This window comes from Mirounga leonina, unplaced genomic scaffold (assembly GCF_011800145.1).
Source record: "Mirounga leonina isolate KUSES-001 unplaced genomic scaffold, KU_Mleo_1.0 Mir_53, whole genome shotgun sequence".
NCBI lineage: Eukaryota > Metazoa > Chordata > Mammalia > Carnivora > Phocidae > Mirounga > Mirounga leonina.
In genome coordinates, this window is record NW_023270807.1 from 42691579 (window position 1) to 42835757 (window position 144179).

At 38.9% G+C, this 144179-nt stretch overlaps 2 protein-coding genes across 3 annotated transcripts; both read left to right on the forward strand.

Annotated features, from left to right (window-relative positions):
• Positions 1-6202: 6202 nt before the first annotated feature.
• On the forward strand, positions 6203-10319 carry RIPPLY2 (ripply transcriptional repressor 2). The gene is made up of 3 exons (XM_034990982.1): positions 6203-6670; positions 6969-7033; positions 10143-10319. The coding sequence occupies exons 1-3, from the start codon at positions 6203-6205 to the stop codon at positions 10288-10290; spliced, it is 681 nt and encodes a 226-aa protein (XP_034846873.1). The 3' UTR covers positions 10291-10319.
• A 2226-nt stretch (positions 10320-12545) lies between these two features.
• LOC118001146 (cytochrome b5 reductase 4) lies at positions 12546-98128 on the forward strand. 2 transcript variants are annotated; one of them, XM_034991131.1, is made up of 17 exons: positions 12706-12783; positions 14373-14422; positions 17045-17198; positions 37874-37974; positions 41909-41990; positions 51688-51717; positions 54918-54978; positions 56681-56738; positions 58400-58493; positions 60546-60578; positions 62572-62694; positions 78223-78363; positions 79833-79985; positions 82739-82889; positions 83201-83287; positions 92718-92882; positions 97602-98128. In XM_034991131.1, exons 2-17 carry the CDS (start codon positions 14414-14416, stop codon positions 97654-97656), a joined length of 1497 nt encoding a protein of 498 aa, XP_034847022.1. In that variant the 5' UTR covers positions 12706-12783; positions 14373-14413; the 3' UTR covers positions 97657-98128. The 2 variants fall into 2 exon arrangements, with proteins under 2 accessions (XP_034847021.1, XP_034847022.1); XM_034991130.1 differs by lacking the exon at positions 14373-14422 and having other exon boundaries at positions 12546-12783.
• Positions 98129-144179: the final 46051 nt, after the last annotated feature.

Genomic DNA, 144179 nt, shown 5'->3' on the forward strand with positions numbered 1-144179 from the left:
AATACTCAAAGCAATCTACAGAATTCAGAATTCAAAATTCCAATGGCATTTTTCACAGAAATCAAACAAACAACCCCAAAAGTTGTATAGAACCACAAAAGACCCTGAATAGCCAAAGTAAGCTTGAGAAAGAAGAAGAAAGTTGGAGGCGTCATGCTTCTTGATTTTAAACCATATTACAAAGCGTTACTCATCAATACAATATTGGCATAAACACATGCACATAGATCAATAGAAGAGAATAGAGAGCCCAGAAATAAACCCATGCATATATGGTCAATTAATGTATGACAAAGAGGCAAGAATATTCAATGGGAAAAGAACAGTCTCTTTAATAAATGATGTTGGGAAAACTGGACACACACATGCAAACTGGATCAATATCTCGCACCATACAAAAAAATCAACTCAAAATGGATTAAAGACTTGAGCATAAGATCTGAAAACATAAAACTCTTAGAAAAAACCCCTTAGGCTATAAGATCCTTGACATCAGTCTTCACAATGAGTTTTTTGGATTGGACTCTAAAATCAAAGACAACAAAAGCAAAAATAAACAAGTGGGACTACATCAAACTAGAGAGGCGGAAACCATCAACAAAATGAAAAGGCAGGGGCGCCTGGGTGGCTCAGTTGGTTAAGTGACTGCCTTCAGCTCAGGTCATGATCCTAGAGTCCCGAGATGGAGTCCCAAATCGGGCTCCCTGCTCAGCGGGGAGTCTGCTTCTCCCTCTGACCCTCCTCCCTCTCATGCTCTCTGTCTCTCATTCTGTCTCTCGCAAATAAATAAAATCTTAAACAAAAAAAATGAAAAGGCAACCTATTGAATGAGAGAAAATATTTGCATAGTACATCTGATAAGGCACTAATATCCAAAATATATAAAGGACTCTTACAACTCAATAGCAAAAAAGCAAACAAGCCATTTAAGAAATGGGCAGAAGATCTGAATAGACATTTTTCCAAAGAAGATGTATCAATGGCCAGTAGGTAAATGAAAAGGTGCTCAACATCACTCATCATCAGGGAAATGAAAAACAAAACCACAATGAGATATCACCTCACACCTGCTAGAATGGCTATTATCAAAAACACAAGACATAGCAAATATCACTGAGGATGTGGAGAAAAGGATACACTTGTGCACTGTTGGTGGGAATGCAAATTGGTGCAGACACTATGAAAAACAATATAGAAGTTCCTCAAGAAATAAAAAATAGAACTACCGTATGACCCAGCAATTGCATATCTAGGTATTTGTCCAAAGGAAACAAAAACACTGACTTGAAAAGGTATCTGTTACCCCCACTGCAGCATTATTTATAAAAGCTAAGACATGGAAACAATCTAATTATCTACAAATAGATGAATGGATAAAGAAAATGTAATATATATGTATATACATATATATATATCATGAAAAAGGAGAAAATTCTGACATTTGGGACAACGTGGATGGCACTTGAGGGCATTGTGCTAAATAAAATAAGTCCGAGAAAGACAAATAACATTTGATCTCACTTATATGTGGAATCTTTAAACAAACAAACAAGCCCAAACTCATAGATACAGAGAAGAGATGGGTGGTTGCCAGAAGTGGGGGATGGGTGTTCATGAAATGAATGAAGGTTGTCAAATGGTACAAACTTCCAGTTATAAAATAAACAAGTCCTGGGGATGTAATCTACAGCCTGGTGACTATAGTTATTAATAATCTTTTGTATAGGGACGCCTGGGTGGCTCAGTCGGTTAAACGGCTGCCTTCGGCCCAGGTCATGATCCCAGGGTCCTGGGATCGAGTCCCACATCAGGCTCCTTGCTCAGCAGGGAATCTGCTTCTCCCTCTCTCTCCCTCTGCTTGTGCTCTCTCTGTCAAATAAATAAAACCTTTAAAAAAATAATAATCTTTTGTATATTGAAAGTTGCTAATAGGGTAGATCTTAAAATCCCCATCACAAGAAAAAGAATTGTAACTATGTGTGGTGATAGACGTTAAACTAGACTTACTGTGATCATTATTTCATAATATATACACATATTGAATCATCATGTTGTACACCTGAAACTAATATAATGTTAAATGTGAATTATATCTTAATAAAAAAGCACATGTTTTAAATGCACTAGTGGGACTCATATAGATTTCTAAATATAAATGTAACATGAATAAGTTATTTGATCTTGGCCACACTGGCAATGAGCTTCAGCATCAGTATAAATAGATGGAACAAATGGATAAATGTATAAATGGTCTAGTTCCAGCAATATAAATTTCTACTTCTCAGTTTACTTGAATTTGATCAAATACACATTTTACCATATTTTTGTTAATTGGCTCTCCCTTACATTTTTTAAACATAGCTTAAAATTTGTTGAGAGCTTCCTATGTGTGAGGCTTTGTAGCAAGCATTCTATAAGTTTTATTTTATTTAGCCAACAATAATTCTAGGGCATTGAGACATGCATTATGTACATATCCATACTGATTTTGTTATCTGAAACAAACCATATCTCACTTTCCTGATGGGTAGATCATTATAGATCCTTACGGTATTAATTAGATTATTTTCCTACACAGTAACTTGTAGGAAAATTACAAGTTTTTTTTCACAATTTTAAGACAATTGATATTCTCTCAGATTCATGTCTCATCATCCCATTACCCCCTCCTTCTTCATGCCAGATCTAGTCACCTTGATTAAACTTGCTTCTTGAGGAATCACTGGTGCATACCCTCCAACTGCATGAGAATCCTCCCCACAGCTCCTGATCTCATTTCTTCTTTCCTCCTAGGGGACCTGGAGCATTGTCCAGTCCCCTTTCTCTAGAGATCTCTCCACTCCTGCCTCATCTCTTCATCTTATAAACATTCTTTTGCCCCTTGCACCCTAAAAACAAAACCCCTCTACTGACCCAACATTCCTTTTCTCTCTTTTTTCCTCTCAAAAAGGTAGTCTCAACTTACCATTTTATTTTTCACCTCTACAGCTCAATTTACTGTAAAAAAAAAAAAAAAAGCTTCTCTCTCCATATACTTGAGATGTTGTTAAAGTCACTTATGACCCCTGCTTGCCAAATTCAATGAACATTCATCCTTATTTTGTTTGACCCAGTGGTGGCACTTATGCCCTAGGCCTTTCCTTCCTTGTTGGAATTCTTTCATTCCATGGTCCCACAACACCTGTTCTACAAATGCACCTTGTACTACCTTCACCATTCCTTTTCAGGGAGGTTTTGTTTTGCTTTGTTTTGTTTTGCATCTCTTCTCACTTCACAAGCAAATGTTGCTCTCCAGAGCTCTGTCCTTGGTCCTGTTCTCACGCTACAAAATTTCCTGGGAAAATGAATCAGTCCCTACAATTTTAAATTACTACTTCTTTTCTTATGATTCCCACATTTAAATATTTAGTCCTAAAGTCTCTACTGAACTCTGAACTTCATATCTCTGATTGTCCTTTTGATAGCTTCCCCACCTACCTGTTACTAAGTCTTTAAAAATCTGTTAATTTTAATCCTTAAAATTATGCCCCTGTTATGACAAATGGCATGGTTTCAGTGGAAAGAGGTTCCATCAGTTAGTATCCTTATGTGGAGATGACCTGGAGTAAATCCTACCCACCAAAAATGGAATACAGCATGAGTCAGAAATAAACCTCTATATTCTAAGGCAATGAGAGTTTGGAGTTCTTTTTTATTGCCGCATAGCCCAGCCTGACCTGACTGATTCAAGATCCAAAACCAAATTCATTATTTTTTCCCTGAATAAAATAACCTAAAAGCATCTCACCTGCTCTTCCTCCTATAGTCCCTGTTTTCTCTGTTTTTGTTTGAGCCATCACCATTTACCTAGTTAACCAGGTTAGAAACCTGGGAGCATATATAGACTCCACTTTCATGTGTCCCCACATTTTATGATTCAGGTAGTAGTATAGATTCTATTTCCTAAGTATCCCTCAAATATGTTCTTTCATTTCCATCCTTACTATACATCTTCTCATCACCTTTTGCCTGAACTATGACAATGATTTTGTAAATGATTTCCTTGCTTCCAGTATCAGCCTTCCCTAAATCTGTCTTCCATATGGCTGCCAGAGAGACTTTTATAAAATGTAAACTTTAGTGGTGCCTGGGTATCTCAGTCAGTTAAGTATCTGTCTTCAGCTCAGGTCATGATCCCAGAGTCCTGGGATCGAACCCCACATCAGGCTCCTTGTTAAATGGGCAGCCTGCTTCTCCCTCTCTCTCTACCTGCTACTCCCCCCCGCTTGTGCTCTCTCTCTTTGTTAAATAAATAAAATCTTTTTAAAACTTTCTAAAAACTTTTTAAAACAGTCTTTTTAAAACTTTGACCATTCCATTCTCCTGCTTTTAAAATATTCTCCTGTTTTTAAAAGTCTTTTTAAAACTTTGACCATTCCATTCTCCTGCTTAAAATATTTCACCAGTGCTTACAGAATAAATCCAAAATGCTTTATCATGGTATATTAGCCTCCTGTTAACCCAAGCCCTTCTCTCTCTTCAGCCACATCTCTGCTCAAGCAATCCCTACTCCTTAAAAGCACTGTTCCTTCCTTCTCTTTTCCCTCTTGCACCACACACACAAACTACACTATTTCTTGATCCTTCTAGAAATCCCAATTTAGGTTTCTTTTACTCTAAGAAGGTTTTCCTGGTTGTCCCGAATAGATTTATCAATTCCCTCCCTTGTACCACTTCGCTGGTTAAAATGTGCTTTTGCTATTGAATGTGGCACTTTTAAACACCTTTGCTTATGTGGCTGTTGTGATCACAATGACTGTAACCCTCTTGAGGATGGGGGTGGGGAGTGGGGGATACCTTATTCACCATTACCTCCCGAAAGCACAGTACTTACCACATTACAGACACCTTAAAAGATGTCTATGAAACCGAAATGATGAACATTTCATCAGACAGCTTAACACTTGTTAAGGACTTACATTTTTTAAACATAGCTTAAAATTGTTGAGAGCTTCCTATGTGTGAGGCCTTGTAGCAAGCATTCTATAAGTTTTATTTTATTTAGCCAACAATAATTCTAGGACATTGAGACATGCATTAGGTACCTATCCTTACTGATTTCGTTATCTGAAACAAACCATATCTCACTTTCCTGATGGGTAGATCCTTAAGTATTAATTAGATTATTTTCCTACACAGTAACTGAATGAATAGCTGAGACACTATTACTTGCATTAAAAGCTTTTATCTACAACTGTTAAGTAGCTCAGCTCTATTATTTAAAACATTTGAAAAAAATTATGGCATTTATATATTATCTTTCCTATATATGTTTTCCAAGCATAACGCTTTTTACCAAGTTTAATGGATCTTTGTAATAAGTGAGGGTCAACTTAAATAAGAGAAACAGGGTTACGGAGAGGTTCACAACTGGTCCTATAACTTTTCAAGATTTCATTATCATTCTACACACACCCTGCCTCCACAAAATAATTTCTAATTATCATTGAGTGACAAAATGCCAAGTAGTGACTGAAGTGTATACATGAAATTCAAGACTTCTCTTCAGGGGACACTGGTAAGATGTTGAGGAAAATCACAAAGAGAGGAGAAAATAATATAGAGTTCTATGCCTAAATCACATGACTCCAATCTTCGGTTCTCGTGGCTGTTCAGTCTCGGTTCAGTCTTTTACCATTCACTTTTTTTTTTTTTTAAATCTACAAATAATACTAGGCAGAACCTAGTCTGTCAATACATTAACGAAAATTTCCTTTCGTAAGGAGTCTGTTCATTCACCCAGCTTTCATTCTGCCGGAAAGGGGAGTTAAGGCCATTTCTTTTAATTTAGTCCGCATCCCAGCTTTCAGCAGACGGGATGCAGAGCTTGTTGCATTGACCGCATTCCAAAAAGCCTCGAGTCAAGCAATTACCAGCCACTTGGCCTTTTTGCAGAAATACACAAAACGTGTAGAATTGCTTAATTTTATCGCCTCCTAGACTCCTCACTTGGAAATTGGCTGCTCGGGCGAATGTTGTTTTTTCCCCCGCAGCCATGTGTCGAAGAGCGATTAACACTCGCTCAACAAAACCCATTCCCGGGCCATTTGGGAGCTGCACGCGTTCGCACCCGGGGTTCAGCCCGTTGCGCCTTCACGCGCAACCTTTTTGTTTATGCGGCTAGCTGGGGAGAGAGGGGCGGAGAGGGAGCGAACCTCTCAGTATGCAGCAGGCAGCCGGGGCTCTCTATATAAAGCTCGGGTCTCGGGTCTGGCGGAGCGAAGAGGCCCGGCTAGCCCGCGAGCTGGCAGCCGCCTTCTGCTCGGCCCGCCGCGCCATGGAAACCGGGGAGCCCTCGGCGAGCGGAGCCGGCGAGCGCGCGCGCTGCTGCCGCCGCTCGCCGCCCGCGGGCCCCGACCGCCGGACGCAGCGCGAGGGCGCGGACTCCGGCGGCGGCGCCTCCCCCACCCCGGCCCTACCGCCCGCGCCTCCCCGGCTCCTCCCCTCCGCTCTCCGCCCCCCACCGGTCCCGGGGCCGCGCTCGGCTTCGGGCGGTCCTCCAGGGTCTGGGCCCCCGTCTCCTCTGCGCGCCTCGTGCCCCCCAGCCCGCAGACCCGCAGGCTTCTGGAGACCGTGGGTTGACGCCAGAGGCTACAAGGAGGAGGGGGCGCCGCAGCACGCGGCGGAGGCGGTGAGTGAGCCGCGCCTCCCCGGAGGGCAGATGAGCTACCCGGACTGGGTATGCCCTGCCCGAGGGAGACACGCGCCCGGCCGGCCCCTCGTTTAAGCTCGCGCCCGCCCGTGGCCCTACCGGAGGTCCTGATGCTGCGAGGGTGTCCTCCAGAGCCACGGACGCGCGCATCCGGCCAGGAGCGAGGCTGCGGAGAGCCCCGGGGGTCACATGCCCCGCGGGCGCGAGGAACACTAGACCGCTTTCCACCTTTCTAGAAGGTGAGTGATAACTGTGATTCATCTTCTTTCGTCCCCAGATGCCGGACGGCCCCGGGGTGACCGAAGCCTCCGGAAAGCTTTCCCAGTACAGACACCCAGTCAGGTGAGTGATAGGCCTCACGGAAGGTCTCCCGCTCCTCCAGCCCAGGGTAGAGTCGCGAATCGCAGCGCGGAGCTCCATGGCTGGCCTTGCAGTTCTTCTCTCTGGGAAAATCTGTCTTCACGGATCCCAGAGGCCTTTTACTCAACGAACTGATAAATGTAGTTCACGCTCTCACCTGAAAGAACTATTTTGTTCTTTTAATCAGTGCCCACTCAGTAAACTCTTCAAGAGTATATTATAAAGAGGGAAAGTGGATGGCATCGTGAAAGTCGACCGGTGACATCTCGTGTCTGCAAACCAGTTTTGTGTTGTTTAATGCTAAAGGGTTCGAATGAAATTGACCTCACAGCGGGCAGAGTGTGTATGTTCTTACTCTCTTGCAAACCAGAAGGAAGACTGGTGTTCATAGTTGCGGTTTTACAGCAAATCGAGCTTGACGTGGAAGAAAAAATGAAGTGTAATGAAAATCCTAAAGATCACGAAGCTTCCTAAGAAGGGTCGAGGTTACTTGACATAACAATGAAGAGCTAGTTTATGGTTCCTAGCCACGGGTTGTCGGCCTTTCTGTAGAAATCTTTGTAGCTTTTATTCAGGTGAAAGGTTCATTCTGCAGTTTGCTTCAGAGAGCTGTGAAATACAGAGCGTATGATATTTGTATGTATATGTTTATAAATAGCTTGTAGAAGTCAATACATGCTGATTAATTTTCTACCTAGTGATGGACACAGGAAAAAAATAATCACACCCCATTCGCAAGTGTTATAATAGTTTAGTTTGGTCCGTATGTAAAGGACATGAAGTACCTAACTCTCCCTGAGGGAGTAGGGAAAGATCTGGGAAGTGTGTATGATAGGATGTGGTTACATAGCTGAGGCTTGAAGTTAGCCAGATGGATGGTAGGTGGAGAAAAAGGGGACAGAAGAAATAGCATAGAGGGGATACAGAGTCATAGAACAACATGGCTCCCTATGGGAGCCTCAAGGAGCTGGAATTTGGGTGCATGAAGCTGTGGTCATTCTAGTAGGTAAGCCATAAGCTGGATCTTGTACACCTTGGTATAGAGTTTTGTTCTATTCCTGTATGTGGCATTGGAAACCCATGACCTTTATTCTGTGGATGGTATTGGGGGTTACTCAAAGGTAGTGTGATCAGATTTATGTTTCAGAAAAAGCACTAAGAAAATGGTATATAGGCTTAGTTAGAAAACTAAATGAAATTGGAAGTTACTGTAATTCAGGCAATATATGATAAAGAGCCATTCTAAGGTATTGGAAGTGTGGATGGGACTGGGTGAATTTGGGGAATGCTTAGATGACATAATAGATTAGGCTTATAATGTATTGTATATGGCAGGTAAAGAGGAGGTAAAAAGACAGAATGGCGTCCAAGTTTGTGGCAGATGACCAGATGAATGCTGTATAAACAGAGTGGAAATTAGGGCTTAAAACAGATTTGGGGAACAAGATAACGAGTCCAATTTTTCATTTATTGTATTTAATGTGCCTAGGGGGTATCCAAATGCATATGTCTAGTAAAGAGCTGCACGCGCACACACACACACACTCACACACACACACACACAGGTAAGGGGCCCAGAGTCAAGATCTTAAGTGGAAATACAGACAATTGGGAGTCTTCAGTAAATGAACAGTTGAAGAAATCATGTCAGTGGATCAGGTCTTCCAGAAGAATGAGAGAGGAGAGATGATCACTCTTGATAAAACACTGGGGAAGGCCAATACCAACCTGTATACAGAGAAAAAGAGGTCCACAAAGGAGACCGAGAAGAATCACTCGGGACAGGGGAGAATTCAGGAAAGTATGAAGTCCCTGAAAGGAAAGTGGTCAGTCAGAGATTCTGGGCAGAGTGTGGTAACAATTAAACAACATTCTTTGGATCTGACAGTTCTAGTTAAGCATTGGAAAATCATCTGTTTCCTGTATAAGAAATCCCTTTCTTTTCTGAACTACTGTAGCCATTTATTTATACTACTTTTAAGTTTATTTTATTTTTATTAATTTCTGTCTTGAATACTGTTATTTCTTGAGGATAGAGACTAAGATTTTTTTATCTTTGTATTATGAATTACATCTGGCATGAGATCACTAAAATATTTATTGAATGACTGAATTATTGATGGTTGCTTATTAAAGGCACCAAAATTAAAACTTTTTTGTCATTTGGCTAGAAACATTTATAAACTATATTGCCTACTTTTCTGCCTTTTAAAGTTGAGTATACTGAATATAATGTAAACTTCTCTTTGTTAGAAGCACTCTGTTATAAATGGGTACATGGGGCTAACTACCCTACACTAAAATGACTGCACTGTTGTTGGTGAGTCAGCCATATCCTTCTTCTTTTCTTTTCTTTGGAGGAAAATAATAGAAGACCAGATGGCAAGATTAATATTTGTCAAAAATTTGAAATTCTGAGGTAATTGGGTTACATGTAAGTTGTGAAAAGCCAGCATTATTCTCAATATCCCAATATGGTATTTCCAATTTTGTTGGATGGGGAAATGGGAGGGAGATGGGATCAAGGTTGGGGTCAGAGGAAGCCTTCCTATAGCCCTGGTGTGAGTGCATAGAAAAACTTCAAAATATTGCTTTTTGTACTCTTCTAAACTTACATTGTTAGCTACATCTGTAACTAACAGTTAAGCAAGATACTGGTGATTTCTGCTTTTCTGGAAGGTGCATAATATATTGTTGTCTTTATAAAACTGGGTTTCAGAATTTTTAATGTAATGGTAGGATTCATTTTCCCCCCAAAGGAATTTGGAAATTGGAAGACAAACCATCTGTATATTGTGAGAATAAATATATTCATAATACCTAAAGTGATCTAAATATTTATCACACAAGGTTTTGTGTGAATTTGTTTGATCCAATTTACAGCTTGGATAAAGACTTAAAATGATTAACTAGTTATTGATACTTTGGTGAGTAGACTCCCATGACACCTGAGATAATAGCATTTTTAGACTATCTAAAGGCATACATCAATTGTTAAGTATGTGGAGCTCTTAGCATTTGAACATTTCATGAATATAAGGATTCTGAATGTGAAAAAAATAAAGCCTATTATGTTGTCTGCTTCTTTCAGACTATTTTGGCCAAAATCAAAGTGTTATGATTACTTATATCAAGAAGCAGAAGCTCTTCTGAAAAATTTTCCAATTCAAGCCACAATTTCATTTTATGAAGATTCTGATAGTGAAGATGATATTGAGGAGCTGATCTGTGAAAATTAACCTGATTAGTTACTTGTGATGACATTCAAAGCTTATAGGATTTAAATTTAGTGTACAAATGTATCATAATCCTTCATACTAATTTATTTGTATATAAATTATTAATAAAATGAAATATTTTGTAATTCTATAGTAGTTTGGCTTTTTTTACCCCTACGCTATAATTCAGTGTTGGAATTTAAAAATAAGTGCCATTTACGGATGTCTTGATTGGACTGTAAACATTTGGGGCTTACAAAAGATACTTTTGATCTCTTCATCAAATTACAAATTTAATTTTAGTTATAATTTTGCAAATATTTAGCTAAAACTTTGCAAAGAATGACTATATTTAATTTTCAAGACTGAATCTTGTAACATCTGGTATTTCCTACTGATCTCCATTAGGTATTGTGTTGCTGATGAATATTTTTAGATAATGAAAAAATCACCTTATGCTACCAATCACACAATATTATGTGTTTGCTAGCAGATTGTGAAAAACACTTTAAATCATTGTCCATAATTGAGAATGTCAATTAATGCCATGGCTATTAAATTTTAGGGATTTTTAATGAATGATGAATCAAGATCACTTTAATACTCCTCTGCCGTCCTTAAATCTAGTAGTAAAATAGCATTTGTGTTCAATAATTAGAGCACTTCATTGAGAGATCCCCAGAATTTAAAAAGAAATGTTTAAGTGAGCACGACTTATATGGAGTCTAAAAAAGGAGAGCCAAAAGGCTAGAATTTGATCTTTTTCTATTTCTGTCTAAGGGGGAGCTAAGACATTTGGCAGATATGAAACATTCTTCAACAGCATCACCTTCCTTTGTTCTGGCTCCTTGCTCCTGATATTGTCATGTACAGATTTTCTCATGGGAAGTGAAATAAGAAATTCTCTGATTAGTTTTTTAAAATGTAGACTTATAGAAGAATACATTACCATTTAATGACAGAGAAAAACAGGAGCACATTGCAAGGTAGAGGTAACCTAGACTATGGTCATGAGGTTCTTTAGCTTAATGCAGTCTCCCAATAAGCATTTTCATTGCAAATGTTTCTTAGTATCCCAGAATCATGATGGGTAGAGGTGAAGGTCAGAGATGGTTACCTGGCTAAGAAATGCCTCTTACTTGAATGGCTACATAGATCACACGCTTTTCCTTCTAATTGAAAGGATACTACAAACATTGATTTACAGGCACTTTAAAGACAAGGCAGTTGAAACAGAGCAAGTTTAAATCATGTGTCAGAGTCAGGAAAAGTTAGTAATGGCAGGTGGACAGGGAGAGTTATTTAGAACTGTATTTCTTCTGAAAACTTTCCCTTCACTGGATTCTACACTCATGATGTGTGTGTTCCCCAAGGGCTATGCAAAAAAACCCACCAGGTCACCAATCTGGATCATTAGGGACTTGTTTTTAGCTGCACAGTATTTGAGCTTCTTTCAATATGTCGGAATAGTATGACAAGCCACTGCCATTTTTTGGGTGCCTACTATTAACCAGGCACTGTACTAGGTAGTTTACATATGAAATCTCATTTAATTCTTACTGAAACCTAAATCCATTAGGCAGAGGGGGAAAATGAGACTTTGAGATACTGAAATAACTTGTGTAAGTCTGCTCATTTATTAAATGCAGAGATGGCATTCAAACTAAACCTATCTGACAAACATAACTCTTCGTCACTACATCTGGGGATGGGCTGTATCTGTACACAATTCCCTGTAGCTTTCAGCAAAGACAAGAAGTTAGATGAGGAGGGAGAACTTGTGAGTGGGTGAATGGAGCAGGAGACTTTACTAGCTTCTTTGACTCGTTTGTCATTAGCGGGGGTTCTTAAAGGTGAAGCTTCACCTCATAAGAGTGGCTGTGGCTGTTTGCATTTGACGCCCTAACTCTTAAAAGTTCTCTTTCCTGTACAGCCGGGTGCTTTAGAGGAGAGAGTTTCAGAGAAATCAAAATGCTTTGATAGTATTATTTTATTCCATATTTCAAGCCGTGTGAAGGTGGGGCATAACAACAGACATTTGTGTTCTGGGTTAAGAGGAGTCTGAAAGAATTTATGCTCAGATTCTGTCAGCACCACGGCTAAGGAACAGCTTCGCTCTGTCTTTAATCCGAACACGGAATAGCTGTCACCTCACTGCGGTGCTGAAATTCAGGGTGCAGGGCTAATGCAGCACGCGTACTTGGGTCTGGTTCCTCCCCTCCGGCGCTGCGTCCGTCCCGTTGGCTCCACCCCCCGCGGCCTCGACGTGCTGCGTCATGGCGCGCCTCACCCTCGGCGACCCCGGAAGTGGGCCGGGGGCTTGCCCTCTGCCCGGCCTCGGAGCCGGAGCGGGAGGTGTTACCCTGGAGGGGTAGAGCTGAGCGATCCTGTCCGGCGGCGGACCCCGGGCAGGGCCCGGGCCAGGGCCAGGGGTCCAGGATGCTGAACGTCCCTTCCCAGTCTTTCCCGGCCCCCAGCTCGCAGCAGCGCGTCGCCTCCGGGGGGCGTAGCAAGGTAAGTGGATGACACCGTGCGTCTTGTTCAGCTCGCCTCCCGCCGGCGTTCCGTTCTACCGAACGGTCCATTCTCTCTTTCGGCCCCCTCTTCCACCCTGTCCTCATCTCTAGCCTTCGTTCCTCCTGCCCTAGCTAGCGATCTCTTTCCCCGGTCGTTTGCAGTCCTCTCTCTCACCTACTAGCCCCTCCCCCCTCATCCTCTTTTCCCGTTCTGGGAAGTCTTTTCCCGCGAATTAAATTGAGTTGTATATGACAGGGCCAGCACCGTGCTTTCGCCGTTATCATAGGTACTCAGTATTAGCTTCCTTCCCTCAGTCTCTCCTCGTCTCCGGTCTTTTGTTCTGCACTTTCCGGAAGGAGTTGTGAGTGATGTGGGTTCCCTAGGAGAAGGGAAAGGTTGGGCAGTAGCGACATTGACCGGTGACCATCCTCCAAAGGTGGGGACTCCCAGAGCTAGGGAAGATGGGGGGGAGCGAGAACAAATGTCTACAATCCTCCGGTGGGTTTACGGACACTTCTCTAAGTCATACTGGCTTTCTTCCTCTGGTACCTGTTTTATCACACTGTCTTTTCTATTGACATCACTTGCTGTCTTTGAAGCTAATATAATACTCTCACTTTTTGTTGAACATAGTTACTGTTAGCAACAGGTGGAATACAAATGTATTTTATATTTATAAAATTTAATAAAGTTGTCTCCTGTGCAGTTATTCGTTAGTTCCTCATTCTGTAAGTTCATCTTCATATTTTCAGGTTTTGTTTTTGAAACTTCCACCTACTTGGACCACTCCGCCCAAACCCCCATTTCTGGACTCTTGGGTCTTAGCATGATTTAGGATCTTCACTGACTTTTTCTCTCCACTTAAACATGAAGTTGACTCTAGATCAGAATTATGGATTCAGGGATCTGCAGCTTTCATTAGCTTTTCAGAAGTCTGTAACTCCAGCTATAATAATAAAGCAGAGATTTATTCGGTGCTTACGGTATGTATGTATGTTAGTGTTCTGAATGCTTCATGTGTAGTGTATTAACTCATTTAATCTTTACAGTAATCCCACAAAGTGGTTGCTTTTGTTATCTCTATATCACAGAAAAGAAAACTGGTTAAGAAATGTTGCTTTGGACCCTAAAAGTTTGATGTGATGTGACTCTGGCTGTGATATTTCATTTATTGCTCCATAGCTCCATATATCATCCAGTCATCTAATCATCTGTCCCCTCCTTCTTGATGTTTGACCTTTTCTGTCCTTGAACTAAATGCTTGGCTAAATAGTATAGTCTTTCTGGAGAAAGAATCTCTGAATTAAAATATAAGAGTTGCTGGCCTTCTGTACTAAAACTACAAACCACGTTCTCAGCATCCTTTTAAAGGAGAAAGCTCAGGGGCGCCTGGGTGGCTCAGTCGTTAAGCGTCTGCCTTCAGCTCAGGTCATGATCCCAGGGTCCTGGGATCGAGCCCCGCATCAGGCTCCCTGCTTCGCGGGAAGCCTGCTTCTCCCTCTCCCACTTCCCCATGCTTGTGTACCCTCTCTTGCTGTGTCTCTCTCTGTCAGATAAATAAATAAAATCTTTTTTTTAAAAAAAAGGAGAAAGCTCAGAGGCAAAGACAAAAGGTCCACAGGCGGTGATGGCAAAGGTGAGTCTTCGGGTCCAAACAGAGAACAAAATATAGTTATTGCACAATTCAAAGGGAAACTGAGACTTTCCCCCCGCCTTTATGAAATGAGGTAATCTTGCACGTATCAGAACCTGATTCAGGATTGTATGAAATGGGTAGAGGTTGAAAAAATAGAAGCTAGTTGGGGAGGTTATATATCATAATAGTTAAAAGCATAGACTTCTGAGTGAGAAAGACCCAGATTCTCTTTTCAACTCCTATGACTAAGTCTCTGAGTCTCAGTTTTCTCAGGTGTAAAAGAGAATAACAGTACCCATTTTATAGGGCCATTCAAAGGATTAAATGAGATAATGTTTCTCTTAGCACACTATTGGTATGTGGTAAGCACTCATGTGTTACTTGCCCTTAGACTTTTATTCGGATTCCATGGATTGTTGTGTGATTGTTGTGTAAAGTCCTGAGCACAGTGTCTGGTGCAGAGTATGCATTCTATATATGATAGCTACTATTATTTCTACTAATACTAGTAAGTAAATATTTTTTGAGAACCTCCCATATGCTGAAGATATGGTCTCTGTTTCCAAGGAGTTTAGTCTAATAGGCTGCACACACTAATAAATAGTTAAAATGTGGTAAGTGCTATAACTGTGTGTTATGACCACAGAGGGGTTGGGGTCAGAGAAGCCTTCTGGAGGAGGTAGTGTCTGTGAGAGAGAGAGGGAGGGAACTGGGCCAGGCCAAGGAGGAGGTATTTCATAGCAATCAAGGAATCAGTTCCCATTTAGCTAAAGCATTTAATAGGAAGGAGCAAAAATTAAAACTCAGAGCTAGTGAGGTAAACTATGACCAGATATAAAGGGCCTGGTAAACCACTCTAGGGAATTTAGAGACATTATTATAAGATAGTGTGGGGGGCGCCGAGGTGGCTCAGTCGGTTAAGTGGCTGCCTTTGGCTCAGGTCGTGGTCCCGGAGTCCTGGGATCCAGCCCTGCATCGGGGTCCCTGCTCAGCAGGGAGTCTGCTTCTCCCTCTCCCTCCTCCCCTGCTTGTGCTCTCTCTCTCTCTCTCACTCACTCTCTCTCTCTCTCTCGCTCACTCTCTCTCTCTCTCAAATAAATAAATAAAAATCTTAAAAAAAAAATAGTGTGGGGAGCCACTGAAGGAGGGAGGGCCCATGGTTAGATTTGAGTTTTCAGAAGATTATGCATTAACTACCCAGTGGATTATGGAATCCACATAAATAAGAGAGATGAATGATTTTGGTTTGGGATGGGAATGATCATATTCTCGTACTTTATTTCATTTATTGGGACCAAGAGACCTAGAGAGTTTCAGGGATGGTAAGAATGGGATGATGTAACTGGTAGGAAGGAATGTGAAATTGCAGTGATACCACAGACCTATTAACTTGGTTATTTTGGGGGTAAATGAATGCCTACAATAGACAAGATTCCAGAAAGTGAGGTATATAAATATCTTAGTCTATTCAGTCTGCTATAACAGAGTACCGTTTGGACAGTAGCTCAATCCCTTTACCAGATCTTCTTTGCAGGGTAGGCAGACTTTTCTGCAAAGGCCCAGATAATGAGGATGTGGGGAAAAATGGCTGAAAGGATGAGGGAGCTCTTTGAGGCCTTTTTAATGAGGGCTTTAGTAGCATTCATGAAGGCTCTTCCTTTATGATTTAATCACCTACCAAAGACCTTACTTCCTAATACCATTGCATTGGAGGTTAGGATTTCAACTTGAATTTTGGAGGGGCACAAACATTCAGTCTGTAGCAATATATTTCTTTGAACATGCCTTCTTTTACATTAAACATTCCTCTGGTACTATATTACAAACTAGTTATACAAGTTTAGACAGTAGCTCAATCCCTTTACCAGATCTTCTTTGCAGGGGTAGGCAGACTTTCTGCAAAGGGCCAGATAATAAATATTTTTGGCTTTGAGGGCCACATGACAATTGAGTCTCTTCACCACCACCAGCACCACGACGTGTGAAAATGATTCTAAGCTCCAGGGTGATACAGAAACAGGCATGGGCCAGTTTGCCAAACCCTTCCATAGAGTGTTAGAGTTTTTTTTATTTTCCATTATTTGAGAACTTTTGTTTCTTAGTGAATTCTTAGAAAACAGATTGCTGCCTTGTGATTTCTAATGTTCTGTGTATATTGACAATCCAGAAAATCAACTTTAGCTGGCCATTTATATTTTCTTCTATTCAATCTCTTGTGATTTTTAAGGGAAAGAAATTTTGGTCCAAGTTGGTAAGTGACTCCAACGTATTAGTGACAGAGCAGAGCCAGGACCAAAATTTGTTTTCTGCTTCCAGATTCAATACTGTTCTTGTTTTATTAGATACCATTATGGTGAACGTTTATGTGACAGAATTTCTAAGCCCTACCTCATAGTTCATGTATTTTATATTGTTCTATTTATAATTCTAATACAGCAGAGATGATTTTGACAACCACCTAAAGCTGTAAAAAAAAAAAAAATCGTAGAATTGTTAGATTTGAGTTTTCTTCTCTTTTTGAAAGAGTAAGAGTAGTGTGCAGCCTGCGGAGAAGCAGCAGGTGGGGCAGGGAGAAGCAGCTGACTCAAAGAAGCCACATTGAATTCTCTGTTCCTTTTTTAGGTCCCTCTGAAACAGGGCAGAAGTCTTATGGATTGGATTCGCCTCACCAAAAGTGGCAAGGATCTAACGGGATTAAGAGGCAGGTTAATTGAAGTAACTGAAGAAGAACTTAAAAAACACAACAAAAAAGACGATTGTTGGATATGCATAAGAGGTACGTGGTATTTATTACGTACTGCAAAGAGTTTTGGCTGGGCTTTCCAGTTGTAATGTCATATGACCTCATGGTCATGTTATTTGGTGATATGATTCACACGTAGATAACAAAAATATGCCTTATGCTGGACTACAAAGTATATAATTCTGAATTTCAACAGTATTTCTTTCTTAGGTAACTGTTTACATAGCATACCCACACTGTACTCCCTTAGAAAGAGAGCAAGTGTTTGCTGGGTGGTTATTCAGTAACACTCTAGCTTATATATAATCATGTCCCACCTTAGTGCCTTATAACAGAATCGCTTTGAATGGGAGAAATTGTTCTGCCAGAAAAAATGTCTCTGAGAACCGAAAGTAAATCAGAAAGCCTGTGTTTAAGCCAAATCTTAAGTTCTCACATGAAGCAATTTTTATTAATGTAAATTTCATAGCAATATTAATGACCTGATTTTTGTAGCCCATAGCAAATTAGAAGCGCCAAACTAGAAATGAATGGGTTGGAGAGAGTGAGCAGAGATACAGGAGAGTGGCTGATAAAAGCAGACCTCATGGTAATCAACAACCTCGCATCTCAGAGGGGAACGAAAGCAGTAAAGGGCATGGGAATGTACAGTGGGCTTCCGGAGCAATGTCATTGAGCCATCCAGACATGGTTAAATATGCCCACTATCTTTAAAGTGTCGGCTTGTTAGTCATTGTTGTTACACAATTGTAATTTTATCATTGTATAGTTACGGTATATTGTTAGTTATCCTGATTACACTGTGACCTGTATGAGGGCCGAGACCATGTCGTGTCAGTCATACTGTTCTGTCCTTGGTGCCTGGCACATAGACATCATCAATATGTGTTTTTTATTGAATGAATTCGCTTAACATTTTTAAAAAGTTGTTACTTAAAGAGCTGTGTGGTTATCATAGTAGATTGGTGATGTGATAAATGGAAAGATACCAGTTTGCTAGGGATGCCCAAACAAAATAGCACAAACTAGGTGGCTTAAACTACAGATAATTATTGTCCCACCATTCTGGAGGTTGAAGTCTGAGATCAAGGTGCCTTTTTCATAAGGCTGTGAAAAAGAAAAATGTCTGTGTCTCTCACCTAGCTTCTGCTGGTTTGCTACCAATCTTTGAAGTTGCTTGGCTTGTAGAAGCATCACCCCAGTCTCACTTCAGCTTCACATTGCGTTCTCCCTGTGTACTTGTTTGGGTCCAAATTTCCTATTTTTACAAGGACCCCAGTCATATTAGATTAGGACCCTACCTACTCTAGAATGACCTCATCTAATTATATCTGCATTGACCCTATATCCAAATAGGTCATGTTCTGAAGTATTGGTGGGTAGGACTTCAACATATGAATTTGGGGGTTATGCAGTTCAACCCATAACAGACACAGTTAGAGTGTGAAATTTTTTTCAGTGGCAAAGGGGGTGGACTCTTCAGCAGGTGATGACATAGCTTGTTCTGAGACAGAACAGCTGCTCAACTCCCCAAAGTTTCTCAGGGAAATACAGCTGTGGACAGTACCCATAAGCTGGAATGAGGATTCTGCTAGATGCAAAAAACTCCTTTTGCCATTTTATTTTATTTATTTTTAAAAAATTTTTAAAAATTTATTTATTTGAGAGAAAGAGCGAGAGCACTCATGCGTGTGCACGGGGGGGAGGGGCAGAGGGAGAGGGAAAGAGACAGACTCACCGCTGAGCGTGGAGCCTGACATGGGGTGCCATCTCATGACCCTGAGATCCTGACCTGAGCCAAAATCCAGAGTTGGCCACTTAACTGACTGAGCCACCCAGGCGCCCCTCCTTTTGCCATTCTATAGGGTTTTGAATACCCTCCTTGCTCTTTGTCCATGCTGCCCACCTGTTTTACCAGGTGTAAGTATAATGACCGCCACACTCTGCCTGAGTGTTTTCTGCTAGACTGGGTGAAGTGGAGGTCAGTGTGCAGGAGAATCTCTCAGTTGGTCCAGGCTGTAGGCGTGTGAGTTCTGTTTCTACAGCCACTTCTCCAGAAAACTCACTTATGTGAACCCTTTGTGTCTTAGTTATGTTAGATCAATGAGGCATTAATATAACACATTCACACTTCATTATTCATTTGGTGTATTGATGGAGATAAGGGACTAGTGTGCTATGTTTCAAAAGTAATATGTACACTGCTCCCAGTTATATTATCTCCTATAAGGATTGAATGCATGGCACCTCTTTCTGGTAAGGTTGTCGATTTAAGGATAAATTTGTTTAAAGTCTCTGTTACTCTGTTAGTAATAAGGCTTTTTTCCCCTTTGCAAAAAGTTAAGTGTGTCTTTTTTTTTTTCCCTTTTTGACGAGTTCAGTTTTTATTATCAAGAGCACTCAATATAGGTGGTGCTCTTTGAGCTTCCCCTCTAGTAGGAGAGGATAAATGACTGACAGGTGGACACATCTGAGTGAAGTGCCATAAGAAGCTATAAAGAAAGTGACATCAGATTGGAGGGAGGGAGACATGTGGGTTAGAAAAATCAGGGACACTGTTGTGGTAGTGATAGCTTAGAAGCTGAGAACAGGTTTTCTTTTTTTTTTTTTTTTAAAGATTTTATTTATTTATTTGAGAGAGAGAATGAGAGAGAGAGAGAGAGCATGAGAGGGGGGAGGGTCAGAGGGAGAAGCAGGCTCCCCGCTGAGCAGGGAGCCCAATGCGGGACTCGATCCCGGGACTCCAGGATCATGACCTGAGCCGAAGGCAGTCGCTTAACCAGCTGAGCCACCCAGGCGCCCGGGGACAGGTTTTCATCAGAAAATAAGGAGGAGGTACATCAAAGTGGAGGGAAAAGCCTAACCTACAGATGCAGAAAGGCTTGAGAAACATTCTGTAACTTAGGTTAACTGTTGGACAGTTATAAAGAAAACTAGAAAGGTATGCTAGGTCAGATCGTAAAGGACCTTGAAAGCCAGGCTGAGAAATGTGTCCTTAATTTAGATGGCAGTATGAGCTCTAAGAGGTATATGAATGTGGGGACATTGTGATCAGAGTATGCCTTGGAAACATTAGTCTGGTGGTGGGTGTAGTGAATTAAATGGGACAAAAAACATTTAGCTCGTTACAGAAGTTCAGGTGGTATTAGGGGAACCAGGATGTTGACAAAGACAGTAGAAAGTAGGATGAATGTGAGACAAACAAATTAAACAGATTACTGGTAATTTCTGAGACAGTTATAATTTAAAGTAAGTGTGTGACTAAATGTTACTGTCTTTTTCTTATTCTAATTTAAAATATAAATGATATCTTCTTAAAAGGGGAATGTATGCCAAATTTAGCTTTGAATGTCAGAGATAATGCTTGGGCCCAATTTTTAATCAAAGCTGTACCATAGGGAAACATGGTATCATGGTATCATTTTTCACCCCTTGATAAAATATTAAATTCTTCATTTGTCTAACAATTGCCCCATATTTAGATCTGTTCCAATTTCAGCTGATCAGGTTAAGGTAGACACAATTAGTTTTAGTATTTTTTTTTAAGAAATCTTAGAAAATATACCTTTGGTATGGGTTTTTACGGCTAATATTATGGGAATTATTTTCTTTTTTTGAGTATATATCAGTATTTATGCACATGTTCAGGTGTGTTGAGTCCAGTTACATTCCTAAAAATGATGGTATGAAAAGAACACTTGGCTGGCAGCAGTTCACTTAATCACCATTTTCTGTCAAGTATGTAATTACTGTAATGGAGTAGGAGGTAATTGGAACGTTGAAGGAACGGATAGGAGTGATAATGCTTTTTTAAAAATCTTGTTGAATTTACCATTAATGCAAACTTTTGTAGTTTTCTCCGTTATTGCTGTTTCTTGAGAACTAAAGGTGATTTACAAACATATGAAACTTTGAGCAAATATCTGAATCACTCATCTGTGAAAGCTCCGTAGAGCCTAGATCAGACTTTGTTTCCCCTGTGGTATGTTTTATTGTAGGATGTAGTCAGTGTGGGTAATGATACATTAAGTCATGAAATCATTTTTTGGCAGTATGGTATACAGCCTTTGATCTCAGTGAGAGTGAGGGTGACTGTATACTCAGTAACACTCATTTGAATGAATGGTATTTAGAAAAAGTTGATTACCAGTAGACTGGCTGCTCTGTTAAAAAAATTGATGGGATTTGGGGCACCAGGGTGGCTCAGTCAGTTACGAGTCTGAGTCTTGGTTTTGGTTCAGGTCATGATCACAGGGTCCTGAGATTAAGACCCTGGGTTGGGCTCTCTGCTCAGCGGGAAGTCTGAGCATGTGCCCTCTCTCTCTCAAATAAATAAATAAATAAATAAATAAAATTTTAAAAATTTATCACATTAAGTTGCTCATCAGGGATTTAATGGATTTCATTTATAACTTAGAAATAAACATGCTTTGATTTCTCCTAATGCTGATTATCTTACACTAGTAAATTGAAGAGGCCTGCTTGAGATCACTGTAAAAGTGACTTCAAATGGGTCCATACCTTTTGTGTTTCATTAGTATTTAGAATATCTTGGGGCACCTGGGTGGCTCAGTCGGTTGAGTGTCCAGCTCTTGATTTCAGCTCAGGTCATGATATCGGGATCCTGGGATGGAGCCCCGCCTCTGCTCCGTGCTGGGTGTGGAACCTGCTTGGGATTCTCTCCCTCCCTTCCCCTCTGCCCCTCCCCACCATGCACACTCTCTCTCTCTCTTTTAAAAAAATAAAAGAGGGGAACCTGGGTGGCTTAGTCAGTTAAACATCTGCCTTCAGCTCAGGTCATGATCCCAGGGTCCTGGGATTGAGCCCCACATCGAGCTCTCTGCTCAGCAAGGAGCCCGCTTCTCCCTCTCCCTCTGCCCCTCCCCCCACTCGTGTTCTCTCTCACTCGCTCTGCTCTCTGTCTCAAATAAATAAAAAAATCTTAAAAAAAAAAAAAGAAGAAGATCTTGGTAAATTGAGTCTGAGAAGTAGTATTTAGTCCTATTATATTTCTAGTCCAGCTTCCTAGATTTCTAGATATATTTACAGTAAACCGTTTTTTAAATTTTACTTTGTAGGATTGTAGTGTAAATTTTTGTGCATACAGTCAATCCTCATTATTCGTGAATTGCAAATTTGCAAATTTGCCTACTCACTAAAATTGCTTTATAACCCCAGAAATCAATACTCAACGGTGCTTTCATAGTCCTTTGCAGACATGAGCAGTGCAGGGAAGAATGTGTTTGGCCCAAGCACACATTCCTACTTGAGGTTAACAAGGCGATGCTCTGCCTTCCGATTTCTGCTCTCATACATGTAAAGATGTGTCTTTCTTGAGGTCTTTTTAGTGCCATGTTTTTCATATTTTGTGCTTTTTGTTGGTGTTTTGGTTTAAAGTGGCCCCCAAGCATAGTGCTGAAGGCTATGATGTGCCTCACAGAGAAAATATGTATGTTAGATAAGCTTTGTTCCGGCATGAGTTCAGTGCTGTTGGCTGTGAATTAAATGCTCATGAAGCAGCAATACATCTTGACTAAGGTGTCTTTAAACAGAAATACACCTTAAGCACCACGGTTATGTATTATTTGACAAAATGTGACCAGAGGCTTACAGAAACCTAACGCTGCCTTTTCCCCAAGGAGCAATGGTTCAGTATTTGCTAATTCAGTGTTCACAGTGACTTTGGAGAACATAACTGCTGGGAGAAAAGAGAATCGACTAGGCTGTTTTTTATTTATACTCCAGAAATAAAGTAAGTTTTATACCTTTTGGGTTAGATTCAAGTCCACCAAGAACAGAGCTGATTTTTCCAACAGTAAGCTCTTTTCTTTAGGTCCCCTTAGCTCCTTGCTTCACTTTTATTTTGAGAAACTGCGATATTACTTGTCTCTAGCAGAGAAACTTTTTTCTTCTAAGAACAGCTTTTCAAATTTGGGACTAACTTTTTAATTTATAATGAAATGTATTGTCATAGCTGTACAGGGTGTATCTGAACAATAATGTACTATTATTACAGGTAGCTCAGCTCTTCTGTACACAGTCCACTTTGTGTATGGTCCTCATTACTTCTCGGCAGCAGATTTCTGAACACCTCTCTTCTGCTATTGCTTGCTTGCTTAGGAAATACAAATCAGCATTTTTTTACAGCTACATTTCCCCTTACTCACTCATTTCTAATCTGATCTGTAGGTTTTCACATTGCCTGTTCTCCACTCTGAAATGCAGATAATCTCATCCTTGTCGATTTTATTCATTCTATCCTGCTGACATCCAAGACGATTTGCTTTTACTGTCATTATCTCCTAAATTGTCAATCTTTTCCTTGCTTTTGTTTTTGTTTTTAAGTTTTCTTCTTTCTGTCCCTCCCTCTCATCCACTAAAAATTCGGTAGAGAAAGAGAATGGGTGGTTTTGGGGCCTCATCTGACCCACAGGGGTTTTGTTTGGTTGACACAGCATTTTACAGACTTCAGCCAATGTTTTGAAATTTTTTTCTTTGTGGGAATGTTTTTGATAATAAATTTAATTTTAAAAAAAGATATAGGCTATTCAAATTTTCTTTTGTTCTTATGTCAATTTTTGCAAGTTATGTTTTCTCAGTGAATTTGTTCATTTTAATCTCAGTTATTGACCATATTGATATAAAGTTGTTTACAACATTCCCTTATTACATCTTTAGTGTCTTTAGTTCTATAGTGATATACCCTGTTGCAGGTCCAGATACTGCTAATTTTTGGCTTCTTTTTTTTTCTTGATCAGTCTTACTAGAAGTTTATCAATTTTATTAACTTTTGTTTTTGATTTTTGTTGCTTGTCCATTTTCTGTTTCATTAATTTCTACTCCTATCATAGTTAGGAAGGTGGCTATTTTAAGACTCTTTCCTGCAGTATTGGCATCAGTATATTTATGGCGATAATTTGTAGTTACTCTTGTTATATTCTTGAATTACCCCATTCTAAGCTTTTAAGCTTAAACTATTACAGTATACTTTCTCCTGTTTTATTATATTCAACTCTGGATTGAATCCTGGTTTAGCATTTGTGTGTTATTCATTTTGAGTGCCATATGTAAATTAATTCATTAAGAAATTACCATGGGGTGCCTATTACTTGTAGTTCTTTTTTATGTTAATTAACAATCATATAGGATATCCTTCTGGGACAGTTTTTATTTCTCGTAATTTAATGAAACATAGCTTTTGCTTTTTTTGTTACCCAGGTGTAGTTGTCATTCATAAAAAATAGAGAAGATAGTTTTGAACTTTTCCTCTATCTTGGTTCACTCATTTAATCAATATTTCTTATCATGTTCTCTCCCAGGTTCTGGGGATAACATGGAAATATAAAACAGAGATGGCTTTTGATTTTAGGGAATTTACAATGCAGTGGGGAGCACAAAGCATTAATCAGGTCTGACAAGTATTGTGAAGGAGAGGTACGCTGTGCTGAGTGAGGACTACAGAGATGGAGCTGAGATCTGAAAACTAAACGAGGGTTAACTAGGCGAAGAGGAATGGGAATGGCACTCTAGGCTCTGGGAAGAAGCACGTGCAGAGGCTGGGTGGTGTGATTGTGTGAGAGACAGATCACGTGCACATGTGGAGGTGTTCACCATCAGTAGAAGGTGCTTAAAGTTAGTGATTTCTGTTTTCTTTCTTCTCTCCTCTTGTATTAGAAAGACACTTTTTTTTTTTTTTTAAGATTTTATTTATTTATTTGAGAGAGAATGAGAGTATGAGCAGGGTTAGGGGCAGAGGGAGAAGCAGACTCCCCGCTGAGGAGGGAGCCTGATGCGGGACTTGATCCCAGGACCTGAGCCAAAGGCAGATGCTTAACCCTCTGAGCCACCCAGACACCCAAGACACACTCTTTTCAAAGATTACTCTTTCTAAGATATTTTCTTAACTAGGGCTCATCTCTGTGTGCTCTTACCAGTCCTCTCCAGCCTCCTCATGACCTTGGGCAGTTGCCCATCCAGCACTATTTAACACCCTTCAGTTCTTTGCTTTCTTTCTGCCAACAGTTTCTTCCTTTAATCTCCTCCTGACTTTGGCCCTCTTGGACTGTGTTTCTTCCCCTGGGCTTTCTTCCTTAGCACTTGGTGTTGGACTTCTGTTAGAACAGCTATAACATTTTTTGGCCATTTTTAATATTTTTCCTATTTAAATTGAGTTTGGGGATACTAACCCTACCCCTAGCTTCCAGCACAGGGTGTGGCTCCTGGTTAGTGTTCAGTAAATGTACCTCGAATCATTTGTATATTTTGATATGTGTAGGAGTTTTAAACCATGGTATTGTTTTATTATTTCACAGAATAGTAACCAGTTGAGGAACTTGATATTTGATGTTTCCAGATTATTGGCCCCTGGAGTTCCTTAATCAGTTTGAAACTTTGTTATTTCTGGATAGTTTTCTTATATAGATTCATGGTCCATTATTGAGTTTTGAGCCCCACTTTAAAATGTATTAGTATTTCCATTAAACTCCTTTTTATAGTTTCTGTTTCTGTGATGATATTTCCTCTCTGTTAAATGTCATCCACATTTTCTGCTAGATTTTTTAAAGATATTAATTATAGGGGTGCCTGGGTGGCTCAGTCGTTAAGCGTCTGCATTTGGCTCAGGTCGTGATTTCAGGGTCCTGGGGATCGAGCCCCGCGTCGGGCTCCCTGCTCCACAAGAAGCCTGCTTCTCCCTCTCCCACTCCCCCTGCTTGTGTTCCCTCTCTCGCTGTCTCTCTCTCTGTCAAATAAATAAATAAAAATCTATTAAAAAAAGATATTACAGTTATTTGAGTATCCCTGTATAATAGTTCTAACATATACACCATCTTCAAGTCTGGTTGTTATTTTTTATTGTTTTTCTCTCTTGACAATGGGTTTTTTGTCTTTTTTTTTTTTCAGTGTGACTTGTAATGTTTGATTGAATGTCACATATTGCATAAGGTGCACAGTAAAACCTGAGGTATTTACACTTAGAAACAAGTACACTTTTTCTGGCAGACAATTAGATTGAGTCAGTCTGGGTAGTAGTTGAGCTGGTTTTGGGGTGTATTTTTTTTTTTTTAAGATTTTATTTATTTGAGAGAGAGAATGAGACAGAGAGAGAGAGCATGAGATGGGGGAGGATCAGAGGGAGAAGCAGACTCCCTGCTGAGCAGGGAGCCCGATGCAGGACTCGATCCCGGGACTCCAGGATCATGACCTGAGCCGAAGGCAGTCGCTTAACCAACTGAGCCACCCAGGCGCCCTGGTTTTGGGGTGTATTGTTGCTGTTGTTACCGTCAGTATACCGCAGACGTCAAACTCCTCCCACAGTGGGTTGCTGCTAACTTGTTTGTGTGGCTCCCGCAGCAGGAGAGGATTTTCTCCTTGTTCCTATTGCACTCTTAGCTGACAGCTTGACTTACATAGCTGTGTAGAGTCTCCTTCCATGCTCCCAGCTGCTCTTGCTGGTTACTTGGTGCAAGACTTGTGGTGGAGGCAGAAGGGGTTTTGCAATTTTCCTGTTTGAGCCTCAGTCTCAGGGGGCTCCTGTGAACTTGAGCCCCAGAGGCTGAACTTTTTCAGTGCTTGTGTCACTTCCCTAGTGGAAATTATCTTCTGCCTCATCCTCAGTGCAAAATCTAGAATGCCGGCAGGTTTTTTGTCTCTCCCCAACCTCCTCCCCTCCTGACAGTGGAGCTTTGCCTTGCCCGGCTTCTCTTCCAGCACCAGAAGAGCTCTATTTTGTATCAGCACAGAGTGTGGGCATGAGTGGGCTTTCTGTCCCTCCCCCAGTGTTGATCTTGCATTTGCCTGATGTCAGACCGGAGTGAAGGAGGATGTGTGTTTCCTTCCCTTTCCAGCAGCAGCTAACTTCTGCCTGGTATCAATGCCGGAACTCAAGAATGAGAGGCTTTACTGTACCTTCCCAAGCAAACGGACAACTTTTGCTGCACGTGAGGGTTCAGTCTGAAGCACGGATGAATTTCTTGCTTCTGCCCCACCAGTAGCTGATAATCACCTTGTGTTTGGGCAGTCTGAAAGTGTGCATAGACTTCTTGGTACTCCTGCTTTACCCTCATATCTTGGAGCAGGCATTACACACCAGTATCAGCAATATTACTTTCTTAGCTCTGCCCTGCTTGTACCTCTCATGAGCATCTCTTGAGGTGGGAAACTGTGAAAAAGCAATTTGTGAGTGGGTACAGAATCCTGTGTCGGAGGCCTTCAGGGTTCTAAATTGGCATGCGTGCACATTTGGCCCTTAAAGAGTGTTAAAACTTCAGTTCTTTTATAGCAATGTCTCTTCTTCCTGTGCTCTATCAAAGATGAAACAATTCATGAGTCTCACCTCCTCAGAGGGGCTTATCATTCTGGAGTTTAGATTATTGGTTGCCTTATGACCTTACTTTCCAGATGGGCTCAAAAACTTATGGTTTTTATGGATTGTCTGGCTTTTTCTTTTTTTTTTTGTTTTATTTTTAAAACATTTATTTGAGAGAGAGAAAGAGGAGAGCACAACCAGGGAGAGGGACAGAGAGAGAGGGACAAGCAGACTCCCTGCTGACCGCAGAGCCCGATGTGGGGCTCGAGGTGGGGCCCATCCCAGGACCCTAAGATCATGACCTGAGCCAAAGTTAGACACTTAACCAGCTAAGTTACCCAGGCGCCCCTGGCTTTTTCTTTTTGTTAAGGGTAGGAACAAATATTTTTTATGGTTTTCTACTTCTGAAGTTCATTATTATATCTTGGAACTAATCTTTGCAGCTGACTTATTTTGGAAAATAAGAAATAATCCAAAGCACAAGGACATACTTGCTCCCCCCTCCCCCAAGTAATTAATAGCAAGGCAGTCAAGTGCTGGTTGGTAGCTGTCACTGGTAGACCTAAGGCATAGGCAGACAGAGGGAAATGATCCCATGGAATAGGGATAACTAATCTTTTAGAGAGAGGGTTTCTTGCTTAATATTGATATAAATTGTAAATCCACTTTAACTATATAGTAAAAGTGGCTGTTGCTAATGATGTTTTGTTATTGTTCTCCCTAGGAGAGGTTTGTGATTTTTTTTCAAAATATTTAGAGTGTAACTGATTCCTCAGGCTGTTGGTTAATTTTTAATGCTTTTACTGATCAATTTCCTTTTAAATCAATTTCCTAGTTAAATGTCAGGGCTGTTTTTCCTAATACTAATGTCACATAAGATGATCTTTGATAATTATGCCCTGTTGATGTTCTGAAGTGCACAGAGGCCTTTATCACATCCTATTTAAATTTTCCCATGCAAACTGAGGCATTCAGTTCAGATTGTCTTGGCTCTTTTGTAAATTGGACTCACCATCATTGAGGTAGTTTGGTGGAGTTAGAAGCTCCAAGTTGTATTCACGACAGTTGTTACCTCGCTCTTTTCTAGTTTCTCTGAGGCAGTGCTGGTCTCATTTTTCATCTTTTTCTTTTTAAAATTGTGCACCAGAGGTTGGCAATTTAAGTTGCTTAGATACTAATCTTAATTTTAGAGGCTTTCTTCAAATGTCTGTCCTTTTATTTTGAGAGTGATGGACCAGAGAGCTAAATGGAAGCTCCGTGTGTGGGCAGAACTCTTTTATGCATTGGTTTGGCTGCGCTGGCAGGTGTCCCCAGCCGACTGTATGCAAGTCTTTTGGGCTGGAATCCTCCCCATCATCTGCAAATAAGTGTTCTGAGGGTTATTTAGGAAATGGGAGCTGCTGGGATGGTGGTGGTAGGAGGTGGATCTTAATGTTTTGACATGTAAGCTTTTGCTTCTGGATTTTAGTTCAAGCCTCTCCCCACTCCCAAGTGTGTTTCCTTTGGTATAATGTTTCTCTGGTTCATCCTCTGGAGAATAAGCCTGCACTTCTTGCAGGATTGGGAAGGGGCTGGTTGCTTGGTAGTGTAGGATGGGGGAGGGGATTTAAGGCTCATATTGCTGCTTCAGTTGAATTCAAGATCTTCCTGCCCCCTAACTTCAGAACTACCTGGAATCTCTGATTCTTACACTTTTGGCCGGGTGGGGGTGGAGGGGATGGGTTCTCTTGCACACACTGGGTTTTTATAGGTTCCCCTCCAGCTTTCACAGGGTCTATTTCACCTTTCTTCATTCTGCTAAGAATGTTCACTCATCCATTTGGCTTTCAGGCTTCCAGAACTTTATTGCTGTCGTCTTTTCTGATTTCTGTGTCTTTTTGGTTTTATGTGTTATTTATCTTTTACAGTCATTTTAGAAACTTTTCAGGAGTATAAGAGACGAATGCTTCTAATCCTGAAATCCTAAGGTACTCTACTGTCCAGCACTTAGTTGGGTATAGGATTAACTCAAGTAAACTGATTAAAGTTAGGTATATATACTAGATATCCCTAGAACAATGACTTTAAAAATAATGCGAGGAGGTATAGCTAAAAAGTCAATAGATAAAATGAAATTCTAAAAATATTTTGTTAACCCAAAAGAAGGCAGGGAGAGAGGAATAGAGAGACACAGATAGAAAACTTGGAAGAAGAAAAAGAAAATTTGAGGGTAAGGATGAAGACTAGATAAAATGGTAGCTCTAAATTCAGTCACATCAATAATTAAGTGTAAATGGACCAGTCATTTGAATTGAAAGATACAGATTGTGTGATTGTGCATCAGGACCTAACTACATGATGGTTATAAGGAAGAGATACACTGTATTTATTTGGTTTTGTTTGTTTATTTTGCAGTGTTTTATATAATTATTTGTCTTTGGTTTTACATTTCCAGTCAAAACATTGGTTTCCAAAGTTACTTAGGTCAATTCCTTTTCTTTGTTTCTTTTTTCTAAAATTGAAGTATAATTACATACAGTGGTATATTAGTTTCAGATGTATAATATAATGATTCAGCAATTCTATACATTACTCATTGCTCAACACTGTATGTGTACTCTTAATCCCCTTTATCTAATTCTCCCATCCCCCAATCCACTTCCTCTCTGGCAACCACCAATTTATTCTCTGTATTTAAGAGTCAGGGTTGTTTTGTGGGGTTTTTTTTTTTTGCCTCTTTTTTTTGTTTGTTCATTTGTTTTGTTTCTTAAATTCCACATATGAGTGAAATCATATGGTATTTGTCTGATTTATTTCACTTAGCATAATACCCTCTAGGTTCATCCATGTTTTTGCAAATGGCAAGATCTCATTCTTTTTTTTGTGGCTGACTAATATGCCAATATGTATATATACCACATCTTTATCCATTCATTAGTCGATTGACACTTGGGTTGCTTCCATATCTTGGCTATTGTAAATAATGCTGTAATAAAGGTAGGGGTGCACATATCTTTTCAAATTAGTGTTTTTGTTTTCTTTGGGTAGATACCCAGTAGTGGAATTACTGGATTATATGGTATTTCTACTTTTAATTTTTTTTGAGGAACCTTCCTACTGTTTTCCAGAGTGGCTACACCAATTTGTATTCCCACCAACAGTGCATGAGGGTTCCTTTTTTTCCACATCCTTGCCAACACTTGTTATTTCTTGTGTTTTTGATTTTAGCCATTCTGACAGGTGTGAGATGATTTCTTATTGTAGTTTTGATTTGATATTTGCATTTTTCTGATGACGAGTGATGTTGAGCATGTTTTCATGTGTCTGTTGGCCATTTGTATGTCTTTGTAGAAATGTCTATTTAGGTGCTCTGTAGAAGGGATACACTTTAAATATAAATACACAGAGAGGATGAAAGTATATGTGTAAGAAAATGTATACTATCTAGACAGTAAGTATAACAAGGTTGGCCTGTATTAATATTAGATAAAGTATATTACCAAAGACAAAGAATCTTACTAGAGATAAAGACATTTCGTAATGTTAAAAGAGTCAGTTCATTATGAAGACTGTTTATGCTTTATAACAAAGCTTCAAAATACATGAAGCAAACATTGATAGTATTGAAAGGTAGAATTAAAATCCACAGTTATTATTGCATGTTTTAATACCCTGTCTCAGCAGTTGATAGAAGTAGATAAATATCAGTAGACTTAAAATTAATGTGCTATTTCTTTACTGAACACAAGATGGCAAAGTGGTCACAGTCCTTGCAAAAATGGACCTGTACATTTGAATACAGTGAAATATGCTATGATTTTATTGTGTGTACACACCTTTTTTCCTTCATTGATTTTAGAGCCAACAAAATGAACAGTAGTGAATAGTGAAATAAATAGGAATACTACAATGTAGTTGCATAATACTTGACGTGTACATGATAGGTATTAAATAAATTTTTGTTGAGTGAATATAATGTGGGGCTTTAGAGTTAAATTTCTGTTTGAATTTTAAACAAAAATTAATTTTGAATCTGATTATAAAAATTGTATAAAACTACAAAAATTTGAGTACAAAAAATACTTACAGCAATAGTTGTCAAACTTTTTTGGCTTTAAGATCTCTTTACTCTTGTAAAAATTATTGTTGACCCCCAAGGAGCTTTTGTTTATGATGGTTTTATCTATTGATGTTTTTGCCTTTCAGAAATAAAAATTATGAAATTTGAAGAGGCAGCTCTTTCTGCCCACAGGTCCTGTCACTGTGCTTTAATAAAACCAAGATTTTATTTATTTATTTATTTGAGAGTGAGAGAGAGAGCGCACGAGCATGTGAGTAGGAGGAGGGAGAAGATCCCAAGCCAACTCCATGCTGAGTGTGGAGCCCGACTTGGGGCTCGATCTCATGACCCTACAATCATGACCTGAGCTGAAATCAAGAGTATGATGTTCGGGGCCCCTGGGTGGCTCAGTCGTTAAGAGTCTGCCTTCGGCTCAGGTCATGATCCCAGGGTCCTGGGATCGAGCCCCACATCGGGCTCCCTGCTCTGCGGGAAGCCTGCTTCTCCCTCTCCCACTCCCCCTGCTTGTGTTCCCTCTCTTGCTGTGTCTCTCTGTCAAATAAAAATAAATAAAAAATCTTAAAAAAAAAAAAAAAAAAAGAGTCTGATGTTCAACTGACTAAGCCACCCAGGTGCCCCAATAAAACCACCTTAAAAAAAAAAAAAAAGACATTAAAGAATATTTTTAAATTAACTTTAAAATAAAAACAACTCACCATATGTTATCACAAATAATAGATATTTTTTATGAAAAATAACTGTATTTTCCAAAACAAAAAAATAGAGAAGTGGCATTGTTTTACATTTTGGCAAATATCTTTAAAGTGTGACTTCATAGGTGACAGTTGAATGCTTTTGTCACCTTCTGCACTTCATACACTTGTGGAAGAAAGATTTTTAAAAAGGCAGATGACATCTTGTTAGTATTACTACAAAAATGTTTTGGCCTTGGACCACCCACCAAAAGACTTTTAAGCTCCCTCAGGAAGCTCTGGATCATGCTTTGAGAATCTCTGACATAAAATAGAACAAAGAAAATGACAAATTATCAATGCGTGTGTGGCCTCAAACCATGGGGATGCAGTTCACTCCTTATCAGTGGGCTGTTACAGTTCACATGTAGTTACTTAACCTGAAAAATTGTGGGGGCCTCATCTGGGAGATGGATTAATAGGTATAAATGTCACTTGAGGCTTACATTGTGGTGTCAGATACAGAGCTGGGGTTGAGAATGACTTGGAGCTTACTGCAATCCAGTTGTGAGTTCAGTTATCTGAGATAAGTGATTCAGGTTCTGTGGTTGGGAAAAGGCTTTTTCTGTCTGTGGGAAGTTGGAGTGGTGACTGAAAAAGAGTGCTCTGAAATTGGAAGCTTCCCACATTGCTGCTGGGAATAGAAAACATTCTGGCAGTTCCTCAAAAGGTTAAACATAAATTGGGGCGCCTGGGTGGCTCAGTCGGTTGAGCGACTGCCTTCGGCTCAGGTCATGATCCCAGGGTCCTGGGATCGAGTCCCACATCGGGCTCCCTGCTCTGCGGGGAGCCTGCTTCTCCCTCTCCCACTCCCCCTGCTTGTGTTCCCTCTATCGCTGTGTCTCTCTCTGTCAAATAAATAAATAAAATCTTTAAAAAAATAAATAAATAAATAAATAAATTGTATATGACCCAGCAGATTTACTTCTATGTATAGACTCAAAATAAATAAAAGTATATGTCCACACAAAAATGTGTGCATGAATGTTCACAGCAGCATTATTCCTTTTTTTAAATTAAATTAAATTAAATTTTTTTATGTATTTATTTGAGAGAGAGCAAGCACATGAGAGGGGGGAGGGTCAGAGGGAGAAGCAGACTCCCCGCCGAGCAGGGAGCCCGATGTGGGACTCGATCCCGGGACTCCAGGATCATGACCTGAGCCGAAGGCAGTCGCCCAACCAACTGAGCCACCCAGGCGCCCAGCAGCATTATTCCTAATAACCCCAAAGTGGAAACAACTTAAATGTCAATAAACTGACGAACAGATAAACGTGTGCTCTATCCATACATGGAATATTATTCAGCCATAAAAAGGAATGATGTATTGACACATGCTACAACATGGATGAACCTTGAAAATATTATTCTCAGTGAAAGAAGGCAAATAAAAGACCCTATATCGTATGCTTCCATTTATATGAAATGCCCCAAATTTGCTAGTCTCAAGAGACAGAACATACATTCGTGGTAACTTAGGGCTGGGGAGGATGGTAGGAATGTTGCCTGAAGAAGGTTTTTGCATATTGTTCAATCATACCATCTGTCGTGTGGTCAGTGACCCCTATACAGGGACTCGGGTTCCTCACAATATCAACATCAAAAACTCAAAGGGGCTTTTTCCTTTTTAAAGAAGTAAGGCGTCTCCTTTTGTTTGTTTTTTTTTTTTTTTTTTAAGATTTTTTTTTTATTTATTTGAGAGAGAGACTGAGAGAGAGAGACCATGAGAGGAGGGAGGGTCAGAGGGAGAAGCAGACTCCCCGCTGAGCAGGGAGCCCGATGCGGGACTCTATCCCGGGACTCCGGGATCATGACCTGAGCCGAAGGCAGATGCTTAACCGACTGAGCCACCCAGGCGCCCTGTTTGTTTCTTTTTAACACTTTTTAAGATCAGATAATGCAGCCAGTGTTAGTAGTGTCTCTTTTTAGCCTTGGCTTCTAGGGAATTCAGGATGACATTTAATGCTCAGCCATAGTAACATTGTTAGTTGGGTTAGGTGACTGGGATATTTTCTTTTGCACGTTTTGTTGTGGGTTTTTAAAATTTTTACACACAAATATTTTGTTGTAAGATGCCTTAGTCTTTAGCAGTAGCAGTTAGGGTTTAAATTACAACAAATATAAAAAGCATATGTGAAAAACGAGGGGCAGCATTTACGAAGATGGAGAAGAGTTCTTTGTGTGTAAAATGGCAACATTAGTTTTTAGGTATAAAAATGATATTGATCCTTGAATTAAGTCTTTAAATAAGCAGTGAGCTCCTAGACACTGGTACTCTTCAAGCAGATGCTGGATGATGGTCTGTCTGTAGATCTTAGAGAGGTAAGTCCTGTACTGGATCAGAAATCAGACTAAAAATTGCCTTTAGAGTTCTCCCAGTCTTAAGACGCTATCATTCAGTGCTTGAATTGGCAGCATAAGTTTCTGATGATACAAAGCACTAAGTGGTAATTTTAAATTGAGTAATTTTTATTCTAAGAACTTATTTGAGAGCTCAGAGTTCCAGACATATAACATAAGAGATAATCTAGTTTGGAAATACTAGAACAGGTGCTACCAGTACATTACATAAAGAACTCAGTGTAGCTGTTGTTCTGAATGTGTGCTTTCAGTTGCACTGCAGCTCAGCTAGGATGAATTAGCTAAAATATGTACCCCTGAATATTGCTAGGGCATTTAAAAAGTGTTGTCTTTAAACATTAGAGTAGATGTTCCTAATAAAACTGTTGTATTTTAATTTTAATAAGTTGTTCTTATTTATTTATTTATTTTTTCAGTTACACTGAGATATAATTGACATATAACACTTTATAAGTTTAGGGTGTATAACGTTATGATTGGTATGTCTGTATATTGTAAAATTAACTTGCTCTTCTTAACAGTACTCAGTCAATCCTTGTATCTACTCCTGGTCAGAATTAAAAAAAATAAAATATCAGGATGGGTAGGTAAGATGGGTGGATGGATGGATGGATAGATAGAGTGATTGACTGATCAGTAGATATTCTCCTTAACTGCCCCCTCTGCAACTGAAGATGACCCATGTAAATGATCTAAAGCACCAGTTGGGCTGTGACCAGAGGATCTTGGTCATAGCAGTTTTGTGCCATTCAAGGTTGGTATTTTATGAATCTCTTCCTGCCCATTTTTGTTCTTAATGTCATTATTAGGATTTAGGTTTTACAGAATTCATTAATAGCCTAACATTAAGTTGAGATTATATCTGTGGGTCCCTAAATATCATGTATTTATATTTAATGGGCAATTGGTTGTACAAATCTGTGATACTTGAGCAGCTAGAGCTATAGGAAGAAGTTAATTGTGTCATTGCAAAATTTAGAAAGATGCGAGCAAAATTAGTTTCAAAAACCAGGTGGTAAGAATCCATGGGAGGCTCTAGGCTAGAGATTACTGTCTAAAAACCATGTATAGTACAAGTAGAAGACAATGCAGCATGAAAGAAAAGCATAAAGTTAGGTTCTTCGCATTTGTTTTCTTCTGCCACATTCAGGCTTTAGTTTTAGGAAATGCTTTTGAAAAGGGAAAAGGAAGGAGATAAGATAGAGGAAGAAAAAGAGAGAAGAGCCTTTGCACCAGAGGAAAAACATCAGTTGCTTTTTGGGAGCTGGGTTTATGTCTCATAATTAACAAGTTACTAAAACTGCCAAGTGTGGTTGGATCTAACATTTCTTGGACTGAGACACTTACAGTCTCAATTCCTTACAGTGGGGGATTTTATAGGCATTCCTAGTTTTGTCCATTTGAAGAGCATGGAAGCTGTTCAGGTCTGGAGTGAGAATATGAGAGGATAAGGGTCAATCTAAAGGGTTGAGAGGTCGAAGAGAACACATGTGGGATGTTCTAGGCTTTATATCCTGATTATGGATAACTGGCAAAGCTCCCTGTTTATCTTTCTGCCAGTTGCTGAAATATGAAATTCTATCACAGAAGGTTCGTGATTGTGTGTGGTAAGTTTCATGTTCTTGAGAAACTCCAGTTGAGGTTTGGTGGCCAAGCAGGTTTGGAATTCCAAGTAAGGCATTCTATCTTAAAAACAAAAGCAAACCCCAAAAAACAACCTATTGGGAATAATTCTGACCCTAATCATTACCTCTGGCATTTGTGGTCTGTGGATTTTAAGCATTAAACAATAGGAAAAATTCCTTCCAAATTTGGTAGAGAAGGTGGATAGGGAAGAGAAAGGAGAGAACTCCACCAGTCGTTTTGGTTGTTTTTTTTTTTCCTCAGACTTACTTGGAGGACTGCTAAAAGAGATTTTGTGAATTTACTTCTTTTTGTTGCCTAAATTGCTTTTAAGCCATCTTCTAAAGAAATCTACCTGGTTGGTTAGTCTCTAAAATTACACTTGTGGCAAAACTATACAATACCTTTTTGGGCCTGAAATCCAATCTCTTCTTTCCTCCCAAGATTATCATATAGGATGAAAATTTTAAGTTACCTAAAGTTATTTAAATTCATGGAAGTCATAGCATAAGGAGAGAATAGTCAGGATATAAGAAAACCAGTTGATCTCATTGTACCTTGAGGCGTCTTCAGGGCTGGATTTGTCTATTGTCTTGTTTTCAAGTAAAGGATTAAAAAGCAATTCATTTCCTTGGGAAGGCTATTCATTGAGCAAATTTTCCTCCATTTCTTGTTCCCTATTCTTTTTTTTTTTTTTAAGATAAAGATAATATTTAAATGTATGAACAGATGAGATAAATGTTTGGAGAAGATAAAAGGATTATTAAGATCTCAGCAAGAATCTTTGTTCCTTGGACAACTGCAGAGAAGGATTGTGCTTGCTTTCTCAGGGCATGCCTCAGTGGCTCAGTCACCCTTGCTTGCCCAGCGGTTGCTGAGATGATCAGACACATGGGTGACGGTTTGATTCTTTTTCATCAGATTTTCCTACCAGGGCAGTAGAGGGTGATGGAGTAGAGAGAGAGAACTTTTAAAAATCATGAACAGTGTTTCATTATTTGTGTTAGGAGGCAGTTCGCTCTAGGTTTTTCGGATATCTGCCTATCTTACAAACAGAAACACTCACTGTCTTTGTTCTGGACAGTCTTTTCAGGGATGCTGGCATAGTAAACCACCTTGGGTAGTAGAACTCGAGACTCCCTCTGGAGTAAAGGACAGGCTTGCCTACTGTTTGGTATAATAAAGATGATGTCTCCCTCCAGAACAAAGGGCACCCACCCACTTCCTGCCCACTCTAAAAACTTCGGCTTGCCTAAACTCGGAGTTCTCCTCTTGTCATACAGCACAGTAGTGCACAGGTAGTATGTGGCCCTCTTCACATAGGTCTGTAGGAATCGGGGTTCAGGGAACTCACGCAAATGCTGATATTGTAGCTACTGCTAGTGATATGAGTACTAAATTATCCTTTGCGTCTGACGTTTTCTGCCCAGGACCCATGAAACTGGCGGGCTAACTTGTTTGCTTGTGAGTCTGATGAAATCTGAGAGCCTTGATGTACTTAATACTTTGAAATAATAATGATTTGTTAAATAGGAGGTATTTGAAAAGATTTATTGGAGCTTACATTTCTAGTTTGTACAACTTTTAAGAAGTTCATTTAGGATATTATTTGCCCTTGCTTTGATAGGGTTTGTTTATAATGTCAGCCCATATATGGAGTATCATCCTGGTGGAGAAGACGAACTAATGAGAGCAGCAGGATCCGATGGCACTGACCTCTTCGATCAGGTAAGGTGGTGAAGGTAATCATGAGTATTACAGTGGAAGAGTTCTCTTAGATTTAGCAGTGTGATAGTTGTAGTCAAAAAAGAAAATAGCTGTACAAATTTCACATGTGTTGGCTTGAATTTTGAAATGTAGGAAGATGCTCATAAGTAACAACTGTTTGTTTAATTTGCCTTTGAATTATTTTACTGTAATTTTAGAGCTGGTTTCAAATCTGTATCTGGGCATCTACTGTCAAGTGCTTGCTGTCTCCTCTGCTGATAGCTGTTTACTCGGTTTTGATTGATTCTGATGATGATGATGATGATGATGATGATTGGGTCATGGGAGGCAGTAACAATTAGAAGAAAGAACAAGACACTTAGCTTCTCTGTGCTTAGTTTTTTCTCGTTTGGGGAATGTTAAATAACCGGCCTGTCTTGCTATACTGAATCTGCATATCATGTAGAAAGTTAGATGATTAGTGAATAGAAAAATCTATTTTTCCTAGAGTGGTAGCAGAGATTTTATATGTATATTTCAAAAGATATTTAAATTAGTCATCTTTCCCCTTACATTTACTAAAAACAAACATTAGCTCTTGTACTACTTAAAAGTTACATAGAGTATGTTAACTACTATCAATAGGCTGAACTGTTATTTTGAAACAACAATCTTGAGAAGAACAGAAATTTGCCTTTGTCTCACATACGCTTTGTTTTGTATTTTAGTGATGATGATCCATGTTGTGGTACGGGGATTTTAATACCATTTGAGATAGTGGAATGAAATTGGGTTATTTTTAGAGTTGACTTCTTTTTTTTTTTTTTAAGATTATTTATTAGAGAGAGCACGAGTGGGCAGAGGGGCAGAGGGAGAGAATCCTCAAGCAGACTCTCTGCTGAGCGCGGAGCCCAACGTGCTCCATCTCATGACCCTGAGATCACGACCTGAGCTGAAACCAAGAGTCAGATGCTCAACCTACTGAGCCATCCAGGTGCCCCGAGTTGACTCCTGAACAAATATAATTTGATTTCTGTTCCTCCTACCTTCTCATCTATTTTAGGATTTATTTTTTGACCAGGTTGCCAGAAATACAGTTTGTTTTATATTTAAATGTACTGAGGTGCATCTGCTTAAATAGCAGAATCCCATTTGCTGTTCATGTTCTTCGTGGGTTGGAAGAAAGTCATGTTTGGCCATTGGTCATAATAGCATTCTCCTGGGGAGGTTCTTATTGCTGATTTAAGGCAAATTCCCATTGTCATTTGGTATTTGTTATTACCTAGCAACGCAAGCTAAATAGAAAAGTTTGGGAATATTTGTGTGAAAAATTGTCTGCCATACTTTTTTCTTATATCTATTCTGTAACCTAGATTTTACTGGAAACTCTTCTTGTGGAAGAGTATATTCAGCCTCAGGAGGTTACAGAAGTGATCTCAGGGTCATGAGGTTATATGGACCTTATTTAAGTAAACCTTATTTAAGTTTTGGAGAAGTCACAAGAACTGCTATGTTGTTAAATTCTTTAGCAGTTTAAACAGTATGTTAGTTACCAGATTGCTGCATTCCCCTTGGCTTTAACAGGACCAGTGATGTTTATTTAAGACTTTTACTTACCACAGAAGTAAACAACTTTATATTCTAGAAACTGTGGGGAAGCTTGTATCTTTAAATATTTGAGAATTTATTCAAGGCTAGTATTTGAGTTGTACAAAGAATATTAAGTAATCTTTTTACTGTCAGATTTCTGTCTCTACTTCGGATCCTGCTTCTGACCTCTTGTTTTTTATTTCCAAATGCTGTTGGGCAATTTGATTACCCATAGGCACTTCAACTTGTTTTGCCTTCAAATAATATCAACTCATCTTCTTCCCTTTTATGCCTCCTCTGTTTCCTGTTTTTGGTAATGGGGACTCGAAGCCACTCGAGTCATCTTTGCCTTCCTCATTGTGCACCAGTATCCAGTCACTAGCGAAATCCCTTGATGCTGTCTTTAAACATTACATCCTTTTCTCTCTTCCCACTGCCTTAGATGAAGTCCTTATCACCTTCTCTGGCCCTGCTGTTTTAATACTGCCCTGATACTTTTGCCTTTAGTACCAATGTAAATAACATGACAGCTGGATGAGTATTGTTTAAGACAGTCATCTTAGCACCTTGTTCTACAACTCTTTAGAGGCACACCATTGACAGTGGGATAAATTGAAAGTCCTTAGCATGGCCTTTGAGGCCTTAAAAGACTGTATTAAGGCAAATATTTTCAACATGCATTTTGCTTTGAGCGAACTGAAGTGCTTTGAGCAAGTGCTTCCATGATTAACAAACCTCATACTTTTGCCTCCTTGAGTATCTTTCTCCTTCATTTATCTATATAATTCTACCCAAAGCTATAGCCCCAGGGATATTGCTTTACATATCATTGGATGTTCCATAAATATTTGGTAAATGGGATTTACCAATTTCTGTTAATAAATGAGTGCCCATTTATAATTACATATTATGTATTTGCTATTTTAGTATATATTTATTTACTTAGGAGCATACACAAAGATTCTCATGTCAGTATTATTTGACCTGATTATTTATTTTACTGATGGTCTAATATTTTATTGAATAATATGTTAGTTTTCCTTTACTGGTCTTTTACATTTGGACATCTAGATTATTTCCAATATTTTGCTAATATAAATAGTGCTATGATGAATATCCTGGTACCTGCATCTTTGTGTATGTGTGAGTATTTTCTCAGGTAAATTCATGAATTACTCAGTGAAAGAGCTGCATATTTTTAGGCTTTTAATGTATATTGAGAAGGTGTCTCCAGAGGGTATTTAAATTTAATTCCTACTGGTGAGTCTGGCAACAAACACTGTCAGTTGTTTTCCTTGAAGTGACAGTCTCAGTCTATTCATTTTCATGAAAATGTCTGTCAGATACCCAAGTCTGAATAACCAGTTTGTTTATCAGTCTTTTTTTTCTTTTACATATAAAGAGCCTTCTGAGACAAAAGCTCACTTCAGTTTGCAAATCAAGTAATTACCCTGGTGGTTGCCTACGTGGCTCAGGTGGTTAAGCATCTGCCTTCAGCTCAGGTCATGATCCCAGGGTCCTGGGATTGAGTCCCATGTTGGGCTCCCTGCTGAGCGGGAGCCAGCTTTTCCCTCTGCCTGCCGCGCTCCGTCCCGCCCCGCTTGTGCTCTCTCTCACTCTCAAATAAAATCTTAAAAAAAAAAAAATAATTACCTTGGTGTTTTTCCTCAAGGTGACCATCTTACTTTGCAGCAGAAATGTTTTTGAAAACATTTACACAGAATGTAAACAAGACCTACACTCAAGCATTGAGGTTTAAGAAAATTGTTTTCTTCTACTTCATGAAAGATATTCTTTTTTTTTTTTTTTTTAAAGTAGGCTCCACGTGAAGCGTGGAGCCCAATGCAGGGCTTGAACTCTTGACCCTGAGATCAAGAGTCAGATGCTCAACTGACTGAGCCATCCAGGTGCCTCTTCATGAAGGATATTCTTAAATGAAACCAATCCCCCCTGACCTCCATGGGTATGTGATGGTGAAGAATATTAAGATTGAGACTGCTGCCTTGATTCGTGCCAACATGCAAGCAGTTTCACCCACCATTGCTTTTTCCACATCAGTGCAAGTGTTAACATTGGTGAAAAAGGCAAATAACATCTCAGTATTATTATGAGACTAATTGAGACCTCATGGATATCTGAAAGGCTGTCAAGAACCTCCAGAGGTCTGTAAACAACACTTAGAGAACATTGTTCTAAAGAATCCCTATATATGCTGCCTTCCTGTCACTCCCTTATTGGCTAATTGAATCTGCTTCTTAGTTTTTTCAGAGCACTATAAGAATGGTTAGTTTTGCTGAGACTAAAATTAGAGCATCTCATGGAGTTAGAGTCATGTTGCTTTTCTTTCATTTATATCCTGTACTAGGTTCATCGTTGGGTCAATTACGAATCCATGCTGAAAGAATGCCTGGTTGGCAGAATGGCCATTAAGCCCGCTGTTCCTAAAGGTAAGCGGTGCCAGTGCTAACCTGCAGTGACCTGTGACACGCATGTACTTTTTTTTTCCTTAGATTTCAACAGAGAGATTTAAATAAATCACTGTATTGTTCTTATTTTTCACTGGCCTCTTGGTCTGGCCCTGTAAAGATTTTACTTTAGTTCTTTAGAATGAAGCAATGACATTACCTTAAAATTTTGACATGTTTTGAGGGAACACCCATAGTGTGAGGAATGAGCATTATGGAAGTGAACCAACTTTATTTACTCCTTATATAGTTTTCATTAGTCTTTTATTCTCTCATTGTATAGATCAGCCAGAACATTTGGTTAGAGTTGACTTTTAGACTAGTTTTTTAGAATTTCTCTTTGAATATGCAATATATTCACATGACTCAAAAATCAGAAGATATAACAACTTGTACAGTGAAATTTTTCCTTCCAGCTTTGTCTCCCATTTGCCTTGAACCTTCTCCCTCCTTCAGTATGGAAAACCCATGTTCTGATATTAAGGTACTTTTAAAATACACTGATTTCTTCCACTTACCTTGTGACTTGACTCTATAATCTGTATGGTGTTGGAGGTCACCTCTTTACCTCCTAAGCTTATTTCAGAAGAGCACCCTCTGAAAATTTTAGATGTGCAATTCTTTACTATGGAAGGAATGGTAGTCATTTCTTTTGAATAACTCCTGACTTTGATACTCAAATTAGGAATAAATTGGCTTGTTTGACCTGAGTCAAACAAATTAGGTCAGTGAGTTTTGTAATTCAAGGCTTTGTTGCCAGAGGCCTCCATCAGCAGCAGGGAAATAGAACAGGCATACCTAGACTTGAACCCTAGCTCCATGGCCTATTGGCCATGCCTTCTTTGGGCCAGTTTCTACCTTTGAGCCTCAGTTTTAATCTGTACAATGATACATAGGGTTAAGAACTAACATGAATAAAGTTCCTTTCACTGTGACTGTAATAGATCCTCAAAAAGGATTATTTTTTTTCTTCCCATTGTTAACAGAACAAAAAAGCAATATGTGTATATACCAAAAGCATACTAGTCTGACCTTTAGTGTGTAGAAATTCTTGTAAACCATTTACTTTGTAAACCAGTTCCTTTCTCCTTTTAATTGACTGCTAAGTTCACTGATTCACTGCCAACAGGAGACATGATGTTAACTGAAGTTTCTAAATGACTACTTTTACCTCATCCTGACTGTTTTTTCTCTCATTTACATAATCTGGTACTAGCGGTCGTGTGTTCTTCTGTTACCACTCAGGGTAATCAGAAAGTATGGCAGGCTCCTTAGGCTTTTAGTCCACAGGAGACATGAAGTTAGTAAAAGGACTCTTCTGGTTTCCTTCCTCCTTTCTGGAAATGGAAGACAGATCATCCTCAAAATTCTTCACCAATAGAACAGATACCATTTAAAATAAGCAGATTAGTTCAAAAAGAAATCTCCAGATATTTCCCCATACAAAAAGGGTAAGTAGAAACAGCAATCCAGGGTGATAAGCTACCTCTGTTTCCCTCCAGCAGTTATCTAGATATTAGGAACTAAAGAGCCACACTGGAATTTTAATGGTCACACGGGATGAAAGACCAGATCGTGGGTCTGTAAAGGCAGGGAGTTGGAACTGAGACCGCTGCCTATGGCTTGGACTCTTGGAGGTCTATATGATCAGTGAATGGGAAAGCTAAAAAAAAAAAAGAAAGTCCAACAACAAGGAAGATATTAGGTTATCTTGTCTTCTCTGACCTTGTTTATGAGGTGATGGGGGAGAGGAAAGAGAGGCTTCCTCTGAGAATTTGTAACCACAGCCCTGCCTACATGAGAACTGGGAATTCAAATATATTCCACCTTTGTGGTCTCAGAAACCTCAAACCAAAAAATAAAATGGCCTCTCATTAGTGGTTTCCCAGGCTGTTTGGCAGAGGTAGATACAGATTTTTAATGGTGAAACACACTTTCAACCTAAAACCCTCAAGATTTCCATAGGTACACATCAGATAATTATTAGTACACACTAAAAAATTAGACAACATGAGGAAGCAGGTCAGCAGAAAAGAGCAAATTTTCACTCCCAGGACTTCATTATTCATATACAGAATAAAAATAATTATATTTGCAATATATTTCAAAGAATTATCTTTAAAAGAAATGTATTAGTAACAAGTAAAAAGCAAGATTAAAAATAATCATATTGAATTTAAAGAAATAAAAACAAATAGAACTTCTAGAAATGAAAAATAGAGCTGCTGAAAACTATGTAGCACAAATAGCCAAAGAGCTCAGTGAACTGCAAGATTGAGCAGCAGAAATTATACAGAATGTGGCATAGAGAAACAAAAGGGTAGACAAATAGTCACGAGATGTGGGGGATCTGACACTTGTAATCAGATTTCCAGAAATAAGTGGTAGTGAGAAGGAGGAAGAGGCAACATGTGAAAGGATAGTGGCTAAGAATTTTCCAGATGTCATTGATGTCATAAATCCTCAAATTCAGCCAGTTCAGCAATTCCAAACAAGATAAATAAAAAGAAATCGATGCATAGACTCTTTGTAGTAAAACTGCAGAACACTAAAGACGATGAGGAGATACCGAAACAGCCGCGAGAGACAGATGTGCCAACAAAGCAGTGCCTGCTGAATTGACGGCTAACTCGTTTAATTTATTAGCTGTTACTGCTTATTTACCAGAACAACAGCAGAAGCCAGAAAACAATAGAACAGTATCCTAAAAATGCTGAGAGAAAATAATTGGCAACTTAAAATCATCCAGTAACAATGAGGATAAAATACAGGTAGTTAAGACAAGGAAGAAAAATAAAACAACAACCGTGAAACCAAAATCAGGAGGGTTTGAGCGGTCTAGGAAATAGGCTTTCTAATTAAATCCTAATCAGAAAGAAGTGAAAACTGTAATGAGTGTTCTCTCTCCTCCTCCTCCTCCTGGCTCGGGAGTGCAAACACATTTCTTACTGAGAAAGAGATATGGAGTCAGGTATTATGTATTCGTAAATCAAAAGTTTCCTTTTAACACTGTCCCCAGCCCTGATGCTGATTCCTGAGGCCGCAGAGGACCTACAGAAAGAGGACAGGTTTCATAGACACTAACATGGGCTCAAGTCCCATCTCTGCCACTCATAAGCTGTTACGTTCTTTGGCATCAGTGAACAGATTTGAGAGTTTTTCCTTGACAGTAAAATGGGGCTTAAGCACGAAACATCCTAACGTCCTTGTGAGGATTCAGGGAAGTGCTGTTTGCGGAGCACCTAGCGCAGGAGAAGCTGCGGGCCCAGAGATGCTGGAGATAGTGGTTGCTGCTATCCTAGCTCCCTTCGCCCCTCCACTCCTCAGGACTGAGGCTGCTTACCTTCTCTAGTCCTTTTTTTGTATCCCTACAGTTACTAGGTATAAGCTAGTATGGACTGGTGTGTTTCACCTGAAAGATGGTTCGGTTTCTGTGAAAACCAAAGTGTTCTCACTCCTGTTGCCATGGCATAAGAGATGAGGGCTGTGAATCTGTGTTTTGCTATAAAGCCCTTTTGGAGCATCCGGGTTTTGCTAGGCGAGGCCAGAAGCAGGTACTGATGAGACAACTTGCAAAGCATTAGGAAGCAGACAAGAATTTCACAAATCAGAAAGATGTTGACTGCAAGTAAGGGGATCAGGTTTGTTTGTTTTTTTTAACAGTAGAGACTTAAGATCTACCAAGATACAGTTTGAACTCCAGGCTAACCAGCAGGAGTAGAGCATATAAAAAGGGACAGAGTAACTAAAGAGAAAGATCTAATGTGTCAGAAATAAGGAATGTTCATGATAATTAAGGTGAAGTACCATTTTAATGTAAGGACCGCTTGTGCCTTTGGGCAGGGTTTGATCATTGAACTCAGCTGGCCTTATTGATAGAAACTACTAGATTGGGATAAACTGTGTAGTTGTCCAAACTGGGGCAGTTCTGAGTATGCAAGGAGGCTCTGTTCATAATTGTGCTGGATGACAGGGGATAGACTGTGACTCTGGCAAACCAGAGCATGTGTTCACACTGCAAGTAGAACTTCTAGATGAGATGGGGACAGAGGATGAAAACAGATGAAGTAGGAATAGAGAGTGAAGCCAGAGATGAGGTGGGAACAGTAGGTGGAGAGAGACTATTGCCGGCATGAGGATTTGTGTGTGGGGGGGGAGATGGGGTGACGGGGCTACACCGAAGAGGAATTTTATGCATGGGCTTCTTTCAGTACAAGATTCCTGGCACCCTCTTTTAGGTAGGTGGCCTGCCAGACCCCAAAGCAAGGGAATCCAGAATCCAGGCATTTTATGGGCATCCGTACAGTTGGGCAGTTCTGGAAGGATAGTTTTCAGTTTATCTGGTGGTTTCTAGTGTAGCAGTGGCGAAATGCATATGCAGGAGCTAACAGCATCAGAATATAAAACATAATACTAGTGGGGGCGCCTGGGTGACTCAGTTGCTTAAGTGTCTGCCTTTGGCTCAGGTCATGATCCTGGGGTCCTGGGATCAAGTCCTGCATCGGGCTCAGTAGGGAGCCTGCTTCTCCCTCTGCTTCTGCCTCCCCCCTCCCCCCGTCTCTCTCATTAATAAATTAATAAAATCTTTTTTTTTTAAGATTTTATTTATTTATTTGACAGAGAGAGCGAGAGCGTGAGAGAGGGAACACAAGCAGGGGGAGTGGGAGAGGGAGAAGCAGGCCTCCCGTGGAGCAGGGAGCCCGATGCGGGGCTCGATCCCAGGACCCTGGCATCAGGACCTGAGCTGAAGGCAGACGCTTAACGACTGAGCCACCCAGGCATCCCATTAATAAAATCTTTAAAAAAAACCCAAACACAATACTAGTGGATCCTTATCAAGGGAAGAATCTGGTTTTTTTTTCTTTAATAATCCTTTGTTTAAAAAGCATTATGGTTTGTATTGTGCTTTAGAAAGATATCAATAATGAATAAAAGGAGAAACTTTGCTTGAAAAGGCAAAGCTTCAGTTCTTGATTACTTATTTATGTGGAACACTTCATTCTCTGGCAAAGATAAAAAATGCTCTTGCTTTTTGCCCTTATTTTAATCCTTTGCTGCCATTATTGTAGACACACACCACCTGTGGCTCTTGAATGCTAGAATGTGCCTCCTCCAAATATATATGTGTTAAAAGTGTAAAATACTGCATTTCAAGACTTAGTTGAAAAAAAAGAATGTAAAATGTCTCATAAATTTTACATTGATTACATGTTGAAATGATAATGTTCTGGATATATTGTGTTAAGTAGAAATATATTATTAGAATTAATTTAACCTGTTCCTTTTTATTTTGTTAATGTGGTTATTAGAGAATTTAAAATTATGCTTGTGGCTTGCATTAGATTTCTTTTGGGCAGCACTGTTCTAGACCATAACTATACTTTAAAAAATTTTAATGGAAGTCATATTTTAAAAATAGTCATATTGCCAATGGCATAGGGCAGTGTCAGAAATGTTTCTTCTTAATTTCTCATTACTTTATCATGGTTTCTAATACTTTTATGTTTTTCATTTTCACACCCACTCACTCAAGCAGTTACTGACTATAAAGCACTTGGAACCATAGATTATTAGACTACTTAGAGATGAAAGAGGATTTAGAAGCTGTTCTAACACCTTCACTTTAAAAATGAAGCTACTATATGTTAACTAATTGGAATTTTTCCCCCTCCCATCCCCCCCCTTTTTTTAGCTACCCGGAATTTCAATAGAAAGTTGAAACAAAAAAAATTTTTTTTAATTTTAAATAAAAATAAAAGTGAAGATACTGAGGTTTATATGTATATGTACCTTACTTAAAAGCTATAGTTATTCAACTGGAGAATCCTGCCATTTAAAGAACTCATGGATGCTTCTTTTTTGTAAGGCAGAGAATCACCTCATAAAAGTTACCCACTTTTGCGCATATATATATATATATATATTTATATTTACATATGCCAATACTTATATATGCCAAAATCAACAGGGGTGGATTTTGCTCCTCAAGAGAGCAATGTCTGGAGACATTTTCGTTGTTGCAACTAAACTAGATGCTACTTGCATTCTAGTGGGTAGAGGAGAGGACAGTGATGCTCTGAATATCCTACAGTGCACAGGATAGACCCCCACAACAGAGAATTATCCACCCCAAAATTATCCAGCAAAGTGCACAGGATAGACCCCCACAACGGAGAATTATCCAGCCCAAAATTATCTAACCCAAAATCCAGAGAAGAGAAAATAAGAAGAGAAGATGAGGTTTGTAGCTTCATGGTAAATGTAAAACATTCAAATATAAATGCTCAGCATTTGTCTTCCTAGAATGCTTTTCTTCAGGGCCTTGTGACAAATGCCTGCATGTTTTCAAAACATAGCTAAAATATTACCTCCTCAATGGAGTCCTTTCAGTATATGTGCTGCCGAAGCGAGCACTCAATGGAGTCCTTTCAAATTCCTTCCAAGTAGAGAGACCCTTCTCTATGCTTCTATACCTAACCTTCTACATACCTCTTTTAAAGCATTATCATATTGTATGTATTCAAAAGAACGTATCAACATTTCATTTTTAATTCTGTTTATTTAATTTATTTGAATAAATAATGCATTCACATGATTCAAGCATGAGAAGTGCCCTTGTCATACTTGTCTCCCATCTACTTGTTTACCCTCCCCTACACACACAGAGGTAACCATGTTACTACTCTCATTATGAATCTTTCCGAATTTATGGGTAATTTTAGTAATTCAGTAAGCAAACTGAATATATATTTGTATTTTCCTAACTTTTTATCAAAATGGGTTCATATTCTACCAATATCTCTATTAAGATGCTGATCAATAAATATTTATTAAAAGAAGGAGCATACTGGTAAAACAGGATTTTTCTTTCTTTATCCCAGAGGGGTCCTCCCTGGCTCCACTCAACAGAGGTAATCTAGATTGGGGTCACAATTAAAAATTCTCATCCACTCTCTTATCAAAAAAGAGTAGAGTGTAGTCTATAAATTGCAGTGCAGACTCTGATCTCTCCAGAAAGCAGAAATTCTTACCAGAGTAATGCAGTTTAACCAACATTGTGAGAAAACACAAAATCTTTTGGCCATGGAGCACGCTAAAATGATGGGATTAATTATCTAGATGGAATATCAGATTTCTTGTCAGTCTCATCTGACTAACATGATTCAGATGTAAATGTGCTTAATAATACAAAATTGTCTCTTATTTCTATGTCTCAGTTTTTTTAAAAGAGTTGCAAAAGATTAGTAGAGTTTTTAAATGTAATTTAGATTGTTTAAGTAGATTTCTTCCTACTGGTAATTGTTGTATAAAAAAAAAAAAGATTCAGGGAAAAAATTACCTATTTGGTAGGATCCAGAAAGTTCTGACAGGTTCAATCAATTCACATCAGGCAGAAGGTAAGTCATATAAGATAAATACACTTTCCCCTAGAAACAAATTACCTGGGGCAGTTAAAATCAGTGATCCTCTTAGATGAAAACAAATTGTTTTACTTGATAAATGAGATTCCTCAAACTGCCAACTATGTGGTGCACTGAAAATAGATTTAATTTACTTCTGTGAGTTTGTTGTTTGTTCTAAGATAAAACAATCACAACTGCAGTAGGAAAGACAGATGAAACACACTGATGAAAGTAAGTGATCAAGCAGGGACATTGATGATCCCTTGCGAACTGTAATGACTAGATTTTTACTTGGCACTTGATAAACAAAGCTCCATTTCGAGGTATAATTTAAATGATTTTTAGGTCTTTCGTCTTTTGGAAGTATTAACAATAGCAATGGCATAGTAAGAAATATGATGCTGAGTTTCAGAAGATGAAGTCCAATCTTGGCTTTGTTCCTGAAGAGCTATGGGTTTCATTCACGTCCTTGATCTCTGGTTTTCAGTCTTAAATGAGGGGATCAGATCCAAATTATCAGATAATTTGCTGTATGTGGTTAAGATCCCTTTCAGCTATGAAATTATTTCAGTAAAATAAAGAAAATAAAAACAGTAGTCATCTGGCTTCCTAAATCATGATTATTTTATGATAGTTGGGTGAAATGGAGGTAATTATGAGATCTCTGATTGATTGAAAATCAGAACATAAAAAATTTGAAAGCTTTCATTTAAGTAGTTTAGTTTCTTTTTCTGTGAAACAAGTTCACCTTAACAATTGATATCTGTCAGTTTACTATTTGGATATTTTGTTGGCTTGTCATTCTTTCTTTCTTTTTTTTTTAACTCTGTTAACTTGCTGAGGGTTTTATTTTGACCATACGGTGTGGCACTTGTGGTGATCAAAATACAGTGTAGATTGAGTTGGCTGCCATCCTGAAAGAAAATACCTGTTAAATTTTCCTGGGTTGTATATGATCCAGCAATTGCACTACTGGGTATTTACCCCAAAGATACAAAAGTAGGGATCCGAAGGGGTATGTGCACCCCGATGTTTATAGCAGCAATGTCCACAATAGCCAAACTGTGGAAAGAGCCAAGATGTCCATCGACAGATGAATGGATAAAGAAGATGTGGTATATATATACAATGGAATATTACTCAGCCATCAAAAGGAATGAGATCTTGCCATTTGCAACGACGTGGATGGACCTGGAGGATATTATGTTGAGTGAAATAAGTCAAACAGAGAAAGACATGTATCATATGATCTCACTGATATGAGGAATTCTTAATTGCAGGAAACAAACTGAGGTTGCTGGAGTGGGGGGTGGGGTGGGAGGGATGGGGTGACTGGGTGATAGACACTGGGGAGGGTATGTGCTCTGGTAAGTGCTGTGAATTGTGCAAGACTGTTGAATCTCAGATCTGTACCTCTGAAACAAATAATGCAATATATGTTAAGAAAAAAAAAAGAAGAAGAAGAAGAAGGTAGCGGGAGGGGAAGAATGAAGTGGGGGAAATCAGAGGGGTAGACGAACCATGAGAGACGATGGACTCTGAAAAAGAAACAGGGTTCTAGAGGGGAGGGGGGTGGGAGGATGGGTTAGCCTGGTGGTGGGTATTGAGGAGGGCACATTCTGCATGGAGCACTGGGTGTTATGCACAAACAATGAATCATGGAACACTTCATCTAAAATTAATGATGTAATGTATGGGGATTAACATAAGAATAAAAAAAAATTAAAAAAAAAATTTTTCCTGGGTTGTAACACTAATTGTAGTGCATTGCATATGCAAGTGAAAGTCTTATATTTTAATAATTTTGCCATTTAAATTTGGAGTAACAATAATCATTTTAAGTACTGACCTAGATAAGATAATAAAGTGTCTTTCTTTGGGTTGTTAACATGTATGTTTTATTTATAAAGTATAATATAATAAATTCTGGATACTTTCGACTACTTTAGAATATGATAACCTGGACAAAACTTGGGTTTTTATATGCTTTCTAAAGAAATTAACCAAGATATTAGAAAAAAATGTTCAAAGAAGTAGAAAAAACCTCAGTGAAGTGGGAGATAAACACCTGGAGAAAAAATAGGCCTGGTAATTTTCAGAGATGATGCTTCCTTATTTCAAACATAGGCCATCTATTTATTAGCCTTGTTTTTCTCTTCCGACCTTGAAAGAAAGCCCTTCAAAAACAGGGCTGTTATCTTCAAATATAATATTAACTGATACTCTCTTTGATTATAGTATTCTTACCTGGCTTTTTTTTCTAAATCACTGTACAGACTATCGTGAAGAAAAGAAAGTCTTAAATGGTAAGTCATATATGTTTATGGTAAAAAATGGATCATAGTCACATGGGTTAAGTTACCTTCACATACAAAATTGCTTTACAGAATTATTTGGGGTAGTATTTCGATATTTTTTTTATACAAAAGATGTCTTCACTTGCCTTAGAGGATTTGGCAGAACATTTTAGATCCCTTATTCCAGCCATTACTCTTACAGTAAGTAAGTAGTCTCTCCTGTAACATCCCTGAACATGTGTTCATCTGCCCGCAGCTTGAATATTTGTAGTGATGAGGAGTTCTACCCACAGAAGCAAGATTGAGCAAGTCACATCCCTCCGGCATGGAGCTCAACACCAGTGTTTACATATAGATGCTGAGTAGCCTATTAAACTTCTTTACCAGGCTCTGCAGCTCTGGCTTCTTCAGCCATTCAGTTTGACTCAGAATTATAGCTGCCAATGTCCACCGTGCACCTACCCCCCCGCCCCCAACGCCCGCCATCCACAAAAACCAAAATAAGTATGGTGTAGGGGTCAGTATTGACTCTTAGGAAATGCCTGGGGCTACTCCGATTGCACTATTTTATAGGGTTTTTTCTCCATATTTGTAAAAGAAACTTATAGAAATATAGCTACAAGCTAGATTGCCAAATTACCTTTTCTTTTTTAACTTGAGAAAATAGACTATATTGTAGACTTACTTATTGCAGTTTGTGATGTAATACCAGAAGCTTTTTGTCTGATAGTGTAGCACTGCTTTCAATGAAGGGCTGATCTTAGGTTTCATCTGATGATTGACTCTTTTGTGATACTAGGCATACAATCTTCACTTAAAGATTCATTACTGATGGACTGGGCATTTCCATTCCCACCACATATGACTTCCAGAACCTTTACTTTCCTATCGCCGTCCTCTGGATGCACTGTATTTAAGTAATACCTTGGTTCAAGATGGTCTTGAGAATGGAATATTAACATTTCGCAAGTGATCTGGCCAGCACAGTTACCTATTTTGATCTTGGATTCTCTAGGATTGTAATATTTATATTTATTAGCTGTTTCTCATATTTGGCTCATTTGTCTATGTGGTAAGCCTGTGTATTTGCAGATGTGATGTCTGCCTGCAATGTCATTATTCAAACAGCTTTTTAAATCCTGAATGAGTTAAACTGCTATGGTAATCCACTAGACAACTGATCCCTTCAAATTAACATCAGTCATCAAGCAGCACTTATGGGGAGGAGAATGTTCATTTAGTCCACTAACTTTAATTAACTGTTTTACTCAACCCCATATTCACCACAGATTCCTTCAGCTTTTCTAGAAGGATATTATATATAAGATGTTTTGTTTTGCTTGGTAAATGTTGAATTCAAGACACATTCCACAGCCTATGACATTATTCTGTTCTAAAAAGTTATATTTGTATGACACCATATAGTTTTTTAGAAGGTGTGGAAATCAGCTCATTTGCTTTCTCATGAGATTGCAGGGCAGATTTCTTTACTAGTTTGAATTCGAGGAAGCAGAAATGGTGGTTTTTGTAAGATCACAGTGCTGACACCTCAAGTCCAGAATTCTTGGTCCTAATCAGGTCTTAATAAGATCAAAATTGGCTCACAATCTGTGAATCCTGTTGATAGCTTTTTCTTATACAAATTGTTAGATTGTGATGCATTTGTTTTTTATTTATATATCTATAAGTCCTCTAAAAGATAAATGACATTAATCTCTTAGTAAAATATCTTTCCAGTGATTTTCAAATACTTTGATAAGATTATCTTTTCTTATTTTTTGTCATTTTAGACAAAAATACATTTTAATTATTATAGTCCTGTTGTTATACTTTTAGTTTTCTAGTAAAGCATTCTTCTTTAGGGTTCACCACTTGTTAGTTCATAACTTTGGCTTTGTTATGTCACATCTCTGAGACTTCCTTTGTTTATCTGAAAGTTAATTGAGTTACATAGGAAGAGATGGAAACTGAGTACAAGGCTTGAGCTCAGGACTGATGATCAGCCTCATCCCCCAAAATATGGCTGTTTGATATCCTGTGCTTGCATTTAAGTTGGGTTTAAACAGAAGCTTCTTGGCCAGAAAGAATCCTGGAAACCTCTAAACTAGCCTGTCTGAAAGGTGCCTCTCCTCTCTGACTTTATATAATTACTATGACTTCTAATGTGAGAATTCTAAGACTCACCAGAGACTAAACATAAAATTTGTTTTCCTGCAGAGTTTGAGGAATAGAAATGTAATTGATACGGTGATTTTCAAAAGTCTTTTAGCAGCAGTCCTCCTTTTTTCCAAACTGAACCTTACAGGTAACAAACAATGCACTCCTGTTGTGGGAGGGAAATATTTAATGCTTCCAGAATCTCCAGAGCTCTTCCACGTCTCAGAGTTTTCATTTGAAAACCACAGTTTTAGTGGGCTTTTAAAATGCTGTGTTGATGCATGCCCACAAGAATGACTAAGATGGAAAAAGACAACACCATGTGTCATTGAGGTTGTGGAGCATCTGGAACTCAGACGTTTCTGGTAAAAAAGTGTAAATCAGTACAACCACTTTGGAAAAGCATTTACCAGCATCTACTAAAGCTGAACATACACATAGCTTATAAACTTACTTACTAGCTTATAAACTTATAAACTTACTAGAAATGTGGATATACGTTCTTTAAGAATGTACATGTACATATACAAGAATGTTTATAACAGTGCTATTTGTGTCTAATAGCCAAAAACTGGAAACAACCCAAATGTCCATCAACAGGAGAATGTATAAATTCTCGTATATTTATACAATGTAGTAATGCTTAGTAATAAAAAGGAACAAACTACTGTTGCATTCAACAGCAGGGGTAAAATCTCAGAAACCTCCAGGTTTGACTTAACTGCTTACTATCAATCATGCTTATTTGATGTAAGGCCTGTGATGCAGGACAAAAAAAGCCAGACCAAAAGAGAAAATATCTTATGATTACATTTTATAAAGGTCAAATATAGGCAAAAGCTAATGATGCTAGAAGTCAGAATAATGGTGATTAGAAGGGGGCATAGGATGGGTGCTAACTACAAGGGTATGTTTTACTTTATGAAAATTCATTACGTAGTACATCTATGATTTGTGTCCTTTTATGACATTTTAATACCTTTACTAAAAAGCAAAAAAAGATAAATATGCTTTCTAGATGAACTGTAGCTCTTTTGTTTTTCTTTGTGAAGGCATGCTTCCCAAGAGCCAAGTGTCAGATACACTTGCCAAAGAAGGTCCTAGTTCTCCAAGGTATGCATTCTTGTTTTGCTTTTTTAAAGCTAAATCAGTTCTATACCAAAACATACACATTAAAAAAAAATAAACAGCTCTGACTTTGAGTTATTGCCTACTATATTAATCATGCATCTTTGACACAAGAACTGTAGTGTCCCATTTATCAGGCATTGTTGGAGAATGAGCTGTTTTCTGCAAATGTGAATTTTTAGTATAACTGAAGTTTAATCCAATTTAAAAACCATTGTGTTTAAATCTTCATGTTTAAAAAAAACTTTAAACTTAAAAAACTTCAAAAATATTTTTAACTTTAAAAAACTATTCAAAAATTTTATTTTGATTATAAAGTATACATTCTTGGTAGAAAACTTGAAAAATACAGATAAATACAAAAAAGCAGGTGATAAAATCAGTCATAATCTATCAACTCTAGATATATGCTGAATATTTGGTTTATTCTACCCAGTTTGATTTGTATAACACCTATTTCTGTGTTATTCTATTTTGATAATACTGGCATTGCAATGTATTCTGTGAGCAATTTCCTATGTCATTAAATATTCTGCAAAAGCATTTTTTGTCTGCCTTCCATCATATGACCATACCATAATTTATTCAAGTACTATATTCTGTTTTTAAAGTGTACTGCACAGCAACTGTCTTAGTATATTATTTGATCCATATGTATTTTTGTGAATGTTAACATTTCAGATGCCTTCAGGGTTATGATTATTCTTTGTGATTTTTTTCTCTTTCTGCCTTTCTCTCTACCACCAGCCCATAGCAGCAGCATCCTGCTATGTTTGTTAAATCTATTTAAGTATTTCATATACAGTTTTAACTGAAGGGCATGAGGAAACCTCTAGGATTTACCTGTGGGTGTCCTTATGTATGTAATAAGTGCAAAAACAGTATCAGTTTGATGAACACCTATTACAGAACAGAAGTTTTACCTTAAGTTTTCCTGTTGAACCATTAAAAGACCTTGATTAATTAATATCTTGAATAATTTGTGACAGGGAGGAGTGAAGGTAATATGTAGATTTTGTCAGGCTTCTTAAGAAAATATGTTGTGTTACTGCTCTGATAAAAGATTTTAGTAGAATGTAACCTTTCTAAAAAGTATCTTATCCCACTCCCCCTGCTTGTGTTCCCTCTTCGCTGTGTCTCTCTCTGTCAAATAAATAAAATCTTTGAAAAAAAAAAAAGATACTTTTTTTTCCCCCAAAGATTTTATTTATTTATTCATGAGAGATAGAGAGAGAGAGAGAGGCAGAGGCAGAGGGAGAAGCAGGCTCCCCGCGGAGCAGGGAGCCCGATGCGGGACTCGATCCCAGGACCCTGGGATCATGACCTGAGCTGAAGGCAGACGCTTAACCGACTGAGCCACCCAGGCGTCCCCCCCCCAAAAAAAAGTATCTTATCAAGGAGATATTGTTTGTTTTAATCCAAGTTGGAATACATGCGAGTATAGGTATTTTAAATTCAGAAATAATTACCACCTATATAATGGTAGACACCCCCCCGTTATTTAGAAAAAAGTTTACCTAGAGAAATATATTTCTTACTGTAGATTTTAAGCCATATATTTAAAATCATATAATTATGTTGTCGTATATTTTTAAACCATATATATTTTTAAATCATATATTTAATGATTTAATATGTTTAGTACAAGATTGTCAATGTAATTATTCCTTCTTTTAATATTTTACAGCTATGACTGGTTCCAGACAGACTCGTTAGTCACCATTGTCATATATACTAAACAGAAGGTAAACTTTAAAATCAGAAAAAAAGTAAATGCTCAACAAATGTTAGCTATTTTCTAAGCACCCTTATATTAACTTATTTACTCACAGAAACTCCATGCAGTAGCTTAAATAATTTACCCAATGCCACACAGTAAGTGGCAGGTTTAGCATTTTGAACCCAGGCAGGCTGGCTCCAGAGTATATACTCTTAATAACCGTGCTATAGCCTCGTTAAAAAAGCTAGACTAGGAAATATATTATATACTTTGTGTGTGTGTGTTTTAAGCATGGATAACAAAAGTGAGAATCCCAGTTAACTTTATTGTAAGAACTAATTTCCTGCACATAAATTGGGATTTGAGAGACAGTAGAGACTGTATTACTGTGGCTTACTAAGCTTAAACCACTAATGGGATTCAGATGCCCTCTTGAAACTAAAATTAAGGAGACAGTTGATTTACTAAGTACTTATTGAACTCCTACTTTATTTGCAACACTATTTAAGAATTCAGGGATCTAATGATGAGCCACATACGAGATACTTGGCTTTCATGGGACTTACAGTCTGGGAAATCAGATAAATACACAGACAACGTATAACATCTCCAAATAGATCCTTCAGCAACTGGCAAGGTTCCCACACTTGAGGAACCATGTAAATTTAAAGACAAGTTCTGGCAGCTAGGAATTTCTGAGACCGCATGCTGTGATTTCCCCTGACTGTAGCAGCGTGGAATGACCAGGCTCTCTGCCTGATACAGCCCAGAGGGCCAGAGGCACTGCCTGAACCCCTTCCACTCCCTCTTGTTAGTGTCTCCTCCTCATCATGCAGTCCAAAACCAAGAGGGCACAGCCTAGGGAGGTTGGGGTCTACTCCTGTTGGTAATATCAGTGAAGCACGGGGGATGAATGACTGAGGGAAGGGGCAAGATTTCTATGTGGAATAATGTGCTCAGTGTATGGTATAAATGATAGGTGCCGAGGCTATGTAGAAATTAGAGATATCTAAAAATTTGTTAGTGAATTTTTCTTATAAGCTGAAGTCAGAGGTTGTGTAATTTGCCCAGCATCTTGTAATAGTAGAAAGATTAAAATAAGCATACATATCTTGATTGCTGGTCTGATTCTAATTTTTTCCAAATTATTTATTCAACAAATATTTATTGAGCACCTACTAGGTACTAAGGAATATTCTAGATAGTCCCATACATTTAGAGCTTAGAGATGAGTAGGTGAGGTGGATATTAAGCAGAGACAAATGTATAATTAAAATTGTACTATGTGGGGGTGCCTGGGTGGCTCAGTCGTTAAGCGTCTGCCTGCGGCTCGGGTCATGATCCCAGGGTCCTGGGATCGAGTTCCGCATCGGGCTTCTGGCTCAGCGGGAAGCCTGCTTCTCCCTCTCCCACTCCCCCTACTTGTGTTCCCTCTCTCGCTGTCTCTCTTTCTCTCTCTCTGTCAAATAAATAAATAAAATCTTTAAAAAAAAAAAATTGCACTATGTGTTTTGAAGGAGAACTGGGTTGTATGAGAAAAAAAACAGGATTAACTACCTTTACTCATCTTGTGAATTCTATAAAGAAGTGCCATATGAACATCCATGGATCATCTTAAAAGTATAATTGTAGAAATTTGGGGAAAATTTTACTTTTTAATCTTTCTCTTTTTGCTTTCTGTTCAAGGATATTAACTTAGACTCAGTAATAGTTGATCATCAGGATGATTCCTTTAGAGCAGAAACAATTATCAAGGATTATTCATATATTATACATATGGGTAAGTACTTTATATTAATGGAAACAACTCCAGTTTCCTTTAAGGTTGGCAATAACTTGGTCTACAGTCTAGGTAGCTATAATATTTTATCTGATATTGTCAATTGGTTTGTCACTTTTGATCAATTTCTATTCTGTTTTTTCTTTATACTGATGATAGGGCTAGGAAATGGCAGCATGACCTCATTTTTCCCAAGTTTAAGTAATTGGATGCAGTCAAAATCAGTCATAATATGAAATATTTGTTTTCCTGGCTTTGTTAAGTGTCTTTTACTTGACACCTACAAACAAATCTCTGGAGGCCTGTCACATGCTCCTACCAAGCAGCCATCCCGAAGTGCTAGTTCCATGGACCTGGTTTTTGCCGGCTCTGTCATGGGAAGTCAGAGGCTGCAGCATGGACCGTAAGGTTGTGTTGTATTCCTCAGCCGCCTGTTCCTTCATGACGAGAGATCAACTATACAATCACTTCTGTCTGCTTTGAGAAATGAGAGATCAGAAGAAAGAAACCAGGAACTAAAATCTGGAATCAAAAATACCAGATTCTTAATCTGCTTTTCATCCAAATGACACTAGGATTTCACCCTTTTCTTCTCTAATGAAGGTGATGTTACTCTAGTTAGAAGGTAGAAATGAAGCAGTAAAAACAACAACAATAGCAAGAAAATTGTGTTTTAAGCAGGCGTTCTTATATGAAGAACATATCATTTACTTTTGCAAAACAGAGACTGATTCCCCAGACATCAGCTGACTCAGGATTCTGTTCACTGCTTTATTGTATTAATGAAGTATCTTTTGTCTTGAATTTGATCAGAGTTGATAAATGTTTTTTCTTTCCTATTTTCTCCATTTAGTAGATTAATCAAACTAGAACCTTAAACTTTTCTTCTAGAAATAATTTGTCCTATTTTTTCTTAGCATAAGATCTAACGCATAGGGAGGGGTGCCTGGGTGGCTCAATCAGTTAAGTGTCTCACTTTGGCTCAGGTCATGATCTCAAGGTCCTGGGATCAAGCCCTGCATCTGGCTCCCCACTCTTTAGGGGAGTCTGCTTCTCGCTGCCCGCTGCCCTTCCCCCTGCCTGTGCCCTTTCTCTCTCTCATAAATAAAAAAATCTTAAAAGAAAATAAAAGATCTAATGTATATTGCCTCTTAGGGGAGAGTTTTAACCAAACACTCAGATGTCTAGAAAAGTATACGTTACTCATTAGCACTGCATGATTTTTCTTTTAAGTAAAACCTCTGTACCACCATCTATTATATTTCAAATACTTTATGGCTAATTTTGTTCCCACTATACCTAACAATATGTAACACACAATACAAAAGAAACAAAAATTCCATAGTCAAAAAATATGACACTGTTGAATACTGATACTGGATCGGAAAGACTAAAATAATGCAGAATTGTTAAGTTTCAGATAACCATATTAACACAGTGAAGTTTAGAGCTGATGTCTGTAAAAACATTTCTTGCATCTCTCTCCCCCTTCTGGAATGCAGTTTCCATAACGGCAGCAGTTTTTCTCTTTCATTAACTGTTGTATCGATAATGCCTAGAAAGTAACACATAGATACTCAGTAATTTTCTTTCAATAGCTGAATAAATATTCAACCTTAGAGAACAATAAGAAAGAGAAAATGGAGCCAGACCCAAGCCTGGCCTGTACGCACATCTGTACCTGTGCACACAGTAGAACATGCGTGCTGCAGGTGCTGCATCCCTACCTACCCTGTTCCCTTCTTGGCTTGTAAGTTTGTCATTCTGGGACCATGCTTTGGACTAGTGTGGTTACCCACTTGTGGGCAATTGGGGATTTGCTCTTTAGTAGGGAGAGAAATTGAAAAGTTGAAAGCCTGTATGTATTTATATTTAAACAGTTGGACAGTTGGGTTGTGTACAGTTTTTTTCTCCTGGCTATCAGAATATGTTTTACTTAGCTTGAGAGATTTGAAATAGTGCATGTAAGAACTGTTTAGATGATCTTACATGGTGTTCATAGACTGTGTGAATTGAAGTTGGATTTTAACTAGACTTACTTTTCTTTCCTAGGGCTAAGTCATGAAATTCAAGAAGATTTTTCTGGTAAGCTACCAAAAAATAATTATGTGTATATATACACCTACATATATACATACATAGGAAGAGAGAGAGAGAGAAAGAGAAAATCAGCATTTGTCTCATTTTTCATATGTAGATTTTCATATTGCAAAACAAAGATGTGACATTTTCTGTATAAATAAATACATTAATTTTTTATAAATATGTTCTTCTCCCTCTGGTTTCAGGTTTTTTCTCCGTTTTTTTCTTTCTCCTTGTTCCTTTCATCTTTTTATCCTTTCCTTTTTCTCTCCTAATTTTCTTCTAAAATTCTTGTCTTCTTTCCGTTCTTCCTTCCTTCCTTGTCTCTGCCCTCCTCCTGACATGCAATTTGTAGAAATATACTAGAGCAGACAAATTTTTCTTAGGCATATATACATAAATGTGTAATGTTCACAGAGCATATTAAGTTATGAATATTGCTGCATATAAAAGTACAATGTGGATTTCACAAAGCTGTTTAACAACAGAAGATTCATAGAATAGTGGTTTCTTGTTTTTTTGTCTTTTGTTTTTAGCTCTATTGATGTGTAATTGACAAAATTATAATAGATTTAATTGCATGATGATTTGATATATGTATACATTGTAAAAAGATTCCCACAATCAAGTTAACACATCCATCACCTCACATATTTCCTTTTTGCGTGTGAGACCGCTGTCTTAGCAAATTGGAATTATACAATATTATCAACGGAGTTACCATGGTTGTACGTTAGGTCCTCAGACTTATTCATGTCTTAACTGAAAGTTTGTACCCTTTTGTCATCCTCTCCCCATCCCTTACCCCGCCCCCGCCCCCCACCAGCCCGGCAACCACCATTCTACTCTCTTTTTAATGAGTATGTGACTTTTTTTTTCTTTAAAGATACTACATATAAGTGATACCATGCAGTATTATCTTCTCTGTCTGGCTTATTTCATTTAGCATAAAGCCTCCGGGTTCATATGTTCTTGCAAATGGAAGGATTTCTTTCTTTTTTTTTTAGGCTGAATTATATTTCATTATATAGATATAGATATATAGAGATATATACACACATATATGTGTAAATGTGTATATTTAAAAATATATATATGTAATTTCTTGTTTTAAAGTACTGTCAGAATACCTTACACTGGTTCTGTGCTTTCTCTTTCCTATATATGGTAGCAAGCTCTGTAAATTGTATAAATTAAAATCAAGGACCATGTTTCTGTATTGGTTAAGCTTCAAATCAGTGCTCATTGAAATGAATGTATTTGACTATCTTAAGAAGTTATTGTTAAATTGCTGTTGAATTATGTGTTTACCTTGAGGAATGAATAGATTGTTTCTAAAGACAAACTGAAATATACTTTAGATCCTTAAAAGCATATTCAGTTCATAAACTTTAACCAGTATATAAAAGTCTGTATATTGTTATTATACCCATATATTCTGAACTCAGTCAAAAATTAAAAGATACCCTAAAAGGTCTTTAATTATTTAAGATTCATATGTACTTTATAATGATTCATGCGGCTTTTTCTTTGTTTACTCGGTTCAGTATTGATCTACTGAATTTATTCATAAGAACCCCTCAGATCCCAATTAAGAAATGGAAGAGTATAAATTAAATTTGCTTTTATAGGTCCACTCAATGACTAATTTGTATATGTTAGCTCCCTCCTTTTTTTTTTTTTTAAAGCTATGTGTTAAGTACTTGTCATGGCTGTATTTGAGCTTGTATGAAAACTAGCAATACATGTTAGTTTGGCCCTTGATAAATTAGTTTGAAAAACATTAATTTGATTCATAAAATAAAATAAGCTGGATTTAATATCATTTAAGGCATAAACAATTTTGACGAATATGTATAGAGTCTTTTCTTACTAATAATGATCCTTGTTATTCGTATCAGATCAGGACATTTGTATTGTTTGAGAAAGACTGATTTTAAAGTAATGTGTTATGTTTAGTTTCAATGAATACAAATGGAATTTATCTTCTTTTTAGTGCAGGTTGTTGAGAATGTGGGAAAAATAGAGATTGTCCTAAAGAAAAAAGAGAATACTTCTTGGAAACGTCTTGGGCACCCCCTAGAGAATCATAATTTACTTATTCCAAAGAAAGATACAGGTATGCTGCGCTATTATTTTGTGTCCTGTGTTCATAAAATTGTTGTGTCAGTGGTGCAATTGTACGAGAGTTTGGAAGGCTATTTTGGGAGGGGCCAAAGGGCCCTTGTATCTCCCTGTAAGAAGTTGTAAAAGGACATTGTATCTGTTTTCCTCCTTTTATCAAATTGAGATATGATTGACATATAATATACTAGTTTCTGGTATATAACAATGATTTGATATTTATAGACTTTGTGAAATGATCATCACAGTAAGTCTAGTTAACATCCATCACTGTACAGTCACAAAAACTTTTTTTTCTTGTGATGAGCTCTTTTAAAATCTGCTTTCTTAGCAACTTTCAAATATTCATTACTGTATTATTAACTGTAATCACCATGCAGTATGTTATGTCCCCATGATTTATTTATTTTATAGCTGGAAGTTTGTACCTTTTAACCCTCTTCACATATTTTGCCCACCCCACCACCTCCACCTCTGCCAACCACCAGTCTGTTTTCTGTATCTATGAGCTTGGGTTTGTTTATTTGTTTTGTTTCGTTTTTTTAGATTCCATATGTAAGTGAGATCGTACAGTATTCGTCTCTCTGTGTCTGACTTGTTTCACTTAGCGTAATATCCTCAAGAGCCATCCGTGTTGTTGCAAGTGGCAGGCCTTTATTCTTTTTTAAAATAGCTATATCTGTATATACATACATACCATATCTTCTTTATCCATTCATTTATCAGTGGACACTTAAGTTGCTTCCATATCTTGGCTACTGTACATAATGCTGTGATGAACATGGAGGTACACATATATTTCCAAATTAGTGTCTTCATTTTCTTCAGATAAATACCCAGAAGTGGCATACTGGATCATATGGTACTTCTATTTTTAATTTTCTGAGAAACCTCCATGCTGTTTCCCATAGTGGCTGCACCAATTTACATTCCCTCCAGCAGTGCATAACGATACCCTTTTCTCCGCATCTTTGCCAACACTTGTGATTTCTTGTCCTTTTGATAATAGCCATTCTCACAGGTGTGAGGTGATATAGCTCATTGTGGTTTTAATTTACATTTCCCTGGTGGTTAGCGATGGTGAGCACCTTTTCATGTACTTATTGGCCATCTGTATGTCCTCTTTGGAAAAATGTCTCTTTGGGTCCTTTGAATTTTGTTTTTAGATTTTTAATCTATTTTTTAATTGATTGTGTTTTTGCTATTGAGTTGTATGAGTTTTTTTTATATATTTTGGATATTAACCTTTTATCAGATATAAGATTTGCAAATATTTTCTCCCATTCAGGTTTCCTTTTCATTTTTTTTTTTAAAGATTTTATTTATTTATTTGAGAGAGAGAATGAGATAGAGAGCATGAGAGGGAGGAGGGTCAGAGGGAGAAGCCGACTCCCCGCCGAGCAGGGAGCCCGATGCGGGACTCGATCGAGGGACTCCAGGATCATGACCTGAGCCGAAGGCAGTCGCCCAACCAACTGAGCCACCCAGGCGCCCTCCTTTTCATTTTGTTGATGGTTTTCTTTTTTCTTTTTTAATTTTTTATTTAAATTCAATTTAGTTAACATATACTGTATTATTAGTTTCAGGGGTAGCATTTAGTGATTCATCAGTTGCATATATCATCCAGTGCTCATTACATCAAGTGCCCTCCTTAATATCCATCACCCAATTATCCCATTTCCCCCACCCACCTCCCCTCCAGCAATCCTCAGTTTGTTTCCTATAGTTAAGAGTCTCTTATGGTTTGCCTCCCTCTCTATTTTCATCTTATTTTATTTTCCTTCTCTTCCCCTATGTTCATCTGTTTTGTTTCTTAAATTCCACATATGAGTGAAATCATATGGTATTTGTCTTTCTCAGACTGACTTATATTGCTTAGCATAATGTCCTGTTGTTCCATCCGTGTCATTGCAAATGACTAGCTTTCATTCTTTTTGATGGCTGAGTAATATTCCATTACACACACACACACACACACATCTTCTTTATCCGTTCATCTATTGATGAATATCTGGGCTCTTTCCATTTTTGGCTATTGTAAATATTGCTGCTATAAACGATAGGGTGCGTGTGCCCCTTTGAAACTCTATGTTTGTATCCTTTGGATAAATACCCAGTAGTGCAATTGCTGGGTCAAAGGGCAGCTCTATTTTTAACTTCTTGAGGATCCTCCGTACCGTTTTCCAGAGTGGCTGTATCAGTTCACATTCCCACCAATGTAAGAGGGTTCCCCTTTCTCCACATCCTCGGCAACATCTGAGTTGTTAATTTTAACCATTCTGACCAGTGTGAGGTGGTATCTCATTGTGGTTTTGATTTGTATTTCCCTGATACCGAGTGATGCTGAGCATTTTTTCATGTGTCTGTTGGCCATTGTATTTCTTCTTTGGAGAAATGTCTGTTCATGTCTTCTGCCTATTTCTTGACTGGATTATTTGTTTTTTTGGTGTTGAGTTTGTTGCAAATATTGTTGATGGTTTTCTTTTCCGTGTAGAAGCTTTTTAGTTTGATGTAGTGTCCCACTTTATTTTTGCTTTTGTTGCCTTTGATTTTGATGTCAGGTCCAAAAAATCATTGCTAGGATCAACGTCAAGGAGCTTACTTACCATCTGTTTTCTTCTAGGAGTGGGTGGTTTCAGGTCTTACATTCATGTCTTTAATCTACTTTAATTTTTGTGTATGGTATAAGATAATAAGCTATTTTCATTATTTTGCCTGTTGTGTCCTATTTTCCTAGCACCATTTATTTGAAGGGACTGTCCTTTCCCCATTGTATATATTCTTGCGTCTTTTGTCATAAATTATATAATCAGTTGACATGTATATATATATATATATCAATATGGGTTTATTTCTGGGTTCTCTGTTCTGTTCTATTGATCTTTATGTCTGTTTTTATGGCTACTATACTGTTTTGCTTACTATAGCTTTGTGGTATAGTTTGAAAACTGGGAGTATGGTACCTCCAGCTTTGTTCATTATCAGGATTGCTTTGGCTATTTGAGGGTTTTCTGATTCCATACAAATTTTAGGATTAATTATTTTAGTTCTGTGAAACATGCTATTGGTATTTTGATAGTGATTACACTGAATCTGTAGATTCCTTTGGGTAGTATGGACATTTTTTTAAAACAATATTCATGGATTCCTACCATTCATTAGCACAGTATTTTTTTCCATTTATTTGTCATCTTCAGTTTCTTCCATCTATATCTTATAGTTTTCAGAGTACAGGTTTTTCACCTCCTTGGTTAAATTTATTCCTAGGTATTGGGGCGCCTGGGTGGCTCAGTCGTTAAGCGTCTGCCTTCGGCTCAGGTCATGATCCCAGGGTCCTGGGATCGAGTCCCACATCGGGCTCCCTGCTCGGCAGGAAGCCTGCTTCTCCCTCTCCCACTCCCCCTGCTTGTGTTCCTGCTCTTGCTATGTCTCTCTCTGTCAAATAAATAAATAAAAAATCTTAAAAAAAAAAAATTTATTCCTAGGTATTTTATTCTTTTTGATACAATTGTAAATGAGATTGTTTTCTTAATTTCTCTTTCTGATAGTTCATTATTAGTGTATAGAAATGCAACAGATTTTTTTGTGTATTGATTTCATATACTGCAACTTCATTTATCATTTCTAACAGCTTTTTGGTGGAGTCTTTAGGGTTTTTTTCTATATAATATTATATCATCTGCAAATAGTGACAGTTTTACTTCTTCCTTTCTAATTTGATGCTTTTTATTTCTTTTTCTTTCCTAATTACTGTGACTGGGACTTCCAGTATTATATTGAATAAAAGTGGTGAGAGGGGCATCCTTGTCTTGTTCCTGATCAGCTTTCTACCATTGAGGATGATGTTAGCTGTGGCCTTGCTATTCACAACCTTTATTACATTGAGGTGTGTTCCTCACTACCCACTTTGTTAAAAGTTTCTGTCATAAATGGGTGTTGAATTTTGTCAAATGCTTTTTCTGCATCTATTGAGATGATCATATGATTTCTATCTTCCATTTATTAATGTAGTATATCACATTCATTGATGTGTGGGTGTTGAACCATTCCTGTGTCCTTAGGATAATCCTTCTTGATCATGGTGTATGATCCTTTTAATGTATTGTTGAGTCCAGTTTGTTGATATTTTGTTGAGGATTTTTACATTTATGTTCATCAAGGTATTGGCCAGTAACTTTACTTTGAATGTTTGGTAGAATTCACTAGTGAAGACATCTGGTCTTGGACTTTTGTTTGTTGGGAGGTTTTTACTCACTGATTCAATCCTTTCTAATAATTGGTCATTGAGATTTTCTATTTTTTCATGGTTGGTCTTGAAAGATTGTATGTTTCCAGGAATTTATCTGCTTCCTCTAGGTTGTTCAATTTGTTGATATATAATTGTTCATAGAATTCTTTTATGATCCTTTATATTTCTGTGGTACCAGTTGTAACATCTTCTCTTTTGTTTCTGATTTTATTTATTTGAGCCCTATTTTTTTTCTTGGTGGGTCTAGCTAAAGGTTAGTCAATTCTATTTATCTAATCAGGGTACCAACTCTTAGTTTCATTCATCTCTTTTATTGTCTTATTAGTCTCTGTTTCATTTATTTCCACTCTGATCCTTAATATTTTCTTCCCTCTATTAACTTAGTGCTTCATTTGTTCTTTTTCTCATTCTTTGAGATGTGAAGCTAGGTTGTTTATTTGAGATTTTTTTGTTTATTGAGGTAGGTATTTAGCACTATGAACTTCCTCTTAGGAACTGCTTTTGCTGTGTCCCATAAATTTTGATATGTTGTATTTCCTTTTCATTTGTCTCAAAGTTTTTTTGATTTCTCCTTTGATTTCTTTGTTGATCCATTGGTTGTTCAAGTGCACTATTTAATCTCCACACATTTGTGAATTTTTCAGTTTTCTTGTGATTGATTTCTAGTTTCATACCATTATAGTGGGAAAAGATGTTTGATATGATTTTAATCTTCTTAAATGTATTAAACTTGTTTTGTGATCTAACATATGATCTATCCTGGAGAATGTTCCTTGTGCACTTGAGAAGAATGTGTTACTGTTACTTACTTTTGGGTAGAATGTTCTGTGTTTATCTATTAAGTCAGTCTGGTCTATTGTGTCATTTAAGGCCAGTGTTTCCTTATTGATTTCCTTCCTGGTATAAGTGGGATATTAAAGTCCCTTACTATTACTATATTGTCAGTTTCTCCCATTAGGTCTATTATTATTTGGTTGATATATTTGGGTACTCTAGCCTTTGTTGGGTACATAAGTATTTACAAATGTTATATCCTCTTGTTGGATTGATCCCTTTATCATTATGTTATAAAGCCTTCTTTGTCTCTGATTACAGTCCTTGTTTAAAGTCTATTTTGTGTGATATAATATAGCTAACTCAGCTTTCTTTGGGTTTCCATTCTCACGGAATATCTTTTTTCATCCCTTTGCTTTCCATTTGTGTGTCTCCTCACAAAGTGAGGAGTCTCTTGTAAGCTGTATATAGATGGGTCCTGTTTTTTAATTCATTCAGCTACTCTCTGTCTTTTGACTGGAGGATTTAGTTCATTTACATTTAAAGTGATTATTGATAGAAATGTGCTTTTTGCCATCTTGTTAATTGTTTTCTGGCTGTTTTGTAGTTCTCTGTTCCTTTCTTCTTTTGCTCTCTCCCTTTGAGATTTGATGACTTTCTTTAGTGTTACTCTTCGGATTCCTTTTTTGTTACCTTTCATGTACCTACTGTAGGTTTTTGCTTTATGATTACCATGAGGCTTACATATAAAAATCTATATTTGTAATGGTCTATTTTAAGTTGATAGCAACTTAAGTTTGAATGCATTCTACAGCTCTACATTTTTACTCTTTCCCTACACCCACGTTTTATGTTTTTGATGTCACATTTAATAAGAACCTTTCTCTTGTGTAAACTTGAAATAATTATTGTAGTTATAATTATTTTTATCACTTTTGTCATTAACCTTCATACTAGCTTTATAAATGATTAATCCACTACCTTTACCATATATTTACCTTTACCAATGAAATTTATACTTTCTGTTATTTTCTTGTTACTAATTAGTGCTCTTTCTTTTCAGTTTAATGAAGTACCTCTAACATTTCTTGTAAGACTGGTTTAGGGTGATGAACTTCTTTAGCTTTTACTTGTTTGGAAAACTCTTTTGTTTTTAATAGAGATTAAATTTCAGCCTCCACTATCTAATATTTAGACATTACAAAGTTATTAGATAGTGATATCTGAATGGGGAAGCCCACTTGTGCTTAGTCTGTTATTCAACCATTTACTCTTTCAGGTTCCTTTTTATAAAAGGTGCACAACCAAGTTTATTTTTTTAAATTTTATTTTATTATGTTATGTTAGTCACCATACAATACATCATTAGTGTTCCATGATTCATTGTTTTTGTATAACACCCAGTGCTCCATGCAGTACGTGCCCTTCTTAATACCCATCACCAGTCTAACCCATCCCCTCACCCCTTCCCCTCTAAAACACCTCAGTTTGTTTCTCAGAGTCCATAGTCTTTCATGGTTTATCTCCCTCTCTGAATTCCCCCGACCAAGTTTAAATTTATACCTTGTATGCACATCTAATTTTTTATATTAAAGGAGACGTGTGTATTTTTTTCTGCTTATCTAAACCATTGTCTCAGTTTATTTCTAAAGGATGTAATCCATTTCCTTCTTCATTTCATTTCTTCATTCATTTCCCTTTTTCCTTTATTTTTTTAGGTTTTTAATGTTAGTGTAACATTTATAGAAAGGGATGAATATTATAAGTGTTCTACCCAATGAATTTTCACATAGTAAATGTACACTATCTTTTTGGAAATTGGCAGGACTTGCTCTTTGAAATTTCACATTTGATATGCCTTAATTTGGGTCTGTTTTCATTTTTCATGTTGGCTCTTTCTCCTTTGTGCTGTCTTTTCATTATGGAAACTTATGACCTTCAGTTCTGAGAAATACTGATTTTCCTTCTCTTCATAGTCTGTTTTTGCTGTCTAGAAGTATTCTTATTTTAAACCTTTTAAACTTCTAAATAGTTCATTTTTTCTCTCTTATTTTCAATTTTGCCCTTTTCTATTTTTGAGTGATTTCTTTAGCTGTGTCTTTCAGCTCTTCTACTGAGTTACTCATTTCTACTCTCATATTTTTAACTCCTAAGAACTCTTGATTTCTGTTCCTTTGTTTTATCATCCTATTCTTTTTTTTTTTTTTTTTTTCTTAAAAGAGGGAGAGAGGGGCAGGCAGGGGCAGAGGGAGAGAAAGAATCTTAAGTAGGCGCCATGCCCAGCATGAAGCCTCACACAGGTCTCCATCTCACAACCCTGAGATCATGACCTGAGGTGAAATCAAGAGTTGGATGCTTAACCAACTGAACCACCCAGGTGCCCCTAGCATCCTATTCTTAATAGCCTCTCTTATCTTTTAATTACTGATAGAGCTTTTGTGTTTCCCTCTCCCTGTGTAACCTGTGTCCCCAGAGTTTGTTTGTTTGTTTTAGTCTATCTTTCATGTTAGATGCTTTCTTTGAAGGTCTGCTCATCCTTGACTATCTGCTCATATTTCTGGGGGTAGAACTCTAAAAACTGCTCAGAAATGTGCATGTGGGTGTGACTTATTGACAGTAATGTTAACTATATGGGTGGATTGTTTCCTTGTTCCCGAGTTCAATGCCAGTATTTTGTCAGAGTCTCGAGGGTGGACAGTCTCCTACTTTGCACCCAGAATTTCAGAAGTCCAATACAGCATACTGTATTAGTTGCTAAGGCTGCCATAACAAAGTACCAGACTGGGTGGCCTGATAACAGAAATTTATTTTCTCAATCTAGAGGCCAGAAGTCCAAGATCAAGGTGTTGGCAAAGATAGTTCCTTCTGATGCTTCTGTCCTTGGCTCGTAGGTGGCCATCTTCACATTATCTTCCCTCTGTGTGTCTGTGCCCCTGATTGCCTCTTTTTACAAAGATATCAATCATATTGGATTAGGGATCACTCCCACTAATGACCTTATTTTCACCTTTTAAAAGAACCTGTCTCCAAGTAGTCAGATTGTGAGGTACTGGCGGTTACAGGGCTTCAACATAGGAAAATTGAGGGGAACACAGTTCAGCCTATAACATATACCCAATCCAGAGACCCTTTGTTTTACCCACTCTAGAGAGTACACTTCTAATGTTTTCCCGGAATAGGAGAGGGTCAGTTATGTGGCTATGCTAAGTAGGGGAAGACTTCAGAAGAGGTGAGGGGTGGGAGCATCTAGATTTCTTAAATGAACTTTCACCCAGAAAGTGGTTGTTCAGCTACACCTTCACTCTGATTCCAGATACAACTCGTCCTGCCAATTTCTGAGCCTTCAGGGATTTTTTGTTACAACTGAGTCAAATCTTGGTTTTCTTTACTTCTAATTTAAGATCAGCATTATTGAGTATGCTGAGTCAGTTGCCAGTCATTTCTTTGCCTTGTCAGCTCCTAAAGTTTTTGTTGCTTTTTCTTATTTCTATTCTTTCGGTGCTTGCAGGCTTATGCCTTAAAAAACAACCAAACACACACACACACACACACCCCTTTGCTATTATTTTAGGGGAGTTAGAAGGAGTTAACTGCATGTATTCACTTTAGCATCTTTAAATATTTAAAATTATTATAAATATTTTAAAAATTACAAAGTTATATTTGTGGATAATATTTAATTTCAGAAAAGTTATCAGGTAGCATTATTTTGGGTAGACATTGTGAGTAGAAAGCTGTTTTAGGCACTGTGTTAATTACTTTCCCAAATGAAAGAACATACACTGACATGAGATTGAAGAATACTTTTTTATAAAGCGACAGACTAACAAGAGCAAGTTCTGTAGTACAGACTGAGCATATTCCAAGGTAACCCCAAGCAAACAGATGTGGATGAGTTTTATTGTGAGTGATTCCCTGAAAGAGGTGAATTTCAAGCAATGTTGTGAAAATAACTTTCAAACAAATAACAAGAAACTATGAAGGGTTTTCCAGGAAGAGCTTCAAATTGTTACTAGGTACTTATTGTGCCAGCATTTTGCAGGTTGTAGAGAAAGAAAAATGTAAGCCACAAGTGGGGAAAGGCCCAAATAGAATTCTTTTATGGGAGCAGAGGTCTGAATTTTGCGGTATTAGGAAGGGAGAGAGAACATAGAGGAATAATAGTGTGATCCAGCAGATCAGAAGAAAACAGATAAAAGACAGTAAGAATGAAAAGAGATATTATTAAAGTGAAATCTCTTGCCCTGATATTGTCTATCTAGTGATTGAAAATCATAGCAAACCAGATAAAAGCCAAGTCCAAGAAATAAATGATACTAAGAATAAAGGGTGACTTCCATTTGGAAATTGTTAAAATGAGCATCACTCAGGTTTTCTCAGTAATTTCCCAAGGCTTTCCCTGAACTCTTTTGTCTCTGCCATAAATTTCTGCTTGAGTCATGAACCACCACAGTTAGTTTTAGCTTTCTTGTCTGAAATTGAAGCAATGCAGGTATTTTTCATTGAATTGGGTTTTCCACTTTGGAAAATGACTCAGAGTTTAGGGGATGTGTTTACTTATGTGACTGAATTAGCAAAGATAATTTCTTCTTTGTTCTTTCTACTCCTTAAATCATGACAGAAATTGTCAATTAGTCACTAACAAAGCTGAATACTTATATCATCAAATTATTACAATTAAGTTGCTGTCAGTAATGTCAAATGTTTACAGTCCATCACATGGTCCTGGGTTTTCAGTATGTTAAAATTATTGACTCTTACAATACTAGCATGCTGATTTACTCTTATTAAAATTTCTTAGCTAAATGAAGTTTGTTTGAAAATAAGCATGTAAATCTAAAACTTTTAATGTGATACCTTCTCATGGCAAATCTAGAATTTACTTACAGAAAAGATTAAAATAAAGCAAAGAACATAATTAGAGAAGAGAAACTACTTCATTTTAACCTTTAATCCAAATGTAATAGTATCAGTGGAACTAGACTACCATTTTTAAGTTGGATGCTTCCCATTTTCTCCCCCAGAGGTGATGATTATGAGTGAATAGTGTGTATGTGTGTGTGTGTGATGGCTGAGGACCTTGTTTGTCTATTAAGGGTCAGCAACTGATAGGTAATTGGGTTACTCTTTCTGTAGCCAACCTAAAATTTTATTTTAATTGCAGTTGCCTTTACTGTGGGGCCTTTGATCATGAGACAGAGTTAGTTTTATAGATTTGCCAACAAACACCTTAGTAAATGAACATCAGGATACAAAATTGTAAAGAAGAGTTTAAAAAATTTTGTCACAATTTTGATGTCAGCAGCCACTTATAAACCTTTATCCTAAATATATGTATTGAATCTGTAACTTTACTCTTTTTAATCTAAGTTGAACTATGTGAAATTGTTGATATTTTACTATTTTTAACCTAGGAAGCTGACAGTTTTGCACGGTTTGACCTATACTTTCATAATGGCTTCTTAAATGCAGATACCACACACACACACACACACACACACACACTCACACACACACTCACACATGCCCCTGAGGTGTACTGTCTGTACTTGTAAATGTGCTTGTGGACACACTCTAAGCAATCCTTTAATTGAGCCTTTCTGTAGGGCCCATGATTCTGCAGGCAAGCTGCTTGCTCACCATGGACTAGACCATCTTGCAGGTGTAAGAAGAGCCAGCCCACACCTCTCCCCAATCTTTGCCTATCCATCCATGTTTCTTTGCTGCCTAAAATAAGCATTCAAAATTACTAGAAATGAAGAAGTACTGCAAGTAGCAAAGAAAAACTTCCCTGTGCTTTGTTCTCTTCAGTTCTCTCCTCTGCCCAGCACACGTGAAGTTGTTGCATACTCAGTAACCATACAATGCTTTGGCATTCTTGCTGTCTTTTTTCGTCTCTGTTAGAATGGCCCAAATATGAAATCTGAAGAAACACAGAGTAGATGGGGCAGACTCTAACTGAGAAAGAAATTATTTACTGAATTAAAAGATAAAATGGAAGAAGTTTAAAACCTTAGAATTCAGGTGATTCAGGCACTTGAATATACAGTGTTGGCTGCATTATTAGTTACAGAACAAGAGAGGAAAGGTGATAGGTATAGAGGTGTTCAAATTTAGTGACAGTCTTGCTAAATGGTGTGTTGGTCTAAGACTCCATTGAATCTAGTCTTGGAGAAAGAGCTGCCTTTCTCCTATGTTTAACTCCACAAAATCCTCACCTTGGAAGATTCAGTTCCCATCAGTCTGAGGTAGTAAAACATCTTTATAACTTTAGGAATATTTTTAACAATAGCTAAAACAAAAAGGAATCTGTGCTTTACTGTTGATTTGATAATACTAATTTAACAATTATGTATGAGAATTCTCAGTCTTTGAGCATTCTCTTTCATTGTGTTTTATTCTAATATATGAATAGACATGTATCCACAGTTATTTATCATCCTTAGTGTTTGAAGACAAGTTGTGGATGTATTCTTTTTTTTTTTTTTTTTAAGAAAGAGAATCTTGAGCAGACTTCACACCCAGCATAGAGCCCAATGTGGGGCTTGATCTCACGACCCTGAGATCATGATCTGAGCCAAAATCAAGAGTCAGATGCTTAACTGACTGAACCACCCAGGCAGCCTGTGTGTTCTTATTCATATATACAGAGTGGTTTGAGTGAGGATATTTAAACTACTAGAGATTAAGTGGAAGCTTTATCAAAATTAGTGAAAAGCCTCAATAATTTTTTAAAAACAACAAAATAAGTGGTTATGTAATTCTTTTAAGAGTAATATTCCAACTTTGTTGTATCATCAGTATAGGAAGATATTCTAATAACTTCATAAGTTTGAATTATTTTATCAGTAGTCAAAATGTTAAACATTTGTACAGTGCTTGAAAATAGTTTATACTCAAGTGTTCTGGATATCATCCCTGCAGTCAGGTTCATTGCTCATCAAGATCACTGTCTTGGTAGAAATAGCTAGCAAGGCCAAATCATCCTGGCCCCTGCTATATGAACTATGACAGATTCTGAGTGGAATGTCTATTGTATTGAATGGCTGTAGGTTGTGTTTTTTTCTGTGTGGATATATCTAGGTATGTACATAAATATGTTTTTAACTATTATAGATGTTAGTATGTTTGGGGTTGTTTCTTTTCCATGGACTGCATTTTTAAGTGTGTGGTCCCACTAATTGGTTGCCCTACATTGGTTCAGGAAGATCTTGGAGGAATAAATGAGTAAAGGTAGATTGCAAATTAGGAGGTAAGTAAATGACATTTAGGTGATCAAAAGTAGTAATGAGTGCTAAGAAAAAGTGTGGTTGATGAGAATAGTAGAGAATGAGAATATTCAAGAAGAGATACACCTGGGATGAATCTTGACTTGCTGAACTGATTCCTTAATCTGTACATTAAATAGTTAGTAGGAAGTTGTAAAGGATGGAGGGATAATCTATAAGTATTTGTGTTTGAACTGACATGGTTAGAACAGGGAGGAAGACACCAAACCATAAGCTAGTCTAGAACAGTGGCTTCTCACTTTTTGAACAAAGCCGATGAACTGGAACAAGAAACTCTAATCCCATCTTGCCTCTTCCCACATCTTCTCGAGCTGCTCTGTGACCTTGCACAAGCTATTTAACTTCTCTAAGCCTCTGTTTCCAGTAGGGAAAGTAAGAATGGATAGGTGCTTTAAAAGTGTACTAAGTTCAAGTAGGAGTTGAAGACCAGATGGAAGGCAGTGTGGACTCGTAACCAGGGTTCTCTTTGTGTTCTCTCTCCCACTGAAGGCTTAGTCTAGACTTGAGCCTTGTGAAATTCTGTTTAGAAGGAAAAATACAGTTTCTTTTCAGCCAGAAGAAAAGAGTATGCCCAAATTAATCATATTATCCTTAGTATTTCAGTATTACCCTGAGTAATATCATATGTATGTTATTCAGAGAAGTTAGGTGTTTGGGACAGAAATTTTTCTGTCTTATGCTTCTCTTTCACCATCTTATATTTATTTCAGTTTCTCATTTTCTTGTATAATTATTTATGCTTACAAAGCCAAAAACCTGACACTTAAATAATGGCACCGTGCAGCCTGAAGTAGCCAGCTTGTCTCCTTCCGGTCTTTTCTCCTCATATATTTCACAGCCATCTGTCTGTGCCGTCTCTCTCCTCGGTGTAATTAAAAGATGAAAACTGTCTTTAGTGTTTCCTAAACTTTTAGAACCTGGATGTTCTTTGAAATTATGGCAGACTTATAGGCAAGATGTTGAAATTATCTTTTGGGTGTTAAATAGCAAGAATACTCTATGAACTTAAAAAGAAGTGTCCGTAAATTACTGTAACCCAGGCTTTCATTGTGTTTGAAATATAATTGAGGAGATGCATACCTCCTGCAGCAAATCCTTTCTGGCAAATGCTAGAGTTGAAATTGTCAAGTCAGAACATGAACCTTTTCAGCCAGCAGTAACGGTTTCAGAAGGGCATGCATTCAATGTCATTGTAAGAGAGCACTAAAGACCCTCAGACCCTGCCCTGGACTCCAGACTTAGAGAACTCCTCCTCTCTTCTGGTCATGCCCCTCCCACAGGATGAGAAGTATGCAAGGCCAAGAAATGTCCACCTCAGTTTACCCTCTTTCCTTCAACAACTGCACGCTAGGTATCTGGAACCCAGAATTCCTGCTCAAATGGCCCCAACTTCACTTGCATTCAAGGAGTGGCCAAGGCTGTTTATGAGGAAAGCAAGAGGATGAACTTAAACATATGGGCTGGTGTGTCCACACCTGCATAAAGCTCCTCTCAGTATCAGGCAGAGCCTGAGGTGAGAGAAGAAGTGGGTGGCGGGGGGGCTCTCATCCCTCTGCCATCTTCCTGCATAGAACTCTGACGAGTTCAAGAATCCTGAATTTGAACCTAACCTTCTAGGACATTTTGAAGGTATATTTCAAGGTACAGCAAAGAACATATTTTATTTAACTGTTATTCATCTGATTTATAACTTTTACATGTTTAGACATATAGTATGTGGGTCTCTGATTGTGTTCTCACTCTGGGTCCCAGAAAGGAAGGGACAAGGAAATCATTTGAACCTTCATTTCTCCTTCTAGATGAGCCTATGTCCATTGATCCTTTGTCAGTCTAATACTGGATTAGGTGTTCTAGGATAACTTTACAGTGATTCCTTTAGCTGCAATCTGGTCTGAGCTATGCCTTGGCACTAGAATGAGGTGACTTCAGTAATGCCCCTTGGTTTTGGTGTGTTATGCTGCACTCTAAATTTATGTGTGTACTGAGCTACCAGGGGGGCAGGTGGAAAGATTTAGTGACCAGGGTCTTTAGGGCCCGAAGGGACAAGGGAAGAAGAGAAGTTGGATGAAACCATGCCCAAAATGATTTCTTAGGATTATAAGTGAATTTTAATTTTCCATAAACCATTGATTATTAAGTGTTGGGCCTTCACTTTTCCTATAATCTGGAGTAAATCTGTACTTACTTAAATATTTTTAGGTTAAAAAAAAAAGTGAGAATAATTAGGTTAAGAAATAAATTATCAGAGTTGATTTCTTTCCATCTCTGTAAATGCTGTTTTGTAAGACAGGAAATAACAAACCAGTATCATTAGTCTAGTCTGGCATGCTGTTTATGTCCACAAGAGTTTTGTAAGTGAAAATATTAATGCTTTCAGAATTTCTGTAACAAGTTCTTCTAACTTAAATAGTATTCTCTTGCTATGTATACAAATAATATATATTTCCTGAGCTTGGGATATTAATTTTAAATATTTTCAGTACTTATGGAAACAGTTTGTTCCTTTTTATTTATTTGTATATTAGTAGCACAAACTGGGAATTTTCATTTTTCATTTAAATTAATTTTCCAGGTAATGAAAACTTACACCCTTAAACATAAAATTTTATTTTTTTTGTTTTAATCATTTCTTGACAGTTAACATGTTCTATAATTTATACACAACATAGAGAAATAGGGTGTTTATTTTTCCTGTGTTTATCAAAATTATTTCATAGTACTAATATTGTTAAACCTTAAATACTTGAATTTTAAGACCACGCTGTAAGAAAAGACTTTAGAATGTAGATTTCTTGATTATCAAATATTTTCACATCTGTAATGTAGTTATATAGCTGTGAGTAATCAGCTTAAAAGATGAAATTATTTAAAAAGTGAATTTATGAAGAAATAAATTAGGTTTTAACTTCTTAAAATGTAATGCTTTTACTATGCTATAATTAGATATGAGGAAGTAAGACTCACTTAGTAGTTTGTTTTTCAACCTACAGAAGTACTGGCAGGTTTTAGAAAATAGGTATCTCAGGAAATAAAATGAAATTCCAACTGTAAGATTTTCAGACTACTGATGAATTTTTAAAGTGCGTAGGCATTTTAGTGAATTTCAAGCTTGCGAAAGCGTTGAAGCTGAATCTGTGCTTTCACTTAGTGGGTCTGGTGTTACTTCTTATTTAATTTACTCATCGATAAGAGAAAATGAATCGCTTTCTAGGTTTGTACTACAGAAAGTGCCAGTTAATTTCCAAGGAAGGCGTTACTCATGATACGAAGCTGTTCTGCCTGATGCTACCACCAAGCACTCATCTTCAGGTGCCAGTTGGCCAACATGTTTACCTCAAGCTAACTATTGCAGGTAAGGTAATAGAGGCTTTGGGGAAACATTTTCTTTATTTAAAAGCAGTTCCAAATCAGTACTAATCTTTTAGGAAGTACCCGTTGAGGTTCTTAATACATGTTTCTGGCAGCTGAGTGAGTGATAGCCCAGTTCTAGGTTTGTAGATGCAGCGTTCCAACATGTTGGAGCCATAGCCACACCGTAGCGTGTGGGGGCAAAGACCCTGCCACTAGTCGGGGAGAGAGAGTTCCACCAGCACTGAAATGTACTCCTCACAGAACCCTCAAGGGAAGAGGTGAGGGAGTGCCCAAGTGGTCCTGTAAGGGGAAACGACTAGAAACACATGCCGGTGTCTCTTAATAACCACGTCTGCTTGTGTCATTTATGGAGTTGAATTTATAAAATTCAAAAGGAGTGGATGATTATAAATGATTTCCTTCCATCTGCCACCAGGATAAGCAGCTCTATAAAGATACTCCTTACTGGGAATTTTTCCCCTCGTTTTCATCCTGAAGTTACCTTATGTACTTGTTTTAAATGCTCTTCTTAGCCACATCTAACATTTTCTTGGCCTTTCAAAGCTGCAGAAGGCCACATTCTCCCATAAGTTCTCAGTGTTTCCCACAGTCAGTCTAGCCAACTGCCAGCCAGGACTTGGTCGGTACAACATACCACCACAGCTCTAGGAAGTTCCTCCCTTCATCGTCACCAGTGCCAGGTGTCATTCAATAGCTGGTATGCTTCCCAGCGCAGTTACTGTCAATGGATTAGAATTTACAGGTAGATTAATTCTGTATATGTCAAGGAGCCACGTAGAAGATGTTGGTCTTTTCAATTGTGGTGACTCCTCTTTCTATGGAATTTGCCTAGCTAAAAATATAACATGAATTCTTATTAAATTTATCCCATTTTTTTAATATTATATTCTTAGAGCTAGTTGGATTAATATTTTTTCCTTCAGTTGCCAAAGTAACATATTTCAAAACATTAAAACAATTCAAAATATATAAAGTAAAGTAAAATTCTTCCCTTTCTCAACCCAAATGATCCCCGTGGCCATCAGTACCCATTGTTAAAAATTTGGTACATAATTAAAATTATTATGTAAGTACTTTCTTATATCTCTTTGTAAACTTTTGATGCCTTTTTTTTGTAGCCCATTACAAAGTTTATATCCTGATAGAGCAGATGGTTGTCTAAGTTTATTACCATAAATCCCTATCATCTTATGCCACACTTAATAAAAATACATTGTTTATATGATATGTAAAGTATTGATTTGTGTAAATTATTTCGGCATGCATAGGCTTGGGATACATTTACACACACACACATACTATATATAGAAAATATACTTAGAATTATATATACATTAGATGTACAGTTTTAAATATGTACTGATAGCATCATAAAATTAGTATGTTTGATCATTATTCAGAGCTTTGGAGATTTTTAGAATTGAATTTCTTTGTCATGACTTTTTCTAGGTACTGAAATTGTGAAGCCATATACACCTGTATCTGATTTCTTACTCTCAGAGTTCAAGGAACCAGTTCTTCTTAACAATAAATACATCTACTTTTTGATCAAAATCTATCCTGCTGGACTCTTCACACCAGAGCTTGATCATCTTCATATTGGTTAGTATTCTTTTTTTAACCTCATTTGTGTTCTAGATTGGATCACATGTTACATACACTGTCTTCTAGTTATCTACATGTAATAATGAAATTCAACATGTCTACAACTGAAGTCATGTTCTCTTTGTCCCACCCAACCTGCCCTTACTCCCACATTCCTCATTTTTATTATTTACAGCATCACTGTTCGTCCTGGACCCAGTCTGCAGGCTTGAGTCATTCTTGACTCCATTTTTGCCCTCCCAGTCCTGTCTGCCACTAAGTTCTAGTCACTTTTTACTCATTCTTTTCTATCCCTTCTGCCACCCTCTCAGATCAAGACTTCATCATTTCTCTCATGACCTCTGTCTCTCTCAGTTGCCTCTAACTGTGTCTTTCTCTTTCTGTTTATCTGCATTTCCAAAGTACCCTGAGGATAGATTTAATCAGGTTGTTCTGCAGCTTTGAAACTTCTGATGGGTGTCCATTACTTAACTGATTAAGTCCTCTGTATGTCATTATGTCTCAGCACAGACTTTCCTGATCTCTCCAGCTTCATCTCTCCATGTAACTACTTGTGTGAATACTACTCAGAGTTCCACAAGTGTATCATCCTCATTCATAGGTACATGCAGGTGCCTCATATAGGATGCCTATCACCCCTTTCTCTACCTGTCAGGTAGCCTTTTTTTTTAAAGACCGAAACAAAATATCATGTCCTTTATGAAGCCTCCTTTCTCCTGAACCCCTCAGTAACTAACACTTTGTTCATAGCTCTAGGATAGGAATAAGTAACATTCCTTCTTTACAGAACTTTGAGTTTGAGGGTAAAGATTGTGTTATCTTTGTAGTTCCCATACCTAGCATGGCAATTGGCACATAATAGGGTCTCAATAAATGTACTTTGAAAGAACTAATAAAAAGACTATAATGACATCTATTAAGATGTCAAGACCCCTGTTCCTGTTTCTGTTCCATTTTCTGCATCTGCAACTTTTCACTGCCTTTTGTTTAACAGTATAAGTGCTCTTCCCATTTCTAACACAGCTTTAGCAGTAACATCGAGTACCAGTGAAGTAGATCACTAAAATTTGGAAATAAAATTTGTTGCATTTTGAAAGTTAAGCCAGTCTTTACATGATGGATGTGATTAGTCCTCTTTGATTACATAAATCAAAGTACTGAATATAAATGTGAACCTAAAGAATCTTGGAATGCCTGCAAATCTAGCGAAGGTGACTATCATCTTGTGGTAGACTGACGCATGATTGTAATATAGCATGTGGAAACTGAACCCATGTTATTATACCCTATTTATAGAGATTGTGTGAACAGAGCAGGGTGGAGAATTAGCCTGGAGCATGGAAAAGGAAAGCCCAAAGAACAAGATCAGTGTTTTTTCAGCTTCATCCAGGGGAGCTAGACATAGCGCAAATTCTTGAGTCACTTAGAGGGTGACATACTGGCTTGGTAGTGATAACTCGTGAAGCCTCATCATGGCCTACATGAGCTGCCCTATGAAATTATCCACTTCTTTGTTTCAATTCCATGTTCACCAAGCAACTCTTTTATGATTATTTTGGCCTTCCAAATGTTCTGATACTGGGAATGAGATGCCTCGGGTGGGGTATGTAAGGTTCAGGTCGCTAGGTGCAGATAGCCTTCTGTAAGTCAATTGCTGTTCTGGTAGGCCTACTTTAATATCTTGTGAACTCGATTAAAATCAGGTCCCTTGCCGAGTCTAATCAGTTTTCTGACATTGGAAAGACTGGACTGCTGACAAAATACTCAAGTTAGCCTCATTCTTTGAGGCATCGCCAATAAACAGCCAGCTTACTTTTTCATGAAGATATTCTGATCTTATGGTCCTTTTGAACTAGAACAGGGAGCTTCTGTTCCTTTCCAATACTTAATTCATCAGTTACTGCAAGATTCTTACTATCCTGCTATGGACAAGAAGGAAAATTTATGAGCATTGAAAAAAAATAAATCAAAGTATTTGAAATTGTTTTTAAAATGTTTAACTTTATTTTTTTTTTATTTTAAAAATTACATTGGAAATTTCTGAAATGTCCTAAAGGCAGTTCTCTTATATGAGTGGTACACAGTGATTATATCAAATGCACTGCAAATGATTTTTTGCAAATATTCTTATTCTAGATTGAGAAGTCACGTGCTCTAAGTACAGTTTCTGGTCTTTGTTTTTATAGGCATTAAATTCAGAACAGCTGTTGTTTTAATCATAGGTTTTTTCAAAGATTTGATGGAGGTGACATTAGCACATTTACTAACACGTGACTGTAGAATACATTGCTATTTCAGTTTTCTCTCCTAGTTTTATTGCTCTGGCTGTGAATCAATACGAAAGTAGTGAGTTATATATTCTCCACCTTGTACTGTGCAAGGCAGGTATACATGGACTTTACTTTTGAGGCACTTATAATTTAGTTTAGCAATCAGTTCTTTACTGATAACGGATACTTAAATACTTGTCACTACTTTGTAAATTAGAGACTCCAGATGGTTTGGGAAAATAATTATGGGAAATGAGTATAATAAAGCCTCATTATTAATTTGGTTAGAATGATGTAATCCGAGTATACTTGGGGGCTTAATGAGTATTCCCAAAACTCCTTATACATTTTAAAGACTAAGCTGTAGTCCGAAAGTTATACATTCACCCTGTTACTCATCAGTGTTCTAAATTCAAGTAGCTTAACCTCCGTTTCCCTGATTTTTTTTTTTTCTGATTTAGTTTGTATTTCATTGTTTAGGAGATTTTGTTTCCGTAAGCAATCCTGAGGGCAATTTTAAAATATCCCAGTTCCGAGAATTAGAAGATCTCTTTTTATTGGCAGCTGGAACAGGCTTCACACCAATGGTTAAAATACTGAATTATGCTTTGACTAACATACCCGGTCTCAGGTATGTAATTTTATCTTTAATTACTGTCCTTTGTGAGGCTGTTAGATTAGTATGAGGTGTTCTAAATTAATTAAATACTCAGTGGACCTTAATAGACATATTCTCATTCCCTCATTTACCATTTTTTACCCGATGCCCTCCAGTCCTAGCTGTTTTACTAACCTGATTCTTTTATTTTTGATACTTTTGGTTACCTAATTGGCACTAAAAAAACATTTCATGCCACTTTACGTTTAGACTTTTCCTTTCATGCGTGTGTTTAATGTAATCGAAATAGTTCTTTTTGAGTTGTTGTTGTTTTTTCTTTTAAGGAAAGTGAAGCTGATGTTCTTCAATAAAACAGAGGATGATATAATTTGGAGAAGCCAGTTGGAGAAATTAGCATTTAAAGATAAAAGGTATTAAACTGGTGTTAGCTCTGCATTTCAATATTCAAAAATGTGTAGTCAGTCTAGGCCTTATCTTCTTTGATTGGAGTTTTTAATTGGCCAGGAAGCTCCTTCAAAGACAAAATAAGCTAATCAGTAATTCTTTCAATGTAAGCAATGTTAATTCCCTTCCCCCAAAGAAATACTGTTCAATAAGATTAATATGACATCATATATGTATCAATAAAATGTATACTGGGCTTTACGTTTGTATGACTTACACTGAGTTGGGTTTCATTTAAAATGACATAGTATAGCCAATTTGATAATTCAAGATTTTCTTGTTATAGTGGGTACAAATCAAATAAATGTGATGAGATGGACTAAGCAAAAATAAGTATTTTTCTTTAGTACAGTATTTCTTAGTGCCTTTAATATGCTAATGTCCATTGTGACTTCAAGATGGGGGCTTCCTTATACATTGTTAAGATTTTAAGATTTTCTTTATTTTTGTCTATTTACGTTAACACTGATTCATGGCTGTGGTCCTCAGTACGCACCTTGGAAACTGCTGGGATAGGCAGTAGAGAAAAGCTTGAGTCAGGCCAAACTGTGGTAAAATGAAAGAGCATGGGAATCTGTTTCATTAAAAAAAGCCCTAGCACAGCCAGCTGAAATAAGATAATTGAAATGGCCGTGTGCCCCATGTGCCCTAAGCAGATTTAAAAGTGGTAGGAAATTTTAAAGGAATTGTTTAGAAGAGTGAATTGGACTAGCTGTCATACTTTCTAAAGCATTTCTAGAGCTATTTTTAAGAAATTCGGGGCTCTGTAAGCCCCGAATTCACAAAATACATGAAGTAAATACGCTGAGGATCGTACACTACAGATAAAATTCTAGGCCTTTTGAAAGTTAGAGTTAAAGACGTCAGAAACTCAGCTGTTCAGGGGCTCCGTTTCTTGTGCATACTTTCTGAGCATCCTAGCTAAGGGAATGCTTGGCCACCTCTGGCTTTTCCTCCATCCTCCTCTTCCTTCTCTCTTCATAAATAACATTCACAAGTTAAGGACGACCTGAACTTATTTATCCTTGAAGTATTTAGTCTTCTTACATACTTAAACCATAAACCTCTAAGAGCATTTACTATTATTTAGGTAGTTATATGGCAGTTTAGAGCATGGTTTAGAGAAATACAAATTCCTGGGTTTACAAGTGTCTTTTTTGCTGTTTTCAAATTAGAAAATTAGAAGCAGCATGTATCAAAAAGCCTAAAGCCCTAATTTTGAGTTTTCATTCTGCTCTTCACTAGCTTGGAACTTATTCAGAAATTACTTAGCTCTTTGGGCCTCTTTATCTTCAAAATAAAATAATGACATATTTCCTGTTTACTTCATAAGGCTGTAATGTGAGGATTAGAGAAGATTGTATAACTGCCTTGAAAACTGGGAAGCCCTACCTCAAGATATCTGAATTGTGGTTTAGAAGAACTCGACCTACCTGTGTTTTGTTTCTGTATTAACTGTGTGAGCTCCTGTTTTCCTAACCAAATATTTAAAATAATTTAAACAGCATAGCTAGGCTTTTTTACTTTAGGTTTTTAAAAAAAGTATTTCTGGCAGTGTTTTGACAAATTTATTTTTTAAGATCGTTTCCTTGTACAAGAAGATGCATTTACCATTATTTGAATGAACAGACATTGTCCATTTAGTCTTCCAATAGGAGTTAAACTTGATTTAAGAAGTATTTGGTATAAAGAAATGTGTTGACAGCCTCTGAATATACAGTGTGTTTCATTTCATTTCGTTTTGTTTTGGTCTGCATAATTTGGGTTGGTGGATTACATAGGCTGGAGTGTTGAAGGTGAGGCAAGACCCCTTTTTCACATCTGGGTGACTGGTCTAACTGGTGCCTTGCAGAGAGAAGTGCTAGTGTTCTGACTTCTGGCCTGCCTTTATCCTCCCTCTTCTCCTCCTTTCTCTTCTTGCTGTCCGTTCTCACTCCTGTGTGTGCTCTCTCTCTCTCTCCCTTTCTCTCTCTCCCCTCACTGACCTCCTCCTTCCTCTTCTCGGAGACAGAGCTGTCCTTGCATGAGGCACTCTGTTGGCACTGACGTCTAACGTTGTATAACGTATGCTCCCTGGAGACTCCTGTTGGGCCCTCACTGGAAAACAGAAAGCCTGTGCTTGTAGAGATGGCTTTGGAGTGTTTATCAGCAATGTTACCATATTCTGAGGCTTTATGAGAAAGCTAGCCATAAAAGTTTGTAGATGGGTTTTGTAGCACTATTGATTATTGAGTCCCATACAAAAAAGGAAAGTAAAAGTTGAGATTTAATATAAGGTTATTTTAGTTAGTCACATCTGTATTTCAGTTAGCATTTAAGGCTTCGGTTTTTCCATTTGTAGAATAGGGATATCAATACCTACACCATAGAATTGTTTGGTCAATGAGGGAGTGTATATGTAAGTGCCAAGCCCAGAATTAGCATATTTGTAACATTCATTCACTGAATACATGTGAGCTTCTACCATGTGCCTATATACAGGGGTACGACAGTGAACAAGATACTGTGTTGGTTTATTTTCTAATGCAGTCCATGGAATGTATCTCTTCATTTACCCCCATTGCTAAACAGTAGAATTGTGCAAAACACAGGTATATCATAAGAACTTTTTTTGGGATATTTCTATTTCAATCAAATTTCCATTAAGTATAAAATTTTTTTTTGTTTGGGCGCCTGGGTGGCTCAGTTGGTTAAGCAACTGCCTTCGGCTCAGGTCATGATCCTGGAGTCCCGGGATCGAGTCCTGCATCGGGCTCCCTGCTCGGCGGGGGGTCTGCTTCTCCCTCTGACCCTCCCCCCTCTCATGTACTCTCTCTCATTCTCACTCTCTCAAATAAATAAATAAAATCTTTAAAAAAAAATTTTTTTTTTTGTTTTTAAAGATTTTATTTACTTGACAGAGAGAGACACAGTGAGAGAGGGAACACAAGCAGGGGGAGTGGGAGAGGGAGAAGCAGGCCTCCCCTGGAGCAGGGAGCCCGATGCGGGGCTTGATCCCGGGACCCTGGGATCATGACCCGAGCCAAAGGCAGACGCTTAACGACTGAGCCACCCAGGAGCCCCTCCATTAAGTATAAAATTTGAGCAGAAAAGAGCTTACTTGAATTTTGTCCAAGTATGTTATTACACTTGACTCTTAACTCCAGTAGTTAAGACTCCATTCACAACATTTCAGATCTAGCAAAATCTCACACATTTATTTTTCTTAAGAAAATTGAGAGAAAACAGAAGGCAAATATGTATGGTAGTAGATGTAGCTAATTACTATGTAAACTGGAATGCAAATTAAATTTCACTTATCTTTCTCTTGACTACTGAACGGTGTTATGCATGAGGTCCCATCCCAGCAGAATGCCCTAGCTGTGTGAGTTCTCAGCTTTTGCAGAATGATTTTTGAGGGGTGGGATAGCTTGACAACGAGATTGTCTTGTGGGCAACATTTTGTAATATATAAATGTAACAAATGTTTTCCTTTTGTTTCAGAGCAGTCATTTTTGGAGAAAATAACCTTCTTTTAGTAAAGCTATCTGTCTCTGACACACAAACACGTGTGCACGTATACATACTCATCTTTTTGTTTTGCATTTTTTAAACAATGTAGTCATACTGACTATATGTTTTATAACTATATTTTCTACTTAGTGTATTATGCCTATTCTGTGTATAGAATACTTTAAACCAGTGGTTCTCCATCTGGAGTAATTTTTGCTGCCACCTCCACTCCCCCCATCCCGTCCCCACCCCCTGCCATGACTTCGGCGGAACTGAAGAACATTTGTCTGAGAACATTTTTTTATCCTCACCACGGAAGGCATCTAGTTAGTAGAGGCCAGGAAGTCTGCTAACTTCCTACAGCACACAGGACAGCCTCTCGCTACAAAGAAATATCCATCCCCAAAGGCAGTAGTGCCAGTTGGGAAAACCTGCGCTGTACCATGACTTTTCATAGCTGCGTTATATTCAGTCATGTAAGCATACCATGATTTATTTAACCAATCCCCTGCTGTTTGGCATAGTGATCAGAAGTTGTTCTGTACCTCTCTATACAGGATAAAAATTCATCAGAAGAATCATCAGATCAGAGAATACCAAGGCTATTGATATATTTTGACAAATAGCCTCTAGCAAGGTCAAGTACCCAGCACAGAATATTGTACCCCGCACACTTAATATGTTAGTGTCCTTATTTTTCCTTTAGAAAGGATGAGGTTAATGTTTAGGGCATAAGGGAAAGAGAAAGGGAAAGGTGTTCCAAGCAGCAAAGGAGTGGGGCACAAAGGACAGGGGATTGTGTACCCCGTTATAGGCACCAGTGGATCACTTGCATCACTTCAGATGTCTCTGTGCTCACTATTTACAAAACGTGCTTAATGTTGGGAAAAGATGCAGAGTGAGTAAGAATACCCTAGTGGTGGAGAAGTTCTGAGGGTCAGCAGCAACTGTAAAGTCTGTACCTTGAGAGGAACAAATCCCGTGTTATAGAGGTCTAAGAAGAGGAAAGAGTGGATCTGCTTTTCTGAGGGTGGGGATGGCAAAGCTTCAGTGGAGGAAGGGGCTTTGGAGTTGGGCTTTGGGAAGCAATTAGCATTTCTGTGAACAGCAAAAGGAATTTGGGTAACAGGATTTTAGGAGCAAAAAACCACGAGGGCCAGTATGTTGTTGAGTGATTCAGCATTTAGCAAAAGAGCACAGTCCAGTTTCATTGGACTATATACAGTGCATGATGGAGAACAATGTGAAATAACTGCAAAAATAAAACCATTAATTAGATCTATTTAGAAGGAATCTTAGTGGTGATCACTTTGAATCTTCTTGTTTTGCAGCCGAAGAAACAGTAGATTAAAATCAGGGAATGGAAGACCTTAAGTATAATTCGTATATCAAATAAGTGTGTACAAAGTGGGCATGGAAAGCTCCAGCCACATGGAAAGGAAGCTCATCTCCCTTTATTACCGACAGGCTCTGTAGATAATGACTGGCTCTGTTTCTGTACTCTGATTTCCGCATCAGGACTAGCAGTGTTTCAGTCCACTTGAGATAGCAAAAGCTGATGGCTTCAGAGGCACAAGTAAATTGAAAAATGTGCCCGAGCCCCTTTTTCTCTAGCCTGTGGTGTGCTCAGATATGTGGGCCCCTAATCTGGACCCTTAAGCACTCTGTTCCTCCCAGATGTCCCTCAAATGGTGTGTTTCTTGGAATGTGTTTTTTGAAATATTCATGTGTTCCCCTCTAAAGGGCTCTGTGAATAAAAAGTTTGAGAAAGAATGTATACTATATTACCTTCTTGAAGATTTGCTGGAAATTAGCATATTCAAGGTTTTGAGAAATTTTGAAGAAATCTATTTAACTTTTCTTAACCCAGTAGTCCCAAACTCATTTGATAGGTTAGCCTTTTCTCATGGATTAGCATTAACATCAGGAAGAACACTAGTATTTCATCAGATTCGTTTTGAGAAGTGTTTCCATAATACATATATTTTATCAAATTTTAATCCCTAACTGTTTATTTTGTGAGTTAGTTTGTGAGTTTTCCTGTGAGCAAATAGCAAGTCTTCTTGCTGTTTCTGGTATTTTTAATTAAGTTTTTAATTTTGATTCCAGTATAGTTAACATGTTCTGTTAGTTTCAGGTGTAGAGTATAGTGATTCAACAATTCTGTACATGACTCAGTGCTCATCATGATAAGTGCACTCCTTAATCCCCATCACCTAGTTCACCCATCCCCACCCACCTCCCCTCTGATAACCACCTGTTGTTCTCTATAGTTAAGTGTTAGCTTCTTGGTTCGTCTCACTCTCTCTTCTTTTTTCCGTTGCTCATTTGTTTTGTTTCTTAAATTCTGTGTATGAGTGAAATCATATGGTATTATTCAGCCACAAAAAAGAATGAAATCTTGCCATTTGCAACAACACAGATGCAGTTGTGTAATGGCAAACAAAATAGAGAAAATAGAGAAAGACAAATACCATATAATCTAATATTTTTCTTTATCTAGAGAAATCTAGGCCCTGGATACCCTGAAATACTATTCTCTGGGCAGTGACAAATCACAGAAGCTTTGTAAGCAGAAAGTTTTGAGATGGGATCTGGGTTTTTAGGAGAACTAATACAGCAGTGATGTGTCAGATAGATTCGGGCTGAGGGCATTAGGGCAGTATTTTAGACAAGAGATCTAGGGCTTGATGTGGAGTTGTGGCAGTAAAATGGGAAGGTAGGGGACGTGTGTAAGAAATGTGAAGGAGGTAGGTTTCAGAAGCTGATTGGCTGAAAGAGGAGGACCTCGGTTGTTGGATGACTGCGGGCTCTGCATAGGATTTAGACTGAATGAATACATTTGTATGTCAAGATTTGTCATCTCAGATCATTATCAGTCTACTCTAAAAGAACTTTTTTCACAAGCATATTTATTTCCACTGACATTTAGAACACACGGGCCTTTTCCAGAAGCAGGTCTATTTTCTCTCTCTTCACTCTCTTTTTTTGTTGCTTTGCACTTTATGGATTACCTAATTTATTTTCAGGTAATGTTTTCAAGAGTTCTAGTCCTTCCCTGCATTTTGAAATCATAGGGCAGGAAGGAATTTCAGAACATTTACCCTTATGCCTCAAGGCTATAATTGTTTCAGATGGTAAATTGGCCTTTCAGAATAATCCAGAAGAGAGGATTCCATAGTAACCATCTGTGTCTTGATTGGGTAAAAAGGAGTCCCTCTTTTAACTATTCTTGAGTCTTAACTTGGCATGGCTTCTACTCCAGTGTAAGCTCTTCTAGTCCTATAAAGGGGATAAGCAAGGTAGCAGCCTCTTCACAATATCCCTAAAAATTGCATTCATGTGGCTGTTCACTTTTTCCATTGAGTGCCCAAAAGTTATGGCCAAGGGACCATTGTGTGAATAAATGTGAAATGCATGAGAAGTTTACATCATTTATGTAAGGATCTCAGTTATTTACCACCCTTTAGTAGATGCCTGCAGAAAGTATGCCAATGATAGGCTTTATTTTTTAAACATCTCAGTAAAGGAAAATTATGAATTTTTTCAGATGAGAGGGACACCACTATTGATTTATGTATCTTCACAGTTTTGTTCCAGTGACAGACTTGTTGGAAATAGAGCCAGAGGAGACACTTTTTTATTTTTAATTTAGCAAGGCAGTTGCTATCTTTTATCCAGTTGTCTATGTGTAATTGGAAATGTCTTAAGATAGTAGTTCTGCACCTGCTTTTGGGTCTCCTTTGATAATCTGTTCAAAGGTTATATGGATCTTTCCAGAAAAATGTACTTACGAATTCACATACATTTTTTAATGTGATTTCATAGATGCCAACATATGACTTTTGTTCTTCTAAGTGCAGTTTTTATTTTTGATCAGTATGGCTTCTTTATAAATACATTTCTTTATTCATTCATCAGGTATTCTTGCACACTTACCTCAAGCCAAGCCTGGGTCCAGTATTAAATAAGGCAGGCAAGGATCCTGCCCTCATGGAGCAGTAAACAAATACGATATTCTAGAATTACCTAAAACTATCTTAATTTTACATGCTAGCAAGGAAAAATCAGTTAGTGAAAGAAAATCTTTGGGGAAGCTCTTTTGTACAGAGTAGATTAGAGTGCTGCTAAAACTACATGGGAGCCTCAGAGGTAAGAAATAAACATAATTCTACAGGGTTCTTAAATATAAAATCAGAGTATTAGAATAGGGATCACAGAGTTCTCCTACCTTGTCCTGCAAATGGACGAATAAGACCTAGAGGCTGGCATCTGGGTGAGAGCTAGGACTGGTTTTCTCACCCCCAGCAGGCACTCTGAGTTGGTCCACTGTGCTTCGTGCCAGTTTTTGGGAACCATAACTCGGCTGCAGCACAGCGATGTGAGGGGCGCAGCACCGACCCCATCTTGTTTCCATTCTGGTCCTTGGCCCCCCAGGTGCCCTCACAAGGGAAACTGTTCACGTCTGCTTTTTCTTAAGATTGACATTAATGGATGATGCATTTCTGCTAGTCTTGAGAAAATATCTCAGTTATTCACTGGAAACGGTAGAAAATCATTTGATCTGATGCCACTAAAAATGGTAAGAATTGTGTTTGCTACATCGGAGAGCAGGTACAACATGAAATTTTTTATTTACTGTGATTCTTTACCAGCAGTTCACTCAACAGATTACAGAACTATGGGGAAAAAATGGCCTGTAGTTACATTGTGAAACTTGGTTTGATGTTCTTCTTTCTCATTTTAATTCTGTATCTTTCCTTTTTCTTTCATATGTGTGGTTTCTTAGTACTTGAGTGACTCCTGGGTGTTGGCTGCTAGGGATGCATTGACAGCCAAAGCAAACATGGCCCTTGTTCTCGTGGAGCTCATGATCTAACGGGGAAGGTGGACATTCATAGAATAGTCATCTTGATGACCACATATTTACAAGCTGAAGAAAAGGGAAAGAAAGACATTTCTCCAACACATGTAACAAAGGGCTGATGGGCTGCAGTGCTTCCCCCTGTGGAAATGATGCTTGAGCTAAGAAGTGAAGAGTGGGGCATGGTAGAAGCATTGACAGAAAGAAAGAGGATGGGCAGCATGTGAAGACTGAGACAAGTAGGGTTTGGTGAGGGTGTGCCTATGGGGGGTGAGGCAGAAAAGGTCCCCAGGATAAATCCCAGGCTCCTGGCTTTGGCAACCAAGTTCTATGTCACCATTCACAAGGATAACATCAGGTGTGGGGTAGGGAGGTCATAAGTTGAGGTTGAAGCGGTTGAGACAGCAATAGTAAGAAGTCAAATAGGCTCTCTTGGGTCTGGAACTCATTGGAGAGGTTCGGGTCGGAGATTAAAATGTACATGTCATTGGGCGCCTGGGTGGCTCAGTTGGTTAAGCGACTGCCTTCGGCTCAGGTCATGATCCTGGAGTCCCAGGATCGAGTCCCGCATCGGGCTCCCTGTTCGGCGGGGAGTCTGCTTCTCCCTCTGACCCTCCTCCCTCTCATGCTCTCTGTCTCTCATTCTCTCTCTCTCAAATAAATAAATAAAATCTTTAAAAAAAAAAAATGTACATGTCATTGAATTGCTCTGTACTGTGATTTATACAAGCAGATTATTAATAGAAATGTGGAGTTCTCTGAGATCCCTTGGAACTCTCTATCTAGTGAATTCAGTAAATAATGCCAGATTACTCTTCTTATCCATAGCAAAAGCTAATCCTTAGTAAATATGGATTTACCTGTATGTTTTTGTTAAATCTTTGCTTCCAATCTTTTCTAGTGCTTTTCTAGCAAGTGTATCAATCTTAATGTATTAAATTGTTCTCTAAGGGGAAAAAAGAAAACATTTTCATGAACTTGAAACATGCTAATAATATGTTTAAAATAATAGACTTTTAAAAAATGTTTCTTTTCTCTAGATTTGATGTTGAATTTGTTCTCTCAGCACCTACTTCTGAATGGAATGGCAAACGGGGATACATTTCACCAGCTCTTCTTTCTCAATTTTTGAAAAGAAGTTTAGACAACTCCAGAGTCCTCATCTGCATTTGTGGACCAACACCATTCACAGAACAAGGAATAAGGTGAGTAGCAATGTGGTAGGGAAAAGAATACTCTATGCAAATCTTCCATAAAAAGCAATTGACTTAGCCCTCTGTTCTTCCCATTCACACCAACCGACACTGCAATAGTCTGTTACGGTCTAAGAAAACAGTAAAGTTTTTAACCTTCATGCAGGAAGGAGGTTGGAGGCCAGGTTTATGCATGGAGTTAGATGTGAGTGATGATTTCTGCTAATGACCCGCAGTATGGACACATATTCACAAGTTTGGTGCCACAGTCTTAGGTGGGACATTGGATTCAACCTCTTCTTCCACCAGAGCTTTATAACATATAGGAATTAATAAGCACTGTTCATCTCTTTGTAGCTTTTGACTTTTCTTCATTCTCTGCAACTAGGCAAAAGCTAGTAAATTATAGTGATTGAAAGCCAGACGGTAAGACAGAAGGAGAGGCTGGAACATAAATAAGCAAAGACTGAGAGTTGACTCTGGATAATGAAACATCAGTGGTGGTGTTCATCTTATTTGAAATTCACCTTGCTCTGATTTAAATCTAAAATGACACTTTAAAATAGCCCAGTGATGGGTGTTAAGGAGGGCACATACTGCATGGAGCGCTAGGTGTTATATGCAAACAATGAATCATGGAACACTACATCTAAAACTAATGATATACTGTTTGGTGACTAACATAACATAACATAACATAACATAACATAAATAAAAAAAATAAATAAATAATAAAAATAAATAAAAATAAAATATTTTGTTAAATGTAGCCACTATTGGGTGTCTAGGTGATTTTAAAATATGACTGCCTTAAATGCCCTGTTTTTCCTTGTTTTTGATATATGACTAAACCTAACATTTTCCTGGATAGTTTTCTCTCTTGCTTTTTTATTTTTAATTTTAATTAAGAAAAAGATTGACCTCGGGGCGCCTGGGTGGCTCAGTTGGTTAAACAACTGCCTTCGGCTCAGGTCATGATTCCAGAGTCCTGGGATCAAGCCCCGCATCAGGTTCCCTACTCATGCAGGAAGCCTGCTTCTCCCTCTGCCTGCCGCTCCCCCTGCTTGTGCTCTTACTCTCTTTCTCTCTCTCTTGCTATCTCTCTCTGTGTCAAATAAATAAAATATTAAAAAAAAAAAAAGATTGACCTCAATAAATAAAGACATTGAGAAATGTTTCTTTCCATGTTGCATTTTAAAAGTATTTTAATTAAATTTAAGTTTATTTCTGGATTTTAATACCTTCAGAAATGTTCTTTTGTTTAAGTACTCTCAAAATTTTTAAAAAATATTACAATTTAAACTCTTTTAATCTTTCAAAGTTAAAACAAAACTATTAAAATTATAGTGAAGACTAACAATATGGTTTGAAGTAAAATAATTTTTCAAAAAGAAAAAGGCTAAGAGCTACATTCTTCAACTTTATCGACACTGCTATTCTAGATGTATCTTAATGCTTGCTTTATAGATTGCAGCATAATAATCCTTTGAAATAATGGGAATCATAAACTCTTCAGCATTGAAAGAGACTGTCTTTAAGGCCACTTAGCACAATTAACTGACTGAGGAAGAATCCTTTGTCCAGCCTCCTAAAGAAGTGGGTTGTTTTCTCCCATGAATGATGGGCTATTTGTGGGTTCTTCCTTCTCGTTCTCATTCCGTGCAAGGCTTAGCCCACTTCCTTGCACACTGGAGCCTCGGTGTGTGTGGAACTGAATAGAAGGGAGCCAAGATCCTAGTATGTCTGCATTTTTAAAATTGACTATAATCTCTACAGCTTTAGTTTCTCAGCGTTACCTCAGGGCCAATCTTTCCGTGCTGCACTAGCTGGCTTGCCTAGGATTGCTCAGGAGTGTTCCTGATCATCATCTATGGATCCCTGCTTTTGCTCACCTTCGAACATGCTGCATGGAGTTGCCTTGTGAGCTGTAGCCTGATTCACATCAGTACAGGCACACCTCGTTTCAGTGCTGCTCTTCACTTGATTGTGCTTTGCAGATACTACATTTTTTTTTTTTTTAACATATCGAAGGTTGGTGGCAACCCTGCATCGAGCAAGTCCATTGGTGCTATTTTCCCAACAGCGTTTTCTCACTTTGTGTCTCATTTTAGTAATTCTCACAATATTTCACCCTTCTTCATTATTATTACATTTGTTACGGTGATCTACAATCAATGATTACAACTTGCCGGGAGCTCAGATGATGGTTAGCATTTCTTAGCAGTAAAGTATTTTTTAATTAATAAATAAGGCAGGCAAAGATCTTTTACATTTTTTTTTAGACATAATGCCATTGCATTTTTTTTTTTAGACATAATGACATTGCACACTTACTAGACTATAGTGTAAAAATAACTTTTATATGCATTGGAAAACAAAAAATTCATTTGACTTGCCCTCTTGCAATATTTGCTTTATTGCAGTGGTCTGGAACTGAATCCACAATATCTCTGAAGAGTGCCTGTACTTGCAATTCATAACATCTGCCCTTGTGACATCTAATTTAAGACTCATTTCTTTGATTTCCTTGCCTTGACCATCTTAATGGATGTGGTGTATCTCTTACTTGGCAGTTACTTGGATCTCTTACTATATCATAGTTTTTGCTGTCCTGAAAAATGACTCTGTGATGCCCACTCCCTAAGGCCCTCCAAAGTTAATCTCATGTCTGCTATGTATGTATAACCATATCAAACATACTCTCCATATTTGGTGAAAATTTGTTGAATTTGTATGATATGATAACAGAAAGACTCAGAAATGGATTTTATTTTAATATAAAGAGCAAGATAATTACTTGCTCAGTAAAGGTGCTTTCGTTTACTAAATACCCACTTGTTTATTACCTAGATAAATAAAACAGTCTCTGTTCTCGAGGCCCACCCTATCTAGTGGTGGAAACAGTTGCACACACTGGTAACTAAAATATGACTCAGAATATCATAAACACTCTTACGAGAGGTAAAAACGAAGTGTTATGAAAATTCAGGAAGAGGCAGTTTACTTCTACCTAAGGATAGTGTATTGGAGAGAGAGAGGAGCTGCATGCTGAGAAAGACCTGTTCTCTGAGTGATGGCCAAAATGTTGCCAGTCAGAGGAGGTGGAGAAGGGTAGGGTAGGCAGAGGAACAAGCAGACACTTTGAGGATGCAGGTATTCAAAAGACGAGACTGGCGTGGCCAGTGTGAAGCCACTAGCCAATGAGGGACAGTGAGCGTGGCTGGACAGGTGGGATGAGTTCAGCCAGGGAGAGGCTTGACTGTTGCACCAAGTTGGCCCTGGGGCTCCTATGCCATACTGTTATTTTGTCTGAATATGTGTGTATGTCTAGAAGCTGCTAACTTATGAATCTGAATCCCAGCTCTACCACTCACAGTCATCTTGCAATCACTAATCGGGTGTCCTAGAGTCAATTACTTAACCTTTCCAAGCTTTAGTGCACTCATCTGTACAAGGGAATAAATAATAATGTTTAGGCATGTGAAATGCTTAGCACAGTGACTACATATAGTGAGTACTAAATAAATGTTTTTGTTTTCAGCAAAATTTTTTGTTTTTTATAACATACAGTGTTATGTTAGTTTCACACATACAATATAATGATTCAGCATTTCTGTACATTACTCAGTGTTCATCACAATAAGTGTACTCTTGATCCCCTTTATCTATGTCATCTCATCCCCACTGGCAACCCCCGATTTGTTCTTCGTATTCAAGAGTCTGGTTTTTTTTTTTTCTTTTTTGTTTGTTCATTTTGTTTCTTAAACTCCACATGAGTGAAATCATATGGAATCAGATGCTTGTCTTGTTCAGTTTAGGAGAATGAAGATAGACTGCTAGGAGGATCAACTCCTTACTTTGAAAACTGGTGAATAAAGGGGGAGAAAATATCATGCATTTATTCTGCCTTTTCTGTATGAGCTATACTACTGAGTAACTACATAATAAATTAGCAGAAGTTTGTTTTTCTCTATAGAATTCCTTAGCTGATAAGTAAAGAAAGAATTATAGTAGGTGTCAGCAACTTTAGTCCCTAATGAACTAATGGATGTGTACATAGATCACCAATGGTTGTTAGCATTCAAAAAGAGAGGCAGTCAGGTATTATGTGCTATTAAAGTACACCATAAAGATGCAGCAAAATGAAGTCTCTGGGAGGCTCAACACATAGAAATCTGATTTTGTCAACAAAGAAATTGCAGGACAAAGAGAGAGAAGGGATATTGTAGCTCAAAAGATACCTAAAAGACATCAGCCAATCACAATGGGTAGACTTTAAATTGGCATTAAACAAACTTAAAAATTATGGCATCTAGGGCGCCTGGGTGGCTCAGATGGTTAAGCGTCTGCCTTCGGCTCAGGTCATGATCCCAGGGTCCCGGGATCGAGTCCTGCATTGGGCTCCCTGCTCCTTGGGAGCCTGCTTCTCCCTCTGCCTCTCTCTCTCTCTCTCTCTCTCTCTGTCATGAATAAATAAATAAAATCTTTAAAAAAAAAAATTACGGCATATATTAGACAATTGAAAATTTGAACACTAACTAGATATTTGATGATATCAAGAAATGATTATTAGTTTTTTAGAAATGATAATTGTGGGGTTTTTTTTTTAGAAAGTACATGCTAAGCGGGGAAAATGAAAAAATACTATGTTTATGATGGTAAACTTTGATCTTACTTCTTTATTTTTAAACATTTTCCCAAAGAAACATGTCCTTTGTATTTGTTTTTCAGGTTGCTGCATGATCTGAACTTTTCCAAAGATGAGATCCATAGTTTTACAGCATAATGAAGAGCTGTCATTGTCCTTTATTCAACTGTTTTGTCTAAATTTGTGATTACTTAGGATTTTTTAAGAGCACATTTTTGTACATACTAACTAAAAGGTCAGCTAGAATCCAGGTTTCAGTTTCTTCAATGAAATCAACTGTTCCTTCAGTATAGATGACTTGTTGACTTTATTTTGTACCATAACTTATTTTACTACTGATCTCTGACCTGGAATCTATCATGGCAACAAGTCCATACAGGAATCTTTTGTGATGAGTCACAAACTTCCTTACCATTTAAAGTGTATCACTGTTCTACAGTAAGCTCTTGTGTTTTATGACATGATAAAGTAAATGATCATTTTGATCACATTTCTATGCCGTAAAATGTCTTATTAGCAATACAGATTAAATTTTACATTGCACTGTTAACTCAGGAAATGATGGTTTATGTCCTTGTATTACTATTAAAACATGGAATGTTATAACTTATTAAGTGATCCATTTTGTGTGTGTGTGTGTGTGTGTGTGTGTGTGTGTGGCACTGATACAGAGTAGAATAAAAGTATAAGTACTTTTTAATTCTTGTGGTGGCAATGTGTTTGAGTGCAACAATATCCCCCCTGTGTCTAAGGGGAATTTAAAAGGCAACAATATAAGATTCTGGAGACACTTCACATAGGCAGTTTTGGATTAGATGTGTCAGAGAGTGGAAGAGAATCTTAACAACTCTTTTGATTCCTAGCCAAAATTAGAGGTGTCAGGAAGGATCGTGAAAGTGTAGCATCTGGTCCCATGACCTAAAATAATCATTTGGTGCTTTGGAATGGGTTAAACTGTAGTTCTTTTTGAGCCCATCTAGAGGCACACTGTGTCCTAAATGCTACCTTTCCCGGCTGCTTCCCGCACACCTGGCAGTTCAGCAGGGCGCCCTCCTGCACTCTGCTGTGCTGGCGATTTATTCCCCCCCCCCCCCACCACCACCCCCCGGCCCGCCTCCGCTGCTGCCTGCAGCTTTCCAGTACCTTCCCTGACTGGGATTTAGCAAAGGACATCAAGAAAAGTTACTGTGTCAATCAAAGAAAGACGTGTCATCTGATCTCACTGATAAGAGGAATTCTTAATCGCAGGAAACAAACAGGGTTGCTGGAGTGGGGGGTGGGGTGGGAGGGATGGGGGGACTGGGTGATAGACACTGGGGAGGGTATGTGCTATGGTGAGCGCTGTGAATTGTGTAAAACTGATGAATCACAGACCCGTACCTCGGAAACAAATAATACATTATATGTTAAAAAAAAAAAAAAAAAGATAGCAGGAAGGGAAAAATGAAGGGGAGGAAATTGGAGGGGGAGACAAACCATGAGAGACGATGGACTCTGAAAAACAAACTGAGGGTTCTAGAGGGGAGGGGGTGGGAAGATGGGTTAGCCTGGTGATGGGTATTAAAGAGGGCACATTCTGCATGGAGCACTGGGTGTTATGCACAAACAATGAATCATGGAACACTACATCAAAAACTAATGATGTAATGTATGGTGATTAACGTAACATAATAAAATTTAAAAAAAAGAAAAGTCACTGTGAGCTTTCCATGAGGAAACTGTTGAATGCACAGGTGGCTGCTGCAGGAGCTGAGATTTTTCCATGTTACTCAATAAGCAGCCCTGTTTTCACAGAAAAGGGGGGGTAGGAGGAGTCTCCAATTTCCCTGAAAATGATGTTACAAATAGCTAAAGCTTCACTGAATGCGGTTCTCAAGAGGAACACAACATTCACCTTCCTGACATGACAAACCCCCAGCTGATGAGGCCGTGCGTGTCCGGATGGCTGGCGGACCCATCTCCTGTGCCTCCTTCTGCAGCCTGTTGCGCCCACCTCATCATTCGCTGGGCCTGGCAGGACCGAGCTGTCCTGGCTGCCAGTGCTCACTGGTGGCGAACGGGAACATTCTGTAGCTTCTGCCTCCCTCCGAGAGAGATCGCAAACTCTGGGCACACCTTTTTTGTAGTTTATTAGTAAATATATCCATCAGTTCCGCCTCAGCCAACAGTCTTCTCATCTTTTCTAACTTTTTTCTCTCCAGTCCTTTTCTAATCACCTCAAACACACAAAATCCTCTATTACTCTCTATATGTATCTCTTCCTCATTCCTCTTCTTACTGTACTTTAAAGCAAAAGGAAATCCATAAGCATTTTCTGGACCTATATGTTAATTATTCCCAAATTGGAGTCTCTGAGAATCACTGAGCTTCACTTTTCCATATCCAGGCACCTCCTGGATGCCACGTGGTTGTTCCATAAAGCTCCCCCATACTCAGCTCCCACCGTGGGCCTCTCACCCCAAGTCCCCTTCTCTTGCATTCTTAGATTCACCGGGACTACCTTCCACCTATCCGGCTCTTCCAGAACCATTTAGTCTAGGTAGCTCTTCAACCTGACTTCACCAGCTAGCCCTGCCCTATCATCCCTCAACTGAAGTAGGACAGTATCCTGGTTACAGTCTTGATCTCACTGAAATCCATTCTCCATTCGTCTTCTAGAAGGCCCTGGAGAGAAAATCCCCTACACAGAGCTTCAGACTCCCATTGTATGCAGCCATATACTGAGAGGCATCGGTGGGAGTATAGATTGTAACTTTTTTTTGATCAGAGTACTCCAAGATTCCTACATCACATGTTTGCAATGAGGAAAGAGAATTATATTCAAAGTCACTTTTGCTTGCTTGCTTCTTTAAAAAAAAAGTGTGTTTATGCATGAGTTTTCTATTGCTGCCAGAACAGTTTCATGGCTGAGCAGTCTGAGCATAAGGGGCCTCAGCTGGGTCCTCTGCTGAAGGCCTCACAAGGCTGAAATCAGGCTGTCTGCTGGGCTGCGCTCTTCCCTGGAGGCTCTGGGAAAGATTGTGTTTCCAGGCTCATTGAGGTCGTTGGCCGAATTCAATTCCTTGCAGTTGTAGGACGGAGTTCCCAGCTGTCAGCTGGGGGCCAGTCTTTGCTTGTAAAAGCTGCCCACGTTCCTTCTCATGCAGTCTGTGCGGCCCCTCCAGCCCGGGCCAGTCCAGTCCCTCTCAGGCTTCACATCTCACCCACTTTCCCTTCCACTACATCTTTTGCCCCAGGTGGAGAAAGTTTGGTGCTTTTAAAGGCTCACGTGATTCAAGTGGGCCTACCCACATAATCCAGAATAATCTCCCAATCGTAAAATCTGTTGCTTACGGCTGCAAAGTCTTTTGCCATTTAATGTAACATGTTCAGAATTTGCAGGTGTTAGGGCATTGACATTTAGGGGGAAACATTCTGCCTTCTACAGCCTACAGAGAACAGAGAGAAACTTGTTCAAGGTAAGATCATAGTGTTCTGTCTAGATATTGTTATGGGCTCTCACTTTTTACCTTAATGTGACAGAATGTGAGAGGAGTGCGAGGCGCTCCCATATTCCAGAATGCTCAGCTTCACCATGCTGACAAAGACTCCAACTTCCTCTGCGATCCACTACCTTTGCCCCATAAGCTTGCCGTTTGGGGCTCTACCTACTGATGAGCCAGATGAACCCGACTCCGGTCTACAATATTTAAAATTCTGACTAATAACTTAAAAAGGAAAAGTAAAACCTTAACCAGGCCCAGTCTCTTGGTTTCTTTTCTGCTTTGCTCTTCACGGTGAGTTCTTTTCACCCCGGGTTGCCAGTTTGGCAGACCTCAAATCAGTGCTAGGGTGATCTGTCTAAAATGCAAAAATATGTTTTCCTTCCTGGTTAAGGTTCTCTTCTGCCGCCCAGTCACCAGTCACAGAGTGGAGGCTCTACCTTGGGGGCAACACACCAAGCTTGGGGTCCTACTGGTGAGGCAATGGCTTCATACCAGGCAAGCCGAGGCCACCTTAGGCTGCTGCCTCCGTCCCTCCCCCAAGCACTCCGCTCTTAGGATGTGTCGCTCACAGAAGCTCGCTCGCTATTCCCCAGAACAGTCTCCGTCCCCAGAAATTCATGTCCAGATCTTTCTGTGGATTTTACTTTCACTTGGATGAGTAACTAGAAGTTCAACTGCTGGGTCACATGGTAACTATATATTTAACTTAAAAAAAACACCCTGTTTTAGGGGTGCCTGGGTGGCCCAGTCAGTTAAGCGTCTGACTCTTGATTTCGGCTCAGGTTTTGATCTCAGGGTCCTGGGATCGAGCCCCTCATCTGGCTCCCCGCTCAGCGGGGAAGGGGTTCTGCTTGTCTCCCTCTTCTGCCCCTCCCCCTGCTTGTACCCTCTCCCTCTCTCTCGAATATTTAAAAAAAAAGTTTTATTCTGTATATATTTCTATGTCTAATGTAGACAACCATTTACTAGATGATTGTGTTTTTGAATATATTGTTTCAACTTTTAAGAAAATGCCAGGATTTTCTCCCCCAAAGTATTTGTGCCATTTTACATACAGTGTTGTATGAAACTCTGGTTTATTCTACGTCCTCACCAACATTGAATTATTAGTCTTTTATTTTTTTTATTAATATTATTTTTTACATACTTAAGAACTCCATTTATGCAAAGTTCAAAAACTGGCAAAAGGAATCCATGGCAATAGAAATCAGGACAGTGTTTGTAAACCTTTGGAGGGGAGATGATATTGACTGGAAGGAAACAGAAAGGGAGCATCTTGGGAGTGCTGTTAATATTTTGTTTTTTGATTTGTATATTTGTGATGCCCCCTTCCAGAATGGAGAAAAGGCCTCCCGGAGGCCAGGCCAGGGACCCCAGAGGACACAGAATAGGGGGTTTTCTTCCAGAGGGAAGAATCAGGGTCTTTAAAAAAAAAAAGTCTCCTAATCACTAAACTCTACCTCTGAAACTAATAATATACTATATGTTAATTAATTGATTTTAAGTTAAAAAAAAAATACAGAAGCCTCCTCTGTGGTCAGGACAGAATTTCATAAGTGCTGTACTGGAATCTGCCTTTTCCTTTGAGAATCTAGTCTCCGCTCACCACTGTACATTGGGAGCGGGGGTGGGGCTCAGAAGTTGCCCTTCAGCTTCAAGGTCAGTGGATCCCAACTTTTCTCCTGTGACTGGACAGGAACTGAGCTACCCCTTTGGGAGGGGAGTGCAGCATGCGTGGGAAGGAAAATGTACAGATACCCAGGGGCCAGAGGGTGTCTGCCACCAGTGCTTCTTCTCCTCCAGAAGATGGAGGTCTTGCTGGGAAGCGGGGTTGGATCCGGGGAAAGGCGACACCCCAGTGACGGCCAGCAGCAGGCACCGGCCCCCACTGGAGCCGCCTACAGCGCTGTCCCGGGTCCTCCCGGCAGCCCCGCCGCCCCAGCCCGAGCGCTAATCGCGCGGCCTTACCACCAGCGGCAAGGTAGATGCCAGGTTCTCATCACCTCCCTCTCCGAGTTATTAGTCTTTTAGATTGTAGTGTGTAGTGGTATCTTGCTGTGGTTTCAGTTTGCACTTGTCTGATGTCTAATGATGTTGAACATATGATCATGTGCTTATTGGCCGTTGGTATATTGTCTTTTGTAGGGTGTCTGTTTAAATCTGCCCATTTTTAAATCGGATTGTTTTCTTGTTACTGAGTTGTAAGCATTCTTTCTGTACCCTATGCACAAGCTTTTAGCAGATATGTTTTGCAAGTATTTTCTTCCACTGTGTGACAGCAAATAACACGGGCCCCCACAGCTATTAGAGCTTAGGGCAAAATCAAGCTTAGAGACATTGAGATTTGATCAAAATAAAAACGTTAAATAAATAAGAGTACAGGAGGCAGCTGTGAAGTTGATCTGTGAATGCCTGAAATTTTAGGAGGAGAACTGTAGCAGCAGAGTTGGGGGAACATTCTAGAGGGGCCAAGCTGAGGGGCAGGCAGCTGAGGACAAGTAGGGCCATGATTCAGCACCTGCGATTCTGCTTCACTGGGAAACCCTTTAAATATTGAGCGTCGTAACTCTGCCGCCGTGAAGGCAAATAGAAACCATACACGATTCCTGTAAGCTTGGCCGTTAGGAAGAACAAACCATTTACACGGAGTACATTTTGTCCATTGCTTTGTAGCAGCTGGACTCTTGGAGGTAAATCTGAAAATGAGCTGGCAACATTTTTCCTCCAATTCAAAGAGCTTAGGTTCTGAGTTGGGAATTTCTAATCAGCCATGTCAGCCCGTGGTGATTAGAACAGGGAAGGGAGTGTTTTCATTTGTGGTGTTGGCTGAAGCAGCCTGCATAGACTTCATTACACTTCCATTTCCTCTCATTTGGAGCATGCTGAGGAAAGCATTTAATTCTGCTCTGCAATTGCTCTTTAAATATGTCTAAGGGAAGAGGCTGCTGAAAATTTTAGTAAAATATATTCAGGTGTTTGTTATGCTGAGGATTTTCCACTTTCTGAGCAAGTTAATATTTATACAAGAAATGTCACAAGGCAGTTCTGAGTAGCCACATTCTTGTGCCATTTAGAAAAAAAAACACAAATCATTACACATTTAGATTTTCATCATTACCTTTCCTACGTTAAGTGTGGCATTTTTAAATATATATACTCATAATTTAAAATCTTAAATGTATTATCCTAAGCCTTTGATGAAGTGGAAATTCTGTCCAATAAACCTTTAGAAGAAGGTATTCTCCCTCACACAGTTAGGGAGTGGCAAAGGACACCAAAGACAGGGTCCTCTGTGCTCACAGGGGTTTCAGGAAGAACACAGCACAAGATGGGGCCCCTGGGGGGCTCAGTCAGTTAGGCATCTGCCTTCAGCTCAGGTCACGGTCCCAGGGTCCTGGGATCGAGTCCCGCATCAGGCTCCCTGCTCAGTGGAGAGCCTGCTTCTCTCTCTCCCTCGGCTGCTCCCCCTGCTTGTGTGGTCTCTCTCTCTGTCAAATAAATGAATAAAATCTTAAAAAAGAAAACCTAACACAAGAGTCAAAAGTAACATTGCAGATACCATCAGCTCGCTCATCACCAAACCCTGGAGCTCTGCCCCACTGAGCTGGACTGACTCCCTGGAAAGACCACTCTGTCCCAGGAGCCCCATGATACCAGCTTGGGGTGCAGAGGAAGGCCTTAAATTTGTGTACTGCACAAGGCTTTCTGTGAGATGCAGAACAATATTCTTGTGGGAGGTGTATTCACCCTTAAAAGTTCTTTTTGTTCTGTTGGTCATGAAACCTTAAATAATAATAGCTAATATTTATATAGTGCTTTTCAATTGACAAAGCAACTTCCAACAACACAGGGGTGCTGGTAAATGTTTAACAACCAGTTTCAAAACAAACAAAAAACCCTGGAATGTAGAAATTACCGATTTCTGTGGTATAAATCCTTCTGCTAAGGTCAGTTTCAAATGCGAGGTGACTGGATGTGGGTTTGGGAAGAGATGGGCACCATTGGCTCTGCCCAGAGGGTAACAGTCTCAGGGAAGTTACAGACCTGGCACTGTGCATGTTTTCATTTAACTCAGACAAACTTAATGAGGTTTTGTGATGCTTAAAGAAGCTAAGTTATGAATTGGAAGTGGCAGAGCCAGGGCTAGAATGCAGGTGGTCTCATTAGCTCGCCCGAGGTCACGCAACTGGTGGGAGCCACCTCAGGGCTTCAGAACGAGGTCTGATAGGGGGCCTCACTTCTCAGAAGCTCAGTCAATCTTGTTTTTCAGTCTATGAAATTACAAAGCTTTTCCTTATGGTCAGTTCTAGAAACTGTGAGGAGTACTTATTTTATCCGTACTTGTTTAAAAATTACTCATAAGTGAGACAGAAACATAATGGCTACTCTGGGAGGGGCAAAAGGAAAGTATAGAGAAGGCTCTGGACCCCACTCTGTCCCTGATTGGCTGGTTGGGTTTGGGAAACTGACTTAGCCTCTTGGTGCCGTGTTTGTCTCACATAACACAGGGGATGCTTTGTATCTTGTACAGAGTAGGTGCTTAATAAATGTCAGCCACCAATACTATCTAAAATCGTTCTGGCTTTTTACATACTTGACAAAACAAAGAAGCTGAGCTATTCAGAGGAAAGCTCACAAGTTCAGAACCACAGGGAGTAATTACTTAATGGACAGTTTATGAACCATTGCTATCCCTTGCACAAGCTGTATGTGATGAGTTCTTATAAACATGTTACAGAGTTTTGACAAACCTTAGGATTTGATGCCAGTGCTTCCTTATCTTTTTAATAAAAATCAAATATATCAGACACACAAAAAGGTAGAAAGAAAATGTAATGAACAGGCAAGTATTGTTCACCTAGCTTGAGAAACAAAGCATTTAAATATTGTTGGAAGAGATTCCTGGGGACCACCCCATGATTCCATTTTCATCTATACCACTCCCAGAGTTACTGTTACTCTGAATTTTGTATTCATCCTTCCCATGCATGTCTTTTTTTAAATTAAGATTTTAATTCCATATAGATAACATACAGTGTTATATTAGTTTCTGGTGTACAATATAGTGATTCTACAATTCTATACATTATTCAGTGCTCATCATTACTGTACTCTTAATCCCCTTCACCTCTTTAACCCCTCCCCCCACCCACCTCCCCTCTAGTAACCATCAGTTTGTTTTCTATAGTAAAGAGTCTGTTTCTTGGCTTGCCTCTTTCTCTCTCTTTCTCTCTCTCTTTCTCTCCCTTTGCTCATTTGTTTCTTAAATTCCACATGAGTGAAATCATATGGTATTTGTCTTTCTCTGACTTATTTCACTTAGCATAATACTCTCTAGCTCCATCCATGTTGTTGCAAATGGCAAGATTTCATCATTTTTCATGGCTAACTAATATTCCATTGTGTATAGATATGTGTGTGTATACACACACACACACACACATATACACCACATCTTCTTTATCCTTTCATCTGTCAGTGGACACATGGGCTGCTTGCATAATTTGGCTATTGTAAATAATGCTGCAATGCACATAGGGGTGCATGTATCCATTTGAATTAGTGTTTTTGTATTTGGGGGATAAATTGTATGGTAGTTCTATTTTCAACTTTTTGAGGGACCTCCATACTGTTTTTGCCCGATGGCTGCACCAATCAGCATTCCCACTAATAATGCACAAGGGTTACTTTTTCTCCACATCCTCACCAACACTTGTTTCTTGTGTTGTTAATTTTAGCCATTCTGACAAGTGAGAGGTGATACCTCATTGTAGTTTTGGTTTGCATTTCTCTGATGATGAATGATGTTGAGCATCTTTTCATGGGTCTGTTGGCTGGCCATCTGTATGTCCGTTCATGTCTTCTCATTTTTTAAGAGGAAGGATAAAAATCATATGATGATTTCAGTAGATACAGAAAAAGCATTTGACAAAATACAACATCCATTCATGATAAAAACCCTCAACAAAGTAGGTCTAAAGGGAGCATACATCGGGGCCTTATATGAAAAACTCACAGCCAACATCCTACTCCATGGTAAAAAACTGAGAGCCTTTCTTGTCAGAAACAAGACAAGACAAGGATGTCCACTCTCACCACTTTGATTCAACATAATACTGAAAGCCCTAGCCATGGTGATCAGACAACAAAAAGAAATAAAAGGCATCCAAATTGGTAACGAAGAAGTAAAACTTTCACTATTTGTAGATGACATGATGCTACATATAGAATATAGAAATATTAATATAGAAAATCCTAAAGACCATCAAAAAACCACTAGAACTGATAAATGAATTCAGTAAAGTTGCAGGATACAAATTCAATATGCAGAAATCTGTTGCATTTCTATACACTAATAATGAAGCAGCAGAAACAGACATTAAGAAAACAATCCCAGGAATGGTTTGTTTTAGGAATAAACCTAACCAAAGAGGTGAAAGATCTGTACTCTGAAAACTATAAAACACTGATGAAAGAAATTGAAGATGACTCAAGAAATGGAAAGACATTCCATGCTCATGGATTGGAAGAACCAGTATTGTTAAAATGTCTACGCTACCCAAAGCAATCTACACATTTAATGCAGTCTCTATCAAAATACCAGCAGCATTTTTCACAGAACTAGAACAAACAATCTTACAATTTGTAAGGAACCACAGAAGACCCAGAGTAGCCAAAGCAATCTTGAAAAAGAAAAACAAAAGTGGAGGTATCACAATTCCAGATTTAAGTTATCTTACAAAGCTGTAGTAATCAAAACAGTATGGCACAAAAAGAGACACACAGATCAATGGACCAGAATAGAAAACCCAGAAATAAACCAACAATTATATGGTCAATCATTCTCTGACAAAGGAGGAAAGAATATACAATGAGAAAAGGACAGTTTGTTTAATAGATGGTTGGGGAAACTGGACAGTAACATTCAAAAGAATGAAACTGGACCACTTTTTTACACCATACACAAAAATAAACCACAATGGATTAAAAACCTACATGTGAGATCTGAAACCATAAAAATCCTTGAAGAGAGCACAGGCAATCATTTCTCTGACATCAGTCACAGTAACATTTTTCTATATAGGTCTCCTGAGGCAAGGGAAATAAAAGCACAAATAAATTATTGGTACTTCATCAAATAAAAAGCTTCTGCACAGTGCAGGAAACAGTCAACAAAAGTAAAAGTCAACTGACTGAATGGGAGAAGGCCTTTGCAAATGGTGTATCCAATAAAGGGTTAGTATCCAAAATACATTTTAAAAAAAACCCCATGTACGGGGACACTTGGGTGGCTCAGATGGTTAAGCGTCTGCCTTCAGCTCAGCTCATGATCTCAGGGTCCTGGAATTGAGCCTCCCATCGAGCTCTCTGCTCAGTGGGGAGTCTGCTTCTCCCTCTCCCACTCTCCCTCTGTGCTCTCTCTCTCTGTCAAATAAATAAAATCTTTTAAAAAATGATGTATGTCTTTATACTTTTGCTATTTATGTACATAATCCCAAACAATATCCCATGGAACGTAATTATCTCTTATGTTTTAAAACTTCATGTGAATAATATTGTGTGTGATCTGCTACTTGCTTTTTTTTTTTTTTTTTTAAAGATTTTATTTATTTGACAGAGAGAGACACAGTGAGAGAGGGAACACAAGCAGCGGGAGTGGGAGAGGGAGAGCAGGCTTCCCGCTGAGCAGGGAGCCCCATGCGGGGCTTGATCCCAGGACCCCAGGACCCTGGGATCATGACCTGAGCAGAAGGCAGACGCTTAACGACTGAGCCATCCAGGTGCCCCTACTTGCTTTGTTTTAATAGCATGGTTTAGGGGATTAATGCATGTTGATGGATGTGGAAATAGTTCATTCATTTTAACCATGACATAGTATTCCATTATTGTATTAATCTGTAACATTTAAAAAATCAGTTCTTTTATCGATAGACATTTAATTGGTTTCCAAGTTTTTACCATCCCCAAATGGTTCATATTCTTGTACATGTCACCTTATTCATAAATGTGAGCATTTTCTCTGGAATTCATACCTTGGAGTAGAATTTCTAGGTCACAGAAGGTGTGTGCACCTTCAGTTTTACCAAGGAAAACACTCCATTTTCAAACTTAGCTGTGTCTGTTTCCCTGCTCACTGCCAGAGTATGAGAGTTGTCTTCGATCCATATCCTTAAAATGCTTTTTAATGGTCTAACTTTAGAAGTATTCCAGGGGCGCCTGGGTGGCTCAGTTGGTTAAAGCATCTGCCTTCGGCTCAGGTCATGATCCCAGGGCCCTGGTATCAAGTCCCGCATTGGGCTCCCTGCTCAGCGGGAGGCCTGCTTCCCCCTCTGCCTGGTGCTCTCCCTGCTTTGTGCTCTCTCTCTTTCTGACAAATAGATAAATAAAATCTTAAAAAAAAAAATTCCAGATCTGCTGGATATGAAATGGTCTCAGTCTAGCTTTAATATGCAACCCCCTGACCTGTTGGGCATTTATTTACCTGTTTGCTGTCAGATCCTTATTCAGCCTTTCCCTCTTCTATCCTGGAGGGAGCTCATCTCTGAAAAACATTTCCCAAGGTCCCTTGCCGACTGGCTGCCATTTTCACTTAGCAAATGGGAAGCACAGGTAGGAGATTGAAGGGGAGAAGCCAGCTCTTTCTCCCCATCTACTCTGCTTCTGCTGGGGTCTCCAGCAGTGCTTTATGTCTGCCACTATGCCAGCTCCCTTTGTCCCATCCCCGTCATGGCTGCAACTCTGCCCAATGGCCCCTTTTCCCTTCAGTGACTGCTGGGCAGCCTGAGCCCCTGGATTCTGAGAACACAATCTCTTTTCTCTCCCACCTAGGATCTCCTGCAGTTAGTCTCCTGGTTGTCTTACCCTTTAGTTTTCAAAGCCTCTACTAAATTTGAGTAGTATTTTTCATATCCTTAAATAATCCTTTTCTACCCAGGAATTTGTATTTGTTTTTTACTTTTTTTTTTTATTATTCTTATGTTAATCCCCATACATTACATCATTAATTTTAGATGAAGTGTTCCATGATTCATTGTTTGTGCATAACACCCAGTGCTCCATGCAGAATGTGCCCTCCTCAATACCCACCACCAGGCTAACCCATCCTCCCACCCCCCTCCCCTCTAGAACCCTGTTTGTTTTTCAGAGTCCATTGTCTCTCATGGTTCGTCTACCCCTCCAATTTCCCCCGCTTCATTCTTCCCCTCCCGCTACCTTCTTCTTCTTTTTTTTTTCTTAACATATATTGCACTGTTTCAGAGGTACATCTGAGATTCAACAGTCTTGCACAATTCACAGCGCTTACCAGAGCACATACTCTCCCCAGTGTCTATCACCCAGTCACCCCATCCCTCCCACCCCACCCCCCACTCCAGCAACCCTCAGTTTGTTTCCTGCAATTAAGAATTCCTCATATCAGTGAGATCATATGATACATGTCTTTCTCTGTTTGACTTATTTCACTCAACATAATACCCTCCAGTTCCATCCACGTCGTTGCAAATGGCAAGATCTCATTCCTTTTGATGGCTGCATAATATTCCATTGTATATATATACCACTTCTTCTTTATCAATTCATCTGTCAATGGACATCTTGGCTCTTTCCACAGTTTGGCTATTGTGGACATTGCTGCTATAAACATCGGGGTGCACGTACCCCTTCGGATCCCTACTTTTGTATCTTTGGGGTAAATACCCAGTAGTGCAATTGCTGGATCATATGGTAGCTCTATTTTCAACTTTTTGAGGAACCTCCACACAGTTTTCCAGAGTGGCTGCACCAGCTTGCATTCCCACCAACAGTGTGGGAGGGTTCCCCTTTCTCCGCATCCCCGCCAACATCTGTCATTTCCTGACTTGTTAATTTTAGCCATTCTGACTGGTGTGAGGTGGTATCTCATTGAGGTTTTGATTTGGATTTCCCTGATGCTGAGCGATATTGAGCACTTTTTCATGTGTCTGTTGGCCATTTGGATGTCTTCTTTGTAAAAATGTCTGTTCATGTCTTCTGCCCATTTCTTGATTGGATTCTTTGTTCTTTGGGTGTTGAGTTTGATGAGTTCTTTATAGATTTTGGATACTAGCCCTTTATCTGATATGTCATTTGCAAATATCTTCTCCCATTCTGTTGGTTGTCTTTTGGTTTTGTTGACTGTTTGCTTTGCAAAAGCTTTTTATCTTGATGAAGTCCCAATAGTTCATTTTTGCCCTTGCTTCCTTTGCCTTTGGCGATGTTTCTAGGAAGAAGTTGCTTCGGCTGCGGTCGAAGAGGTTGCTGCCTGTGTTCTCCTTTAGGATTTTGATGGACTCCTGTCTCACATTGAGGTCTTTAACCATTTTGAGTCTATTTTTGTGTGTGGTGTAAGGAAATGGTCCAGTTTCATTCTTCTGCATGTGGCTATCCAATTTTCCCAACACCATTTGTTGAAGAGACTGTCTTTGTTCCATTGGACATTCTTTCCTGCTTTGTCAAAGATGAGTTGACCATAGAGTTGAGGGTCCATTTCTGGGCTCTCTATTCTGTTCCATTGATCTATGTGTCTGTTTTTGTGCCAGTACCATGCTGCCTTGATGATGACAGCTTTGTAATAGAGCTGGAAGTCTGGAATTGTGATGCCGCTGGCTTTGCTTTTCTTTTTCAACATTCCTCTGGCTATGCGGGGTCTTTTCTGGTTCCATACAAATTTTAGGATTATTTGTTCCATTTCTTTGAAAAAAGTGGATGGTATTTTGATGGGGATTGCATTGAATGTGTAGATTGCTCTAGGTAGCATTGACATCTTCACAATATTTGTTCTTCCAATCCATGAGCATGGGATGTTTTTCCATTTCTTTGTGTCTTCCTCAGTTTCTTTCATGAGTATTTTATAGTTTTCTGAGTAAAGATCCTTTGTCTCTTTGGTTAGATTTATTCCTAGGTATCTTATGGTTTTGGGTGCAATTGTAAATGGGATCGACTCCTTAATTTCTCTTTCTTCTGTCTTGTTGTTGGTGTATAGGAATGCCACTGACTTCTGTGCATTGATTTTGTATCCTGCCACTTTACTGAATTCCTGTATGTGTTCTAGCAGTTTTGGGGTGGAGTCTTTTGGGTTTTCCACATAAAGTATCATATCATCTGCAAAGAGTGAGAGTTTGACTTCTTCTTTGCCAATTTGGATTCCTTTGATTTCTTTTTGTTGTCTGATTGCTGTGGCTAGGACTTCCAATACTATGTTGAATAGCAGTGGTGATAGTGGACATCCCTGCCGCGTTCCTGACCTTAGGGGGAAAGCTCTGAGTTTTTCCCCATTGAGAATGATATTCGCTGTAGGTTTTTCATAGATGGCTTTTATGATATTGAGGTATATACCCTCGATCCCTATACTCTGGAGAGTTTTGATCAAGAAAGGATGCTGTACTTTGTCAAAAGCTTTTTCTGCATCTATTGAGAGGATCATATGATTCTTGTTCTTTCTTTTGTTAATGTATTGTATCACATTGATTGATTTGCGGATGTTGAACCAACCTTGCAGCCCAGGGATAAATCCTACTTGGTCATGGTGAATAATCCTTTTAATATACTGTTGGATCCTATTGGCTAGTATTTTGGTGAGAATTTTTGCATCCATGTTCATCAGGGATATTGGTCTGTAATTCTTCTTTTTGATGGGGTCTTTGTCTGGTTTTGGGATCAAGGTAATGGCGGCCTCATAAAATGAGTTTGGAAGTTTTCCTTCCATTTCTATTTTTTGGAACAGTTTCAGAAGAATAGGTATTAATTCTTCTTGAAATGTTTGGTAGAATTCCCCTGGGAAGCCATCTGGCCCTGGGCTTTTGTTTTTTGGGAGATTTTTGATGACTGCTTCAATTTCCTTAGTGGTTATAGGTCTGTTCAGGTGTTCTATTTCATCCTGGTTCAGTTTTGGTAGTTGATACATATCTAGGAATGCATCCATCTCTTCCAGGTTATCTAATTTGCTGGCATAGAGTTGCTCATAATATGTTCTTATAATTGTTTGTATTTCTTTGGTGTTGGTTGTGATCTCTCCTCTTTCATTCATGATTTTGTTGATTTGGGTCATTTCTCTTCTCTTTTTGATAAGTCTGGCCAGGGGTTTATCAATCTTGTTAATTCTTTCAAAGAACCAGCTCCTAGTTTCGTTGATCTGTTCTACTGTTCTTTTAGTTTCTATTTCATTGATTTCTGTTCTGATCTTTATTATTTCTCTTCTCCTGCTGGGTTTAGGCTTTATTTGCTATTCTTTCTCCAGCTCCTTTAGGTGTAGGGTTAGGTTGTGTACTTGAGACCTTTCTTGTTTCTTGAGAAAGGCTTGTATTGCTATATACTTTCCTCTCAGGACTGCCTTTGCTGCATCCCAAAGATTTTGAACAGTTGTGTTTTCATTTTCATTGGTTTCCATGTATTTTTTTAATTCTTCTTTAATTTCCTGGTTGACCCATTCATTCTTCAGTAGGATGCTCTTTAGCCTCCATGTATTTGAGTTCTTTCCGACTTTCCTCTTGTGATTGAGTTCTAGTTTCAAAGCACTGTGGTCTGAAAATAGGCAGGGAATGATCCCAATCTTTTGGTACCGGTTGAGACCTGATTTATGACCTAGGATGTGATCTATTCTGGAGAATGTTCCATGGGCACTAGAGAAGAATGTGTATTCCATTGCTTTGGGGTGGAATGTTCTGAATATGTCTGTGAAGTCCATTTGGTCCAGTGTGTCATTTAAAGTCTTTATTTCCTTGTTGATCTTTTGCTTAGACGATATGTCCATTTCAGTGAGGGGGGTGTTAAAGTCCCCCACTATTATTGTATTGTTGTCGATGTGTTTCTTTGCTTTTGTTATTAATTGCCTTATATAATTGGCTGCTCCCATGTTAGGGGCATAGATATTTACAATTGTTAGATCTTCTTGTTGGATAGACCCTTTAAGTAGGATATAATGTCCTTCCTCATCTCTTATTACAGTCTTTGGTTTAAAATCTAATTTGTCTGATATAAGGATTGCCACCCCACTTTCTTTTGGTGTCCATTAGCATGGTAAATGGTTTTCCACCCCCTCACTTTCAATCTGGGGGTGTCTTTGGTTCTAAGATGAGTCTCTTGCAGACAGCATATCTATGGGTCTTGTTTTTTAATCCAGTCTGATAGCCTGTGTCTTTTGATTGGGGCATTTAGCCCATTTACATTCAGGGTAACTATTGAAAGATAGGAATTTAGTGCCATTGTATTGCCTGTAAGGTGACTGTTACCGTATATTGTCTGTGTTCCTTTCTGGTCTATGTTGCTTTTAGGCTCTCTCTTTGCTTAGAGGACCCCTTTCAAGATTTCCTGTAGGGCTGGTTTTGTGTTTGCAAATTCCTTTAGTTTTTGTTTGTCCTGGAAGCTTTTTATCTCTCCTTCAATTTTCAATGCAGCCTAGCTGGATAGAATATTCTTGGCTGCATATTTTTCTCATTTAGTGCTCTGAATATATCCTGCCAGTCCTTTCTGGCCTGCCAGGTCTCTGTGGATAGGTTTGTTGCCAATCTAATGTTTCTACCCTTGTAGGTTACATATCTCTTCTCCCGAGCTTCTTTCAGGATTTTCTCTTTGTCTATGCGACTCGTAAGTTTTACTATTAGATGTCGGGGTGTTGACCTATTTTTATTGATTTTGAGAGGGGTTCTCTGTGCTTCCTGGATTTTCATGCCTGTTTCCTTCCCCAAATTAGGGAAGTTCTCTGCTATAATTTGCTCCATTATACCTTCTGCCCCTCTCTCTCTTTCTTCTTCTTCTGGGATCCCAATTATTCTAATGTTGCTTCATCTTATGGTATCGCTTATCTCTCGAATTCTGCCCTCATGATCCAGTAGTTGTTTATCTCTCTTTTTCTCAGCTTCTTTATTTTCCATCATTTCATCTTCTATATTACTGATTCTCTCTTCTGCCTCATTTATTCTAGCAGTTAGCGCCCCCATTTTTGATTGCACCTCATTAATAGCCTTTTTGATTTCTACTTGGTTGGATTTTAGTTCTTTTACTTCTCCAGAAAGGGTTTCTCTAATAACTTCCATATTTTTTTCAAGCCCAGCTAGTATCTTTAAAGTGATGATTCTGAACTCTAGATCTGACATCGTACTAATGTCCATATTGAGTAGGTCCCTGGCAGTCGGTACTACCGCTTGTTCTTTTTGTTGAGGTGATTTTTTCCATCTTGTCATTTTGTGCAGAGGAGAATAGATTAATGAGAGAACAAAATGCTAGCAGAGTAACAACGTCCCAGAAAATATACTCTAAACAAATCAGAAAAGACCTGAAGCAGTGGGAAAAGAAAGGGAAAGAGAGAAAAAAGAGAAAGAAAAAAAAAAGAAAAAGATAAAAACAAAAACAAACAAAACAACAAACAAACAAAAAAAACCCAGAATGTGATCAAATATGATCAGGCTGGTATATAGATCAGTGCCACACACTAGATTTGGGGTGTATTTTGGTCTTTTAGAATAAAGTGCCTCCCAAAATTTTAAAGAAAGAAAAACTTTTATATGTACAAAATAAGGGTTGATATGATGAAGGCATGGAATATGACTGTAAAGATGGAAATTATAAAAAAATTTATAAAAGGAATTGATAAGTTGTTTGAAAAAAGAAAGAAGAGAATTTAAAAAAAAAAAAAGAAAAAAAAGGAAGAGGATGTGATCAGGCAGGGGAATAGAAAACACCATATACTAGAGATTTAGGGTATATTTTAATCTGTTAGAAGAAACTATCTCAAAAAAATTTTTTTTTTCAAAAAAATTTTTTTTTTTTAAGATTTTATTTATTAGCGAGAGAGAGAATGAGAGACAGCATGAGAGGGAGGAGGGTCAGAGGGAGAAGCAGATTCCCTGCCGAGCAGGGAGCCCAATGCGGGACTCGATCCCGGGACTCCGGGATCATGACCTGAGCCGAAGGCAGTCGCTTAACCAACTGAGCCACCCAGGCGCCCTGAAACTATCTCAAAATTTTAAAGAGAGAACAACTTATATATATAAGTCAAAAATATGGGTAACTACTATGAAGGGATAGAATATGACTCTAAAAATGAAAAATAAAAATTTTTTTTTTAAAAAAGGGATTGATAAGATGTTGGTTGAAAAAGGGAAAAAGAAAATTTCAAAAAGAAACAAAAAGAAAAAAAGACAGTTAAAAAAATAAAAAATTAACTTTGAAAGACTAAAGAATCATGGTAAAAAAGCCATGAATTCTATGGGCAGTATTCCCCTAGCGCTGGAGTTCTGCCGTTCTCATTGATCGGTAAACTTGTTCTTGGCTGGCTGTTCTCGCTGATCTTCTGGGGGAGGGGCCTGTTGCCGTGGTTTCCAAATGTCTCTGCCGGAGGCGGAATTGCCCCGCCCTTGCCCCCGCCCGGCTAAGTAATCTGCTCGGGTTTGCTCTCGGGAGCTTTTGTTCCCTGCAAGCTTTCCGTACAGCTTTGGAGGCGGAGAGTGAAAATGGCGGCCTCCCAATCTCTGCCCAGGAGGAGCCGAGAACTAGGGGCCCCGCTCCTCAGAGCGCCCCCAGAGAAAAGCCGTCAGTCACTCCCGTCTCCCCGGTCTCTGGCCGCACTCCATGCTCACCCGGCCTGTGACCGCGCATTTCTATCTCTGGCACCCGACCCCGGGTGGAGTCTCCAAACCCAGCAGATCCCTGCGGTGCACTCCCGCGCAGCTCCTCCCGGGGGAGGAAGGTGAGTCTCCCCGGATCTGCCGCTTGTTGGGTCCCTGCTGGAGGAGCAGGGGCCCGACTGTGCCGCGGATCCCGGTTTATGGCCACCCCGAGCTGAGAGCCCGCGCCTGGGCTCCGCCTCTGCAGCCGGCTTCCCTGCTCCGATACCTGGGAGCTCTGCCACACTCAGGCACCCCCGGTCTTTCTGTGACCCCGAGGGTCCTGAGACCACACTGTCCCGGAGGGTTCCACCCCCTGCTTAGCCACCAGAGTGACGTCCCTCGGCGGAGCAGACTTTTAAAAGTTCCGATTTTGTGCTCCATGGTTCTATCAATTGCCAGAAGCGGCTGACTGAGGCCCCTCCCCCGCCGTCTATCCTCCCGAATATCGCCTCGGATTCACTTCTCCGCACGTCCTACCTTCCAGAAAGTGGTCGCTTTTCCGATGAGAGACTTGTTGCTATTCCTTTCTTCGATCTCCTGTTGGGTTTGTAGGTGTTCAGAATGGTTTGATCCCTATCCAGCTGAATTCCTGAGAGGAGACGAAATCCAGGTCTCCTACTCCTCTGCCATCTTGCTCCGCCTGTTTTTTACTTTTATAAGTTGTGCATTTCACATTTTCATGTTCACACATAACTTTGTTCTTCACATTTCAGGTATTCAGCTCATGTGAAATGGATTTTCATATGTGGTGTGATATAGAGGTGCAATCATTATTTTTCTCCTACGTGTAGCCAGTTTTCCTAGAATCAGTGGTCTGCCGGGGTTGCCTCATACCAACTCATGCGAGTCCATTGCTAGATCCTCAGGAATGTTGTTAGCTGGTTGTTAAACACATTGCTAGCTGGTAGCGGTCATGGTGGGAATATTTACACCACAGCAATGGGCAAACACTGCAGCTGAACTCCCCCTCCAATCCTGGGGAAACTGTTCTTTAATGTCCTAGCACTCCACTGCACAGAACTCTTTATCGAGAACCTTATTGTACAGTGCACATTTTCAGGTTGAAGGTGATAACTCCATAGTGGTTATGGAATTGATTTTGTGGGTTGCAACAGGAATTATATTTTTAACAAAATGGGATGAATAGGAAATGCCAGAATGCATGGCACATAGAAATTTTAACTCTTTTTCTTGAATATTCTGTTTTAGTTGTCTGTATATATTCACATATGTACACATCACTGTTTGTTTTGTTTTGCGATATAAAATGCACTTGTTTAAATTTTTAATTTTTTTACTGAAATATAACATACAACGTTATATTACTTTCAGGTGTACAACATTGATTCAACAATTCTATATATTATTCAGTGCTCATCACACTGTAGTCACCGTCTGTCACCATGTTATTAACAAAATTATTGACTATATTTCTTATGCTGTACTTTTCATCTCCATGACTTATTTTATAACTCAAAGTTTGTACCTCTTAATCCCCTTTATCTATTTTACCCATCCCCACGCCCACCTCCCCTCTGGCAACAACCAGTTTGTTCTCTGTATTTGAAGAGTCTGTCTTTGGTTTGCTTCTTTGTTCATTTGGTTTGTTTTTTAGATTTCACAGATAAGTGAAATAATATATTTCTCTTTTTCTGTCTGACATTTCACTTAGCATAATATCCTCTAGGTCTATCCATGTTGCCACAAAACACAAGGTCTCATTCTTTTTTATGGCTGAGTAATATTCCATTGGATGGATGGTTGGATAGATAAATAGATAGATTTAGATATACATTACATATCCTCTTTATTCATCTATTAATGGACCCTTGATTTGCTTCCATATCTTGACTATTGTAAATAATGCTGAAATAAACATATGGGTGCAGCTTTCTTTTCGAATTAGTGTTTTTGTTTTTTTTGGGTAAATACCCAGTAGTGGAATTACTGTATTGTATGGTATTTTTATTTTTAATTTTTTGAGGAAACTCCATACTGTTTCCCACAGTGGCTTCACCAATATTCAGTCCCACCAATAGTGCATGAGTGTTTCTTTTTCTCCACATCCTACCAATACTTATTATTTCTTCTCTTTTTAATTCTAGCCATTCTGACAGGTGTAAGGTTATATCCACTGTGGTTTGGATTTGCATTTCCCTGATTGATTAGTGACATTGAGCATCTATCATGTATCTATTGGCCATCTCTATGTTTTGTTTTGTTTTGAAAAATGTCTATTCAGATCCTCTGCCCATTTTTTAACAGGATTATTTGCTTTTTTGGTGTTGAGTTATGTAAGTTCCTTATATATTTTGGATATTAATCTATATCATTTGCAAATATCTTCTCCCACTCAGTAGGTTGCCTTTTTGTTTTATTAATGATTTCCTTTGTTGTGCAAAAGCTTTTTATTTTACAGTAGTCCCAGTAATTTAATTTTGCTTTTATTTTCCTTGTCTAGAGAGACCTATCTAGAAAAATGTTGCTAAGGCTGATGTCAAAAAGATCACTGCCTATGTTTTCTTCTAGCAGTTTTATGTTTTCAGGTCTCACATTTAGGTTTTTAATCCATTTTGAGATATTATCATGTAGGGTATAAAACAGTGGTCCAGGTTCATTCTTTTGCATCCAGTTTTCCCAGCACCGTTTGTTGAAGAGACTGTTTTTTTCCCCCATTGCATATTCCTACCTCTTTTGTCATAGATTAGTTGACCATATAAACACGGGTTTATTCCTGGGCTTTCTACTTGTTCTATTGATCTATGTGTCAATTTTTATTGTGCCAGTACCATATTGTTTTGATTACTATAGCTTTGTAATAAAACTTGAAATCTGGAATTTTCTCCAGCTTTGTTCTTTCTTCTCAAGATTGCTTGAACTATTTGAGGTCTTTTGTGATTCCTTACAAATTTTAGGATTATTTATTTTAGTTCTGTGAAAAATGCTATTGGTATTTTGATAGAAATTGCATTAAATCTGTAGATTGCTTTGGTAGCAAAATATTTTGTAGATATTTAACAATATTTGTTCTTTCAATCCAAGAGCATGGAATGTGCTTCCATTCATTTGTGTCATCTTCAACTTCTTTCATCAATGTTTTATAGTTTTCAGAGTATAGGTTTTCTACCTCCTTGGTTAAGTTTATTTCTAGGTATCTTATTTTTTTTTTGGTGCAATTGTAAATAGGTTTGTTTCTTAATTTTTCTTTCTGCTACTTTGTTATTAGTGTATAGGAATACAACAGGTTTCTGTGTATTAATTTTGTATCCTGCAAATTTACAGGATACATTTATCAGTTCTAATCCCTTTTTGGTAGAATCTGTAAAGTTTCCTATATATAGTTTTATGTCATTTTCAAATAGTGAGTTTTACTTCTTTCTTACCAGTTTGGATGCCTTTATTTCTTTTTGTTGTGATTGCTGAGGCTAGGACTTCCAGTACTATGTTGAATAACAGTGGTGAGAGTGGACATCCCTGTCTTGTTGCTAACCTTAGAGGAAAATCTCTCAGTTCACCATTGCGTATGATATTAGCTGTGGGCTTATCAGATATGGCCTTTATTCTGTTGAGGTATGTTCCCTCTACACCTACTTTGTTGAGGATTTTTATTATAAATGGATGTTTTATTTTATCAAATACTTTTCTGCAACTATTGAGATGATCATGTGATTTTTATCCTTTATCTTATAATGTATCATGTTGATTTGTGAATATTGAAGCATCCTTGAATCCCTGGAATAAATCCTACTTGATTGTAGTGAATGACTTTTTAAAATGTATTGTTGAATTCAATTTACTAATATTTTCTGGTGGATTTTATTTTATTTTATTTTATATTTGAGATATTGGCCTGTAGTTTTCTTTTTTATTTATTTTTTATTTTTATTTTATTTTTTTAAAGATTTTTATTTATTTGACAGAGAGACAGTGAGAATTTTCTTTTTTATAGAGTCTTTATCTGGTTTTGGTATCAGGGTAATGCTGGCCTCATAGAATGAATTTGGAAGTTTTCCTTCTATTTTTTTGGAATAGTTTGAGAAGAATAGATATTAACTCTTCTTTAAATATTTTGGTAGAATTCACCTGTGAAGCTGTCTCATCCTGGACTTTTGTTTGTTAGGAGTTTTTTGATTACTGTTTAAATTTCATTACTAGTAATGGGTCTGTTCAAATTTTCTATTTCCTTCTGATTCAGTTTGGAAGATTATGTTTCTAGAAATTTATCCATTTCTTCTAGGTTGTCTAATTTGTTGTGATATAATTTTTGATAATTTTCTCATTTAATCCTTTGTATTTTCATGGTATCCAGTTATTTTTCCTTCTTCATTTTTGATTTTGGTTTTTTTTGAGTCCTCTTTTTTTTTTTTATGAGTCTGACTAACAGTTTATCAATTTTGTTTATCTTTTCAAAGAACCAGATCTTAATTTCATTGATCTTTTCTGGTTTTTTTGTCTCTATTTCATTTATTTCTGCTCTAACCTTTATCATTTATGTCCTACTAGCTTTGTTTGTTCTTTTTCTAGCTCTTAGAGGTGTAGATTTAGGTTGTTCGTTTGAGATTTTTCTTGTTTCTTGAGGTAGTCCTGTATTACTATAAGCTTCCCTTTTAGAATTGCCTTTGCTATATCCCAAAGATTTTGGACCATTATGTTTCCATTTTTGTTTGTGTCCATGTATTTTTTTAATTTCCTCTTTGATTTCTTGGTTGACCCATTTATTGTTTAGCAGCATGTTGTTTAGCTTCCATGTCTTTGTGTTCTTTCCAGATTTTTTCTTGTAATTGATTTCATTGTGGTCAGAAAAGATGCTTGAGATGATTTCAGTCTTCTTAAGTTTGTTGAGACTCATTTTACGTGTGAGCGATCCTGGAGAATATTCCATGTACACTTGAAAAGAATGTAGGGGTGCCTGTGTGGCTCAATTAAGCATCTGCCTTTGTCTCAGGTCATGATCTCAAGGTCCTGGGATAGAGTCCCACGTCGGGCTCTCTGCTCAGCGGGGAGTCTGCTTCTCCCTCTCACTCTCCCTCTGTGCTCTCCTCACCCTCTCTCTCTCTCAAATAAATAAATAAATAAATATATATATATATATATTTTTTTTTTGAAAGAAAAGAATGTGTATTGTGCTGGTTTTGGATGGAATGTTCTATATGTATCTGTTAGTTTCATCCAGTCTAATGTGTCATTCAAAGCCACTGTTTTCTGGTTAATTTTTGTCTGGATGATTTATCTGTTGATATAAGTGGGGTGTTAAAGTCTCCTACTATCATGTATTCCTGTCAATCCCTTTATGTCTTTTAATATTTGCTTTATGTATTAAGGTGCTCTGACGTTTGGTGCAAAGATATTTACAATTGTTATAGCCATTTGACGAGGAGGCTCCATAGCTCAGGGGTTAGAGCACTGGTCTTGTATAGCCATTTGTTGGATTGTTCTTTTATCATTATGTAATGCCCTTCTTTGTCTTTTGCTATAGTCTGTGTTTTAAAGTCCATCTCGTCCAATATAAGTATTGTTACCTTGGCTTTTTTTTCACTTCCATTTGTATGATATATGTTTTTCCAGCCCTTCACATCGGAGCAGGGAGCCTGATGTGGGGCTCGATCCCAGGACCCCAGGACGCTGGGATCATGACTGAGCCAAAGGCAGACGCTTAACGACTGAGCCACCCAGGTGCCCCTAGTGATGCTGATTTTATCAAATGAGTTTTTAATTCTCCTTTCTACATTAGGTATGATTTTCCTGTTAAAAGTTTTATCAGGTTGAGGAAATTTCCTTCTAAGTTTGTAAAGAAATGTGCCCCTTTTTAAAAAAATCATAAGATATTTTTAAACATTTTTTTTCTCCATCTACTGAGATAATCTGTTTTTCATTTTTTTAATCAACTAATGGGATAATTGATAAAATATAGACATAGATAAAAAAGATTTTTCTGAACTTATATTCTTGGGACCAGTAGGGTCATAATTATTATTATATCTTTAATCATTGAGTTTGGTTTGCTAATATTTTATTTAGGAGTTTTATGTCAATGTTCATAAGTAAGATTAGCATGTTTTTATTTTATTTTTTTTATCATTGTAGCCTGGTTTTAACATCAAAATAATACTGGTCATATAACATGTGCGTTGGAGTAGGCAATACTTCATCATTTTTTTAATTTTAAGGTAAAATCCCTATATGGTAGGAATCTGTTCTTTCAACAGTTGGCAGATCTCATTTGTAAAATGGTTTCATCACCTTTCCTCTGATCTCATGGGCAGAGTTTTATATTCCTAATTGATTGTCTTGAAAATCTTTGAGTTTATTTGGGGTTTTCTCAGTCCGTTTGGCTGCTATAACAAAACACCACAGACTAGGACACTTATTCACAACAAATATTTATTGCTCACAGTTCTGGAGGCTGGAAGTCCAAGATCAAGACACCAGCATGGTAGCACTTTGGCAGAGGCCCTCTTCTGTTTCATAGCCTGCACCTTCTCACTGTGTCCTCACATGGTAATACCATCACCTTTTGAGGGTAGGATTTAAACATATGAATCTAGGGGGGAACACAAACATTCAGACCACAGCAGGAATTCTATGATTCTATTTCTCTTTGAGTTAATTTTGCTAACATATTTATCTACAAAATGGTTGGTTTCATCTATCTTTTCTAGTTTACTGGGAAAAAATATTCGAAGTATTTTCTTCTTTTTGATACTGCTTCTCTATCTGTAGTTAAGGCCATTTTGTCATTACTTTTGCTCTTTAGCTTTATTATCTATTAACTGTGGCTGCTTTGCCATGACTCTTTTTCTTCCTGGGATAAAAGAGCAGAGCTTGAGAGGAGGAAGAAGAATATGTACTATTTCTGAAGTGAAATTAAGCCAAGAAAAATTGATGCTGGCATTTCCTCTGAGAAGTACTAGACTCAAGTTGTTCTTTAAAGGGAAAGTTTGAAACCCTACTTCTGAGCTATTTGGAAAGCCCTAGAAGGTATTTTCTAGGGGGATGTATTCGGAGAATGTTAATGTTGTTTTTATTGCATAACAAATTTCTATGCAATCTTAGAGGCAAAAGGAAAAGGATCTTTTATTTTATTTATATGCTATGATTCATTGTAGAGCTCATAAACACTACATGACAGCATGGCAGGCAAGGGAGAAGAAAATAAGAAAGCACTGACTATCTCTACAATTTATTTGTAAGTCACAGTCTATGGACTGAACTCTTTTAGTATTTGGCATTTTGCCTATCTGATGAGCTCCTAAGCACATGCAGCCAAGACCTACACAAATGGCAGGAGTTTTCCTACCTCCCACATCTACAGGCACCCAAGTACTATGGAAGTAGTAGGAAGAGTTTGTTCACAATCTTTATTGTCACCCACCAATTTTTATCCTTTCGTAATTCAGAATTTCTGATGTCGTTTGAGCCCACTCTGGGCTGATACTCCTATCTCTCAATATAATGGTTTTTTTTTTTTTTTTTAATTAAGAAGCTCCTAGTTTAATGTGTACAAATAAGTAGACCAACAATTGAGGTGCATGACAATAAATGCTATATCATTAATACACAAAGCATGCAATGAGGCAGAGACAGAATCCCTCATGCAGGCTTACGGGGTCATAACAGGATTCCTGGAGGGAGAATGGAAGCTTAGGTTCTCAAGCAGATAGAATCTCTTTCAGAGAGGTCATGGATGGGTTAGAGGAGTTAAGGCCAGAGGGGTGCTGGGGTTGGTGGGGCTGTAGAAAGGCAATGACACTAGACCTATAGAGGAGGCAGTGTTCCCAGCTGCTAAAACACTCTAGGAATGAGGAAGGAGGCAGGAGACGAGAAGGGGGTGGGGAGGGGGTGAGTGGTGAAGCATAGCTTTCTTAATTGGTATGGCTGGTGGTGCCTTCCAGCACAGAAGAGGTGTACCAACTCTTGGGTCTCAGACAAAGACCTCACACTCAAGCAGAGACAGTCCAAGGATGAGCCATCTGCCCCCATCTCACCTGACTGGCTTGCCATCTGCATGTGCTCTCAGATGACTGATTTGGAGATAAGATTTCTCTCCCTATCTATACTATGCCATTTGTTGACTTTTTCTCCTACCTTGTCTTTTCTAGAAGGGATTATCAGCTAACCAGGGTGGTAGGAGATTGGGGCCTAGACTGATCCAGTCAGGAAAAAGCTAGACCTCAGGCCAGGAACACAGATGAGGGCCCTGCTGGCTTTCCAGCAGGCTGACCACACCATGGGCTTAGAGGGCAGCAAATAGGGGACTCAGTAGTCTCAGAGAATGTTCTATTTCAAAAATAACTTCAAAGCTATTGTCATAAGAAATATAAGAACATTGTGTTAGAATTTCTTGCACTTACATCAGTTTATATAAAGATCTTAATCTGGCCCTGGATGAAAGATTGGTAAATCGGGACCAAGTTGGGACGCCTGGGTGGCTCAGTCGGTTAAGTGTCTGCCTTCGGCTCAGGTCATGGTCCCAGGGTCCTGGGATAGAGCCCCACATTGGGCTCCCTGCTCTGCGGGAAACCTGCTTCTCCCTCTCCCAGTCCCCCTGCTTGTGTTCCCTCTCTCGCTGTGTCTCTCTCTGTCAAATAAATAAAGTCTTAAAAAAAAAACAAAAAACCTGGGACCAAATCCCTGATCCGAAGGGTTTCTTGGGTGGAAGGGCTGCAATGAGCAGTCCCTGGCTAACCCAGTCACAGGAATAACCAAGGTCTGAAGCAAATGTTGCAAAGCACTTTTATAAGCCACATCTCATTTATTCCTCACTAAACCCTATGAGCTGCATTGTATTAATAATTCTTACTTTGTGGATGGGGATGTTAGGGGACATTACATAACTAATCCAGGTCCTCAGCTAGCAAGGGTAACATTCAGAACTCAAACCCAGATCTTCTCTCCTGAGCCCATGTTCCTTTCCTTCCCCCAAACCATGGCCATAGGTAATTCTTATAAACCTCTCTTCACCTCAGTGTTGAGACGATGGAGGTGGGGCAGGAAGTCTAGTCTTTTAAGGCCTGGCATTACGAGTGGGGCCTCAGTTGGGGGAAGTACAATGCAAGTCCAAAGCAAGAGGAGAGTCAGAGGTTAGAGGGCCTCAGGCCAAGACAATAAATTGATCTTCAGCCAAGACCAGAGTCAGGGCAGCTGGAATGTATAGGTGGGGTGGAAGTGGTCGCAGATGGCAGAGCGCAGGCGTATGGAGGGGACAGATCCTTACAGCGGGACTCGGCTTTTTTCACCTCAAAGTTTATTCACCTACTGCTCAAGAATCATGAGAAAATTGTTCTGCTTCCCGATTTCTCTAGCTCTGAAATTAACTGAACATATGAGTACCATTCTGTCAGGATGTAGAGATGATTCTAGTCCTCAAGGTATTTACACCTAGAAGGGAAATAATGCATTTAAAGGATTTCCGTATAAGGCGGAATATTAAAAGAAAGAAGTTTCAAGAAACCTATTTTTTTTTTGGAAAACACACAGGAGGGAGCTATTTTAAATTATGAACATCAAAGATTTTGAATGGATTTGGTATTTGAGCTGGCCTTTGTGAGGCAGTAGGTTTTGCTGGGCAGAGCTGGGGAGCAACTCCAGTGGCCTGGGCCAGGTGGACAGTTTGGCTGCTTGTGTGAGGGTCCTCGATGGCAGGTAAAAATCTGAGGCCATGTCACAGTGGGTCCTATGTGCCAAGGTAAGGAGTTTGTATATAACTCTAAGGGTGGTGGAGACACTTTGAATGATTTCTAGCAGGAAAATGGCATGAGGAGAGGATAAGGAGTGATCAGTGATACTCTTCCAAAGAAAAGCCAGTGATTTAGGACATATGGCAGGGAATACAAGCATTTTTAAAAAATCAAGTTACTAGGCTCTGGTGCCCAGTTTGGTCAAACATTTAATTTAGCTGTTGCTATGATGCTATTTTTCAGATGTGATTAATCAGTAGACTTTATTTTTTTAAAAGATATTATTTATTTATTTGCTAGAGATAGCACAGGCAGAGCAGCAGGCAGAGGGAGAGGGAGAAGCAGGCTCCCCGCTAAGCAGGGAGGACGAGGCAGGGCTCGATCCCAGGACCCCAGGATCATGACCTGAGCCAAAGGCAGACGCTTAACTGACTGAGCCACCCAGGCGCCCCAGTAGACTTTAAATAATATAGATTACCCTCCTTAATGTGGGTAAGCCTCGTGTAATAAGCTATGGGATTTAACACTTAACACTGAGGTTTCCTGAAGAAGAAAGAGTTCTGCTCAAGACTGTGACATAGAAACCCGGCCTGAGCGTTCAGCCTGCTGGCATGCCCTGAAGATTTTGGACTCAAGACTGCAACATCAACTGGTACCTGAATTTCTAGCCTGCCAGCCAGCCCCATGGATTTTAGACTCACCAGCCCCAAGTCACGTGAGCCAGTTCCTTAAAATAAATGTTGGCAAAGGCAATCTCATGTGCAGTCCTCTGGCCCCAATTTGGCTGAGAAGAATGGGCCTTGGGCCTTTGAGATGAAGAGCCTACACAGCCCAGCCAGGCTCATCACCTTGTGTGGGAACACCTTTCCTGTTTCATGCTCTGTGAGTGCTAAATGTGTTGGAAGTGGACCTCAGGCACGCCCCCAGCCTTCAGTATTTCAGACCCCACAGGGGATGGGTCAGGGTCCTTCTACTGTGGCAGGAGAGGGAAGTTCATTGGCCAATTGCCCTGTGTCAGCTGTGCTGGAGGTGGACCCGCTACCCATGAAGAACCAGTGCGCCCTATTGGAGCTAATCTTGCTCTGTCTCTTTTCTATGTGAGAAGACGTGTTCCATCTGAGTACGTGACTGCATTGTATTTTCCTTGGTTGTTCCAATTCAAGACGAAGTGGGCAGAAGTGTTCACAGATCTCCCCTGAGATTGGTAACTAATACATAGCACTCTGCTTGACAATAAACTTCTCACTCTCTCTCTCTATGTATATATAATGGATATATATATATCCATATATATATGGATATGGAGATATATATATATAAATATAAATATATATATATATCTCCATTTACCCATCTATATATCTCCTGTTGGTTCCATTTCTCTGGAGAACCCTAACATACACTCCAACTATTTCCAAAAGTATTTTGAGATGGCTAAGCATCCACCTGTAACCTGGCTTTACATTTTATAGATTTAAACAATTTTTTAGGGCAATGAATGAACCTTCAATAGATTTGAGTGTCCCCTTTATTTCCTCCCAGTTATTGCTTACTGTCTGCATGTCACTGCCCCACCCCCCGACCCCATCTGATGATCCTATAGCAAATGCATTAAAAGAATAGAAATGATGGGTTCAGTAGACTGAACTCTTGAATCTGGAAACCAGATTTTGTCCGCAATTGATACTAAGAAGTGTTAACATAGACTACACTGCTGCCCATTCTGCCTTAAGATTTAGATATCGTATGTTTGTAGGAATGAGGTAATATATCTGAAGGAAACAAGAAGTTTGTGGAGTGAAACATTCAAAAGCAGGATGTACAGAGGTCTTAGAAGCTATGACAAGAAGCTTACTGAAAGTCTGGTGATGTTGATAAGGGAAAAATGGAGAGTAAGAGATAAGACACTGTTTCTCCAGGGTTGACAAACCATGGCTGTAACGAGGACTAAGTCCCCGGCCTCCCAGATGACACTGGTCTTCTCCACACACACACTGCGATTTCTCTGTGACCCAGAAGACCCATTTCCTCCTCTCGGAGCCCCATTTCCTTGTCTGTAACACGATAGCATTGGGCCAGATGGTCTCGAAATTCCTTTCCAGTTCTGGCCTTTTATGACTCTGTAACTCATTTTCTCGGGGGAGCTCTGTGATTTTGGAAGAGAATGAGATGATATTTCAATGGACTTTGAGGTCTCTTAGTAAATGAAATTGAAATATTCATGTTTTGGTATTCAAGTCCACCTTTGTGGGCTTTGCTTAGCATGGACAAGTTCTCCCTCCTAAATGACATCTAGGCAGACTTACCAGATCATCTGACCAGTCCACCATATCCCTTCACAGCATGTAAGGGGTTTGCATAGTTACCACTGGGAATGGGGTTCCCTCCCTGCAGCAGACAAAGAAAATAGCTTTTAAATGCTGTAAATAATACATGGTAAAAAATTAGGCAATACACAAAGTATCAGGAAAACGAAAAAAGCTAGAATTTCATCATTCAAAGATGGTCACCGTTAACATGTAAGTGATCATTCTAACATGTATTTTCTGTTTAGATGCACACACATATATAATTTTATATAGATGAGATCATATTACATATGCAATTTTATATTTTTAAATTTTGCAATATTTAAAAAATTTTATTGAAAGCCTATAATTAAAATTTTTAGAGTTCAATAATTTTATTGTAAAATTTAAAAATTATACTGAAACCAATATTACCCTGTATGTGAACTAACTAGAATTTAAATAAAAACTTGAAAAAAATTAAATAATCTTTTTCATAAGAAATAAAAAGTAAAATAAATTTATAAAATATTTAAAGAGTATTTTTTTAAGATTTTATTTATTTATTTGAGAGAGAGAGAGAGAGCAAAGAGGGAGAGTGAGAGGGAGAAGCAGAGAGCCGTAGTGGAACTTGATCCCAGGACCTGAGCCAAAGGCAGACGCTTAATGGGCTGAGCCACCCAGGCGCCCAAGAAGAGTATTGACAAAAGGAAAGAGTAGAAGATTTGCTTTCTCAGCTCACAGTTATAACATCCATGTCTAAAGATGCTGAAAAATGTGAAAACTGACATAATAGAGTTCTCTGATTCTAAAGAGACTATGCAAAACTATAAATGAAACCAATGACAAAAGCTTTTTTGCCTCACTTTATAGAGTTAATAATTTGCCAGTTGGGTCTTTCTTATGCAACAGAAAATTTTCAGATAATGCAGAGTGTCAATTAAGTCGTCACTCTATATTACCAATTTAGAGTTGCCAGTTTTCAGACCAGTAACTTAGAATCTAAAGCAGAAATAATCAAATATTTTAAATATAGACTTGATGAGCTCTTAAATGCCCAAAATTATTTGTTCCAACTTTTTGAACTAGAAATGAAAACTCCATGAAGCATCTGCTAGGGTAATTATGAAACCAGAGGAGTACAAACAATAACTCAGAGGCAAAGCCTTCAACAATTTTACAATCAGACATTGCTCAAGGCCTGTGGGGTGAAAAGTAAGTCAAAGGAACAGCAGAAGTACCACTTCCCAATGTGACAACAACTCAGTGAAGACTTCGCTGCAAACATGAAGACTGCATTCACCTCTCCTCTGCAGAACTTCACCTTTGCCTTACAGAGTAATTTGCAGACATGAAACAAAGGGCACCTGCTGCATGTGTCTCTTACCAGCACCAAGCACAAAGAGGGCGGTCGTTCTTTTACATGAATGCTTGGCCACAAGCCAGAGCAGCCCTGAAATATTCAAAGTGTTGAATAACTTTTTTGAATCTTATGAGGTTTTTTAAAAAATATTTTATTTATTCCTTTGAGAGAGAGAGAGAGAGAGCACGAGCAGAGGGGAGAGGGAGAAGCAGACCCCCACTTAGCAGGGAGCCGGACGTGGGGCTCTGAGACCAGAACCTGAGCGGAAGGCGGATGCTCAACCATCTGAGCCACCCAGGTACCCCTTGAATCTTATGGTTTATCCCTGGGACACATGTGTGACATTTTACTGAAGACACAAAAGCAGTGGTGTGTTGAACCATACCCCATGGTATGACCTTCACAGGGCGAATATGAGCATTTCATGAGTGAGTTTTTGATCTAATCACTTTGAAAGTGATGAGAATGGTGCCTGGCCATAGTGAGCTCTTTGTAGATGTTTATCAAATACATTTAAAGATGAACAAATACAGTATGGCTTGTTTTTCCTTTAGAGGCCTGTCTGGTTCACAGTGGGGTGGGATGGGGGGTCTCCGAGTACCAGTGCCTTCCCCTAACACCTGCTTGCGCCAGTGAGCAGCTCTCCGGACCCAAGCCCTGGCTTGTAGAGACTGCCTCAGTCTCCACCACTGGATCATGTCTGTCTGCATCTTGAGATGGACCATCCTACTAGAGAACAAAATTTCCACACTTAGGACAAGTGAAATGATTAGCTTTCAAATACAACAGGCATGTTTTATGAGGTTTCCTTCCACCTGTGTATAAATGTCAAGATGATCAAAAGAAGGCTGAAAAGAGCATTCTCTCAGAACAGAAATTACTCAGAGAAACAAAACAAGGGAAGAAAAATAGGTTCAGACTGAGATTAAACATTTCTGGATTATGTTACAAAGGTGTGTGGTTGGGAAAAATCACCCTGCTTAAAAGGATTAATAAATCTTTTTTTCTGTCCAGTGTTCTCTCTTTCAGATACCACAAAGGAGCCTTGAGGAGGCTTGTCTTCTAAAAGTAATCTTTGGCTATAGTTTGTTCCATAGAAGTGGGGAATTAGTATACATTTGAATTAGTCCCATCATGTTGGCTGAGCCTTCCAATTACTTCAAATTGGATCAGTTGCAAACCTTTCTTTTTCCTATTTAAGCCACAGTACCTGGAGTTTAGATGTGTTTAGTTTCCTATGAGCTGTTTATGAGATTAATGTTCTTCCTCAGAATTGGAATGAAAGAAAAATTATCTCAAGCCCCTGAAGGCCTAAGAAGTCTCATGGAACTATTATGCCCTACAGACAGGAACCAGTCATTGTAGAAGAAATATTTTAAAATAGACATCTTTCATATGCTTTATCCACCATATTTTTTGTACATGGGAAAATGCCGGTAACTAAATTCACCTTTGAAGAATGGGTGGTCTTCAATAAACATTTCTTGAGAAGATGCTAGAATTGCTGCATTTGCCAATGGATAACTTGAGTGCTAGTCCATTGACCTGCAAAAACTAACTGTAACTCACTTACTGGTGTGTGGTAACAACAGAGACACCATTGGCCACAGTGTGCAGCAGGGTATCCCACTCAGGGGTAGAGGGAGGAGGTTCTAATATGGCCTCCAGAGTGCCTGTGATGAGTGACTTAGGACCTGCAAGTTAGTAGGTCAGGTGCTTAATAAATGTTGGTGCCCTTCTTTGACTTCCCTACTCGACTCCAGTGACCATAGCTGACAGTCTGTGTCACCTGTGCCCACCTGCAGGGACATTAGGGTCCCCTCCACATTCGGTCCCTCAGGGCAGGCGCATGAACAACATCTAAAAATGTCATCTCACCAGTAGGCTATCCTTCCTGGCCTTTGATCTGATGTTGAGTGAGGAGAGCACGGGAGTCATTTTTTCCGACGGTCTCCACAGAAGGCCGAAGACATTCTCCAATGTGCTCAATTCCCTCTATTCACTCCTTATGGCTCCACCTCACCACCAAGTTACCTAAATCTATCTTGAGTCTTGCAGACTTCCACACATTTCCTGCCCAGTGAGCAGGCCTGTGTTTCCTTTCATTTGTTCCGTGACTCCTGTGTGCAGACTTCGAGCGTGGCCTTCCAGCCTTCCTTGGGCGTTCTGGGGCTCCATGAGCAGATGCACTTGCACTACAGCTATGCCTAAGCAGTCAAACAACTTCAGCTGGGTTTTCCCTCAGCTCTGGTCTTGCCACATTCGTGAACCCTCATCACTGTTCATTCACTTGGGGCTCTGCTTACCTATGTTGTTTTTATTGTTTGGAACATCTTAGTTCTAAGCACATGAATGGCCTTCAAGGAACACTTGTTGACCTGGCACTGGGTTAGGTTAACTTGGCTGTCTTTTCCACTCACCCCGTCCCATGGTCACTCAAGGCTGTGGTGGAGGCAGGGTGGCATTGTGAAAAAGCAACAAACATGGGTTTTGTAGTCAGACACACATAGTTTGGTTTTAAGCCTTGCTCCTTGCAGGCTCCGTAACCTTAGGCAAGTTGCTACAGAGTCAGAATAACAATGGCTCTTAGCACTGAGGGTGAGAATGAGTAAGATACTGAGAGAGGGCCTCTAGGCCAGCGCCTGTGTCTGGTCCTCCTCTGCCTCCTCTCCACAGCCTGTCCCTGTCCCCCCGCCACGCCTTGAACCCAGTGCAGCACTGAGGCACTGCCCCACAGCAGGGACATCGTCTGGCCTCCTCTGACTCTCCTCACCTGGGGCTTGCCATCTGCAGTGCTGGGCATTCGACACCTAGGCTCCTGACAGATTTGATTCCTCCAACTAATAGGCTTCAGAAAGAACTGTGAGGATAAAAAGGAACTATTTGGGGGAAAGTATTTGCAAATCACATGATTGATGAAGAACTTGTGTCCTGAATGTAAATAGAACTCTCAATGCGCAAAGATAAGAGAACACACTATTTAAAAAAAAAAAATAGGCAAACGATTTGGGCAGACATACCACCAAGGAAGATAGATGACAAATACGCACATGAAAACATGCTCAGCATCGTAAGTCATTATGCAGTTAAAATCCCAATGATACACATCCATTAGAATGGCTACAATTTAAAGAGCAGACCAGCCCAGGGTTTGGTGAGGATGTGAAGGAACCAGGATATTCACACACTGCTGGTGAGAATGTAAGTGGTACAGCCACTTTGGAAAACAGTTCAGCACTTTCTTAAAAATAAAAGCGGGTGGCTCAGTCTTTAAGCGTCTGCCTTCGGCTCAGGTCATGATCCCAGGGTCCTGGGATCGAGGCCCACGTTGGGCTCCCTGCTCGGCAAGAAGCCTGCTTCTCCCTCTCCCATTCCCCCTGCTTGTGTTCCTGCTCTTGCTATCTCTCTCTCTGTCAAATAAATAAATAAAATCTTAAAATAAATAAATAAATAAAAGCATGCATCTACTGTATGACCCCACCATTCCTCTCCTTGGTATTTACCCAAGAGAAATGAAAGCATATTCACACAAAGATTTGTACATAATTATTCATAGCATCTTTATGCATAATGGCTCCCAACTGGAAACAACACAAATGTCCACCGACAGGTGAATGAATAAACAGGTTGGTATATCCATACAATGGAATACTACCAATAAAATAAATAATATTAGCAATGAAAAGGAATGAACTATTAATACAGTAGTGGATTAAATCTCAAAATAATTTTGTTGAATGGAAGAAGCCAGATAGAAAGAGTACATACTGTCTAATTCCATTTGTAGAAGATGCTAGAAAATGCAAACGAATCAGTAGTGTCAGGTAGCAGGTTGATCAGTGGTTGCCAAGGGGCCTCCGGAGAAGGCAGCCTGGGATTCCGAAAGGCTACAAGGAAACTTTTGCCGGTGGTGCCGAGTTCACTATCCTGAGTGTGGTAATGGTTTCACAGATGTAAGCTTATGCCAACTTTCCCACACTTTGAATACATGCAGCGTACTCTATGCCAGTTGTACCTCAATAAAGCTGTTAAAATATTTTTAAAGGAAAAAAAACAGACCAAAAGGACTCTGAAGCAGGCAGTTCTGAGTGGTGCCTTAAGCATTTCCAATAATTAAACGGGCCACTCACTGTTGCATCTGGCGACAAAAATGCAATCACTTTTTAAGAACCATTCCTGATGTGTTTTCCCGCCATTGGGACCACTCCTGATGCATTGCTTGGTTGCTCAGAGCCTGCTCAGCACCACCTAACCCTGCACGAAGGCGACCACACTCCAGATCAGGCTCGGCGTGCTGTGCCCGTTCCTTATAGCCACCAGCAATCTCCTCTTCCCACCTGTGCAGTGGAACGAGAAAAAATGGCATATAATGTCCATAACTTCAGACAAGACCAACTTCATCTCCTGCCCCTTCTGTCCCGCAGGGAGCTCCCCATGTCCTTCTCTAACCCCGACACAACCCTTCCTTTGATGTGCCACAGCTCCAGGCACTGTGTGCGCGTGGGAAGTAGTTTTCGGAAGATTGGTTTTTACGAACTTTCTTCTGTAAACTTAAAAATGAGTTCACGAGCTCAAGAAATCATCCTGACTTGGAATTTATGTGTGGACACCAGACATAGTTAATTAAAAAACCATCAAGAACGCCCAAGACCAAAGCACCTTTGCTGCAACTGCTCAGGGGGGAGACTTTGTGACTTCTGTTCCAGCCTCTTGGCAGTAATAATCCTGAGTTCTGGCAAGGTCAACAAGGTCACTAGAAGGGAAGCAAATGGTGCAGAAAGTGATGTTCTGTAAAGAAATGAATTTGACATAGCATGTGAATATTAGAAAAATGACTTCTAAAAATAAAAACCTAAAAATAAGGATTTGGTTAGAAGAAAATAAAGAAGACGAGACTTTATACTCCTGAGTATTAGTTCTGGTTCAAAAATTTATAAGAGCACATAGAGGAGAGTCTCTCAGGTGTAACAGAGCAGAGAACTCTGTTCTGGTGGCTGGTTGTCTGGTCTGTAAAGAAAGACAAGCCGGTCTGACGGGGAAGAGCAAGGATCTTCAACTCCTGTGACTTGGGTTTGAATTCTGTCTCCACCGTTCACTGGCTGTGTGACCTCAAGTTACTTTGGCTAAGTCTCATTTTCCTCCATAAAATAGGGATCATAATACCACCCGTCTCATAAAGTTGTTTTCAGGTGAGCTAACAGAGGAACACATTCAGCAGTGTCTCGTGGTAAGGACTCAGTAAGTGTCACCTGTGTTCTTACAGAGTCTAATTGACATGTGCTTTAAGCCATGATCTCCTGTCACAGTTCCCCGGAACTTGCCCCAACACAACAATCATTTGGGACACTTGTGAAACATACAGATCCCAGGGCCCAGCCTCGGACCTACTGAACCTGCCACATCCAAGGGAGGTGCCTGGAAGTGTGCTGAACAAGAGGATCTCCAGCTCCAGGCACATTTCGGAAACATAGATGATGTTAGTAAAATTCCCTATTCCCTCTATCTTGAGTCTCAAATTTGGGGATCTGGTTGAAATAAACACTCCCAGAACTACCTGCCCACCCCCCCCAGGAAATTCTAATTTAGCTCTGGGATGGAGTCCATGAGCTTCCCATCCTCAGTGATTCTGAAGAAAAGGCTCTCAGCGAACACTTCGAGAAGCACTGCCCAGGCTTGTCATACTCCCATTTAGAGTAAAAAGAGAACTCTTAGTCTGTAATCTTGGGGGAAGGGTCCTATAGCTTTGCTTCTGTTACCAATTCACAGAATATATGAATTAGAGGGGATCACTTTGTCTCTCTGACAACTGCTACTCTTTCTCATCCCAATTTAAATTGATCCCTTTGATGCCAACTTCTTTGACTTGGGGTTAAAATGTAATTCAAAGTCTATCATGCATTTGATGTGTCTGTTCGGGGTTGGCATGGTTGTGCCTGTGTAGGCCTTTTTATCCGCTCTGATCACCTAATCTGATTTAATGACTCATGAGCACCCTGAAGGGAAGGACTGTGCTTGCTTAACTTGTGTGCAATGCTAGGCATTTCTGAAGAGCAGAGGACTCGAGAGGCATGAACAAAACAGGTGAGAGCGGTCCTGAGCATGGAAGCACCCAGTTCCTAGTGAGGCTTTGTAGCGCTGGACTCGCACGCTGCCCCAGTGCCCCTCGGAGTTCTGACTCACTCAATGTGCTGAGATGAAGCAGCAGACAGATCCTTATAGCAGAGTCGGGCTACGTGGACATTGTATGTGCGAACTTCATTGCATGACACTCGATGGGTCAAAGATAAACACACAATCCTGTAAGCGGCCAAAAGCTGGGTCTGCAAAGGTACGCCAGGATGCCTGAGCTGGAAAGTACTGAGACCTGGAAAGGAAGCGCAACTCCAGCAGAGAATAGCAGAGATTTCCTGTCAAGCCGGTGCATCTCAACCACGAACCAAGAAGTGATTTCACCGGGACAAATGTGCAGCCGTCCACGTAAAGTTAAGAGCCATAATAAAACAGGATTTAGGGTGTAAGTATAACCAGAAATGTGTTGCCAACTTGGGGGGAGCATCTTGCTAAATAATGGACATTTCCAAATGCGTATTGCGTGTGTGATCCGTAGACTTGGGGCTTGGAGCATGTCCTCCATCGCCTTTGGCAATGGATTTGCTCTATTCTTAAAAGCCACCCCAGCTTGGAGCTGGAGCTGGAGATCCTCTTGTTCAGCACACTTATTTTTCATAATGTTTCAGTTCAAAACTACAGTTCTTGAAACTCATTTAAGATGATAATTCAGGGAGCTCTTATTTCTGTAGCTGTCTCTTTTTATATATAACAACACAAAAGCTTAAAATTTACCTCTCTTACGCAGCATCATTTAGAGAGGGTGAAGGATAAAAATTTGGGAAGCACAAAAGTTTATTCCTATCTCCAGTCCTCGTTTGTTGAGAGAATTCTGGCAGGGGATTTAAACTCCTAGTTCCTGAATGTCTTACTTACCCCGTGGTCTACAGCCAGTCACTGGGGCAGAATGGAGATTACCATGTCTTCCCACAACTCCGCAGGAATCCTCCCCACTGAATAATAAAGAGGATAATAGCTTACACTTAGAATCATAGGTAATATTGGGAATTGTCAGGATGCAGGTCTTTTTGCAAAAGTCTAGGAACCTCAATGTACTGAATGAAGGGGTTGTTTTTTAATGGCCACACAGAAAAATCTCATTAATATCCTTTCCCCACACACCTGTTCCATTTAGCTTAGAGGCAAAGGAAGGATTAATTTGTTTTGTGTCATGAACAGAGAGGTATTCAGAAAATTAAACCATGGATCAGTTGGAAACAGACATAATCAGAAGTGATCTCATCATTAAGTTATGTTGTTTCCAAGGTCCCACAGCTCTTCCAACTTATAGAACTCCAGCCAGTTTCTAAAACCTATGCATTTCTTTCCTCCCAATCTTCCAGCTAGCCCCACTTTCCTGAATCGGAGTTGAAATGGTTTTAGCTGCAAGTAACAAAACCCTACTAGGTGTAGCTTAAATCATGAGGATATTGATTGTTTACTTAATAAGAAACCCAGAAGTAGATGGTGTCAGGATTGATAATTCAATAATGCCAATAAAGACCCAGACTAGTTATTCTTTGGCTTCACCATCCTTAGAGTGTTGGCCTCTTGTTCTCTTGTTTGTCACTGAATGCTCCTAAGGTGACTGGCATGACTCCAGTATCCCATTGTTTATATAATTTTCAATGCCAGAAAGCAGAAAGATAAGGGACAGTTGCAGAAAGAGGTGGTTTGGCCCTGACTAGTGATACAAGGAATGAAAGGAAGAGGACTAGCTCCTTAGCAGAGTGTAAGTTAGGAAAAGTTAGAGACACAGAACAATAATAATATCAAGCACTTTATGTCAGGCATTGTGCTTTATGATTGTCATCTTTTTAAAATTCTCACAACAATGCTATGACTCAGTACTATTAAAATACCCATTTTATAGAAATAAAAATTTGATGCAGCAAAATTAAAAGTGACTTTTTTACAAAAAACGTATTTCTGAATGACGTTTATCCTACCGTTCCCTCTAAAATGTTTTCATTTTGGTCCTGAATAGGAACACGTGTGGCTCCTTCATGGAAGGAATTGTTGGTTCAGCTACTAGGAGTGTTGTCAGCAGACGAGCTTCAGGTGGAGGCTCCTGCAGGCGGACAGCTGCCTTTCCCAAGATCACCCCTCCCCGGAGTGTCCACACTTCCACCGACTGAGTTGGGTGGGAGTATGCAGGACATGTCTTCTGGCCCACCAGGGTACAACTCGGATAGACCAATACAGCTAGACTTCTCCCTCCGCCCACCCTCCTCCTTGCTTTCTCTTTTCCAGAGGTGTTGATCCTAAGGGATTCCTCAAAAACCTCTTGAACCCAACTCAGTCTCAGAGTCTGCTTCCCAGAAAAATCAAACTGACCATTTTGAATATCCTTTCTACCTCTCGTCTACATGTATTTTTATTTTATATTATTGCAATCATACCCAAGTACTTTTAATTTTTAAACGTAACACTCTATTATGAACATTTCCTTATATTACATAGCCTTTTTAATTGCCTGTTTAAAATGTATAACTGAAGTCATATAAGCATATTATAGATATTTGAAAGAAGAGAAAGTTACCCATAATCCTATCACCAAACATAGTTGTTTGATATTTTGATCTTTCCTTTTTTCTTCTGAATAGTTTGATAAGGTTATAATCACATGTACAGTGTCCTTTTTTCACATTCTTTAAATTTTGTCTATTTGTTTTTATGCTCTCCCTTGAGCCAGAAAAGATTAAAGGCAGCATATAAAATTACATAAATTTAGTAAAATGTAAGCTAGACATCTAGACATCAGCTAGGGCCTCCTACTCTTAAGATATTTTTGTAAACATACATCCAACACTTGAACACATGACAAATGAGAATTCAGAGCCCTTCTAAGGTTTTGAGAATTTCCTACTACTCATTCATAATTTTTGTTCCAGCTTCCTGTCTGCCTAAAGGAGATAATTGGCTGCCTGAATCCTGCCATGTCAATCTGAATGATAAGCATAGTACCTGCACCAATTGTCTCACACAAAACACCCACAAAATAAAACTAGAACCAAAATCTACTTTCACAAAGCATTTTGTGACTTTGCTCACTTCTCCAAAGTTTGGGGGACCCCAGGACGCAAAGCCTCCTACGATCTTGCTGGCCCCTATGTCCTTCCTCTTCTGCTGGAGCAACCGACCAATTCTTCCCTTTCACCTCAAGCACAACAGTTCTGCCCACCTTTGGGCCTTTCAGGCTGAGCTTCTACCCTAAAGCAGCTGATTCTGATTCAGATTATTTCCTCAACAAGGGCAGGTCTTGCCCTAAAGGAGTTCTCTGTTTTTCAAGGCTAAGAAAAGAAGTGTTTTTGGATTTCTACATTAAAATTAGAAGGTGAGGAAATAGGTCAGAGAGAAAACAAAAGAGAAAGAAGATGATGCTAGGAGAGAAAGAGAACAGTACATAAAGTGTATGTATGAGGTTCCTGCATTTGAAAAGTTGCTAGGGAGGGCAGAGGAAGGGTCAAAGTCAAGCAACACGGCAAAGAAGTTTTTGACTAACTTAGCAGCTGGTGGGCCCAGAAGAACAGATGGTGAAATAAAAGATAACACCAGAATGAGGAGTCTGGGACTATGGAAAGTGGCCCCACCTTGAGATGAAATGAGGAACTTGGTAAGGAAAGTCAGTCTGGAGGGTAAGGCAATGCATTTACTTTCACAGGTCAGGATCCAGCTTAGATTTGTTTGTAAATGGACTCAGAGTGTGTATGCACAGGGTTTTGGGGGTGTTATTTGCTCTCTTCTGGCTCCTGGCTGCCTGTAAACATTTGTGAAGAACTATGGAATGACACTGTACCATCACATCCGCCCAAAGAGAAGGCAGATTTATAGTAAGAGGTGGGAGGAATCAAAATGTTTTTGGTAGGGATCATAGGTGGTGTGGAGAGATGGATTAATGGAGCAAATAAGATTGTATCTATGAATTCTAGAGTGTCCACAGTTAGTTTTTGTTATTTTGCCTGTCAGAATCGTGCTGGGAATGAAAAACGATTTTCAGCCATTTGCTGCTTTAACTCCGTTACTATGGCAACCAATTTCCTCAGCCAGGAGGGAGGGTTTTACCACAGAGACACCCTATACTGGCCTGTTGTGATTTCAAAGGAAAATAGTTACAGCTCTGTCAGTATAGCTGTTCCAGTTGAAATTGTGACAGCATGGTCCAGCAAACTCGATTTCAATGATTTCTGAAGAGTTTTTCCATTATTAACTCCAAGCAACATCACTGTTTTTGACCAAGAGCAAAGCCCTGTAGGAGGCATAGCCCACGTTGGTTGAGGTTCACTTATCTTTTTCTTTCATCTCCATCAGTGATGAAATTAGTTGATCCCCTTTGACGTTTAAATCAAACCAAAAGACTAAAATAATTGTGTGAGGCAGATGTGGCTGGGGCCCTGGGGACAGCTTTCTTCCTCAGCCCATGATTGGCTTGGAGCAGAACTCAGGGGGCTCCTCATTTTTCCAAATAAAAAGCCTCTCCCTCAAGCATTGGTGAGAAATGGACATTTCGCTGCAGGCTTGGTGGGGAAGCTGGTTGACCTCAGAGAGCTCAGAGCCTTTCACCTCTTCCGCATTGTGGGCAATTTTCCTCTTTTGTTGTAGCCTGTTGTAGTCTCCCCTTTCCTCTCCCACCTGCCTCCCTCCAGCACTTCCCTCCTCTAGGTCCCCTCACCTCCCTCCACATCTCCATTCTTAGATGGACAGGGGGCGCTGCAAACTCCTCCAGCTGGGCCTCCCACTCATCTCCTCACACTGTCTTTTGAAGAAGCCAGAGGCTACCATACTGCTGGCTTTGTGCTCCACAAACAAAATCCTTCCCTTACCAGAATCCTTCCTCCTTAGATATTAGGGGTACTTAGAAATACAAATTGTTTTCTCTGTTTACTTGTTTGTGTTAAAAACTATATGAGTTATTTTAGATTTCTGCATGTGTTTGGCTTGAAAGCCAGGTCTTTCGACTTTGGAAGTAGAGCACCTCTCCAGCTTCCTACAATAACAAAATCTGGATGTACTGTTCTGCACTGAAAGTATAAAGAGTGAGACCAAGAATCTGAGCCTTTCAGACTCAGATTGTTTTCCTCCTTCTAGTGTCAGATCGCTTCCAACCTTAATTAGCAAGCTGTGGTTCTGGTTTGAACTGAGCGCTTGATTATAGCATTCAGATGATCGTTTCACGTATTCCCCTTCCTGTCCCATCGTTTTTGGAAGATGAGTTTGTTAATTCAATTAATCTGAATTGATAAATCATTTGTATGTGAAGGAGGTTGGGAAGGGGGAGATATTGAGAATCCTTGCATGTTTCCAGACCTATTCTGGAAACAGCAGTGCTCCACTCTCATAATTCATCAAAGAGTTAAATGTATAGAATCAGCTGGCAAACACTCATCACTGAATGATTTTTAACTTTTCTTCCAAACTGTCCTTAACTTCACCTGGAAGAGAGTCTCTCATTCACTTTTTATTCATGTATAGACTTGTTGAGACACTGTTATGAACTTTGGACATATGGACATATATTATGGACATTGCATTGTTCATGTTATGCTTGAATTTGCTTCTGGCAGAGCTAACTTTTTTTTTTCCCATGGCAGTCCAAACCGCCCCCACCAGACACAGAATCTCAGGTCCTTTTTTTTAAAGTTTATTTATTTAGTAATCTCTGTACTCATCATGGAGCTCGAACTCACAAGTGTTGCATGTTCTTCCGACTGAGCCAGCCAGGCACCCCTGAGGGTCTCTAGATGAACAGAAAAGTACCACCCTTCTATTTTTTGAGAAAAGAAAAGACTAACTCAGGACTTTAAAAACTTTAAATATTTAGCATATTAGGAAACTTCCCTCTGCATTCTTAGTCAAAATACCATTAACACCTATGCTTTCTTTTAATTTTAGCTGTCTGAATTCAAGTATTTTAAGAGCCCTTATTTTTACTTCCCTTTTAAATGCAGACGTGGTACTTGAAGATACTGATATAACACTGATGAAGACACAATCTCTTTTCTCAAGACAGGAGAAGTAAAGTAGGGGAGCTAATGCCTAATTAAGTATTATATTGCAGTAAAATAAAAACAATGACAGAGGTAGGCCTAGAATATTAAGGCAGAAGATTCAAGAGTGAAGTGGGTGGAAGTGAGGAAGTTTTCTCAGGGGTGTTGATACTGGTATTGAAGGACCAAGATGAGTTTACCTCATTAGGGCAGAGTATGAATGGGCAAGGGTGCTCCAGCTTGAGGAAACTGCAATAAGGTGAATAAAATATTGATTGGCAAATGGAATCATGATTTTAAAAACCCACAACACAACTTACTGAAAATCTATTATGTGCCAGGTACTATGAGTTACCGATTCCTAGGTTATTTAATTCAAAGCTCTCTAGGGAATGTTGTTATTATTATTCCTCCTTTATAGGTGAGGAAACAAAAGTTTAATGAGGATCAGTACGTGCCTAAGATTTAACGTATGATTATGCTGCAAGTTCAGCCCAACTGGGTCTGACTCCTGTGGAGTTTCATCCCATTTCTCTCGTGTAGATTCAATATGAAATTGAACTGAGAGAAGACACAGGTAATTTTGGTTGATTCATTTTCCCAATAAGTCATGTGATAATTTATGATAATTATGGGTAACTTAATTGTGATAAATGAAATGATTGCATGGGGACTTGGGTGTTTACACAAGCCTTTGGATGTAAAATGTGAACCTGAGGGGCGCCTGGCTGGCTCAGTCAGAAGACATGCGACTCTTGATCTCGGGGCCGTGAGTTCGAGCCCATGTGGGGTGTAAAGATTCCTTAAATAAATTTTTTTAAAAAGCAAAAAAAAAAAAAAAAAACCAAAAAACCCAACAAACCACCCACTTTAAAATATGAACCTGAGATTGCATTTGGTAATTGGAACCTTTGGATGAAGCATACATGAAAATGTATTTTTCTGACATGGAAGAGACCTACTTCCAAGACCAAGACTTCATAAAGAGATCCTATTTCTGTTTGTTTTATAATTAGCGATGTGGTGTTGGTGAGGTCAAGGTAGAAGCATGTGTGGACTTTTTCTCCTGTTTATCCTTGAGGAAATAAACCAAAATGCTAAAATAAATTAGTAGTACATTAAATTTGGAAATTTTAAATACACATGCTATAATAAAACAACACACACCCAAATTCTCATCTTCCTCGAGTATGACTACACAACTGACAGAGCTTCACTTTTTTTTTTTTTTTTAAGATTTTATTTATTTATTTGACAGAGAGCGAGAGCAGGAACACAAGGAGGGGGAGTGGGAGAGGGAGAAGCAGGCTTCCCGCTGAGCAGGGAGTCCTATGTGGGGCTCAGTCCCAGGACCCTGGGATCATGACCTGAGCCGAAGGCAGACACTTAATGACTGAGGCACCCAGACGCCCCGACAGAGCTTCACTTTCAAAGTATGCTTTTGCACATTTATACTCCCCATTGTACAATTGCTTTGACGGCAAGCCCACTGGACAGCTTTTGAAATGGAATATAGTCTGATATACTCTGTTCAGTACAGCCCAAGGATTGCCTTGGATTTTGTCCCTGACATTGTAAATATGGTAAAGCAGAGTAGTAATCACCTCATTTCTTCATAGTATTTGAAATATATAAGCACAGAATGCCTGGATTTTCTCATTCCCAATTATGTTTTTTATACTTCACTATCCATGCAGGTAGCGTAATTTGAGGTCAGGTACTGTGCTAGCTATTGACCACCAAGTTGGTTTCTGTGGATAAAAAGATAACATCTGACATCTGCCAATTTTAAAGGGGGATCAGACCTCTATTCCACTAATCATTATATAGCCTAATGAACAATAAAAAACAGAAGTATGAGCATTCAAGGTGGGAAGGCATAGGCGGGAACAACAAATTGTGCTATAATTAGGGAGGCTTCCAAAACTGTTTCACAAAGATCTTCCCTGCTCTCTAGGAGGATCAGTAGAAGGATATTCCAGGAAGTGAGACCAGCATCCGTAAAGGAAAATGCACAGGTTTTAAAAACAGGAAGTTATAACCAGGCTGGAAGTGAGAGTATCTTATGTCGAAGCAGGAAAGCAGCAAGGGCCTAGCAATAGCCCTAGGCTCAGAGGTAGGCTGGTGCTGCTT

Coding starts and splice junctions, on each gene's coding strand:
- RIPPLY2 (XM_034990982.1), top strand. CDS start 6,203: ATGCAGCAGGCAGCCGGGGCTCTCTATATAAAGCTCGGGTCTCGGGTC. Junction 6,671..6,968: donor CGCAGCACGCGGCGGAGGCG/GTGAGTGAGCCG, acceptor TTTCGTCCCCAG/ATGCCGGACGGCCCCGGGGT. Junction 7,034..10,142: donor CAGTACAGACACCCAGTCAG/GTGAGTGATAGG, acceptor TGCTTCTTTCAG/ACTATTTTGGCCAAAATCAA.
- LOC118001146 (XM_034991130.1), top strand. CDS start 12,709: ATGCTGAACGTCCCTTCCCAGTCTTTCCCGGCCCCCAGCTCGCAGCAG. Junction 17,199..37,873: donor TTGTTGGATATGCATAAGAG/GTACGTGGTATT, acceptor TTGCTTTGATAG/GGTTTGTTTATAATGTCAGC. Junction 37,975..41,908: donor GCACTGACCTCTTCGATCAG/GTAAGGTGGTGA, acceptor ATCCTGTACTAG/GTTCATCGTTGGGTCAATTA.